Source organism: Syngnathus typhle, linkage group LG16 (genome assembly GCF_033458585.1).
Source record: "Syngnathus typhle isolate RoL2023-S1 ecotype Sweden linkage group LG16, RoL_Styp_1.0, whole genome shotgun sequence".
In the NCBI taxonomy this organism is placed as follows: Eukaryota; Metazoa; Chordata; class Actinopteri; order Syngnathiformes; family Syngnathidae; genus Syngnathus; species Syngnathus typhle.
In genome coordinates this window covers 5,994,542-6,106,057 of record NC_083753.1, presented here as the reverse complement: position 1 = coordinate 6,106,057, position 111,516 = coordinate 5,994,542, and the positions used below count along the sequence as shown (strand labels likewise).

At 43.7% G+C, this 111,516-nt stretch overlaps 10 protein-coding genes across 18 annotated transcripts; 5 read left to right on the top strand and 5 right to left on the bottom strand.

Annotated features, from left to right (window-relative positions):
* The first annotated feature begins 20,528 nt into the window (after window positions 1–20,528).
* daam2 (dishevelled associated activator of morphogenesis 2) lies at window positions 20,529–48,276 on the top strand. Of its 2 annotated transcripts, XM_061300917.1 has the most exons (25): window positions 20,529–20,711; window positions 25,564–25,653; window positions 28,725–28,799; window positions 30,849–30,943; window positions 34,277–34,610; window positions 34,730–34,840; window positions 35,195–35,298; window positions 35,372–35,438; window positions 35,513–35,630; window positions 35,779–35,917; window positions 37,551–37,609; window positions 37,695–37,882; window positions 37,946–38,251; window positions 38,331–38,438; window positions 39,321–39,350; window positions 39,535–39,641; window positions 40,260–40,344; window positions 40,652–40,758; window positions 40,996–41,084; window positions 42,178–42,346; window positions 42,502–42,609; window positions 42,686–42,746; window positions 42,953–43,084; window positions 45,245–45,415; window positions 45,495–48,276. In XM_061300917.1, the coding sequence occupies exons 1-25, from the start codon at window positions 20,544–20,546 to the stop codon at window positions 45,720–45,722; spliced, it is 3,249 nt and encodes a 1,082-aa protein (XP_061156901.1). In that variant the 5' UTR covers window positions 20,529–20,543; the 3' UTR covers window positions 45,723–48,276. The 2 variants fall into 2 exon arrangements, with proteins under 2 accessions (XP_061156901.1, XP_061156902.1); XM_061300918.1 differs by lacking the exon at window positions 39,321–39,350.
* Window positions 48,277–51,207: 2,931 nt separating this feature from the next.
* On the bottom strand, window positions 51,208–59,899 carry wdr35 (WD repeat domain 35). 2 transcript variants are annotated; one of them, XM_061301821.1, is made up of 29 exons: window positions 59,816–59,899; window positions 59,219–59,275; window positions 59,040–59,157; window positions 58,605–58,676; window positions 58,422–58,514; window positions 58,210–58,338; window positions 57,916–58,049; window positions 57,162–57,327; window positions 56,943–57,088; window positions 56,757–56,882; window positions 56,433–56,618; window positions 56,201–56,236; window positions 56,060–56,120; window positions 55,461–55,605; window positions 55,091–55,160; window positions 54,919–54,972; window positions 54,470–54,576; window positions 54,165–54,384; window positions 54,004–54,084; window positions 53,770–53,906; window positions 53,469–53,672; window positions 53,238–53,384; window positions 53,037–53,169; window positions 52,853–52,963; window positions 52,527–52,691; window positions 52,273–52,413; window positions 52,054–52,210; window positions 51,553–51,787; window positions 51,208–51,459 (listed from the first exon to the last, which is right to left on the bottom strand). In XM_061301821.1, exons 2-29 carry the CDS (start codon window positions 59,240–59,242, stop codon window positions 51,309–51,311), a joined length of 3,549 nt encoding a protein of 1,182 aa, XP_061157805.1. In that variant the 5' UTR covers window positions 59,243–59,275; window positions 59,816–59,899; the 3' UTR covers window positions 51,208–51,308. The 2 variants fall into 2 exon arrangements, with proteins under 2 accessions (XP_061157805.1, XP_061157806.1); XM_061301822.1 differs by having other exon boundaries at window positions 53,241–53,384; window positions 59,816–59,895.
* Window positions 59,900–60,056: 157 nt separating this feature from the next.
* LOC133169537 (matrilin-3-like) lies at window positions 60,057–65,933 on the bottom strand. 3 transcript variants are annotated; one of them, XM_061301823.1, is made up of 12 exons: window positions 65,637–65,933; window positions 64,295–64,969; window positions 63,041–63,160; window positions 62,850–62,969; window positions 62,563–62,682; window positions 62,307–62,432; window positions 62,113–62,232; window positions 61,900–62,019; window positions 61,688–61,807; window positions 61,484–61,603; window positions 60,798–60,897; window positions 60,057–60,704 (listed from the first exon to the last, which is right to left on the bottom strand). In XM_061301823.1, exons 1-12 carry the CDS (start codon window positions 65,887–65,889, stop codon window positions 60,650–60,652), a joined length of 2,049 nt encoding a protein of 682 aa, XP_061157807.1. In that variant the 5' UTR covers window positions 65,890–65,933; the 3' UTR covers window positions 60,057–60,649. The 3 variants fall into 3 exon arrangements, with proteins under 3 accessions (XP_061157807.1, XP_061157808.1, XP_061157809.1); XM_061301824.1 differs by having other exon boundaries at window positions 60,798–60,894; XM_061301825.1 differs by having other exon boundaries at window positions 64,391–64,969.
* A 1,053-nt stretch (window positions 65,934–66,986) lies between these two features.
* On the top strand, window positions 66,987–70,476 carry LOC133169530 (G-protein coupled receptor family C group 6 member A-like). The gene is made up of 6 exons (XM_061301799.1): window positions 66,987–67,176; window positions 67,250–67,538; window positions 67,808–68,611; window positions 68,911–69,114; window positions 69,178–69,301; window positions 69,448–70,476. Exons 1-6 carry the CDS (start codon window positions 67,013–67,015, stop codon window positions 70,368–70,370), a joined length of 2,508 nt encoding a protein of 835 aa, XP_061157783.1. The 5' UTR covers window positions 66,987–67,012; the 3' UTR covers window positions 70,371–70,476.
* A 176-nt stretch (window positions 70,477–70,652) lies between these two features.
* On the bottom strand, window positions 70,653–74,378 carry odc1 (ornithine decarboxylase 1). Its single transcript, XM_061301798.1, has 11 exons — window positions 74,231–74,378; window positions 73,403–73,538; window positions 73,199–73,327; window positions 72,956–73,129; window positions 72,704–72,876; window positions 72,409–72,625; window positions 72,174–72,257; window positions 71,922–72,084; window positions 71,715–71,830; window positions 71,421–71,635; window positions 70,653–71,347 (listed from the first exon to the last, which is right to left on the bottom strand). The coding sequence occupies exons 3-11, from the start codon at window positions 73,289–73,291 to the stop codon at window positions 71,212–71,214; spliced, it is 1,371 nt and encodes a 456-aa protein (XP_061157782.1). The 5' UTR covers window positions 73,292–73,327; window positions 73,403–73,538; window positions 74,231–74,378; the 3' UTR covers window positions 70,653–71,211.
* Window positions 74,379–77,212: 2,834 nt separating this feature from the next.
* Window positions 77,213–83,743, bottom strand: nol10 (nucleolar protein 10). Its single transcript, XM_061301954.1, has 21 exons — window positions 83,586–83,743; window positions 83,347–83,392; window positions 83,182–83,280; window positions 82,943–83,020; window positions 82,819–82,856; window positions 82,593–82,729; window positions 82,445–82,510; window positions 82,270–82,330; window positions 82,025–82,110; window positions 81,843–81,921; window positions 81,577–81,726; window positions 81,355–81,421; window positions 80,932–80,984; window positions 80,690–80,816; window positions 79,652–79,731; window positions 79,417–79,515; window positions 78,862–78,954; window positions 78,633–78,791; window positions 78,218–78,537; window positions 77,989–78,091; window positions 77,213–77,729 (listed from the first exon to the last, which is right to left on the bottom strand). Exons 1-21 carry the CDS (start codon window positions 83,649–83,651, stop codon window positions 77,580–77,582), a joined length of 2,157 nt encoding a protein of 718 aa, XP_061157938.1. The 5' UTR covers window positions 83,652–83,743; the 3' UTR covers window positions 77,213–77,579.
* A 985-nt stretch (window positions 83,744–84,728) lies between these two features.
* On the top strand, window positions 84,729–87,716 carry LOC133169564 (V-type proton ATPase subunit C 1-A-like). Its single transcript, XM_061301874.1, has 12 exons — window positions 84,729–84,857; window positions 85,170–85,237; window positions 85,376–85,455; window positions 85,758–85,852; window positions 85,937–86,028; window positions 86,093–86,188; window positions 86,319–86,387; window positions 86,469–86,561; window positions 86,657–86,744; window positions 86,960–87,057; window positions 87,140–87,269; window positions 87,627–87,716. Exons 1-12 carry the CDS (start codon window positions 84,729–84,731, stop codon window positions 87,714–87,716), a joined length of 1,128 nt encoding a protein of 375 aa, XP_061157858.1.
* Window positions 87,717–88,193: 477 nt separating this feature from the next.
* kcnf1b (potassium voltage-gated channel, subfamily F, member 1b) lies at window positions 88,194–89,531 on the top strand. The gene has a single exon (XM_061301948.1). It carries the CDS (start codon window positions 88,194–88,196, stop codon window positions 89,529–89,531), a length of 1,338 nt encoding a protein of 445 aa, XP_061157932.1.
* A 6,570-nt stretch (window positions 89,532–96,101) lies between these two features.
* On the top strand, window positions 96,102–103,081 carry mocs1 (molybdenum cofactor synthesis 1). Of its 3 annotated transcripts, none has more exons than XM_061300910.1 (11): window positions 96,102–96,365; window positions 97,207–97,315; window positions 97,402–97,569; window positions 97,680–97,844; window positions 98,213–98,274; window positions 98,905–99,016; window positions 99,184–99,296; window positions 99,423–99,533; window positions 99,591–99,711; window positions 99,781–99,828; window positions 99,989–103,081. In XM_061300910.1, the coding sequence occupies exons 1-11, from the start codon at window positions 96,195–96,197 to the stop codon at window positions 100,783–100,785; spliced, it is 1,977 nt and encodes a 658-aa protein (XP_061156894.1). In that variant the 5' UTR covers window positions 96,102–96,194; the 3' UTR covers window positions 100,786–103,081. The 3 variants fall into 3 exon arrangements, with proteins under 3 accessions (XP_061156894.1, XP_061156895.1, XP_061156896.1); XM_061300912.1 differs by having other exon boundaries at window positions 96,104–96,365; window positions 99,781–99,846; window positions 99,989–100,130; XM_061300911.1 differs by lacking the exon at window positions 99,781–99,828.
* fosl2 (FOS like 2, AP-1 transcription factor subunit) lies at window positions 101,624–111,079 on the bottom strand. Of its 3 annotated transcripts, XM_061300916.1 has the most exons (7): window positions 110,744–111,079; window positions 110,579–110,641; window positions 110,291–110,351; window positions 107,331–107,453; window positions 105,991–106,245; window positions 105,195–105,302; window positions 101,624–103,913 (listed from the first exon to the last, which is right to left on the bottom strand). In XM_061300916.1, exons 5-7 carry the CDS (start codon window positions 106,228–106,230, stop codon window positions 103,362–103,364), a joined length of 900 nt encoding a protein of 299 aa, XP_061156900.1. In that variant the 5' UTR covers window positions 106,231–106,245; window positions 107,331–107,453; window positions 110,291–110,351; window positions 110,579–110,641; window positions 110,744–111,079; the 3' UTR covers window positions 101,624–103,361. The 3 variants fall into 3 exon arrangements, with proteins under 3 accessions (XP_061156900.1, XP_061156898.1, XP_061156897.1); XM_061300914.1 differs by lacking the exons at window positions 110,291–110,351; window positions 110,579–110,641; window positions 110,744–111,079 and adding an exon at window positions 107,749–108,837; XM_061300913.1 differs by lacking the exons at window positions 110,291–110,351; window positions 110,579–110,641; window positions 110,744–111,079 and having other exon boundaries at window positions 107,331–107,462.
* Window positions 111,080–111,516: the final 437 nt, after the last annotated feature.

The window sequence follows — 111,516 nt, the reverse complement described above, 5'->3', positions numbered from 1 at the left end:
TGGTGCGCTACCTTTCAACACCGGAATCTTTGCTCTTAAAAAAAAACGGACTATACGATTACAGACAGAATGACAGCAGTACTTTTTTGTTTTTGTGCATCACACAGCAATATATGTCCATGCACCCAAATGCCAGGCAATACACCTGACACTTCTAGAATCGAATTGCTTGTCACAATATCCCATTGCATTGATTTGCAAAAAAAAATAAAATAAAAATGCATGGTCATGCAACTCATACAGGGCTGGCAAAAGTATAAAGTCATCATTACTGACTATAAACAGAAACAATCGAGACCAAATTCCAACCACCACTGGCATGTGAAGTGGGACTTTAAGAACAATAGTCACAACACAATACAGGGAACAACAATAAAGCCACCCAAGTTGTCCTTATAATGGGACGGAGCTTTTATTTCATGGTGACAAGTCAAATTATTTTGAGCACCATCAACTTTTACGAATGTCTTTCCACTGCTTAATGCTTATAAATGATCGTATGCACCAAAAATAGCACAGCTGGACATGGATCTTTCTCAGACAAATCTAATTAAATTTGATGTCTGCTTGAGCCACAGGGTCCAAAGTGGGTCCCTGGAATGGGCAATTAATGAAGGATTATGGGCTGTGGGGAAATCTAAACGCAGTCATTCACTTGGCTTCTTCATTTTTCAGATGAGTAAATGCAGGCTTAGCGACAAAAGACTATCCTATGCAAACTTATTTTGACTGATAGTGTAAAAATAGATGCCATGTGATGCAGACAAAGAAATGTGGCAAAAAAAAGATTGCATAAAAATTGCAAACAGTTGCAAATTGCATTGCTTTTCCAACAGCCTTGCAAAACGTAACAATGTGATTGGCTTGGGACGCTAACATATTGATTTGCGTTTGGTTTGGTTGTCATGTGGCATTCAAATGTGGCCAATTGCAGAAATAAAACGAAATCGTGCAGTGCATCTTTCAGACCGAAATAAAAGTCTCTCCCGTCCGTCCACACGGAGCGTGCGCCGTAGCTTTAAGAAGGGAGGCGTGGTGCTGCTGCTCCTGCTGCTCCTGCTCCTGCCGCTGTTTGGAGCGACTTGACAGGCGCGCTGCAGTCAGTTCACTCACTCACTCGCTCGCTCGCTCACTATCTATCTATCAGTCAGCTGAATGAGCAGCTCATTCCATGCAGCCAGGCAGGCAGGACCTCGCTCCCACTGTTCCACACTGCAATTTTCCGCTGACAACATTAAGAGGGATTATTATTATCATCATCATCATTGCCGATCACAACCTGCTTTCTCCGTAAAGAACCGAAGCGGTAAGCACCGATTTTGTTGCATTTTACCTGGTGGATGTGCATGAGGTGCTCGGGTTGTGATGGTGCTGCCTGGCTGTCACCCCCCCCCCCGGCCCGGCCCGAGCATCGAGGCTGCCGTTGGCGTGGAGATGGCAAACGTGTGAACTCTTTGTTGCAAGCTCGTTTGACATTTGCAGATTCTTATTTGTGTTGCAGGGAAAAATGCAAATGAGAGCATTATAGATGAGGTTACGCGACATCTCTTTTGCAAAGGATGCCAACGTACCGATCGCTCCGACCACCGGCCGTAAAAAAAATAAATAAAAAACGTCTTTGACGTCAGGTCTTACTACCATCAACTGCTTTTTACACTATATTGCACAATTTTAATTGTCACCGTCGTCCCCTCCTATATGTGACACAATGCCAACTAGATTCCTTCACGTAGATACTCAATGAATGTCTGCAGAATACTAAAATGTCAAATCTGACGCCGGTTCGCTCGACTACCCACAGAGGGCGCCCTACCTCCTTATTAACAATCGATTATGCACAGCAATAAGTGAAGGTTGATCCCAGAGGATCATTTCATACCACCACATCATTTACAACTATGTTAATGCAATCATCACTGGAGCAGCTCAACAGTTTCTAAAAATAACATGTTGCATTCACACTATTGTGTCCACAGTGGCTGTTTACCAACTTCCCGGCCTCCATGGCTCTTAAAATGCAATGTGTAATTCAAAGAGGATGGGGAAGTATGGAGCCCTTTAATCCCTTTGCACATCTGCCAGTGATGCAGTCATGTGTCCTCTTGCTCATCTGAGCAGGCTTTACAAGCAGTGCGCCATGCCAAGCACTCAATTGCTCCCTCCGCATCCACAGCGTAAGATCTGCCGATGAATCCTCATGTGTGTCCACCGACACAACTGTTTCGGAATAAATCGCCCACATTTGTGCGGCGAATTTGTTTGCGGCAGAAAAGGGAGAACAAGGTTTTCCAACTAAGTCTCTTACCGACCAATGTAAGCCACGTGAAGAGGTTGAAGCTTCCAAATTGTAAAATCGTACCGATGAGACATAGCCTTTGCCTTCCAGTCCATCTGGAGCAGCTGTTGCAGCAGTTTGGCACAAGTATTTTTAGGTCCAATGTTTTGATTAGCAAGCGCAAGCCTCGTCCAGCTACCTGTGCGTTTCCGAAGGGAGGGAGGAAAGAAAAATAGATCTGATCCAAGAGTAACAAAAGCCCTTGGCTGACGTGGGCTGCTTCTGGCTGTACCCTCGCTGACTGAGGAGGACAGACAATTGGGTTGTGTGCACATTACTGGAGGAGGTGGAAAGATGGAGCATTGCTCAGATGACATGGTGGCATGGCGTACTGGGTTTTTAGCAGGTAAACAAGCAAGCTGCACTTGACACTGGTGTGCCTAGTACTATAAGCCTTTGGTAAGCCACAGGGAAGGGAGGGGTGGTGCGGGATCATCGTTCAGCCATGTTTGTGGTGCGCTTTGCTTCAGCGTGATTTCGGTCTGCATGTGGGACCAACCCCATGTGGCATAGTGCAATCTGTTGATGATTAAAGGAACACCAAAGCTGTGGTTATTATTATCTAGTTCATGCTCCATTGCTATTATGAAAAAGCCGGTTCTTTGTCAAATAATCAACAGCATCATGCTTATACCCGATCCAACGCAATTCTTTTCCAGACATCTTATCAGGCCCTTAAGATGGAATAATCATCATGCAGGGATTGCATTTTGCTTAAATATGTCAACACACCATTTAGGTTTGCCATTAAAAATACATGATGCATTCCAGACAATTTGGCAATTGTGACTTCTCCCCCCCCCCCCCCCCCCCATGACATGAACCGGCATTGTGAGTCACAGTACGTGCATATGACGAGTTGCTAATCATGGTTTCAGCCTTCGCTGGCAATGCAGCCTGCTTGCATGCTTACTGCAATTTCTGGCACAGGGTTTCAGAAAGAAGTCTGGGAGTAATTAGCTGTTAAGGCATAATCTTATTCCAGACAGCACATGTTGTGTCTGTTAAAAGTGATCCCCTGCAACGCTCCCTAAAGCCCCCTCCTACTGCTCCTTAATCACAAATGGTACTTACATAAAAAATGGCAAACTAGATGTAGCAACTGTATTTCTGGCACCGTGTAATACATTCCCATAATGACCATTTGGACTTCCAAATGTCTGAATAGGAGTACATCAATGATCTAATACCTGTCCATTCTCTCCCGGCCACACTGAGGACCACAAATGTTGCAGCATAAATGGATATACATTTTTAAACATCAATGTCTCAAGTGGATTAACAAAAAAAAAAAAAAGAATAAATAACATGCAAGGTGACGGGAAGATGGAAGGTTCAGACAATCCTAAAGCTGTTCTCTGCTCGCCACACCTGCGCTGCATAGCAGGAATGTCTGATAGGGCGAAGACCTCTTGGCATCAGAGGAGAATGTGGCTAAACCAGCTGGGAAGTTTGTCATATGTCCCAGTTTGTCCTTGAATAAAAAAAATATGATACTGACTTTTTATTCCGTATGTGGTAAAAGCATTTCCAGACTATGAGGTCAATTAAAATCCCATCAATCACAGCAAATGCCCCCCACCAGGCTGCTTGCGTGACTGACAGAAGCATGGCCGCAAAAATCTTGAAAATCATTTCAAATCACACACACACTCAAGCTCTTCTCTGTATAAAAAACAAAACAAAACAAAAACGCTGCCCCTCCTACAGTTTTGTTTGCTGACATTTCCACAGCTTTTCCACAAGTGTTGGAGTCACAGGTAGTCCATCGGTAGGATGAACGTTGAGATCTCCACATCTAATCTTAGAGCTCCTGCGTACTGAGCTAATAATAGCTCGAGCTACAGAAAAAGCATCACATTGATTCTGTCAGGGATGGACAGACGGGCGAAGGGACGGGACGGGACGGGACGGATCGGGTGGTGGAGCTGATTGTGGGGCTCCGTTTGGGACATATGCTCTTGATACTTTGCTGAGCACAAAGCGGGCCTTTCACTTGGGATCTGGTGCACATATGGAATAGTTTATCCAAACTCCATAACGTCAACCACACAGTGTTTTCTTGCCAACAGGTTCCCCTTCCTTCACCTATACATTTTAAATTCAGTTTGCCACCCAAATGAGCTTTGGAGCTGGCATGGGACAAGTGCTCCTCAATACTCTCCAGATCTGAAATTGATTTGAACTGTAATCAATAATATTTTAAGATTTCTTTTATGCTTTCAAATGTTCATGTTTGTATATATTTACCAGTTGGCTTGAGAAACTTGGAGTTTTTGGTTTCCCCGTTCACGGTGGAACATTCTTGCTCATTCTGTTTTTACTTGTGTGCATTTAGCATTAATTGCATCTGGCGCCCGATCACTATTTTACTTTTCTATTTTATGAACTCAAGGTCCGCATTTAACGGGTTTACACTTTGTCAAATGATCGGAAATCTATTTTAACGCTATCACTGTGTATGACATCAGCTTGAAAGATTGTCTTCTAAACTGCACAGCTGGGTGTAGATAACCCAGCAGCTTGGATGGATGTTTATTTCTTGTCTTTCTGCATTCCTGCTTCTCATTTATAATATCCCGCATGGGGGGCGGAGGGGTTACTTCTATAAAAGGAAGTTTGAAAACTTTCGCTCACCCACTGGAAACAAGGCATGCATATCAAATTTTTTTCTTAAGGTGTAATCGCTTTAGAAGGACAGCGGTCAAAATGGAGGAAGAAGGATATGTGCCCTCCTTTATCTCTTCATGCCTGGACAAATTCCATCCCTTCCGATGTCGCCCCATGAATTCCTTCTCTTCTCCATCTGAGTTCTTGTCCCACTCGTTTATTTTTCTGAGCCACTTAAATTGTCATTTTCAATTCAAAACAGTGTTAACGTATGAAGTATGTTTACAAGCAGTATGACAGAGCACGAACTCTTCGTCCTCATTCCACCCTCCCTTCCTTTCGGTCATCTCGCTGCCCTGTGTGAATCTGTTTGTGTGTTTAATTGTGGGAACATTTCCCGACATTCGTGAGAGTCCCCCGCTCTCTGGACCGTCTTTTCCCCGGGGGCCCCCTTGGCTCTCAGCGACGGCGAGCCCCATCACTGCTCTGGGTCTCCTCTCCTAGCAACCCCTAGCGAGCGCTAGCAGAAGGCCAGCCGCTTTCACTAGAGAGCCAAAAATGCAGTTTATCTTTTCAGAAGCGGGAGATTACGTAGATGTCTCGGCGATGCGATAAAAGGTCTCGACACGAAAAAATAACACTCCCATCCAATTAATCACTTCAGATGGCGACGAATGTGCAAACATTGGAGTTACAATGACGTTCCGTTGGGGAATGTGCCACACTGATGTTTTTTTTTTTTCTTGCAATCCCTGGAGAGCAAGTCTTTCCTCCAACGCTGGACCTTGAAGATGATTTTTTTTTTTAACAATAACAAAGCTTTCCTATTGGATTGTCTTTGTTTAAACCCAAAACATTTCAGAAATCATTTCAAAACGCTGTCTTGTAAAGTCGGTTAAAAATGACTGCCAGCCACCTCGACTTGTCTTCTACTGGCTCTCGGCCCAAATCTGCCGCGTCATTAGCGTAAACTGTCATCTCATCGTGTTCAAGCAATGAGACGGATGAGTGAACGTAGGTGGGGATCTCAAATATGATGACAAACGGCTCTGTCTCTTGGCTATGGAGTACCAAAACAGATGAACGTGGATCTGAACGTTGGACCTGAGCCACGGATCCTTCATCACTACCACGTTTTTTTTCCCCCTCCAAGAACTTCTTTTGACCAAGTGAAGGACTGCGTGGTTGGGAACAGCTAAAGCATTCAGAGGCCTTATGAATAGAAGCCTGTCTCTGGAGAGCCTTACTAAAATGGCTTCTTTTGCGCTTATCCCTTTGGAGAGACAGATTGATCTCACACAAGATCACTTCACACGGCAAGGTGTTTATTTCTAGAGCTTTATAATGCACCATTTGGTCATCCAAGTGCCATAAAGACATTGGCTTACCTTTCTATTGTTGCGCAATAAAGCTGTTGCTTCCTTTTACTGTTTGTCGGCACTGATCTCATCCTCCCTTCGTCAATCGACCTACGATATTCTGATGGACGTTCCCAAGTTTTTGCAGATGTGACGGAGGAAAGTGGGAGCAAGAAAACCCATTAAAGCGGTTGTCATCCTCGTCGGATTGACACGCTGTTAGATTTTGCATGGTGCCCCTTGGCGATGTTTCTGGAGTTACTATAATACATCATGGAGGCTGTTCAAATGGTGTGTTTTTTTTCCCTCTTGTGCATATAAACGCGGAAAATATTTCTATTCAGGAAGCGTGCGGGTAAACAAACATAAGCAGCAAGTGGAGCGCTCCGAAGTGATCCAACCATTGTCTTGTTTTGGCACTTCTTAGTCAGTCTGTTCATAAAGTGTCATTAAGGGTTACAGGCTCATTTATATCAAGCACCAACACTAATTTGGTGCCGGCTGTGGTTGCCATTTGTAATTCCGTTTGACGTAATCTAGAATTTTCCTCTTGCCAGTGTAGCCAAAACAAGCTCCATTCTGCCAACAATGGAATGATAGAGGGAATGCAAAGCCATGAGTGTGCCAAACCATCTGACTCAGCGCAAGCATAACATCTCCAAGAGGCTCACTTTACTCCATCGTGCTCTTTTTCAACACATCCATGCATTTGAACCTAAATCGTATCCTCAAGCCGTGAGCCGCCGTCATGGCGAAATGTTTTTTAAAGCCGGTCCCGAGCAAATACCTTCACATTGTGTGACAGCTGCATGGATTAGCCGTGCCATGTTGCATGAGCAGGCTGAAAGATATTTGGATTGTTGGAGAAAGCCGAAACGGATGAGGGGCAGTGCGGTGGTGGGGATGTTGACCGGAATGGATATGTGCCCTATTTGAATTCATGCAAGCGAGGGGGGGCTCATCCGTATTAAGACGGGCTACACCCCCATTACAGACACTGATACAGCTTTATCAAAACAGATCCACTGCACTAAGCAATGGCAGAGTGGCCTTGCCACATTACATATTATTCCTCAATCTTAAATAAGGAAGGGAGATTTTCTTTTTTAAAAAGTCATTAATAAAGTGTGGTCAAATGGTTGCCAGAATCAGAAAGAGCTAATACAGACAAGGTTTAAAATCCTATTAGTCAATGTGAATTAAAAAAGATTTTCCAGTTGATTGGAGTAAGTTGTGTGTGCATTTAAGTCCATTAAAAAAGCTATTTGCCTTAACACCAATAAGCTGCCATCCTTGATAATGGGCGATATGCATTAGAAGGAAATCTAGATGGGAAAAAAAAACGTGTGCCATTGTTCCCGTTATTCCTGTTATTACATCTTGCAACAGAATGGAAGGAAAGGGCCCCGCTGTGCGAGCTTACAAGTGTGCACTTGAAGCATGTTGACAGATTTCTAAGTATTAAAGCAGGTGGGGTTCCATATGCAGCCATGTATTTCAACTGGAAGTAGTTCTCCAATACACTGCATATTTCTCAAAGTTAATTGGAGATTCTATGTCCCTTAGGTTTGAATGTGAGAGACTTATTTGCATTGTATCCGGTGAACCTAGATTGAGGTTAATCTCGGTAAACCATCTTGTTGCCCTCAAGGAAAATTCTTCTACTACAGACTCACACTTCCCTTTCACTCTCGAGGTAGCGATCGATCATGACTTTGAAAATGACTGCTGACTTTTGTTTAGTGGGAAAAAAAAGTCTTAGGGAAAGTGCTCCACATTACAAAGTGCAGCCGTGTCAATGGCAACGCTCACTTCTTTCAACTATTGTCTCGTGTCGGACCTACGAAAGAGGAGGAAGGAAACCAAGATGCAAGAATGAAAAGTGTGTGGGGAGGGTCGACCCACATTTTTGTTCCGCCGTGCAATGAGACAATTGTCGGCCCAACCTGATTATTTAATTTAAGTAGCATGTAATTGGAACAATGTGTGTCGATTGTATTCGGCTAAAGCTGATGCGATTAGCCCAGCTTTGTGTTCTTTTTTTTCCATTTCCTCCTATTTTAAGGAATACAATCTTGACCCTCTATTGTTTGTCAAGATGAGGTCTTACTGGGAATGTTTATACGTTTGTGTGGAGGGGTTCTTATTCTTAATGGTGATGTGCACGCTAATATAAACCCAAAGGTAGTAAAAATTTTGATGAACAGGATGTGCCAGAGGGCTCCTTATATGGAAGCCAGTAAATCAGATGAATAACATGTCTGACCCTCGCCATATATGAGGCAGTTGCATCAACTCCGTGTGGTAGGCAGGAACACAAGAGACGTGGGCCTGACTAATTCTCATGGGTCAAAGGTTGACTGTTTGTTGATCTCTCGGTTACCGTCATTTCTGGCTTTTCACTGAGATGTGCAGATGTTGCTGGAAATCTTTTGGTCTTGTCCTCTCTAGTTTCTCATTAGGTTTGACATATTTAGGCCGTGTTGTGATTTAGAGATGAACAAATTCCTTATCGGTTTCTACAAAGGCAGAAATAATGCCAATGATCTCGTATCACTGCTGATTAAAGCATGTCTGCTGTTTTGGGATCCCTCAATATCAAATATTCTTATTGATGAGAGATTCTTCAGAAAAGTAGCTGTATTTGTTTCGAGAGATGTTTCCAAAACATTCCTGTCTTCAAACTTTGCAAATATCGCTTGCATCATAGTCTCTAGGTAATATACAACGTTGCCTGTTCAGACAGCTTGGTCTGTGTTCAATGGCAACCTTGGGAAGAGTTCATAGCCTATTACAACAGACTAAAGGTCAAGAAAAAGGTCACAGGACCACATGAGTGCAGTCTTGCACCTGTTCACAGGGGGCCAACTTTAGCCAGGCAGATGACTCCCAGATGTTCTCGTGACATGTGGAAGGAGTGAGTGGTTCAGTCGTGGAGTTCGACTACTGTATTCATTTCTTCGATGCTCTTTAGAACTGCACTCGCTGGACAAACTTCATCATACACAAACTGAACCAATACTTTGGAGAGAGGTAAAATCAATGATTGATTCACACCATTGTAAAGAGAAACAAAACACTTGGATAGGCCCCAATGGAGAATTGAAAATATTTTTGGGGTTCACTTTACAGTCACCAAGGATCCTCTCTCTCAAGTGGTCTGTGCTGTTTTCTTTGACTAGTTGGATAAATGTCAGCACTGAAATGTAGTCAGTGCCGTACAGCTGAGGCCGTTCCCCTGTTGCCACTTACCATAGAAAGTGGAATATGAAAACCATATTTTCAAATGGAAGCATCTGGAAAAAAAGAACAAGACCTACTCGTTTCAGTTTTACCAGCAGTTCTTTTTTCTCCTCCATTAGTATTCTTCAATAGTGTCTTCTGGTATCGAAGGCCAATCGGGTTATCCTCCCACGCTTTCCACTTAAGTATGTCAAACGCCCGATTATCTTAAATCTTATATAATGGCCTCATAACAAACAAAAGCAACATCGTTCTTTTTTCAACTGCAACTATGCAGTGATAAATTGAAGGCCGAAAGATTCAACCCTGACATCACTCTGGCGAAAAATTAAACCCCAGTGACAACATTGAGCTGGCATAAGTCCAAGCAGACAGCAGAGGTACCGTGGAGCAAGCAGCTGGCTGACCTCTGACCTTTGTCCAGTCTCCATTAAACACCATCAGCACTTTTACAGCACCAAAAATGAAGCCCGGTATGAGGTGGCCGGAGCAAAGGACTAGAATAAATGGCTGTTTACTCAAAGTTAATGCTGCATAAAACCAGCTATTTGTGTTGGACGTAGAACCAGCGAGAAGCAAATTGTACAGGAGGAGGAAGGAGTCAAGTATTAAAGGCAACACAATATCAGCAGAAATTTCACTCTAAACGCCAAAGTAACTATCAGATTATATTTAGCTTTATGGCTGTTTTTCTCGGGAAGTATTTGAAAGCTGGAGTCTCATATCAAAATCTATCTTTGACATTAGTTTTTGGCCTTCTCATCATTCAAATGAACGGATCATACAAAATAGGCTTGTTTTTTTTTAGGTGAGCTACTATCAGTTAAATTAAGACTGGTTGTTTGTCTTTATGTCTAACTCAATCAACATTTTGTTTGCTTTATTCACAACAGTGCTGGCTAGACTAAACAAAAGTAACGAAAGGAAGAAAAACAACTCGGGGCTGGAAGATAGTGAGTCTTGAAATGATTAAATGGATCAATCTGACCTCTGTTTGTTTGCCTGCCTCGCTGACCGGCGTGATGATGCGCTTAATAAATTTATTTGGAACCCCAGATTAAGCCCGCCCAGTACCAAGATAGTATTAAACGTTGTGGATACATCGACCCCCATTATCAGAGTAAGCTATTGCGTCACTCGGATGACATCCTGCATCTGACCCCTGCAGCATTACTTAACTCTCTTGACTTCAGGGAATCCTCTTCCTTTGTGAGTGATAGCTTGGTCCTAATGACATGCATCTGCTTATTTTGCCGTGTGTGTTCTTGAGCATGTGCCAGCGTTGAGATGGCGTGCAGGAAAAGGGCTTTCCGTTGGGCGTTGTGAAGGTCTCCCCCCCGACACACACAACCACAGGATGCTTAGTAAGGGAATGTGAGACACGCCAATGGAATTGTGAGTATAGGTGTAAGGCGGCCTGCAAGCTGCAAAGAGTCATATCCTGTTTATGTCTTGGACTCTCACAACACACATGATACATAGTGTACATATGTAAAGAAAGCTCTGCATCCTCCCTTGAGATTATTTGCATCATCCATGCAGCAGTCACAGCTGAGGTGGTCTTGAGCAAGGCACTTGAGGAATGTACACTAACTCTCCACATGTACTCCCCTGACAATTTATAATTAGAAATCCAAATGAGTGGTCAGTCAGACTGTGATGCAATCAAAAAAAATGTAATCAAAGGAAGGAGAAGTTCAACGTACAGTTGCACCAACACCAGTCCCAAAAGGGTGTCTTGGTGTTGGAAACATTTCGTCGGGAATTAAGTCCCCATTTATCCGTGTACACTGGAACAATGCAAATAGTGTCTTTCTGTGGTCACTATTAAACGTCTTAAATTCAGAGCTGGCCTCTACATATATCTATATACCGTAAATGAACGCTAATATGGTTCCTGTAAAAGGAATACCATACCAAAGATGAGCGAGGGAGCTGGAAATGGGGGCGGGACAGAGAAGAAGCAGGGAGCATGTCAACAGCTCAGCTCTCAGCCCTGTCAGCTGAAAGCCACATCTAAGCTCAGAAGTTCAGTGAGGGAAAGCAGACTTAACATAGCAGTTTTGGGTGAAAATGCCTCGGGAATTAGACAGAAAGAAAGACAAAAATAAAGTAGGAATAATGAATGACTAACTAGTGGTTAGGTCAAATCCGAGACTTGATTTGCTCTCCTTGTTTCGATGTGGCCTGGGAGTGAGCCATCTTCTAGCATTTGAAGCGGGTGAGTGAGATACTTGATCTTGATACTGATACTTGGTCATTGTGACTAAATGCTGTTTACTCGCTAGGGGATTGCAGACTCGAAGGGTTGCAGATGGTCAACCTAGTTTCTTTGCACTGCATCTCACTATTTAATCTAGCTACAAAAAGCAATTGTCTATGCATTGTAGCAATCCCATGCAGTCACATCATAAAATTGCAACTTTTTATGTTGCTATGTTACGAGGTACTGTAAGAGTAGCCCGGAGGTCATAAACGGTAGCAATTGCAGGCTAGTGAAACATGCATGGTCTCTCCAGTGGTGTCTGCATTTACCTACCTGTGTGCTTGTGTATGAAACCACAACACTTTTATGACTAACAGACTTGCCACTTTTAGCTAACTTTATGTGTATGTTTGGTAAGTGCTGCAGAAAAACAAGTTCATACTCATGTTCCAGTTGCATACCGGACAAAAAGACAATTTCACTTTTGCAAACTTCTGCACTGGTGGAATTTAGTTTAGTGTGTTGGTTTAGCCCCTCGGTTTCATTAGTTTTGTGGTGCCAACCTAATTGAATCATTTTAAGGGTCTTGATCCCTCTACTTTGCTCGTGGAGATTAGTTGGGGGAATAGATGAACATTATACGTGATCATTAACAATTGTGTCGCTTGTGGGTAATGAGTGGAGTGGTCGATTGTCTCGTCTTGAAGCAATCTGGAATGCATCATTGACTGCAACCAGTCGCTGATGAGTCACTTTGTGGCCTCAATTAGAACAATAGAAACAATATTAAAAAAAATTTGAAAGACATATCAAGCTACAACTCAACTCTTCTGGGTCAAAAGCATTGAATACAATATAAATATTAAAAAAGCAAGAACACGCTGGTATTTAAGAGCTTTGTACTGGCCCTGTCAGCAAAGTTTGGGTGGCCCGACATAGTCAAGTTATAGTCATAGTCCCAGGGCCACTAATAATGTCGAACCCCGTTCAACTTATCTTGTAAAAAAAAATTGCTTTTGCTTTGAATGCTGATTTTACTTTTATGTTGACTCCTTCCAAACTACACAATGGAAGTTCCCCCAACATAAACACACTTTCCAGGGTTCCCCAATGTTTTAAAGCGCCATGTCCCATGTGGAAGCTTTGCCTGTCCCTTTGTGCTAAATGTGTCAAATGCATGCTGATGAAAGTTTTATGCATCAGCACTCCAAATTTCCACATATGAAATTGGTTACGGATACTCTTTGTAAGGTTTTCCTTAGTCTGATATTTTATGGATGGAAAACATTCCATCCAGACACCTCAGTACTTCTTCGCTCAAACTTGACTTTGCTTTTCCTCGAGTCTCCCGTTTGTATTTACGTATACAATACAAGCCAGAAAGAAACACTTTTGTATTTTATTCTTTGCAATTGTTTTGTTAAACATAAATATGACTGTATTTGTCTTGTCCTTGTAATATTGCAATCATAATTAGAGTGTTTATTCTCCATTGACGCTTATGTGACAAGGGTGAAAACCACTAAAAGATTCAACATGTCGAGAAAGCGTCAAAGTTGAGGACTCACACGACGCGTGCATATTTTTTGCCGCATCCCCTGCTGCCGTCAGCGCTCTCGGGCCTTTTCATATTTTATTGAGCATTATTGATGTATGAAGCGCTCTCTCAGGATTAGTTGGGAGAGTGAAGCAGAGTCACTTAGCTACGCTGGAGACTCTTTAAACCCAGCTGTTGACTGGCAGCCTAACAACCTTTATCATTAGCATAGCTAAAAAACAACAAATGTCTCAAAAGCTGCTTAAATATTACTATCCGATCCTTGGGATAGGATTATTATCACCATGTTATATTCAACATAAAATGTCTCCAGAACCAAACTCTGGGAAGAAGAAATGATGCTGTCCAGTCATTGTGCCAGTGACACACTTTCCAGGGCTTGTCATGTGAAAGCATATCAGTGCCTCAATTCAGTGTTATATTACTTCAGGCTATTTAAAAAGAAAAACTGCTGGTCCCCTCATAGAGGCTACCCCAATTTGTGTGCCTATAACTGTCCTAGGAGTGAATTCCAGAGATTGCCCCTTGTCCTCTGTTGCAGCTGTTGACCTCATACAAGCAATATTAATAGCTTTGTGAATGCAGACTATATTACAGTCTTCATTTTATGATATGGAAAAACAGTTTTTATAGAGGATAAGAAGGTGAGCAATGCAAACTCATTTCTAACCTTTGGATAATGATGAGAAAAAGTCCCAAATTTATGCTGAGGTCGGTTCAGCATTCACGTAACTTCACACTCGGTCGTTTGTGTCGATATGTGCACTGATCGACAGTCCCCATTTGCACGCTATCGACTCTGGAGACAATGAGTGACGTAGAAAAGGGCTGGATGGATCTGCAAGTGTGTCATTTGGTAAAAAGCACACATGCTCTGTTGAAACAACCTTTAGATTGTTGGACACCCAGAACCCTTTCAAACTTGGTAGCCAGCTCAAACATTCCATTTATGTCAAACAAAATGTTCATCTCATAAAAGGTCGAAAACACACGACTGGAGTGCTGACCCCTCGTTTTGGAATATGAACCATTTGATCTGGCAAGCGTTGGCTCTTTACGAAAAACGATGCCAAGCATTACATTTCGTGTTAACATGCGGCAACGGTGGAGCCTTTGGAATGTCGAGTCGTAAGAAAAATTCATCCGGTTTGAATTATGAGTATAGATGAGAATTGCAAAAAATACAGGGCAAAGCATTGTGTTAGCGAGAGGCAGCTGCCGTTGGTGACGTGAAACTGTTTGCAACATGAATTTAGGAAGAAGGACCATAAACCACACAATCTCAAGTCTGAACAGAAACAAAGTCATTGGCAGCCCTTTGAAATTTCCTCACACAAACATAATGCACATGTGCCTTTGCTTCGTACAACTTGTCAATTAGCTATTGAAGACTTGCCTGCAACTGTTCAATTTAAGGCTTGTAATTCTGTTTTGGGCCCATCAAAGCAAAACATGATGGAACTGCACAGTGCCACAAAGCCTCATGTGGTCTATGCAATCACGACCACTCCACACACACCAGGAAATGACTTTTTCACCAATCAAGCCAAAATGAAAGTACTATTAACGACATCCCTGGAGAATTAGAACCGTACAGTATAGTCAGCCACACGTCTTTTTCCAGTGGTTTGGTATTGGCATTTCCTTTTTATTAGCGAGCCTCTTGGCCTTGTTAAAACCAGACGTGCTTGTTTGTTTTCGTGTAGGCTGCAAGCCAACTAGACCTCAGAGAATTCTCAAAAGGTTGGCTGTGAAATGAGTAGTTAAATGGCTTATTGTTTGATATTGAGAGGATATCCCACATAGTAAGCATTTTTTTTTTTTCAAGAAGTTTGAAATTGGGCAATATTTTTATTTTGGTCAGTTTGAAAAGATTGGAAAATTTGTGCGGGCAGTAGTAGGTAGGTCGTCTGGTTTAGCAATCAATTGTGAATGTGTTTGTTATGGAGAATTTTAGCGGCCTTTGGAATAAAGTCCATGTTCTTTTTAGACCACAAAAATATCTGCCACTTGTCAAGTTGCTACTTTAATGTTTGTGTACAGGTGCAAAACTAATTTTGGTTTCCAGAAAATATCATAATTGCCTTACATTACACTGACACTGTTGGAGGACATAGTTTCCAGATCAACAGCGGAACAGGTTTTTTGACTGTCATCTTCATAGCTTCCCATATCTGATTGCAGATTTGAAAAGAGGAAGCAATTGAAACAGTCACTGTAATTAGGGTGGGAAGAAAAAATGGCGGGGGTGGCTTAAGGAAAGGGTGGATTTCCGATCCTTGGAAACTTCCTGGAAGATGCACGTAGGCACAAAATCAAAATCACCCAGCTGCATTTGGAATCATCAAAATACTGTTTTAAGCAGGTTTCATATTGTTGCTACTTGTAGAAAGTTGATATGCAAATTGCAAACCAAGTCCAAAGTCCCACTCGCCTGACACGTGCAAGTAAGCCACTTGGTGTAGACATTCTCATGAAGTCATTGGCCTGTGGACGTGAACTCTGAAGGTATGCGTTCGGAATGAGCATTCCATAAAAACCAACTGTGAAACAATGTTGGATCTTCCGCTATCAGCTCTTCTCATTTGTCCTTTAAGGCGGTTGCACCCTGCCTGCCCTGCCGCTGAGATCCGTACCAGAATAGCTGGGTGATGTCACCCCTCAGGAATTTGAGTGCTGTCTCATTTTGCACGTGGACATTCTTTTGTTCATCATCACCACCATTTAATTACTCTATGCACAATTTAAACAAAAAAAGGTTATGATTATACATCTCAGTTCTGATGGCCGGGTATTCTCCGTTATTAGAACTAGTTTCCACACAATATGACCTCTGACCACAGTAAGCTTAGACTAATGTTGTTGGCCTGAAACAGTAGCCGTGGGTGGGCCGTGGGTGGGCCGTGGGTCTCCCTGAAAGAAAGACTTCTCTGTGTCTAAGGTGATTTGGCCTCCACTCAATTGCATTGTAAGGGGATCAAAAATTAAGCCTTGCTCCATTAGTCACTACAGACATGCGGACACAAGGGAGGGAATTCTGGTGAGGCCACGTCTAGGGTACAAGCATCCAGCATTGCTCGGCTTGCTCCACTAAACACTGTTTTGCTAAGCATCATGGCAAATTGTGTCCTACTAGCCGAATGCCAAATAGGTAATACTGGCGGCGTTGATTCCAGTGCTGCATAATAGCATTACAGTGTGTTGGACAAGGAGGTAAACAAAGCCCGGAGCGCCTTACCTCTAAAAATATTTGAAAATAGACCCCTTCATTGATATTGCCCCTAATAATACTGTGTGCCCAATGGTCCGGAAAATACGGTATATTAGTCCAGTGGAAAAATAATGACTGCAAAAATGGTAAAAACAAATGACCACACAGGGACGCTGCAAAAAGTGAACCACGATTTAATGAGACATATAGCTAATGAACTGTACGATGCGCAAATTGTATCATTTGTTAACATTATATAAGGCCACGTTTTAGACCATGCGGAAACTGCTGGACAATGTACAATTAGATTGACGTGATGGAGCAAAAAGTAAGCAGTCCATATCTTAACAGATGAGCATGTTGCAACAAATGCTGGAGCAGATACGATGAAGCATATTTGCTACGTTTCCAATCGCCAATGACGGCCAAGCCGGGAGCTTGATGTACTTTATACGTCGTTGCCTTTCCTTCTAGAAGGATGGATGTTGGGGAGAGGAAATGAAATCATCCAAGCGCAAATGTTTGATGGACTGATCCACCGTGCATGGATATACTCACACCTCTTCTATCTTAACCGACTCCCCTCCCAACAACTCATCACACACGCATGCACGCCGTCCTTCCCTCTCTCTCGTCACTGCTGCTCCCTCCTCCTGCACTGACCTACTTCTAGCCACAGGGGACCATGCAGGGAGTTAGTGGCTTGAATGACAAGTGGCAGCAGTATCTGCCTTTCAAGCTCCCTCCCACCTTCCATCACCTTCCTCGCATCACATCCCTGTGTGTGTGTCTCTCTATCGCTATGCTTGGCCACGTTCCAGACCAAGACTCAGAGTTGCCGGCAGGCTCGTCTCTCTACTTCAGGGCTCACAGTGTGTGAGTATGCAAAATGTGCTCACATCCAAGCCTCTAGTGGGAGTGTGTGATTTCTTTTTTTTTGAAAGTGTGAACATGTGACTGTATGCGCACCACGCAGCATGAGCGAGGAGTTCATCAAAGTGCTTCTGTGGTTTCACGCTTGCCACGGGACGTGTGTGCACGTGTGTTAGTGAAATTTGATGTCCTGGCATCACACTAAGATGGCTCCAATTAGCAAGCCAAAGACTGACTTTTTCAGTCAAATGTATACCTTTCTATTTTTTCATTGAATAATAATTTCAGGGTCCACCTCATTTGCTGAGAAATAATGATCATTGTAAATCACGGAAATATCTCACTAATGTAAAAAAAACTTTACTTTACGTGACGGTCAAACATTCTGTTTTAAGTCGAAGATGGTATGCGAACAGCCAATGTGTTAAGCACTTTAAGCACTAAGGGTCACGTTCTCACACATGCTCGAGTGAGTTTTCTGGCTTCGCACATTCTCAGGTCCACTCAAATGTGTCATTTACACACACTCGTGACGGCATTACTTGAGCAGAACCTTTTAAGGTCTCCAGAGGCTCTGGCGTGGATGAGAGAATAAAGCCCTAAGGGAGCATTTGAGGGGTTTTGACTCTTTGGTCAATATAAATTAGTTGCTGGCATCTCACATGACGTCATTCATAGAGACTGTGTGACCAAGGACAACCAAAGAGGCCCATTTTTTTTTTCTCCCAAATGTTCTATTTGCCTTCACATCTGCTCAGCATTTCTCGACTGACTCTCAAAGTGCCAGTCATGGTTTGGGAGCAGATGTTTTACTTTAAGTTTGTGCCCGCATTTTCAATGACATTGAGATGACTGTATATGCTGCTTGGCACTCTCTGTTTCTGCCAAGAATAACTTTTACTTTCACCTAGCGAGCCAACCATATCGTTTTAATCTTTAAAAAAAAAAAAGCCTGTGAACCCTTTGGTATTTCTGATGGTATTCCATCTGCACGTCATTTAAAACACAATAGACAAACACAATATGGGCTGTGCAATATGGACACAATTTGAAATGACCTGGTTTACACTCGGGCCACCATGTAAACGCGAGTATCTAGATAAGACATGCGGATGAGAAACAAAATAGAAAGCGTAATCAAGACTCTTGTGCCGCTCAAGCGTCGATAAAGAATGCAACTATCTCACAATGTGAATTGAAGGACAGATTCATCATCCACACCTCGGAGTGAAGCCCCCACTCGACAAAGTTGAGCACTGTTCAGTACTGTTGCCACGCTCCCGAGAAGTGGCCGTCCTCTAAATGTGCTTTGAAGAGCAGAAGAAAAATCCCAGAATGTCAGCTAAAAACTTCAGAAATGTCTGGCAGGTTCACAATTCTATGAAATGTAAAACCACTGCTGTTCAAATAATATTGCTTCAGATTTGTCGATTGTCCAAACAAAAAGAAACCGTGTCAAAACCAATTCATGCAGGAATCCAGGTAATTCCATTTTTTTTTTTTGGGGGGGGGGGGTTCAGTGCACCTGGTCACTTGGATGACGACTTTGCTGGACGATGACAAAGTCATGAGCGTGCACGCTTCTTTGGATCTTCTTTTACTGTATATTGTAACAGGATATTAGATTCCTATGCTGGCTGCTGTATATACATCCTGCCATGTATATATTTGTCCCCGGCCTACTTTGCCTAGGCTGGAAGCAGGCCAGCAGGACTGGTGTTGAGTGAAGACTGACCACACATGGGGCTCTGGAGGAGAGTGAAAACACGCATGTGCAAATGTATTGCATGAATAAAATGAAAAATAAAAAGACCTCACAATGTGTGTGTTTGTCTTTCCTGCAATAAGATGCAGTAATTAAGCAAGTAGGCCAGAGCCAAACATTATTATCTCATTTGTGGTAATGAAATTAATTTTAATTCGACTCAACTTATTCAATAACTGCCAGGAAATTGAAAAAGTATAAACCGCATTATAGATAGAAAGGATAAGCAGAGGAGGCCTATTGTTAATTTTATCCTGATGTGTCTCAGAGGACGCAACCTACAAGTGATGTGTTCTCCAAACGAAGAAGAACGCACAGCTCTGCTCTTGCCGACACAAGACACACAAAAGAAAATCAGCATTGTTAGAAGGCAACTGTTTTTTCTTCTTTTCCCTTTATCTCTCTTTTAAGCTCATGCTGAAGGCCTGGCGCGTTCATAAAAAATTTAGCAGCCGGCTATTTTTAGTCAACCAAATGAGAACGCCTCAGCGAAGCAGAGAAATGGCGAGGAGTCGTTCTCGGTAAACATAAAGCAGATCGTAGTTTCTTGCAGAAATCTCACTCATACGACGATACTCGATGATGCATAAACATCAGAAAATACATCAAATATAAAAGCATTACTAATATTTCACTCATTTACTGCCAGCCAACTTAAAATGGATCCATGAATGAGTTAACTGCAATAAACATATTTCTTGCTCAAACAGTACGGACAACTCTTGTTCAGAACACCCAAATAGAAGCTTTTTAGTCCAACATTTCTGCTAGATTGACTTCTTTGGTCACAAAATGCTACACAACTGTTGCCATTTGTGAAAGGCAGTGGGTGTAACATGTTTTCAAAGGCCGTAATGCAGTGTAAACTCTGCATTATGCCTTGATTCAGTGACCACCCATATCCCTTTTGTAGCACTGAGGAAATCCTCCAGGGTTCATGTGTCCTATTCATGGCAAGTCTACTTGTTGTTATTCACCACTGTACACGTACTCGCGCACACACAGTCGGCTCTATTGAAAAGCCAAAGGGCAGCGTTAGGGCAGCTCGGCGTCCGAACAACACTGCCGAGGCGCGATTGTACCTCGCGGACAAGAGGTCCCTTTGTTGAACTGGAAGTGACAGCTGGGCATATCATCCACGTCCCCGCTGACTCTGTTGTCTTGATCTTTGCCCGTCCTCTTCGATCAATTTAAAGCGTTGGGTTCATCAGTGATTGTTGCAATGCAATTAGGTGGAAACTAAAATGTTTCTCTCTTCTGTCTTTCTTTCTTTCCAGATCATGCCCCCTAGATAGCAGCCTTGACCTCTTCATCCCCCCCTTGGTCCCTTCCTAAACATTTTGGCTTCCACTCCACCACTGCCACGTGCGTTAGCGCAAGCACCATGCCCCCCAGGAAGAGGACAAGGGCGGGCCTGGGGTTCCTGTGCTGCTTCGGTAGCAGCGAGCCCCCGGAGATCAACCTAAAGGACAGCGTGCCCTTGCAGCTACTGGAATTCAGTGCCCCCATGCCGCCCGCTGAGGAGCTGCATGCACGCTTCTCAGAGCTGGTGGTAAGTGTCTACCTACATATTTGAGTCCATTTGACATCACGCCCAACTTCATCTCAGCTCCTTTTGAACTATCCTCATTTCCAAATGTTTTCAGCGCTTTGGCTACAAGAGTGTTCCTGGCACACTCGGGTCTTTGTCTTGGATGCTAAACTTCACCGCCAACAGAATAGATTACTGCAGCTGTCCGGATCGATTCAGGAGAAGCTAGGGGAAATAGACATTCCTTTGACATTGCAAAATATTTCATTGTTATCAAGGCTGAGGTTTCCCAGAACTGATTCTTCCAACGAGTGATTCTCTCTGGAAGTGGCTGCATTTTGACATTTTTCTTTGTTGCTACTTTTCTCAGAGGAAGATAGCGCTGGCATGTTTAATCTGCCTTTCATAAGGCCAAACTTTCCTATGTCACAAGGACAGGAGGATTTGCTGCTTATTTTGGAGTCAATATTTTCTCTTCAACTTCCGCTGATGAGCCTGACACGGATGCCTGAGAGGAAGAGCCATCAAAACAGCGGGAGCCGTACTCGATATCAAAACCTCTTGCAACATTTTGACCCTTGAGGAGGAAAAGAGGATTTGGCCTTCTCTCATCTTATTGGCTCAAGTCCCTTCCACATATTGTGAATAGATTATTCTCGAGATGGATGGATTGGCACTTTGTTTTTCACAAGCTCAGATGTTCAGTGCTCGGGTTCATGTCTCTGTTTTGGTTTTGAGAAGCTTCACGGCATTGGCCGCTGCAGTTATGAGTTCTCATTCAAAAGAGATGTGAAAAAATGCTCCTGTTAGTCCATAACTCATTGTGACAACTTGATTCATATTCGCTGACCGATACACAAAACGCTCCTACCCGTCGACGGTAATCTGGATAAATCATCGGCATTCCCCATCTGCTTTCCCGATTCGGCTACCTCCAACATATTCTTCCACGTGTCTAACCACCTGTGGAGCCAGAATGTAGATTGACTAGTCACATGGTCTCGACAATAATATTTGTAACATAAGCTTCGCATCACAGGGTGAAATTAAGACGCCTATTAGCAGGTTTCCATGGCAACAGTGCGAGGGGATTATTGCTATGAAAGACTCTCTTGAGGAGGTGAATAAGACTCAATGGAGCCTCTGGAGTGGGAGCGACAGATCTGGGCCAAGTGTAGGAGGAAACCACCTCCAGAGTCCATAATGGGATCTTCCACTGGGTCCAGAGATGCGAGCTTGGCTCACGCTCTCAGTGCAAAAAGGCTCGAGCTGCCCAGTCAAAAAAGATCGACAATAATTCCTAGTGATTACAATCAGAAATTTTCATTTTCAATTTGCAAAAATCTACAAAAATATCTGCCTGACTTTTTTTGAAGATGGATCCCAATTAATATTGGCCCAGTGGAAAATCATCATCGTTTGTCCACTTTCTGCTTGAGAAATGTCAAAGTGAAGGTGGCGCAGAATTAAAAGTATTCTGGAAATTTGGGTGTTTGTTGCCTCGCCAATATCAAGTTCTTCAACCAAATCCAAACGACTGCCACTGCTGCAACATACACGCTATATTTTTTTAATTTCAAACTGACTGAAATGCACTTTTCCACTCAACACTTGAGACGAAATGGCAAAGAGACTGTAATTATGTCATTTGATTCATTTTCTAGTTAATCCAACCGCTACCACACACACACACACGCACACACGCATTCATTCATAAACGCATGGCTGAGGCTCAAGGACATTTCAGCATGGGCCTTGAAACGATCCAATGAGCCACCCCTCGTTCTCTTTCAGCCTCATTGACTGAAGATTGAAGAGGTTGAAACAATGTCAAGCAAATCCCAAACATGACGACATCATCACATCGGCTGTCGTTTTTCTGCGCCCTCACAATTATTTTGATTTTGTTCTGCCCTTGCTATTTCATTTCTGACTGTCTGAGCCAAAGAAACAGAACATTAGTCTCTCTATTATCAGGTTTGGCAAAATGTGGGACTTGGTTTTTTTTAAGCAGTGGCTTGCTTCATTGATGGCCCCAGTCCAGGGCACGCCCTGGGATGAGGCCGACTTCCTTTGCTCTTTCCTCCAACACGCATTTCCACTTGTCTGTCTGGGCTTTTCAACTCATCATTTGAATGTTACTATGAGTGGAACCATATTATGGAAGTGGTCAAGCCTTATTTAGAGTTTATGAGGAAGGCAGGAAGCAAGTTTTTTTCGAGGCACAAGTTTTGAGTTTTCGAGGGGATGTCTTGCGTAGCCTATCAGACTGTAATGTTTTACTTTTATCAAGTTCATGCCTTTATTTATAAATCTTGCCATCTTCTAATTAAATTTACCCCCATTGCTCACAATATTTTCTTTATAAAACTAGTTGGGCATCAAAAACAAGGTCCTGGATTTAATGTCGATTTAATTCAATAATTAATTACCGACAGAAACCTTTTTCTGTGATTCCCCTAAAGCCTAATATAACTTTCATCGGGGTTCCTATCTTGCCCAGGATGCCTGCAGGGTGTGTTTTATGCCCCCATGGTAGCCGGTGGGAAATATGATTCAAGCCACCTTGAAATAACGGTTAATAAACCTTTCCTCCAGGCAGGATGTCATTCTTGGAGCGCACACTTCCCCTTTAGGTGGAGTCTGACACATTGGAACTCAGCGGTCTCAAGATAATAACCCCACTCCCTTTTTTATCCCGCACATTCACACTCAGTTATCCTCTGCTCTTCCCGTCGACATATTTTTTCTGACAATGGATGCACTTTGTCAATTTTCACAGTTAACACAAATTTCTAGCCTCTTAGGGGTACCGACCGAGAGCCCCCGTTTTCTCTCTGAACTCCGTTGCCTCACTCTCTTTTTTCCACATTGTCTCAGTCTTCAATATTATTCAGCACATTCGAGAAGCCAACTGGCCTCGTGAAACAGGAAATTGAATGATAAGGCCTGTCCGTCAGTGTGCCGCACACATCAACACCGTGACAAGCGTTTTGATTTGTAACATTACCGTCGTCGCTAGGCTGTTGAAAAATCGAAAGCTCTCAGTAGCCTAAGGTATGTATTTTCCCTTTTTGAGCAGCAGGTGTATCAATATTAGCTTTGGTTTATATGAATTCCCAACTGGAGTGTGTTTGGCGGCGACGTACGGCGGCACAGCTTCTCCACAGCCCAGGCGGAATGTGTTTTGTGTGGAGATTCAATGATTTGGGCTATTGCGTTAAGGTCATGAGGGAAGAACATGTCATGCAAATCTGCTATGGGAACATGAAGAGAGGTGGAGGTAGAGGAAAGGAAAAATCCTTTCGTTGTGTTTGGCTGTTGTGACGAAAAAATCCTTCGCCCACACATCGTCTCTGCTCTACGTTCTCTTGTGCAGATGAAGTCCAACACAACTCTGATGGTCAGAGACATCAAAACGAAAAAACAATTCTCATCTCTCGCCCCATATAAACAGTTCTTGACAGTGGAGTCACATAATAATATTCATTCATTCATTCATCATCCGAACCGCTTATCCGCACGTCACCCAAAAAAATGTGGTGAGTGCTTTAGAGGATGTGTTAGCCCTTCTTCTCCCCTTTCTTTTTTCCTCCTCTCGCTACTCTGCAATTTCAAGCACTCAGTCATTTAAGTGTTACGTAAAAGCCTTCAGTAAACATAAACATCCCCTAAACTGTGGAATCCTGCATTCCGCAGATGCTTCAAGCCTGTTTTTCATTCAAGCTTCTTTCACATCCCGTATCTCTCCTCCGCCTCGGACGTTAAATGGAGAGCCCTAAGGCAGAGCCAAGTAGCCGGAGATCAACTCTTGGCTTCAGCTCCCATCTGGTTTGAATCCAAAAGTCTTATTTTCACAGATTCCCGCACAAGCTCCCAGTATCAGGTCTTGTAATTAGCTGCAGCTTGGACATCAGGGTTTTGACCCGGCGAAAAAGCGACAGGCCCGCTGAGACAAACCCGTTCGATTTCTTAGCCGAAGAATGTGAGGAGTAGTTTGCGGTTTAAATCAAAATCGGTAAATGTTAAGGGATGAGTGGTGGACCTCTGTGGTGGGTACAGAATATTGGGGTTAGAGTCACAGTCTATGAAATGAAAAATTCTTGGACCTGTGATTTTCAAGCTCCTTTGAGGCTTCTATCTGGATGTCCTTCAAGGTCACACCATTCAGCTTGTTCCTTTTTAAAACTCACTATAATTGGTTCTGGTATTGAAAGCAATGGATGAGAGATGATGTCACTCTTGAACGTGTCAGGCTCGCAGCGTGCACCTCACTCAGCTCAATGGATTCAATAAAAAATAAAAAAAAGCTCCGAGGCTGGTTTCAAGGGGGCCCCCTACCCCTGGCACTGTTGGCCATCCTCAGTCTAGGGGGAACTCGGGGGTCGCGGTGCTTCTGGTTGACGTCATGGTCCCAAAACCATTATGATGAGATTAGTTTTAGCTGGAGCACAAAGCTCCGCTTCTTAAGGAGCTCATCATATCCTTGATGTTTTTGGTGTCCGACAGTTTTGGATTTATTCATTGCCTTCCTCTTTGTCCATGAAGGCATTTCTTGTTCTGTCTCCTGTTCCACATTTAGCTATGTATGTCCTCTCAATACTTTTCTTTTCCTCTTTGGCAAACATGGACTCATTTCCTGGGCTCATATGCATTTCAAAAGGAGAAGGAGGCTCCGGCTGAAGAATTGAACAGAGCAACGGAGAGAATGTAAATACTCTTCTGTGGTCGGGAGAGGATTGGACAATTCATTTCCCCCCCTGCGAATTCATGATTGATGCTGTAGATGGATATTCAAGAACAGAATGTATCCATCAAAAAAATGACCTGTACATATATAATTATTCAAAAAATGAATTCTTCTTTGTTACAGGACGAGTTGGACTTGACGGATAAGAACAGGGAGGCCATGTTTGCTTTGCCAGATGAGAAGAAATGGCAAATCTACTGCAGTAAAAAGAAGGTAAGTTCTTTTGTTATTGAAGGGCAGCTTTCACCCGAGCCAGGTTTTAAATCAGCTCAGACAAACAGTCGGGCCCAAACCCAACTTCTAATTTCTGTTTTGGCATAAACATTGTTGCTCGATGACGCACGAGAATGACCAGCTTGCAAAATATCCGACATGGAAAACATTCACGACGTAAGTCGCAAGTGTCCTATGTCCTAGCTCTGCTGTACGATAGTCAACATACCATGAAAGTTCTGGTTAGCCCTCTATTTCACCCCCGTTGCCTTGCCAAAACATCTCCCATTTGCTTAATATCCCTTTCCCAAAAACTCCAGCCTCACTTTGTGGTCAAATATTCTGCAGGAAATGACATTGCACTTGGAGGAAAAAAGAGCCATTCAGCTCCTCATTCTCTCAATAGAAAATTGAACAGATGACGTTAAACCCTCCCTCGTGCCTCTTTGCTAAAATAACCGAGATTTTGGTCTCTAAATCTTGAAGGCTTCATGCTTCTGATGGCATAAATGACTAAACACATGACAAGGTTAGGACATTCTTGAGTCGGCATTAAAACCAAAACAATCGGAGGTCTGTTCAGGTCTCGTGGAGGAGACGGCGTGAAATATGTTTAAAGGTGAAACAAATAAAACAACTGTGTGTCCTGGTCAGAAAAGCAAGGGTCCAAAGCGGGCTTGCCCATGTCAGCAAGCTGGAAGAAGAGCTAAACAAATACTCCATTCATGGTTGGAGGCAATATTGGAGAATACCTCACTTGTCTGTGCGTGCTTGGGCATCCAGGAGTCCATATATACTGTCTCGCAAATTTCGAGTGTTGCACTGCACATTTGTAGCTTGGCTTTAGCACAGTAGTGCCCTGTCCTCTGTGGAATGACAGCGTGGTGGAAGCCATTTGAACATAGAGACCGCAAAATATTGCTCACTCGTTCCTTCCTCCCCGTGACCAACACTACTCGCTTTGTGTCCCTCCGCTTGGCGACGTCGTCGCTTGTTGTGCTTGTATAACAGGGTGACAGAAAGACAGCTAACTTGATACTCAACGAAGATCTAATGTAGCTACTACCCATGAAAGAATTCCAGTTGGCGTCCAGTTCAAACAATTCGGTCCAAATTCGATCGTTTGTATGTTTTCGCGTCAACGCGCCAAATAAAGGTTTCTTTGTGGCTTCAATGCTGCCTTCTACAAAAATAAGCGTAACATGGAAACTGTGTGCCATGACTAAGTCCAGTAAAATATCTTTCAAGGCTTTCAGACATGTGCTTGAGGCTGCCCTCTTGGTACAATTCCGTGACGCTGGAAACTTGTAGGAAATGGCAAGTGTTACATCATGTCCAAGGATTTAATATCCTGTCCATTTCCTGTCTTTTTAGGTGATATTTTATAAGCTAGGCTTCCGTAGATAAATCTCCCCCCGTGGAGATTTAGAATGTTTTGAATGTTGGACAATCTCCCTCAATGCCTATCGGGAAGGTGTTGTGGTGGCAGTTGGAGCGGAGATTATGCAAAATATTCATTTCAGAATAATATCTCAATGTTTTAACAACGTGCTATTGTAGCTGCCTGGGCACGATCCATGACACACAAGCTTTGGTATATTGAAGTGATTTGAAGAATTCTTTGCAACTGACATCATGGGAACATTTTAGGGAAGACCCTTTTCTGCTCCAACATAATTGTAGCTCCGTGTACAAAGCAAAGGGCCGCAAAGGTTGAACTGTGGGACAACTTGGAGACTTTATATCAGCACCTTTCATCAGCACAGACACACAGAGAGCAGTGTTGATTTAAAAGATAGATTCGTCGGTCTTTTGCAGTCTGTGAAATCGATTATTGTCGGAGAAACACTGCAGGACAGGAGTCACCAATTCTGGTCCTCGGGGTCCGCTGTCCGACATGTCTCTCCCTGGGGACCGGAATTGGTGACTCCTGCTGTTAAATGTTGAGAATGGCTTGTTATAGAACCCAAAGGGATCTGAAAAGTATCAAATATTTCTGAATTCTGGCTTGAGCAGCCTAGAGTAGCGAAATCCTCAATATCAATACATGCTTTTATTTTCCTTGGCATGAAATGTTCAAGGAGACTTGACAATAGTCAGCAACAGTAGGTATGAGAAAATACGATCCATTTATTCCAAACATTTGGGTTACACGCTGGCTCTGTATACTGGAGCCAGTCACTGCTGGATAGAACAGCAGGAGCGGAGTCTCTAATGGATTTTCTGTATACGAGTGCTAATATCCAAGGTTTTGAATGTACTCGTATAATCCGATACTGTTTTTTTAGGGGGGCTGATATCAGATGAATATCGAATCCCAATATTGAATTGGAAATCATGTGCTACTTTAGGTTAAAGTTTCCCTCACTTTTTCTGGACATGAGACTGACAGGGTTTGCAGGTTGTAGCCTACACTAACAAAATATACGGTCTACTCACAACACACACAAATTACAAAAATGTATTCATTCCTCACGGTCATCTTGGGAGCAGTCCGCGGTCTACCGGTCAACCACAATAGACAGGCTAGGCACCCCTGCTTTATAACAAATAATTCTTTGAGCACAATAGTCTATAAATTACACCACTTAGTCTTGCTTGTGGAACTGAAAAAGTAAATTGCATTGAATTTTTCTTTCGGAGCTTTTAGGAAAGAGGCAAACCAAGGTTAATCTCCACTTCGAGATCTGTCTGGCAATGTCTGCGGTTTGACTGACTTCTATTGTGTTCTAACCATTTATGCAGTAATACATTTAACTTTATCTTAACAAAGTGGCAGAGTGCAGTGTAGATCAACAGCAGCAGAAAGTCTGGCAACTTTGATGAGTATCCAATAAATCCAAGTGTAAAGTCCTTACGGCAGATAAGACCAAAGTTCTTAAAGGTATCATTGCCAAGCTGATTATAGTCATTATCTGAGTCTTAATCAAATTTTTGGGTTGTCTGGTTCCTGCGCACAATAGTCTTCAGTCCTAGGTGGAACTTTTTGAGATGTGGTTTATTTGCCTTTTCCTTTTGGTCGTTAAAGTAAAGATCAATGTTTGACACTTTGTTTATTTATCTCTGGACAGGAACAAGAAGACCCAAACAAGCTGGCCACAAGCTGGCCTGACTACTACATTGACCGAATAAACTCCATGGCTGCTGTAAGTCTTACTTCTTCTCGACGGAATTCCGAAATAAATCATATTCTTAATCAATCCTAGCTGTCCTACTCCAGTATGGGACGAAGAAGTGACTATTTTTTTTGGAGGGTGGGTTGATTGTCATGCTTTGCTGACTGCATGGCCAAATTCCATCGGTGCGACCCCAGCGTTCTCCCACACTGTGATGACAAACAGGCCGGTTCTACACACAACACTCAGTGGGAATGGCTGTCGGAGACATGGAGGGAGGCCAAGATGGAACTGCTCATTACTTCTAGCCGTGATTTTTTTATTTATTATTTGGGCTGCCAATGAAAACAAGTGGTCAGCCATGCTCTCGGTATTATTTGGAGCACAACTGCTGCGATGGTTGTTTTGTCTTATTGTACGTTAGGCCAATTTGCCCCACAGAGCCATCAGCTGGAACCCATGTGGATGGCCGGACTGACTACAAGAAAATGTTCCAAGATTCTAAAATACTTCAGGGGGCGTTTTTAAGAAAGAAAAAGCTTGCACAAAACACAAGAAGAAAACGACATGTGCATATAAGGCAAATTCTCCGTTTTAATCTTTAACAAGAAATCTCTTGTGCAATCTATTTTTTGCACATTCCCATTATTTCCTCATTGCCTTGCAGCATCTTGACAAGAGAGCATTCAAATAATTTGCCGTTGATTTGTTTGACAATGACTTCACGTCTTGGCTCCTATGAGAGCTCACCAGGGAGAACCTCCTTCTACAGTAGCCGAGTTATTGCATGAGCTCATTTTTGCTTGGAGGTCCAACAAGATTACCGAGCAACCCAGCATCTCGGTGTTCATTCATAAAATCATGTCACAATCACATCCCTGAAATGACTTCATGGCCACTGAGTGATATTTCAAATGTTCTTGCGGTTACTCTGATGAGGGTTTCCATTACTCGGTTGCGTCACTTTGTCCATTCGGCGTCGGAGCTCAGAACCACAAGAAAGGAAAAAAGGTTAACGGCCCAAATCAACTTGATCTTGTTTGCACCTTCATGTTACATATTTCGTAATGAGCTACATCGAGACATATCGATATGTCACGAACGTCGTTTCGGTTCAATTCAATTGCCAAACTCTGCAAACAAAGTTTCCACACGTACTACATGGTTCCAATTAAGAATTTGATTGGTGGTACTCATTGTTCGTGCAGTTAATGAAGCATCAGTGCTTAAGGGAGTATTTGTGGCTCCAAAATACTCGTTGAGTGGAATCCCCTCGTCTGTTGCACCAAGCGGTTTTAATCATATCCCCATGTGCAGACTGGACCCAGCACTTACAAATAACAGATGTCAAAAAGAGACTTGTGTACAGGGTGAACCTAGGATGCATTTGTCTCCCCGACATTTGTGTCCAACTTCCCGTTGACTCACAAAGGATTTATTGCCAGAGCTTCTTGGCGAAGAGCGTTTCTACCATCTGGACGTAGGGCTAAGTCGACACAATGGTTGTTTTGACCAAACTGTTTCTCCGTTAAACATTCACACGTCGGACAGACGAGAAGCCTTGTGAAGTCGTCAAACATATGGAGGCTGTTTTTAGCTCGGCGCTGATTGTTAGGTCACATGTCCTTTCTCACCGTGGAATATTTACACCTAGATGTCCTTTTGTTTAAGAAAATGGAGCCCTCTTTTAAATAAATTCCTCTTCAGTCAATTAATAGGTAGCCACTGTGACTGTTGAACGCACACACATGTCCATGTCGTTTCAATGGTGGAAGACCATAAATTAAACAGAAGGTCCTGTTGGACGTCAGCAGAGCCGCACTTGGATACGACACGCAGCCTTGATGTTACATGAAAATATGGAACTCTGGACGAGGAGCTTTTTTTCCAATGCTCTTTTCCGCCATCTTGATTTCAACTGCTGGCATGCTGGAGTTTGTTCAAACGAAACAACCTAATGTTAACTGTGGCTTTCCGGTGTCTAAAACATCTTGCTCAAGAGGGTGCTGTTTGTAAATGAAATCCAAATTCGGAATGATTCACTGGATGCTCATCAGCTTTTTTCAATGTTCTCACCAGATGCAGACCCTGTTTGCCTTTGATGAGGAGGAAATGGAAATGAGGAACAAGGTAGTGGAAGATCTGAAGACGGCGCTTCGGACTCAGCCAATGAGGTCAGCAGATTTTCTCTCATTGAGACAAGTCACTTGTTTATGGCAGTGAAACCATTTTACTGTTGGAAGTATACAATTGACCGCTATTGGCGATTTATTTTTTTTATTAATATTTAAAAAGACAATTTTTTTGATATTTTTGGGGTGTTGTTTTGTGAAACGCTGAATAATAAATAAAAATAATAATAAAATAAATAAAGAGAAATATACAGTATAGATTTTTTTTTCAATACAAATCGTGGTGATCCACTATAACGTACTCCGTTAATTGAAAAGTCTTTTGAATGTTAGACATGATTATTATTTGATTGTCTGTTAATGTGTCGAAATAAGGATCATTAGATATATTACTTTGGTGTTATTTTTAGACCATTAGGACAGCTGTCCAGCCACAATATCCTCAATGCTACAAAGTGTCTCCCTTTAGTTCCCCATCAGCAGCTGCTCACTTGCTGTCTTTCAACTTGAGCCAGTAGAATGATGCATTGGTCTGGAAGCAAGCTTGTATTTTCTCTAAGGGGGCCATGATGTGACAAACCTCTGTGTGTAGCGTGAAAATACTCACAGTAGACTGAGTGTCTGGGTCATGTCTGGGTTGCGTATATCTACGCGGGCTTTGGGTAACCAATGTACCTCAATGCTAATTAAATACATTCTCACATTATTCTTCTGAGGAAAGAATAGTTCCAGATCAAAAGGAACAATCACCAACAGAAAGAAAAACTTTTCTCTAATTAGAAGCACAAGTTTCAAACCCAACAACAGTACGTTTTTGGGTGTGAGTCTGAGCTTTGCGATTTCATTTTCAACTTTTACTCTTGATGTTGTTTCTTATCACGTCTGTGACAGAGGACTTCAGCTTCATCGTACGTGTCACACTTTTATAATTCATGGATGTGTTGGGTCAGTGCCGGCCGGGATTGGCTGCGGTCCCTCCTGCCAGCTGCTATGTGGCGTGACAAAGCCCTCCTGTGCCCTCAGACCTCTTTTTGTTTGGCTGTAGAGTTAAAAACACATGGTGGCCATGCAAGGAGCCAGGTGGCAAGGGCAGAAAGTAGCATTGCTTGCAACCAGCCACTCCAAAACATAACAGCTGGATGCAAACACGTCAGCCTTGTTGCCTTTCAAATCTCATCATCACACCAGATGCTTTTTAAAGTGGACAGACAACATGCGAGCCGCTCCAAAGGAATGATCAATATTTGCCCTGCTGTTCATATCTATCAGGAAACAAAACAACGGCAACAAAAATCCTTCTGCTTAATATTTATTTTTTTAAATTGACACATTTATCAAATAAGCCATAGCAACTCTTGCTTTTGAGTATTGCTACAAAGCAGCTTATCGTACGTTTTACATTATTCGGTGACAGCATGTTGACCGTTTAAATAAATGAACGCATTCTCAGCCAACGCATCATCTTCTCACTCGAAGATAAATAAATAAATCTACTGCTCTATTGATTGTGACATTTTGTAGATTGTTCTGTCCACCGTGGCATTTCCTGTTATGATAAGCCCGTGCGATTCGCACATTCTTGGCACCGGTCGACTTCTGATTTAGCCATTCGAGGTTAAGGCGAGTTCATACGAGCTCTTATGATCGTTAACACTTCTCGTGCGTGCGTGCGTGCGTGCCCTTTGTATATATACATGATATAAATTGACACGGAGCTGTTAAAAGTGACAAGCTGGGCCATGTGGCTAACATGTACAAAGTAATGAATCTGGGCCTGAACCAAAACATGGATGAGCTGTTTTGCTGCATGTCCTTCTCTGGAAATCTGTGCAAGACTATCGAGGGATTCTTCTTGAAGTGTGCTGTGCTGGGGTTGTGTGAAGGTTTACTGACCTAAATGAGCTTTTGACAAAGTGCCCTTCCTTCATTCCGCTGAAATCCAAACTGATCCTTTTTTATTGCTTTACGATCATTTCCGTAAGATAATCATCTTAAACGCTGCCGCACATGACGCTCTCTTTGGACCTGCTTCCACGATCGACCAGTGTGCTCTTCTGTCATTTTTGGTTCGTGTCAACACATTCTTATAATGTGCTTTTTTTTTTTCTAAATTTCTATTTCTTTTAAGCTACACACAAAGTCTAGTTGCATGTCCACGTTTCTTACTGAACAGAGAAAAGGCAAATGTTTATTGCCTTTTTGAACTCCCAAGAAAAGCATCTTTTTCACCCTCTGCTCCGCATACGTTCTTTACTCAACAGCTCAGCTTCATTTTTTTTTTCTTCTCCCGGCTAAATTATCTCTCGCTTAGGTGGTCTTGCAATTCTTGGCTTATACGCCAAACTACTTGGCCTGGTCTTTGGATTCACTTATCACCGCTGGGCTGGAAGGTGTAGCTTGCGTTCCACCTTGCGGCTACCATACCATGTCAAATACGGTGCATTTATTTATCGATGTCTTCAGCCCTTAGGGAGGGAAAAAAAAATCACTTTGTTTGCTGGTGCATCTGTGAGCCAAATGCACTGTCAACGTGTTTTATTTCTTTGAGGAATTTCTTGGTCATGCCAGGTAAAGTGTGTTCTGTTGCCTAAAATCTGGAAGTGATTGTGTCGACGTAAAAGAACATCTGGCCTCAATGGAGGGGCAATATTGATTTCCATGTTTTGTGGGTTTTCCATGCCTCTAAAAAAGTCAAAGGGAAGGGCTTGCTCTGTGGTGTCAAAACAATGCAATCAGCTCTGCATTCTGCGTGTTTTCTTTTCTCACCCTCTCGCAAGCCTGCTGATAGAAATGATTCATCATGACCATCGGGAATCTGACAAAGTTCATTTGTGTGCGTCGGCCTGTCTGTCACTCAGCTTGTCAGCTTGATGCTAATAGCCGGCTCTTCTATTCAGACCAGCAAGTGAGACCCGCGTCCATATGTGCTAGTGAGCAACCAGAGCTTCTATACCGTGACACACCGGGCCTAAATGACATCATAAAAGGAAAAAAAATAGATACAGAGCATAGCAACTGCTTAGCAACTGATACATCAAGGAACGATGAGTCACAACCGTGGCGCTGAGGCCGTCGTGTGAATTGAAGCATCTTGTCTTCGTGTGCCTAAATCACAACCAGTTCAATAAAAAAAGTGGATGTAGCTTTGGCATTTGCACAGAAACAAAATCCTAACCACAGAAGTCTATTTCTGTCAAATATATATTGGCAGCCGCTACTCTTGCAAACAACATGTCACAGAGGTTTGAATTTTTTTTTTTAATTGGATGTACAATAGGAGAGGAAGTGATTATATTAAAAATCCGCAATGAATTTAGGACTAAAAGAAATATGATGCCAGCTAAGTCACTAAATTGTCATCCTGGCCTTTCTTAGGTTTGTGACGCGCTTCATCGAGCTGGACGGCCTCACCTGCCTGCTCAACTTCCTGCGCAGCATGGACTACGAGACCTCGGAGAGCCGCGTGCACACTTCTGTCATCGGGTGCATCAAGGCTCTCATGAACAATTCACAGGGTCGAGCGCACGTGCTGGCTCACCCGCAGAGCATCAACACCATCTCGCAGAGCTTGCGGTCGGAGAACGTGAAAACCAAAGTGGCTGTCCTGGAGATTCTCGGGGCGATGTGCTTGGTACCCGACGGACACAAGAAAGTATTGCAGGCCATGGCGCACTACCAGAAATACGCCGCCGAGAGGACTCGTTTTCAGGTGAGGCAAGCCCGATGAAATGTTGAGGGCTGTCACCGAGTGTCACCTTGGTGCATGTGTGTGATTTATGAATGTATTTTTTTTTTTGAAATGACAACAACTCTCCCATGCATTTATAGACGCTGCTGAATGAGCTGGACAGGAGCACGGGGCGCTACAGGGACGAGGTCAACTTGAAAACCGCTATTATGTCCTTCATCAACGCTGTGCTCAACGCTGGAACTGGAGAGGTCAGCTCCAACACATACGCTACATATTAGATCAGAGACTGTCAAACAATCAATCAAATGAGCATCGATGTTGAATTCTTTTCGAGCTGTTGCTCTTTGATAAGATTGCTTCCTTTTGTGGATGTTGGATTGTGCCCTGATCCCATCTGGAGCGCACACGCTAACACCCTAATCAATGACAATTTGATCTACGTAGTCTTCTGGCACTGGCATTTTTTTTTTCTCCCAAATGTGCTTCCCCTTCCTGCAACATGGATTTTTCCTTAATATTGAGACTGTGAAAATTCAATAAAAAATAATTCGTGCTGCAAGTGACCAATTTCTGGCCTTAATCTTATGCTCTTTTATCTCCAGGAAAGCCTGGAGTTCCGCCTCCACCTGAGGTATGAATTCTTGATGTTAGGCATCCAACCAGTCATCGACAAGCTTCGAGAGCACGAAAATGCCACGTTGGATCGGTGAGCGACAATCAAGCGGGACAAAAGTTAGCACAAGATGAAGCTGGAACATTTCTTCCTTTGTGCTTTTCAGGCATCTGGACTTTTTTGAGATGGTACGCAATGAGGACGACTCTGAATTGGCCAAAAGGTTTGACACGGTAAGTCATGGCGGGTGATGTTGTCGGACTGTGATTTTAGTTTGGAATAACGCAAGGAATATGATCCCCAACAGACCCACGTAGACACCAAAAGTGCCAGCGCTATGTTTGAGCTGATTAAAAAGAAGCTGGGCTATTCTGATGCCTACCCGCACCTCCTCTCCATCCTTCAGCACTGCCTACAGATGCCATGTGAGTCGCTACATTGTACTTGCACAGTAAGCCGCTTTGAGAAATTGCCATTTGGGTTTTTCATAGACAGTTTCGTCCTAAAATAAGACAACGGAGTTCTAGTCAAAGCTTTTTCGGACCTAAACGTTGTCCCATTGTCCACATTCAGATAAGCGCGGCGCCAACAGCATGCATCACTGGCAGCTTCTCGATAGGATCCTCCAGCAGATTGTCCTGCAGGACGACCAAGGGGAGGACCCTGACCTTTCACCTCTGGATAACTTCAATGTTAAAAACATCATTCGCATGTAAGTCAAAATATAGCAATTCCTACTCGTACGACTAGGCTGTATTTTCAAAAAGACAGAGAATCTAATTCCTCAGGAAGGTTGAGGTAAAGCAAAGGTGGCAGCGGCGGGCGGGCGGGCGGGGGGTCCCGGGCCAAATCCGAGGAAGCGGCGCGCCGTGCGCGAAATTGCACCAAAGAGGAAACCCGAGATCAAAAGGAAATGACTCTAATCGTATTAGTCAGGCAAGTGAGCCGTGTTTAGGTGCGGCCTCGCAAGCCACTCGGCCTCACGTCAGTGCTTTTGTTCATGTGCTTAAGATGTTGACTTTTTGTCTTCACCGAACTACCGGCCACTGAGAGCACTTACCTAATTTTATGATCGCCTTGATTCCGTCTATTGACCTTGTTTCAAATTAGATCCGTTTTACAAACTCTGTGACGTAATTGTGAACATGACTTTGTTACGACCCGTCGCTGAAAAAGAACTCGACTGAGTTTAGAGGAGCAATGCAAACAGAATTTCGACAAAGCTCAACAGTCAGGTTATTTCTGTTCCTCCAGATCAATGTTCAGTCTCGGCGGTGAAAGAAGCATAAAACATGTGGTGTGGTAAACCTTGTCCCATTTGCTGCGTATTCATTCCGTCACTATTTTTGCTCTCTTACAACACCGGAGCATAATTGTTTCCAGTAGCGCCGAGACAGCAAAGTTGGACGCCGCATCTAAGCTCAATCGTTGGTTATAAAACGAAAGCGGGATCCGTCAGCGTCCCCTCCTGCCAAAGTCTTGTTGTGTTTCCATAAACGCTCTTAAAAGTCAATTCTACCTGGAAAAGATATTCGTAAAGTGAGATTTCCCCATGGGCCCGTCGTCGTTGATGAGTGGAAACACGTGTCTCGTGCCGCTGTGGCTTTTGGGGGGAAAGGTGGAGGTTGGTTAAAAAAAATGGAGTCATTCATCAGATGCGTTCACCATGACGACATGTGACCCGCACCTCTTTTCCACTGCTAGGTAGTTCAACAATGGAGGGTTTGTCTTTCGGAGGGCGTCGGACCCGAAGTAAATCTATTAAAACAAGAATTTACTTGATACAAATGACTGCGTTATGATCACAGCCTTTTTTTGTTGATCGCAAATCCTCTTGTGTACATTTCTGGCATGTTAGTGACCGTTTTTTATTCTCTCAACTCCAGCCAAGGCTCCTCACGATACTCAAGGTTTTACTTCAGTCTTTTCCCCCTCAAATTGTGGTACCCTTATTAATAACACTTATCAGCTTTTTGCTTCAAGTTTATTTATGCTTATCTTTTTTTTTTAATTTTGACTCACACTCCTGCAGGTTTACGCTTTTATTGTTTTATAATTTACAACGTTTTTTTTAACTGAACTGATTCAAATCTCGCAAAATTATTATTTTTAACTCTAATATACTGGACAGGGCAGCCTGCAGCAACCTAGTCAAAGCTGGTCAAATAATGAATTTTGTCCCATACAAAAAAATGACTGATCATCAGTAGAGACGTTGGACATTCCATAGGTCCAAAAAACAAAATGTCCACACTTGGCTTAGGTTGACTGTATGTGACTCCCAAATTTTCCCAATCAGTCTGCATCATCTTGTCGTCGCTCATTGTCATTTTCCGACTTGACAGGCTGGTCAACGAGAACGAGGTGAGACAGTGGAGAGACCAGGCCGAGAAGTTCCGAAAAGGTCAGAAAGCGCAGCGAGAGCCCGTGCGTATGATCATGTCTCTTCGGTAGCTGAGCTGTCATTTGCGTCATCTTCCTCCTTTCAGAACATGCCGAGCTGCTCGGCAAACTGGAGAGGAAGGAGCGAGAGTGCGAGACTAAGACCCAGGAAAAAGAGGACATGATGAAGACTCTGAACAAGATGAAGGATAAACTCCAGCGCGAGGGTGTTGAGCTGCGCTCAGCCAGGGAACAAGTCCTGGATCTATCAACACGCATCAATGACTGCATCTCGGTATGAAGTCCTGCTTTACTTATTCAAGAGCGAGTCTAACTTTTTTTTCCACATCCCTCACAGGTGGGCAGTGTGTCTTTCCCACCACCACCTCCACCAGGAGCTCCCATGGCTCCACCTCCAGCCCCCACGGCAGGTGCCTTCCCTCCACCACCTCCTCCGCTGCCCTTCAGCTGCCCACCTCCGCCCCCGCCGCCGCCACCACCTCCACCTGGCGCCCCACCTCCTCCGCCAGGAGCTCCTCCCATTTTTGGAATCCCGCCTCCCCCCATTCCCTCTTCTTTCAATTCGGCAAGCACGCTGCGCTCCAAGTCCATCCCTCAGCCCTCGCATCCGCTGAAATCGTTTAACTGGGCTAAACTCGGAGAGGTCAGTTTTGAAAAGAATGTCCTTGACGTAATCACTTAGTGCTATTCAAATCACTCATGCCCCTTTTCGTATTTGTCAGCATATGATCAATGGCACCATCTGGAATGATATTGACGACCTGAAAGCTTTCAAGATCCTTGACCTGAAGGACATCGAGAAGATGTTTTCTGCCTATCAGAGACAGCAGGTTTGTATTTTGAAAGCCATCTTAAGGAAAAGCATGTTCATCACACACGTGCATGTTCACGTTGTGCAGTGAGAGCATACATACAACTGATTTGTTGATTAGGAGCCTGTTCCATTCATGGTTTTAATTCAGCGTGATGATTTAACTTGCCGAAGAAAGACACATTGGAGAGCAGAGCACAGATACTAAAGAGCTGTCTGGATCTTGACGAGCTCTTGGATGGCTTTTCAACTTCCTTTTGCTCCGGACATGAGTAGATTACGATTGATATGATCAGAAAACCTTCTCAGCTATTAATGACTTTGCTTGTAAGTTGTCATGCAGAGTTTTGGAGATACCTTTTGTATTGAATCTTTGATTATGGAGCTTGTACCTAAACTGTAAGGCTCAAATGTTTTCTGACAGCCCGGCCGCATGTTCTAAAGGTTAATGAGTCATTGGAAATTGGTGACAGTGATGTATTACGTGCATTTATTCATACAGAGCACGTTATTGTAACCGGCTCTAACCACTAGGTCAATGTGAGTTTATTTTGGGTATTACCGTATAAAAGCTTAATTATTCTGACATTCTGGTTCCAATGAATTTGTCAGAGCAGTGTTGGTTTGGTTGGCTACACAAGCTGGACATGTGCCCCGTGTAGATTTATTTCACGCACTACGCTCATTTGTCATGTTCTTGTGTTTTCATGTCAAAGCAGGTGTTTGATGAGTCAATCAAGAATATGGATTCAAAAATAGGCTTTTTTTTTTTTTGCTCTGAGTGGGCTTCTCACAGTTGAAGTTCTCTGCTCTATTAGCCAACACACTGACTGGGTCTCTGCTTCAAGTGCTAATCTTTGCATGTGTTTTGTGTCTCTGCGCTCTCCGGCTGCCTGGGCAGGACCTGCTCACTAACCAATCCTTCAAGCAGGTGAGTTCAAGGCTTCTTCAAGTCTCAATGCCTTCCTCTTCTTGCGATGCAGGTGGCCGCAAAATGCTTTTTATTTTGGGGGGATAAAATGATAAGGAATGGAAATTTGGGAAAATTGGTTTGTTACTTGAGTTCCCATGTTGCAACTGTCAATCTCTTCTTTTTTGCCTTTTGGTTTGTGCAGAAGGACACCGGCTCGATGGACGACATCCATGTCAGCACGCGGAAAGTCAAAGAGCTGTCAGTCATCGACGGCCGACGAGCCCAGAACTGTATCATCCTCCTTTCAAAGTAAGTTTTCATCCATGAAAAAAAAAAAATCACACCTTCACCAAATGCAGCTTTTTGGCACGTTTTCTGTTTTGAATGGGCAAAAATGACATCTTCCCTTGACTGATCATTTTCAAGAAACACTGATACCGATTTGTGTTTGTACGTCCCAAGTGGTCCCATCCCATTAGAATGGAGATCAATTGTCATCATTCAAGGTCCACTCAGGAAAATGTTTTCCATTTGTCTTCTCACCGCACTTCGCTGAACCCTTCGGAGACTTTGATCGCTGACCCCTCTCGCTTTCCACATCAATAAACAAAGGCTTCCTGGAGGCGGTCTTTGTCTAAGGAATCTGCAGTCAGGTTCCTTGACTCAATAGTGTGTCAATATTGCATGAGCCAGGGGTCCAAACCCGACCCAAAATAAGGTCAGCGGTCAGTCACTCGGGCTTTCATGTGCACACCGACAATGGTCAGCGCACTTAACACTGCTCAGGGGCACCGAGGACAGCTGGCCGTGGTCTCACCACACACATGTCCGCCGTCCATTCAGTGTCCGTCAAATGATTCCTAATTGCACTTTGTAAGTCGAGAGGAAATCAGACAAATGATTGTTGACATGACTTTGTCTTCTTAGATTAAAAATGAGCAATGAAGAGATCAAGAGGGCAATCCTAGAGATGGATGAGCGAGAAGAGTTGGCCAAGGATATGCTGGAGCAGGTAAGCCTTGACCCAAAACATTTATTATATGTGATGAGAGAACAGGGGTTGATACGTACTGTAAAAAAAGAAAGAAATACTTCCATCAACTGATCACTATTTCCTCTTTAGCCCATTTCATTTTTTGTCCTGATGACATTTCCTAAGAACAGCAAAGTAGAAAAGTCATAAACCAGGATCGCTTTTGTCGCAGATATCAAACCACCGACATAACATAAACAAGATCAAAAGTCGAATGATGTCGATAAGAGCTAACGTCATTGAACATGTACAAGCTGCTGAAAGAATTCATCTGTGTGTTTTCAAGTTGCTGAAGTTTGTCCCGGAGAAAAGTGACATTGACCTCCTGGAGGAGCACAAACATGAGCTGGAGCGCATGGCCCGAGCAGATCGCTTCCTCTTTGAAATGAGCAGGTAGGCTTTGCGCAATTAGACTTTGTAGCTTCTCCATTGTTTCAACAAGGTGATGATGGTGCTGCCCACTCGACTTCCATTGAAGCACAGCAGCTGTTTCACTCTTTGAAAATAGATCTCAGTGCAACATCATATTGCCAGATCCCACCTACTCACTCACTCCCTCATCTTAAACCACATTTATCAAAGTCATGGGTTGAGCTTTGAATGACCAATGTTCTTCCTCCCCATCATTAGAATCGACCACTACCAGCAGAGACTGCAGGCTCTATTCTTTAAGAAGAAATTTGCAGAGCGCCTCGCTGAAACCAAGCCAAAGGTGGAAGGTGAGGAAGCCAATGGATCTTTACAGTGGGCTCAAACTTCCGGGATGCTCCATTGCATTGAAATGTCATCTTTCAGCACAAATGGAGCTGAAGATTCCACTCATGAGAGCATGTTTGAGGGCAAGCTAATGGACTGGAATACTGGCGATAACAACGTCACCATTGTGGACAGATTGTGTGTGCGTGGGCGGGCTCGCAAATGGGCTCGCAGGTTACCATCTTTTGGAAAGCTGGCCCTTGTTGAGAGGGGAAAAAGCCGCGGCTAAGTTTAGAGACCTGGAGGGAGAGGAAAAAAAAAAGAGAAATAGACATCTGATGAGGTCCACAATCCCCCGCACTCATATGCTTGTTGTTATTTTAGGTTTAATTGTGTGCGCCGCAGCATTTGTTGTCCAACGAGATCAAACAGAACGTATCTCGTGACGTTTCTGGCCATCGGGATCGGAAAGAAAACAGAAGCCTAATCCTGTAAGGATTGGGTCGGGATCCAAGCCTCTTGAAAACTTTTGATGTCGGCTCCAAACGTTCCCCGAACCGCACATGCTAAGTTTTCAATCACGTTGCCGTGTGTGTTAGGAGACAATTCTCGGGACCACCCAGCTGGTTTGCTCTGAGACTTTTCAAGTTCAGTCGGGCTGTTGTGCATCACAGCAAACATTGTGAGCAGAGATGATTCTCATGGCACAATGAAGTGGAACAATAACAATCTGGATTGTAATGGCTTTCGCATTCACGCTGAGGTTTCCTCCGCGGAGAGAGGGAAGCACCTGCCCCTTGCCAGCGAGGTTTGTTCTCCGGGGCTAAGAAAGCTGAGAGCTTGGAACTTTCCCTTCTTCTCCTGCTGTTATTTTTATAAGTGGATGTAATGACTTGATGGGCTTCCCCGTTGAGCTGCCCGCTTTGTACAAAAGCCTTGTTGCTCAATCTTTCTGATGGACATTGGAAATGTGGAAACGCTACAGAATAGACAAAAATGATGTCAAGCTAATGCGTGAATTTCAAACGTGAAGCCACACGCTTAACAAATGTTCCCTCAATCACCACGGCAACAGCTCTCCTCACTTCTCTGGCTAATTTTCAATCTCTCCCACAGCCATTCTGAACGCTTCCAAGGAGGTGATCCGGAGCAAGAGGCTGACGCAGATCCTGGAGGTTGTGCTCGCTTTCGGCAACTTCATGAATAAAGGCCAGCGAGGAAATGCTTTTGGCTTCAAGGTCTCCAGCCTCAATAAGATTGCAGACACTAAGTCCAGCATAGACAGGTGAGTTAAAAGCCACCAAACAATTGAAGAGATCTGAAAATAGTTTGGCACACCTTTAAGAGCCCAGCTTCAAGCATCTTGGAGATGAACTCCACGCAGGTTTGGGTGTGCTTGTGTCTTTATAAATTGTGTGTTTTCCGCTCCCAATGGGTCAGGAACATCACCATGTTGCACTACCTGATCATGATCTTTGAAAAAAACTACCCTGACACGCTCCACATCCATCTGGACCTCAACACCATACCAGAAGCTGCCAAAGTCAAGTGAGTTCAATCATACAGAAGAAAAACTAAAACGACTTTGTTTGTTGATTTGTGTGTATCTGTTTTTGCTTCCCAGTTTGGCAGAGTTGGAAAAAGAGGTGCACAGTATCAAAAATGGACTGAAGGCTCTTGAAGCGGTGAGTTTGTTGGGATTCCTCCCGCTGGTTTTTATCCTCCCTGTAATTAGGTTTTTGGGCAAGGCACAAATTAACAGCAATTTTTAATGCGCCCTAAAATACACCAAATGTCTTGTTTAGATGGGCGAGGAAAAAGAAAATACACTTTATGCATTGACCCGATTAATAAAGTGCTTTACTTAATGTTTCCTGTTTTTTTGCACCAGGAGCTGCTCTACCAGCAGAGCAGGACGAGGGAACGCGGAGATAAGTTTGTGCCCGTGATTGGTGACTTCATCACCGTGGCTGGCTTCAGCTTCTCTGAACTGGAGGATCAGTTGAACGAGGCCAAGGACAAGGTAACCGCTAAACCGGCCAGCCGTGCAGTCCAAGTGCTTGATCAGTCCGTGTGGGTGGGTGGGTGGATGGGAGTCTGGTTCGAAAGGTAACTTTTGGCGCTTGTGCTATTGACCGAGCCTTCTTGTTAGATCGGGATGATGAAAGACTCCACTCTCAAGGGAGGAACTATAAAATTTTATTTTGTCTGATCCCATCTCGTCTACAATGGCGGGGAAACCCAGAAGTGAAGTATTATCTTGGATTCCGCCATTGTCTTCTCTTTGACTTACTGTTTTCACAGTTAGTCGAGTGGGACTAATGCATTTCCAGTTGGCTGGCTTTCTCGTGGATTGATTGAAATTTGCCTGTATCTAAAACAACAGGTTCAAATGATTTGCAGACTTTGCGCATCTCAGCGCTGACATTTTTGCAATCAATTATTTTTATACGCCTTTCCAATCCACCCCTGATCAGTGCGTGTGATAAATGAGGAGGGGAAGACGTGGCTCCGAGTCAAGCTTCCTTTCCACTTCATTATTTGTCAGTGGGGGATTTGGAGGGAAAACCAGCCTTTTGGGATGTCAGGGCTAAAGAAGCTAAGGGAGCACAACAGCAGTTGCAGATGGAGAAAGAAAAGAGCCTCTGTTCGCCGAGCCAGACTGGAAACATGCGCAACTTGATGCGTGTCTGACTTGAAATTTCCAAAATTGCATTCCTCCTTTGAGATAAAGTTGACATACCCTAATGGTCGTGATGGGGAAATGAAGCTTCAGATTTGCTTCACGAACCACCTCTCGATGGCATTGTTGCTTTTCAAAAGAAAAAGTGGTAGAAGAAATGAAAAGTCAGCCCAATGTTGATCAAACAGTGCCATCTAGAGGGGTTAAAAACTACAACACCTGGTTCATGAAGCAAATGTAAAGCTTTCTTTCTGGTCACTAGCAGTGTGTGTGTGTGCATGCATGCATGCATGTGTTTTTGCTGCAGAGATACACACAGTAGCAGCTTCTGACATGACGACATACTTTTCAAAGGATTACACTTGTCTAAGGTCACAAGGGTTACTGGGACACAGGTTTCCAGAGGACAGAAGGGATTTTCCCTCATCAAGAGAGATTTGTTTGCTTTATCCTGCACATGCCCACACACACATACTGATTTGAAACTAAGCATTGTATGCATGTTTGATATAGTAGTAAAATATAAATGAGTGTTGGCGCTAAATGTGGGATTGGTTGTTACCGCCTATAGCCTGAGTTGGAACACCAAAAGCCTTATTCAAGTGCTTACAGGCTTTTATCATTCCAGCACTCCAATTACGCAAGTCATGTATTTGAAACTACGTTGTGCACGATTCAGTGGCGGAATGGCGTCAGGGCTTGCTTTGGTTAACAAATGGCCATATTGTCAAAGTCAAAAGTCAAAGTCTGCTTTATTGTCAACATCTTCACATGCCGAGACACACAAAGAGATGGAAATGACGTTTTCCCTATCCCACGGTGACAAGACATATTACACGATAGACATACAAGTAAACGACGCAATATAAAAACCAAGCAGGCACAAACAATAAATAATAAGAGTAACAATAAATAATAAATAAATAGATAACACAACGAATAAAAGCCAGTGTGCATACAGACAGTAAAAGTACAGGACGCTACGCAGAACGGGGAAGCGAGTTCAGGATCCTGACATCCTGGAGTATGAAGCTGTTTGAGAGTCTGGTGGTGCGGGAGCGCAGGCTTCTGTACCTCTTCCCAGAGGGCAGAAGCTTGAACAAAGAGTGAGCGGGGTGACTCACATCATATGGAAAACTCTTACCGGTCAAGAATGTTAAATAAGCGATTTACGATAGAAATGCCTGAATTCAAACAATCCAGATGCATTTAATGAGCTCCACTTTCCCTTTGCGTGCACGTCCAGCAGAGGAAACTTAATTAGAGGAGAGTTTTGCTTGTTATGATGAGCAGCCTATAATGACGGCATTAGCGGAAAAGAAGCGCCTACATCAAGTTCATGTTTTCTCTGCTTTATCTATGATTTCTTGTCTGCTTAATATTTATTGGACTTTGTCTAAATAGATATCAATCTGAAGAAGTGGCGCTTATGTACATCGCTGTAAACAAAGAAGGGTCTCATTGAGGTCATTGAACTCTGTCACCTTTCTCCCCGCACAGTTCACCAAATCTCTGAAGCACTTTGGGGAGGACGAAGGGAGGATGCAACCAGACGAGTTCTTTGGCATTTTCGACACCTTCTTGCAGTCGTTCGGCGAGGCCCGCCAGGACTTGGAAAACATGCAGAGACGCAAGGACGAGGAGGAGAGGCGGGCGCGCATGGAGGCCATGGTGAGACACTCGGCTAGAAAAGTCCATTTTTGTCTTGCAGTTTTCGAAAAGATTCAAGTGCAACCTCCTGCCTTTCCAGCTCAAGGAGCAGCGGGAACGAGAGCGGCGGTCCAAGAAGAGCGGAGCTTCAGACGAGGTCGGAGGGGAATTTGACGACCTGGTGTCGGCCCTGCGTTCGGGCGAGGTTTTTGACAAGGACCTGAACAAATTCAAGCGCAACCGCAAGCGCTCCGTCAACCAGCTGACGGAGGGCGGAGGCAGCGGCGGCGCCGGGCGAGAACGAGCCATCACAAAAGTCACCTACTAGAAGGTCAGGAACATCAAAAACAGGAGCCCAACGCTCCGCCCCGATGTGGATCTCTCGTGGTCCGGCTGTGTCTGTACGTGTGCCCGAACCTGCACCCCCTCCGGATGTTCCGTGATCTCCCGATCTGGGCGCAAGGCGGGTGGGACACTCGGTGCAGCCCACTGTGATACACCTTCACCTGACTTTGACCACTGTGCTTAAACTCCTCGCCATCTGTCACTTCCTGTTTCTCACCGCTTCATCCCCCCGTCTGGGATCACACGCGCAAGACAACAGAGTGGGAATGAATTAAAGGCCACATCTGGAAAGCATCGAGTCGGGAAAAGCTTCAAAAATGCCAGCGAGGAATGATGCAGCTGCTGGTCACATGACCTCTTTGTTCTCGTCGCCGCGTCCATGTGTCAGCGTCCACTACATTGTTCTGGCAGCAACCGGTGCCAAAGCAGAAGAAACATGTCACTAAACATTCAGAGATTTGGTTTATATTGACTTCAAAAGACTTAAATATGTCCGAGGGTTCTACTCTCAAATCGAATCCATTTCTTTTGGTTAGTTTTGTTTGCACTGCAGCTCCTCTTGTGTTGCCACTTGTGTGTGTGTGTGTGTGTGTGTGTGTGTGTGTGTGTGTGTGTGTGTGTGTGTGTGTGTGTTCTCTGCCTGAAGGAAGGCCATTTTGGAATTTCAGACACTACACTGGCATTTGTTTCCATGCTCAGCCGCCACTCTGCCTGCTCCACATTGGTAATGGGCCTTAAATAAGCTTCACAATTCCAAATAGTCTAATGATTAACAGCAAGATTCTGCCTGACTGCCATTCCATGTGTACACTTGTTGCAATGCCATTGGCCTTCACAGATTCCAAAGTTAGCTATAAATGGTGCACACGACAGATAATTGTAGACAAACGAGCTTTCCTTCCACATTTTTGTATGTCAACGAAGCAATTTTATAAGCGACCTGCCGCTGCACACGTTGATTAAAACAATTTTGCAAGGACTGATAGAAAATAATTGAATGTGTAAAATCTTAGTAAATGTGACAAATGTGTGTGTGTGTGTGTGTGTGGAGGGCTCAGTGCAAACACGTTGTAGTTTGCTATGTTACCACGAGAGGGCAGTATATCCATTGGTCATGAATGGGGAGACTACAGGAAAGCTGACTATAATAGAAAATATGATTGGTGCACAACGTGAGATGCCCTCCTTTATTTGGCACAAACTTCATTGATTATTTTGAAACTGACAACCCCAAAATACATCTTTTCCAGCGGATAAAATATTAAGTTTAATGTGGTTATCCACTTTTCCAGGGGATAAGATATGTAGTTGACTATTGAATATGATTTGCACAAAGAATTCTTTTAAAGCACCAAGGTGGTAATAACCGTGTTATTGTCATACCAAGAGTGCACTAACCCGTACAGTGCTGCAATACTGCTTTCCACACCTCCCCATGCACTTCACTCAACAAGCACTTGAGAATGCACCGCGTTTTCTGAAGTTTCTTGCCTTTATCTTCTGTTGTCCTTCATCCTGTGAGCTTCTTCTGACCACATGTTCACCTTGAAGTGCCTCTGACCCTCGTTTGCGCACAAGTACCATTCCTCTTTCCGTGTGGTGCTGCTAATGGATGTACAGTATATGATGGTCAAAAGGTAAAAAAAAAAAAAAGCAGCTGATACAGGACGGGCGTTCCCAAGCAGTAAATAAAAATAGATCAAATATATTTTTGGAAAAAAAAAAAAAAAAAAAGCAGCTTTGTAGCTGGATCCCAGGACAGAATGGATTCACTTTAGTATCCTAAAATGAGTCTTAAAAGGGAGCTTTGGTCTCCCAGCCCTCCCTCCTGGTCATTTATTAAATTTCTTTCCTATTTGCGTTCAAACTGAATGTGTGGTCCACCTGAATAGGAAACAACTTGTGTTGTCCCTGAAATGGGAACCACTTTAACCAGCGTCTTGTGTATACATATTTGAGCTGGTCCTTCCCCTCCTGCTACTCTTTTATCTTTGCAGTTAATCCGTTAGTATATCATCCGGAGCTTTAACCCCACGTTTTAGGGCAAATTATTTACTGCAACCTTGTCAGTATTATTACATGTGTGTTTTTGTTTATTACAGGCCATTGACTGGCTGATTTTGGAGTGGAGCAGTAGTAGCTTTTTTTTTTTCAATGCACTTTTATTACGGGACATTTCCATTTGCAATGTTGTTTTGAGGGTGGAGACTATTTTGAACTGCAAAGGGTGCTGCAAAAAAAGTGTCAAAAAAATGTTAAAGGAGGAAAGAGGTTAAGTAATTGGTACTCCGGCTGGGCCGCTGGAAAAATGAGGGATGAGAGATGAGATTGTGGAGGACGTGTCCGTGTCATTTGTTCTGGCATGTTAAAAAAAAAAAAAAAAAAAAAACGAGGGGGGTTGTTCAGTTTTCTGTCCAAACATGCACTCGGCATCAAACTGCATGCCCAAAGAAGTGTGCACACAGTGTGATGTATTGAATTTAACCTTTGAATAGGAAGTTGCTTGCATTATTAAAAAAAAAAGGAAAAAAAAAAAACGAGTTGTTAAAGTTCTACATCACTTTGTACCGCCTGAAAATTGTTGCACCCACTTTTCGGAGGCTGTATAGATGTGACGAGTCAGTATTTTTTATGGTTGTACCCTTCACAGAATAATGTACAGTAAAAGGTATTTTGTACACCATTCTTGATGTTTGAGATAAAAGTAAAACACCATTAAAACGTTGAGGAATGTTGCATTTTCCTGTAAATTGTACCTCTATTTATTTGCCTTATTTAGTTTGCTATGTTTTGTATGTACACAGCATTACAAAAAAAAAAGTGATATATTACAAATATGATTAATAAACTATGGTTTGTGTACGGTGGATCATTTTGAGACTTGTGTAAGAATGAGAATATTTTTTTTTTCATTTCTATAATGTTATTTTTGTTTTGTATTTTTCTCACCCTGTGTCTTTTGTAGGGTTACAATAAACTTTTGTCCCTTGCAATCAATGCAATGTTGATTCTTCCTGAACATTTGAAGGCAAAGTGGGCTTCATTATTTGTTCTTTTTCCCTGCAATCGACTTTGTCCTTTTGTCACATTGGCGAGCAGTCCTTGAACACCAGCGGTATTGCTGATGTGGACTTTTTGCTCCTTAACGAATATGATGCAGCATTGCATTGTGACTTTGAGACCAAACAAGGGCACAGCAAATGAAAATAACTTTGCACCTGAGCACCGATGCAGTCCTTTCACACACAATGCTGCAGTCAAAAGATCTAACTCTGACATCACCACCTCTTCATCATCTCGTAACAAAACTCACTCAAAACACAGCGTGCTAATTTGCTCATTTCTCAAGATGATCAAATATTTGACTTTAGCCTCTATTTAAGGATTAATATGCACAGAGCTGGTTGATTAGCTTGAACTTATTGGACAGAAGAAGCAAATATAGCCATGGGAAAACAAGACACATGAATCAATGACACTCGAGCGCAAAAGATCAGCAGGGGTGATAGGTTGTAGCACATTCTTTCTTCGACCGCTTTGCAAACATATCCAGGTTGACCTGACCTGTCTTCAACTCCATTCCCACACATACATACAAAAAGTACTGAAAGGGAGCGTTGAGCTGACTTTTGCCGTCAAGAGGCAGAAAGGAGTAAGGCAGGGCAGCTTTACTTTCCGTGGGACTTTTCCAACACAAGTCAATTCAAAGGTCAAGGTTAAGGTTAGGGTTCCATCTCCAATCTGGGTGATATCCTTCCAAACGGCTTGCTATCTTCAAAACACCGGCTGACTTTCTATATCTTCAAAACACAGGCTGACTTTCTATATCTGCAAAACCTAGGTCCCGGTGCATCCTCGGCCTGGACACCTAAGCTGGACCAGGGGATGTTGACTATTAGGGCTAAGAATTTCAAAGTCCTCCATTTTGGTCGTGTGTATTGCAGTCATGGGCTGTTGTGTGGGTAAGGCTAACCCTCATAGAAGACTGAGCCACGTTCAAGGTCCTGCCGCTCTGGACCACCACACCCTGCGTGCTTTGTTCCAGGAGTAGGAACCCAGGGGGGCCGCATACTTACCCCCTAAGCAGCAAAGACCATTTGTTAACACCGCAAGGTATCCTGGTCCCGCCACTTAGGGCAGACGAAGTGAAGTCCCCTCTGTCCCATACACAGCACGACCCAAGGAGATGACAGTCGGCTCTCAGTCTTGTGGCGCTGGGAGATGCCTATTTCAGGTACTCCTTACACTTCTGGTTCCAAGTCAGGGTTTGGATCCCTTTTATTATTTTGGCTGTACTGCTAAGTGGTCGCCACACATAGAAACTGCCAGGCAGTCGGCCTCCAATTTCAAGCACGTCAAATCCTTATTTTGTCATACTGCTGTGTCCTTCTCATAAGGTTCTGTCATGGATTGGAATGGAGCAGGGCGACCATATGCAGCTTGGACCAGCTTGGTTTATTGAAGGTAAGAGGTTGTTGGAAGACAGACAGACAGGAACTGGCAAACTGAAACAGACTTGACAAAGAAAGGAACCGAAAGGACATCAGACGTGAAGACATCAGATGCAAACAATCCAACAGGGGTGTGACGCGGAGGCGGGACTTATATACGCGACAGGTACCGAGAGGCAGGTGACTGTCATTAGTACAGAGATTGAGGGAAGGGAAGGGCGGGGCGAGCACCAGACAAAACTAATGACCTCTACCTCCACATAATGGATTGACCAGGGGCGAGTCGTGACAGGTTTCGAACCTTCCATTCAATCGCTGCTTGTTGATTTCAAAAGCTGTCTATCTTCTTGCTTCTGGTAGAAGGTCAAGAACTTCTTGAAGATGTTGGTGATGGCCAAAGCCACAATAAGCAACCCAGAGAGAATGCACAGAGTTCCGATGAGCTTCCCTGCAAGAGTAACAGGAACGGTGTCCCCGTAGCCCACCGTTGTCATGCTAACGGTGGCCCACCACCAGCCGATGGGGATCGTCTGCAGCTCCGACTCCTCAGCCTCCTGTGCTGTACCTTTGTTGAAGTAAAGCTCCTCAATTCACTTATACCAGCGTCATTGGCACTAAGATGCCACGAGATGGTGCCAAAATCATATTTTGCCCTGAGCACAAAAGCAATTCGTGATTGAGTGAGCAAATGTCTGAATTTGCAAACGAGGTTCACTGCAAAAGCATTTTCACTCATGGAGGCAGCACAGTGCATATTTAGTGCATGGACACATCACCAAATGCTAATTTAAGTGTGTGTAGCAAATATTGCGGACGCTAAGACAATAAAAGCACGTTGAACTGTGATGTTTGGCAGTGACTATACAGTAGCGACCATCTCCTGCCAGCAGATAGCACCCAAGGGCCGTTTGAGATGGGACAGTGCAGTGAGAAATTAGAGCAAGCAGTGTCAGAAGGACTTTCTGAAATCTGCTGTTTCCAGAGATGCCGACAGATGCAAAAAAAATATTGATTCAGTTTGTCTGATCATTTCGTTTTTATATAAAAGAGCTATAATAGTATATACAGTCATGTATTTAAGAAAATAATAAATGTCAATTGAGGTTGTGACAAAAGCTTCAGCCCACACTGGAGTGACAAAGCGGGCAGTAGTTATATTTGCTGATCTCGTTGCTTTGAGCACAGTGCTTGCACACACTGCACATCCACAACTGCCGGTCCTGAATAGGAAGACCGCTCACTATGCAGGTGGGTAACTTTTCGGACGTCCTGTAAAGAGAGAAAGAAAGAGGAAGTCGGAACGGTAACACAATAAAATGCAAAGAACGCAAAGAGCTGGATCAGATCAGATGGTTTTCTCACCCTTCCGCGTCGAGCTCCAGCCCGCGGCTGTCTTTTGGCACGTGCTTGGTGAAGATCTCCAAGGCCAAGTCCTCATAGAGCAGCCGCTGCTCCGGCTCCACGCTCTCCAAGGCCTCCAGCTTGATGAAGGCCTGCGAGCACGTCCCGAAGGCCCGGCTGGCCGATGAGCAGATGGCGAGGAGGGAGTAGATCTCCACCGCAGGGATGATGTCCTCATATTCGCGGAGATGAAGGGCTTGAAACATGATGTCGATATTAACTAAGCCGCTTTGTCTTGATTGTGACGATAGCAAAGGTTCCATCTTATTTTTTTTTCCATGCCTTGTCGGGAGGAAATTTTCTCATCCTCCTGATAGGTAACATGAACTTCACCTTTCCACAATCTAGCAGGCAAGTGGCCTTTAACGCATTGGTACTCTTGAAGTCAGACTGTCTGATCTTTTTCCTTGAAAGGCAGCATCCAGAATAAAGTGTGCAGAGGAGGAGAACCTTGTTGTTTACCTGTGTGCATGGCATTCTCCGTGTAGCCTTCGTACAGTTGCCTCTGAGCGAGCAAGAAAAAGTGATAGGCCTCGGCTCCTCGCCACGCGTTGTCGAGGACGCGATTGTCCGAAGACGTGGTGTCTTCCTCGAGGAGTCCGGCGAGTGCAAATGTTGCCTGATCATAAGCCACGGGGTCACATTTTGGAATTCCCCGAAAAATGAAGTGCATTTCCCTACCTCTGACTTCTTGCCCTTCGCTTTACTCTGTTGCGACGTCTTCTTTTGCTCTTGATGGTTTTCTACCAGCCGAGCAGCCAGCACGTACAGCTTCTTCACCCGCAGCGGGCGACTCCTTTTCTTGGCCTCCTCATCTGCTATCTGGGAACGAACGGCGTGCTTGAGAGGCGTGATTGAGAGACGGCCACACTGGGCATCTTCTGGATTCTCACACCAACAAATACTTTTCCACAACAACTCCACTTGTGACATACCTTAAACATGAGTTTGGCTGCATCCAGAAAATGGTGAGCCTTCTGATACAATTCTACTGCCTCTAGTATTTTGTTCTTCTCGAGAAGATGTGAAGCGTATTTGGACAGAAGAGGTTTAATCTCCCTCATGTTATGGTTTCTGGCAAGTTCCACTGCTTTGTTCCACTGAAATAGAAGAAGACTATTATTTGACATTCTCCGCCTACATCCACACTTCATCGATCGAGCATTTTAACGGCAATGTGCAAGGGCAGCATTCGCACGGCCAGACTAAATATCACTCATCAAGTGGGAGGACAGCAAGAAGCCAGAGCGGCGTCTCTCACCTGGTTCAGATGGACACACGTGTCAACAGCAGCCTTGGCCTGGTTGCATTTAAGGTAAGCCTTCACGGCTTGTTCACACATGCCCACGGTGGTAAACATCTGGCCAATCTCCTACAGCATAAGAGTGGCAAATGTCCATCGCTCCAAATATTTGTGCAAAGTCAGGCCTTCACATTTGTCTTACCGGCAAAAGCTTATGATTTTCGGGGAGCGAATTGGTCAACTTCTCAAGGTTCTCATAGTCCTCCAACATGTAGTAGCATTCTGCTAACTTCTCCTGGTGGCGCCCTTGAACGTAGTACTGCACTGCGTTGACCCTTCAAAGAGGAAGAAGCCAACGCTTTGTGAGAATAGTAAAAAGCAAATTCTTTCAAATTGCCAGTACCACTTTTGTCTGTCAGCAAAGTAGTCTCCGATTGCATTGTAGGCCTGCTCCAGGAGAGCGTCATCACAGTCCCCGGAGCCAGTTTTAAGCAGCTGGAGCACTCTGAACCAGTCTCCCAATTTCATCCGAAGACTAATAGCGAGGTCCCTGCAAGTGGATGTCGGACAATAGAATCCAATAAGGAAGAGGAAAAAAGAAAAGAAATGTCTTCCTCCGACAAACATACGGTACCTGCGGTCCATGTCCAAATACATGCGCTCGGCTTCCTCGAAGCTGCTGAAGTAAGCCGCCACCTCGGCCTGTTTCATGGGCTCACTCTGTAGGTTGGCCAGCCGCTTGACAAACTCAATGCCCTGGTTGTCTTTGCAGCGGACGAATGCCTGCTCGGCCGTCTTCAAGTCCAGTTGGTGGAGCGCCGCCTCAGCCAGCAGACGCCTGGCGTGTCCATGAAAGGAAGGCAGAAGCCGTATGGATTTATGGATTTGGAATTTGATGAAATGAACAATACATTTAATGTCATGATTATATTCACCAGAGTCTTGGGTGTGGATTATCCTCAATGAACTGCGAAGCATCCGTGATTCCCACTTTCTCGATGAGAGCGCGGCTGTCTCTCAAAGAACGGATTTCAAAGTTGATGAGATTGTCTTTATTGGGTCTCTCTGGGTCCTGCATTTGAATGATTGGTAGAAGTCCAAAGAGTTCAGACATGTAAACACGTATTGTAAAATTACCGATGAGCGGAACAATCACTTTTTTTTTTTACCTTCATGATTTCGTCAAGCAGGACAGATTTGATTTCCAGGTCCTCGAAGCTGCAGATGTATCCAGATGTTTGGATGGGTTCCTGTGCTCCCAAAGGACAAACCGAACAGTCATTAGGAGGAACCATACAGTCATCATGGATAAAAGCGATCGTTCACTCACCTCTGGGTCTAAATTCCGGAAGACATACATCCTGGTCTTTTCCATCATGGCAAAGAGATCAGGGTTGTCCTTTGCCCACTTCATATCCCAAACATCTTTGCGTTCGAGCTTTGATGGCTCCCCAGCTGAGACCGGATTGCCCGGGGCATCGCCTGAGGACGCGTGACTCTCCACGTCCAGCAAAGTTAGCACGCCTGAGATGTCAATAACGGCCAGCCGACTGAAAGAAAGAAGAGCGGTTAGTTCTGACGAAATAGGTGCGCACTCAAACTATTTCTTGCGCGGCAAGTCCGATCAGAGCTTGCCTGGAGTTGCAGTTTAAAGAAAGATGATGGGCTCTGTTCATGGTGTATTTCTGGATGAGAACAACATTTGGCAGGCTATATCTGTGGATAAGACCTGATTCGCGGCCCTGGAACACACACGCAAGGGCTGTCAGCACTGATGGGGAAATGAAGCTTCAAAAGTGCTTCATGAACCACTTGTTGTATTTTTGGACTCCTCTCGATGGCACTGACTGTCGCACCAGTCGATTTATGGATCAAACACGTGAACTTTGCCCTTTATCGACTTGTTAGGGGGAAAAAAAAAATGGTTCAAAGATTACCGAAACACTGTGGACGTTCAAAGGTTCAGAGGTCAAATTACGTTTACGTGTAAAGATTGGAGGGCACTTTTGGTTTCTCCCGGGGTCGCTCGCGGATGCCATTTAATATTATCGAGAGGATTGTAGCCAAAGCAGAGACGTACCTACCATCATCAAAGTATTATCCGTTGCTGCGATGCAACATATGGGATCTCTCGTTGCCTTAAAAAAAACACACACATGAATGCACGTTTGATAGGATTCTTTTTTTTTTGTTGCATATTGTACGCACAACTATTTTAAGTTTGTTTGTCGATGAATGAGGCCCAATGTCACTTACTGCGAAGGCTTTTGCAAAGTCCTCTCCATTATCATTGACTCCAGTTGGACTGCTGTCAATGTGATACAGTCTAAAAAAAAAAAAAAAAAGACAGGAAGTGAGAGCAAATCAGACGCTTGCACTGAGGTGACTGTCTGGAGTCTCTGTGGCAGTGGATGAAGATGAATGAATTCTATTCAGATTTCACACAGTGCCTCCCAGACTGGAGGTGTGTGGTTATCTTGCCTTCCTGTAACTTTCCATGACTAGCTTGGTATGTAGCGTCAGTCTTGGCACGAGCGTCTTAGGGTAAACCCGAGGCCATCTTTTCAAGATACACATTGACTGTGCTGTAACCAAAAAATAGAAATCAATCAATCAACAAACTCACCTTTCCCTTCCCTCTTTCTTAGTTCGGGTTACTTGGTTGATCTCCAAGGCAGTTAATTTATTGGCTACTCTGTATTGCCACAAGTAGAAAGCCTCTTTAGATGCAGCGATCACATGTGTCCTGGTCATGGTCACAAACAATGGACCTAATCAAGGAAATAATTAGTGGGCAGTTTTATTTGGTGAAGTACAATATTTGTTTAGCCGCTGCTATATATGTGAGCTGACATTGTCACGTGCAAAAAAAAAACAACAACAGAAAAACAGAAAGAGCCGCTTCGTGGATCGAGTTCTTTTTGACGAGCGCCTTTCAAATGTCCGGACTTTGAACTTTTGGCTTGGGCTCATCAGCAAACAGTCAGCAATGCCACGCAGAAAGGGAATGTTGAAAATGTGGGACGCCCACTCCTCATCGACTATTGGCCACAGCGAGCCGGTGAGAGTTGGGATTGCGGGCGGCAGGAGACGGAGCGACGGCCGCTTTTTTTTTTTCTTCCTTTTCCATACGTGAGGTGCGAGCTCTAACGTTGACTTGAAGTCATTAATCAACATCCTGCTCTTTGGGTGATTTCAAGTGACAAAACTCTCAAAAGAACTCACATATATCGATGTACTTTGAGTCCAACGGAGTCCCGATCGAGTTGCAAAGAATAAGGACATACTGAAAAACAGGAATTGTTACAACAAGTTAACTTCTATTCTTTATTTAAGAAAGTTTGCTTTTAATTTGCGTGACGTTACCTTTGCATGACTCTCGCCGTCTGACTCAGCGTTTCCCTGCATGCCAAAGAATCAGTAAAAGCTGCTTAGCGCTCAACATAAATGAGTACACCCAAACATATTAGCGGCACAACCTTTCCTTTCAGAGTCAACATTTTCTATGGCCTACTATTTGATCAAATACGAAATGTGAGCCGTACATACAAATGTGATTGATCTAACAAATTCATTTCGGTGTTTTTGAACGCTGTACCTGCACTTGGGTGTCATCAGCCTTGCTGGCCAGGGTGCAGAAGTCCCCTGATGTGGTGATGGACATGAGGCTCTTGACATACTTGACACATTTTTCATTGTTTTTGGTGTCCCAGAAAACCACGCAATAATCTTGACGCTCGGGCTTTGTGAAGGCATAGACTACTGTGCTGCAACAATAGCCCCACTGGTCAGAAAAACAAACAAACAAACAAACAAAGAGATGCTCAGTTTCATCTTTACTTGGAGCTTGCTGGAATGGATAGAACTAAAAACATTGTAGGCGCATTGCAAGAAGGTGCACATGAGGCAAAATGTCGTTGACCTTGTAATCCGGTCTGATATTTGCAAAATAGATGTAGGAATCGACAGCCAGGCTGATCCGCAGGCCTCCTCCTTCCCAAGCGACTCCTGTCATCTGCTTCCCAGGCACTTTCAAGGTTCTCAGGTGCTGTGGGAAATGAACGCGAAGGTTATTGCAATTGTCTCGGAAAGAGCGTGTTGCCCTCACCTCTCCGAAAGGTGTATAAAACTGCACCACGTTGATTTCCACGTCTGAGTTCAAAGCTCTGAGGGAACCGGCCACTGCCAGCACACTACCGCAATGGTTCCACTGAATGCTGACCACGTTCATCGTGGTGTCGATACACACAGGGTCTGCAGAAAAAAAAAAAGAACCCAGCATAAGTTATTGTCACCATTAGAAACTCTCTGTGCTTGAGCGCCTTACTTTCATCCGTCTCGTAGCGCATAATCTGACATCTTCCATTTTGAAAACAGATAGCCAGACACGGGCAGTCGGGTTCTACGTAACCGCCTGTTCCTGAGTACCAGTGGATACCTGCTATCCTAATGGCTCCTGTCACGTTAGTCAGGCAGCTGATGGTCAGTTTCATCTGACAAACAAAGGATTGAAGATTAGCAGTAACACAAAGGTCTTTGAATGAAAGGAACATTATTTAGCAATAACAATCAAAGATATCATTAGTGTCTGAAGTGCTGGATCATTCAAAGCCAACCATTATTTTGACCCAGTGGATTGGGTTAAATGTTGGATTTGTGCGGTCCGAAGAGCTTATTGGGTAACACCACTGACTTTGGACACAAGGTTAGGGTGTCAAATCAATCCGGTGTAAAACATGCGAGTTGATTATTTCCCATCTTTTTGGGTGGAGCATCAACATCAACAAAATTGAAGTCTAGTCAAAGATGTTGTTTGGCCTTCATATTTACTTTTCCTCTCGTGTCAACTGGTGAGCTGGCTTCACAAGGCCATGTGAGATGACAGCTTCCACAGCCGCCATGTGTGCGTGGACTGCAGTGTTTCTACTTTGACGCTCACACAACGGAAAAGGGCTGAGATTCTGCCGGCCGGGTGTATCCATATTCTTTTATATTTTTTTATTATATTCGAGGGACGTATCGTATCGCCGGGTTCACAAAGATCCGGCCCCACTTTTGATGATTCCACTTGATATACTCACTATGAAATTGCCATGGTTGTCAAAGATTTGAACTTCCCCGTTGGCCATGCCAAAGAGCAAGACCTTGCTGTCTGGAGACCATGCCACATGCCCAAGCTGATTTCCCTTCAGCTCCTTTCCCCAAATCCGGTTACCTACAGAGGAAAAAAAAAAAAAAAGGTCTTAATCCAAACTCATATTCTCACCCAAGTATGGGAACAAAACAATCCTTGTCATGTGACAGATTGGGATTTGACGCTACACCGATTTTGCCAACACAAAGTACGTGTGTTGTATTTGAAAACTTCTTATTACCGTCTACAGATCCAACAATGACTGCCCCATCTTCATACACAATGCAGATCTTTTGACCGTCAGCATTCCAACTCATACTCCTCACCACCGATTTATTCCGATTATTGATCATTTCCTCGTACCATGCACCTTGGAAAAAGAAGAAATGAGAAAAGATGATTGAGTACAACTCCATAATCATCAGGTTATCAGAAAAATATACACACACACACCTTTGTACAGCATCCATACAATGATGAGTCCATTCTGGTCACTGGTTGTTAGTTTTTCGTACTGTTCGTTCCAAGTGACTACTTGTACAGCACCTGAAAATGGACCAGTGATGGTGTTATCATTTCCCACTCACATCATCCGCTGTTGAATTCTTTATCTTGGTCGATCTAATGTCGACTCACCACTGTGCCCTCCCAAAGTCTGGTTCATTGACAAATTACTGGGTGCAGCAAGTCCCTTAAGTTTGGCATCGTCTGTCAAGTGGGGGAAGAAAAGAAAAGGGCAGCATCAATACTTTCAGAATTGAGTCTGACTATTGTTTGTCTGTTTGGAATGAACGAGGTGGTACCAGTTGTACTTACAGGGACTGATACAGAGGTGCCCGCAAAGCACCCAAAAGCTTTGGGGGAGTTTTAAAAGATTTCTTGCACACTGTGTGAACTATTGTTTGGCAAAATCTAAAATCTCAATCACAGGGATCTTGCGTAACGGTTGCAAAAAGCAACTTCATCGCATGTTAAAGTGTGCAAGTGAACAACAAACGGAATTATTTTGCTATTTGGCTGCTTTGACAAGTTAAGGAGCTGAAAATGTACTGCGGGTTGCAACAACCGTACCTGTTTGAGTTTCAAGTTTGAGCACTTTTAAGAGGCCATCATCCCCTCCACAGGCAATAAAGCCCTGATCTTTGTTCCAAGAGACACATTTCAAGTGAATACTGTTGGGAATGGCAATCTAAAAAGACAAGACATCTGTTATATTAGCCTGTACTTTCACTCTCGGTGTAAGTGCTCACCTTCTTGCTGAGGTAGATAAACATGGTCTCCTTTTGAATCCTCTAGTGTGTGGCAAGCTGGCAGGCGTCAACAAGAAAAAAAAAAAAAACATTACAATGGATCTTTCTTTAACCACTTCTGCAGAGTTGCACCCTTTTCAGTTGGGATTATTTCAGATTTTTATTTATCGAACAGGGTTATATTATTGTGGTTGTACTGCACTGAGCTAAATGTTGTTTATATTTTTTGAACTCTGACGTATCAAAATTCGGATTGCAAAAGCTGAATATTCATTTTCCGTGGCAGATCCGTGCAAATCCTGATCAGAATAACAAGACGTTAGTTGCAATGCACGAGGACCATCGAAAGTTGCATAATATACAACGGCACGTTTGTAAAACTGTCTAAATGAAGATAGTTCGACCTCAGCATGCTCATTTTTTTTCTTCATTTCTTTGCTGCAATCGTGGAACGGTAGCTACTAGCTAAGCTAGCACGACGAAGTAGATGCAAACAAACTGAGCCTTTACGTCACACAAAAGACACGATCCGATCATCTTCAATGATTACATTTATGACGTCACTTGCAATGCATCAGAAATGTGTCCAAACTCAACTGTTTTGTTGGGTTTTCCCTCAAGCTGTAGCACGGACGCTGTAGCCTTTTCCTGTCGCCCGTGGCAACCGTACACTGTGCAGTGTGTTTCTGGGAGTTGTAGTTTTTTCCCCCCCCATTTTGAATGTTGCTGCGACTTGTAGTTTTTTTGAGCAACAAAATGATTTGTATTTACGAGCAAGCATTAGAAGAGGGTGTTTTTTCTAAATGGCATGTCAGAGACGCACAAATAATTCATGATGATAAATGGTTTAAGAATATTTATTCAAGAAGCACCAAGTCACTAAAACATTTCTTGTACATGGCATCAGTTTACACATCATCAGTACAAAATCCGAAATTCTTCACAACCATCTAAGTGACAAAAGCAGAAAATACAGTACTTACAATGAGCTTACTTTGAATAGGTTACATAAACAATTGAACAGGGCTGAGGATAATAAAAGTTCAGCCTTTCTCCTTTAAATGTCTACCTTAACTCCAGCCATAAATAAAACTAAACTATATATTGAAACGTGTAACTGAGCCATGTACAGGCAGGCCATCTACACGCGACTTGATCTTTTCTCGGTTTAGTATTGCTGTGATCCAATGGAGTCGAGCAATCGTCAACAATGACAATGTTATGCTCACACATGTGGACCTCTGAGAATAAACCTGCTGAAAAAACAATGAATGCATTGACTGAATGACCACATACATGAATGTAAATATCGGGGTTTTAATATAAAACCAAAGTGCTATTAGTGTCTTTTTCTATGACTTCAAATAATTCCACGGGAAAGTTACAAAAGTCTACAAATTCTACGCCGGTCCCGTGACATCATCGCAGCTCCTAATACTGCTGCTGGTCCTCAATCTGGTTCATTCGTTCTGAAAGGTCATCCAGTGGATTAACGGTTAAGAAAGTACGACTGAAAACAACCGGAGAGGTAAAGCTGTGGAGGACATTCTTAAAACTACGAGAGGACCAAAGGATATGTCTTCGGCTCAAGTCTTGAATGGCCGTCTGCACTTTCTTCTGGAACAGTATCTGAGCTTCACACTTGCAGGCATCTTGCGTTATTTCACTCCTCATTTCTTCTGAAAGAATTAGAAAAATACGAGCAGTCAAAGCAGCGTGGGATTGTAATACGTCATGCAGCGTGATGGAGAAACACATGACGCACCCCAGTTCTTTTTAAGCCTCTGCAAACAATAATCAAGAGTTAGCGGTGATCAGGATATTAAAAATCATTTCGATGGAATGGGTAAGAAACAATCATGATCACGTGATCCGATTCATTCGATTAGGAGATTCTGTTTGAAGATATTCATTTGGAATGGCTACTGCATGTTCATACGGCATTTCAAGTTGCAGTTCACATTTGTCAAAAAACAAGAAAGTTTAATCCAATGCTAAAGTCTTCTCTATGAGGTCACACCACAAAGGTCCTAGTGTCCACTTCATTATGGAGCAGTGCTAAAATATCCATAAAGTGGCGTTGGGACATTGTCGTCATGGCTTCAGCAAACTGCTCACTTCTGCAAAAAGACAAACACTGTCAAATTGTCCAGTCGTGTCCCCCTTTTGTGATACACATAGTGAGCAATTGTGTGACTGGTGAAGGCGGAGCAAACGTTTAGATGTCGTAACAGTACCGCATGTCGAAAAAGAAAACATTCTTACGTGAGCACGTTCTCCGATCTGCATTCAAAACGTAGCCCGTACGACACTTGCAAAGGAACGAATCTCCGCTGTTGACGCAAATATGCTGGCAGTTGTGTCCAAGAGCACAAGCATCCGGACCTAGGAAAGACACACTCCAGCTTCTAAGGAACTCGAGTGCTCATCATTGCATATGGGAAAAAAAAACAAGTGACAGTTTCTTACGTGAGCACGTTCTCCCATCTGCATTCAAAACGTATCCCGGACGACACCTGCAAAGGAACGAATCTCCGCTGTTGACGCAAATATGCTGGCAGTTGTGTCCGAGAGCACAAGCATCCGGACCTGGAGAAAAGACACCGCAACGTCAAGGGCTCAGTTGAGGAAACCATATGACGTATCCAATCCTCACTTCATAAATTAAACCAATTTCTTACGTGAGCACGTTCTCCGATCTGCATTCAAAACGTATCCCGTCCGACACTTGCAAATGTACGAATCTCCGCTGTTGACGCAAATGTGCTGGCAGCTGTGTCCAAGAGCACAAGCATCCGGACCTGGAAAAAAGACAGCCCAACTTCAAGTGCTCAGTTGAGGAACCCATCTAAATGGTGAAATTCTCACTTCCTAAATGACAAAGAGTTTCTTACGTGAGCACGTTCTCCCGTCAGCATTCAAAACGTATCCCGTACGACACGTGCAAACGTACGAATCTCCGCTGTTGACGCAATTCTGCTCGCAGTTGTGTCCAAGAGAACAAGCATCCGGACCTGGGAAAAAGACAACTTCAAGTGCTCAGTTGAGGAAAGCGTATGAAATGCAAAAGAAGTTCCCAGTTCCTTACGTGAGCACGTTTTCCGATCCACGTTGAGTACGTATCCTACTTGGCATCTGCAGTAATAGGAATTGCCATTGTTGACGCAGATTTGCTGGCAGTCATTCCCTCTGGCACACGGATCTGTTACGATACCTGCAAGATAAATGCTCACCTCAGTGACGGAACAGAACAAATCATCGCCGTTGTATTTCGAATGCACTTGAAGGCGGGCAGGCAGGCAAACCTGAGATGCATCTCCATGTCTAAAACCAAAAGTTCTTACGTGAGCATGTTTTTTTGTCTGGATTCAATGTATATCCAGGATGACATTTACAGATGTAAGAGTCGCCATTGTCGACACAAATGTGTTGGCATTCGTGTCCATCAGCGCACGGATCTGAACCTGGAACGAGACGTGGGGCAAATTCCCCCGACGCCGAGGATTTGCACGTCATGACGCCGATAGAAAGAAAATCTTTGAAATTTGGGCTGCTGCACAGAAACTGCGGAGGTCAGCAGAAAATAGAAGACAGCAAATGCGGAGATATCAAGCAAATGTGATGTATTTACGTGAGCATGTTTTCTGGTCTGCATTCAGGACGTATCCCAACGCGCATCTGCAGACGTAAGAGTCACCGCTGTTGACGCAAACATGTTGGCACTCATGTCCCCGGGCGCAAGCGTCCAGACCTGCAATGAGATGGTCTCACATTGTGACCGGGTTGCTTTGAATCAAGGTGTAGAAACGGGAAGAGTCTTACGTGAACACGTCCTCTTGTCTGCGTTCAAGACGTAACCAGCCCAACACTGGCAGTTGTAAGAGTTACCGTTGCTGACGCAGAGCTGCTGGCAAGTATGCCCGCGAGCGCATGCGTCCACTCCTGGAAGAAAATGTCTGATTGGCTTAAATCGACTTGATTTTATACTCAGTTAGTATTTAGTAGTCAATCCAAAGTATTGATTGATTAGGCATGCAAATTGGTGATGTTGCTTTGGAGAGTTCACCATCTCACCAGCAAAGACATGCAACAGATAGTTAGTGTCAAATTTGACACAGACATTTGACATGACCCCCGCCCGACCCCCAACATGCACCCCCCCCCCCCCCCCCCCCCCCCCCCCCGCAAGCAAATGCCGCTACCACAAAGGAAGCAGAGCGACTTGCGTGAGCAACCAATTTTGAGTGCTGCTACATTTTGGAATGACAATTTGGCTGATATTTATTTTCTTTTGTCGATTTGAACATAATCAAGCCTGTTTTTTTTCCCCATTTCACAATCCGTAGCAGCACTCACATGAGTTAATGGTGCTAATAAGCGGCTGGGCTGGTCAGATGTTTGATATGATTAACAAACAACTTCATCTATGGCATCGTTGATCGCCATATTGGATATTAATGAACATGAACACAACAAATAACAATAATAGTCACATCATACTTGCTGAAACTCGACTATTTTGAAAAATGAATTCAAGGAATTTGGAAGAGGACTTAAACGGCTTTTGGTATTTTATAAAAGATTAGTTTTCAAGTAAAACCTTAAGTAAACACAGATTTGGCCTGGCAGGATTAGCCATTAAGGCTGATTAAAAAAAAAATCCAGCAGCCCGAGTTTAATTCCTGCACAGCTTAGCGTGAGCATGAGCAGGGCATGAGTAAGGGCGTTCGGCAAAACCTGCAGCTCACTTTGCCAAGAGCAGCACAGACTGTGAAAACTAACAGGCAGCATCATATTCCATTCGGACCACTTTAAAGTTCCCCAAATTGCCGGATCCGGGAGTGATCCGAGCTTAGTCTTCTTCTGGAGGATGGTTAGTACTTGGGCCCATGAGGAATGCATTGAAGTACAATAGCGTGTGTGTCTGTTAGTGAACATGGAGGACCATCCAAACGCTTACCTTGCCCTTTTGAAATGATCAGAGGAAGACTGCTGAGCTTTAAATGGAGCCTTGTACAATATGGCGCTGCCCATTAATAATCACCGTTTTTATCAAGAAGGATCAATCTGACATACCGTGTTTTCTCTTATCGTCATTCTCATTTTCCATCCCGTAACCGTCTTCCCTGTCAGTTTGCGTTATTTCCAAACCACTCTCCAGATCATCCTTACCACATAAGGTTTCCCTAAATTTGCCCGTCAGCTTCTCGATGACACCGTACGTCTCCACGTAGAAGACGTGGTCCTCTAGAGGCTGGCTGGCCATGAGGCGCAGTGAGCCCAGATCTGCCCGGTCTACTCCCACCGCGTAGATTTCAATGCCGGACGCCCGAGCTGCCGCTGACACCTCTTCCACCTGGTCCTGGGGTCTCCCGTCAGTTAGTATAATGGCCACTTTGGCGATGTTGGGGGAGCCGATCCGGGCCCCCGCCTCTGCGATGAAAGCTTTGTCCATGGCCGCCTTAATGGCTACGCCAGTCATGGTGCCAGAAGCGAGAGGCTCGACCCGGGCCAACGCGTGTTTTAAGGCTTGCTTGTCAAAATAGGTGTTGAGATAAAACTCAATCTTCACTGTGCTGGCGTAATTGACGAGGCCCACTCGGGTGGCATCGGAGCCGATCTCCAGGGTGTCCACCATGTCTATCAAAAACTCCTTGGCCTTTTCAAACTCGGCGGGCCGTACGCTGCGGGAGCTGTCGACGATAAAAACCAAATCGATGGGCCGGTTCTTGCAGTTTGATGACGACGTTACTGGAAAACATTTGAAGGGAAAAACAAACATGTTCAAGGAACAGGACAAGGGAATACGTAACGCTCGCTTTGATTTCTTTTTTTCAGACAATATGAAGCATTAGTTCCAAACATTTGGGTTGTCTGAACCTCAAATGTTGGCTTTGCGTGCAAGATCCAGACACAAAAGAGCACGAGTCGAGTCTGGAACGGACAACGAGTGATAGGAAGAAGAAATACCGCAAGCAATTCTGTTCATCTAATTTTCCAAAAGTGGTACCTGTGGCAGTTCTGCTGGATACAGGAAAATTGGGATGTTGAGCATACAGCTGAGAAGCATGATGCTTTTCTGCTTTGTGTTGCTGATGAGAGGGCCCATAGTGATAAAACCTGGAATTAGTGTCAGCAGCTTTTGAAAGAGGGAAAGGGTAGAGGGAGGTGAGAAGCTCAGCTTTGACTCATGCCATGAAGAGAAGAAAGATCATGCAAAAGAACGCAACTCTTTTGTGAGCAGCAAAAAAGACTTTATTTATTAGACAGTAAAGCACTTCATGCCAAATTGTAACTTAACAATATTTTAAGAAAACAAACGATGCTAGTGCAACATGCAATAAGCAGCAAACATGCAAAAGATGGTTAAAATAATAAGAAAGGAATAAAAATAAATTAAAAAGATGAAAAAACGTACTTGCCGAGATGAGGTTCCGCCGTCCCTGAGGCAAGTAGTTGTTGCGCGCATCCTGTCGAGGCAACCTCCGAACGCTTTGGTCGGCCTCTTGGGAAATTTCAATGCTTCGTGCTTTCTCAGAGGCTTGCTCAGTAGATGTGACGTTCTCCAAGCTGGCATTGACCCTTGGGGACATCTGTGGTGATATCTTTCCCAGGCTTCCTGGAATCAGGATGCTAATGACACAGGCCAGTCCCCAAATGAATGAGCTCATGATGCCCGTTGGCGATACTGCTTACCCTTCACTCTGTACCTCCGTCTGGTTTTAGCCTCTTATAGGATGTGGTCCATGGGGCGTGGACTGTCTGAGGCCCAGTCCAGGATAAGGAGGAGAAAGGGCAGGCACAAACTTCTGGAGGTGCAAAATGGAGTAACCTCACACAAGTCCTAGCTTCCTTTCATTTTTACTTTTTAGTTATAAATAAATATGACTACAGTATTTAAAAGAATCAGGACTAGTCATACTCCTAAATTTTGAGTTATGATTCTAGAATTAGCAATCCTTAATGTTGCAAAAGTTGTTAAAGTTATAAAATGATGACTCAATTAATCAGATGTGAATCTGGGGAAGAACATACTAATATTTGAGTTGTATTTTTGTGCAGTGCCTCTATTTGCAAAAATGATATTTATAACATGTCCTCTCAGGATATGTTAGAGTTAAAGTCCATTTATCACACTGACAAGGAATCATGATAGAATTCATTTAAAATAATCATTAACATTGTCAGAAATTGCCTTTTTATAATTCTAAACAATCAAGATACTTACAGCCTGTAAACATTCAATTTGTAATTTCTCTAAATAGGACAAAAAAATGTTCCCTGCATTCCATTGAAAGAATGGACGCCATCACGTTGCAATGAGTCGATTTTTTTTGCACACTTGAACTAACCTGAACTAACAAATGTTGATGTCATCATTAATGTTGCCTGCAAAAAGTATTTTGTTTTCCAAAGTTTAGTTTAAAATGTTTCAATTCTGACCTCTACTGGACACTTTAGTGATTTTTTTATTTTTCAAACAGATATTTCAAAAAGTTAAATAAATGTTTTATATACATATATATTTTATTTTATTTTATTTTTATTTTTTTAATTGTAAAGCCTTTAATGATCTGCCTTCACGGGCCACATGAAATGATGTGACCCCGGCCGGGGCCTTGCTTTTGATACCTGTGCTTTAGCTACCTGTTATTTAACTTCTGCATGACACGACCGAGTCTCTCAGTACAATCCATTGTCTTGCCAAGAGAGGAAGTGACAATAAAAGGCTTTTGTCCTGGAATCTGTTCATAGTTCAGCAAGGGAAGCACATGTAAAGGCACATTAGTTAGAATGTTGTTCTTTAGTGTAGTTGTGAGTATAATGGCTGTGGTCCCATCAGAAGAGCACAATTTACTAAATGCATACCTTCCAGGCGACATCATTATTGGAGGACTTTTTCCAATTCACTTACAAACGAACAGAACCTCAATCCCTGCACCTATCTCCTGCAGCCAGTAAGTACAACCTCATTGAAGTACGTATGTATGCACCTGATACGGATATTATTATTCTTTCTATCTTTTCTAGCTATAGCTACCAAATGTTTCTCCAATCTCAAGTGATGATATATGCCATTGGAGAAGTGAACCAACGCAAACTTCTACCAAACATCACGTTGGGTTACCACATCTACGACACATGTGCCGATGTCACCTTAGCCATCAGGGCCACTCTGGAGCTTGTGAAGGGCTGGTCTGACCCTCAAAGATGTAACGCAACGTTAATGCAACCTAAAGTGATGGCAGTGGTTGGTGAAAGGTTTTCCGAGGTTTCAATCGCAGTGTCTCGGATTGTCGCTCTGGCTTCGGTTACCCAGGTTAGTCGCCGTTGTAGTTTCAATCACGCCCCATTTCCAAAGTCAAAAGATTTCAATGATGAGTGAAAGGACGGCAATTTGCAATTTTGGTCCAGATTGAATAAGATGGTGGACGCACAAGGTTTGTTTTTGCAAACTAAAATGATGTGGCGAGGGCCAGACGGGTGCCCAAGGCATTTGAGTTTGACCCCTGAACCTTGAAGTGAAATACTTATTTCAAACCCGTCACAGCAATACGTACTAACACGGATGATTGTTCCACAACACAGATTAGCTACGCATCAACGAGCGAGCTTCTCAGCAGGAAGTTGAAGTTCCCCACATTTCTGCGAACAATATCCAGCGACGAATATCAGACAAAAGCCATCGCCGAGCTGGTGAAACAATTCAACTGGAAGTCGGTGGCCATCGTAGGCAGTGACGATGAGTACGGGAAGTACGGTAGCGATCGCCTTTCGCAAAACGTCAGAGAGCTGAAGGATGTCTGCATTGAATTCATCGACATTCTGCCCGATTACTTCTCCAAGAACGATTCCAAAACCCACAAGAGGCTGGCGGCTCTTGTGGATAACATCAACAAATCAACTGCTGAGGCCATTGTGATGTTCACCAAGGGTCCAAATGTTGACCTTATACTGAAGGCTGCTATTCGACACAAGCTGAACAAAACATGGATCGCAAGTGATTCCTGGTCCACCTCGACAACGCTAGCTACTTTGCCTGGTATTGAGATGGCCGGCCAGGTATTTGGATTCAACTCCAAGCGGAACACAGTGCCCGGATTTAAAGAGTACCTCATGTCCAGGTTCAACAAAACAACCAACGCCATCCTGGATTATCACTTGAATCATTACCCGCTTTGTTCCAATGGGTCAGACAGAGGTTGTATATTAACAAATAGCATTCAAGAGACTGGTCAATGTGTGGATATAAAATGCTTGGCCAGTCATATGGATGAAGATGAAACTTATAATATCTATTTAGCAGTACAAGTCATCGTTGAGGGGATCAGACGCGTCATGGAATGTGACCATGAAAAGTGTCAACGTCAAAATGACTTCACAGCCTTGGAGGTAATGGGTGTATTTTTGCTTTATATCTGTTGTACGTTCTTCCTGAATTATTTTATGTCGCTAAAGACGCAAACAGTGAAATGTCATAATAAGCCGCATCGGTGAATTCAAGCCCTTCTCAATGTCAACACGTCAAAAGTCTCTCAAGAGAGAAAATGAAAAAGATTTTCTTCATTCTTCTCAAGCACAACCGATCAATTCGTTCCTCCAGAGCAATGCCATTGAAAACATTTGTCAATGCAAACGCGAGCGACTCTTATTTGTCAATACTTAACTTTTGCTCCTCTTTCTTTCTGTAGCTTCTCATGGAGATAAAGAAGGTCAACTTCACTGTGGACACAACCCATTTATTTTTTGATAGTAACGGCGACCCCAGTTTAGGATATGACATTTTATACTGGGACAAGACACAAAATGAAATCATCAAAATCATTGGAGAATACTGGCCAAATGGAAAAGTGGTGGTCCCACAGGACATGGTGCGAAAAATGCATAGTGTAAAGGTAAGTTTTCATCATGGGCCAAAGGTCATGACTACTTTCTGATTCTTTGGGCTTCTTAAACAGTTAACAGCTTACAATTGCTCTAAAACATGCAAACCTGGACAAGAATTGAAGAAGCAGAATGTAAAGTTGCAATGCTGCAGTGATTGCGTTCCATGTGCTGAGGGAGAATATTCGACAGGTCAAGGTAAGTGGAGAGGTTTCGTCTCACCCCTAGAGGGCGTATGTTTCTTCAGAAAGAGTTAGAATAATATGCTCAGAGCAGATGAAACAATCATGTCCATTTTTTTCAAGGCGGTGTACTTACTTTTTTTTTTTTTTTGGCTCCTTCAGGTGCAGAGTGTAGACGCTGTAGAGACAACGAGTATTCATCTCCGCAGAGGAATGAATGCTTGAAGAAAAAAATGGAGTTCCTGGTCTGGTCGGATCCCTTCATTATCTTGTTGAGTATTTTGGAAGCCTTGGGCATGATTCTAACACTCGCGTTTGCCGTCTTGTTTGCCATGCATCGTGGCACTCCCGTTGTGAAGGCTGTGGGAGGCTACTTGTGCTTTTTGGAGCTCTTTTCTTTGCTAACGTGTTTTGGCCTTACCTTGAGCTTTCCGGGGAAACCCACAGCGGCCTCCTGCATGATTGGCATGCCGCTCTTTGGAATGGCCTTTTCTCTGTGTATCTCCTGCATTCTGGCAAACCTCTTGCAGATACTCGTGGGTTTCCAGTTTAATTTGAAGACCGAGTCCTGTTTGAACAAGGTCAACCAGCCCGTGGCTGTGGTGGCCCTGATATCTGGGATCCAGCTGGCTTTGTGTGTGCCGTGGCTCTGCCTTTACCCTCCATTTCCAACACAGAGGAATTTAAGCAGGACCATCCTGTTGCAGTGCAATAAAGGCTCCACTGAATTCTTCATAGCCATGTTAGCCTACAATGCACTATTGGCCCTTATTTGTTTCCTGTTTGCATTCAAAGGGAAGCAGTTGCCAGATCTGTACAAAAATGCAAGTTTGATCACCGTTAGCATGCTGCTGTATTTGATTGTTTGGATCCTCTTCATCCCAATCTACATCCATTTGTTTGGGGCGTACCAACAAGCCATCGAGAGCGCTGCCATTCTCATTTCCAGCTACAGCATTCTTTGCTGTCACTTGGCGCCCAAGTGCTACATTATGGTGTTTAAGAAGGAACTCAATGAGGAGAAAGCCATCGTGGAATACATCAGGAAGCATTATGAGAGGAAAGGGATTGCTCTTGTTAAATGATTCAAACTCACACACCTCTGTTGAAGAAAAATAAGAGTGATCATGGATAGAACTTGACTCAGGCACTTGTTTGTAAAGGTAATAAATAAAATTCTATGAAAATTAACCAATGGAAATTAGATGTTCAATTTTAATTGCAGTCCAACAGAATTGAGAACACCAAAACTGATGACAAAAAAAGATGTTTTCCCTAGAAGCAGTAGCACCATTCAGCCACGAGACGGCGCTATTGTATCATTTGCCTTAGGGTTATACACGTCGCCAGAATTAAGCGTCAAGAAGTTTGAAGACAGTTTTTTATTCAACAAATCATTCGGTTCTGCACCACTTTATTACAAAAATACAAAACTTCCACAAGTTTCCATAGGAAAGCAGCATGAATTTGCAATCCCGTTTGTTTTACAACCTCCATGTTCTGCGTTCTCCAGAAAATAAGCACAACATTTAAATTAAATGATCTGAGGAGGAGAGAGGCAGTAGTGTCTTTTGAGTCCCTGTGGATAAATGGTATAGGTTAAGAGTTATTTTTAACACACTACATATGAATTAAAACGATTGGTTTCAGCAAGAAGTTTGATGGAAACAAATCTGCAAATGTTTAACCTAACAGTATTTTTCACATGGAAAAAGATGGAACCATTCAACATGCATTTATAGCAACCCTTATTTCCTAAAACCATCCAAGCAACCAGCTAATTATTCCCCTCCACATAGAAATGTTTGCAACACTATTTCCCTCTCTCCTCCAAATAACTGGCCGAGATTTGTCACAAGACGGAAAGTAACCCCCGCAACTGTTGCTTTGTTAAAAGCAAATGATTTCTTTTGAATCATGTTGCCTTTAAAGCACACGGGCCTGAGCGGGCTTAACGGGAAGCTCCAAGTTGCTCTCTCTTCCGCAGCAGGCTGGAACGTCAAGTGTGCAGGTGCCGGCAGGAAGCGGCAGGCCCTGGGAGCAGATCTGCTGCACATGTTGCCTAGATCAGCAACATGACCGCAGATAAAATTAGCTTCTGTGCCGCACCATACATTCAAGTTTGTAGAACTCACCAAGCTGGCCGCGAAATGACATAGTGAATGTCGGGCTTCTGGAAGCCATTGAACGTGGAAGAAGCAGCCACAGTGTAGGCCCCCATGTTCTCAAAGACCAGCCAGTCGCCAACGTGCATGTCGGGCAGGTTACACTGCTCCACGATACGATCAAGGCCATCGCATGTTGGGCCCCAAATACTGCAGGGATACATGGCCTCATCTGGCTTGGACTTCTAGGAACGTATAGCAGATAAAAATAACACCGTTGGGTGTCATCTTCTTGCCAAATGGTCGAGTTTGCTTTCATCTTACCTTGTGCAAGGTTGGCAGGCAATGAGCGTGGTCATACAGAATACAGTTGAAGGATCCATACACTCCGTCGTTGACATAGTACATGAGACTTCTGTCACTCGTACCTTCATCTTCCTCTGTCACAAAAATAGGAAACTCAATTTGACCACCCAGACGAGAGGTCACAAATAGCAGCGCATGTCTGGGGGGGGAAAACTGCAAACTTACCATCAGAACCCGACTCGTCATCCATGAGGACCTTTTTGGCGATAATGTTAACAACCAGGGTGTAAGCGGAGGCCACATAAAAGCGACCCGGTTCTGCAATGATCCTCACACCGCTGTCGGCAGGGAAATATTTGTCCAGGGCTGGGTTGATTACCGCAGTGATCTACATAGTCAAATTATTTTGCCAGGTAAATAAGACACCTTTGGCAAAGTCGACGCTCAAGAACTTTTACGACAAAAAAAGAAAGATACCTCTTCAAATTTGAGCTCTGTGTCTTCGGAACCAGGAAAACCCCCTCCGATATCCAAAAGGTTCATGGAGAAGCCCAGATCGTGCTAGAAAAAAGGTAGGGAGTTCATTTTTAAAATGCACTTCACTGGACACAATTAACAATCAACAGACACCACATCAAGACTCAAAACTTTCAGGTCCTCACTTGACATCAGTTGGATCTCGTATCTAGAGTGTATGAAAGTCTTCACTCACCCCGATATCAAAGACGCAGCGGGCATCTGTAATGGCTTGCTTGTAGGCCTCAGCATCAGTGCAGCCGCTGCCGACGTGGAAGCTGACGCCGATCACATCCAAAGCCAGTTCCTTGGCCTTCTCCAGAAGCCCTCGACATGCTTTCAGTTGGGCCCCAAACTTGATGCTGAGGCGGCAAACCGCCTTGGAGTCGTCGGTGGCAATACGCAGCACCAACCTGGGAAAACAATGCAAAAAAGGAGTTGAGGCCGAGACCACTAAGGCAAACCTCAACGGCGTTGAGTTGACGTCATACTTGGCACTGTTATGACAGCGAGCGACTTTCATCAGCTCCATTTCACTGTCGAAAGTCATCATCTGGACCCCGTGGGCAGAAGCATACTTGATCTGAGACACCTGCTTGCAAGGGTTGGCGTAGATGATTCTGCTCGGATCTACTCCCAGAGACTGAACCAGCTGGATCTCGGTCTGGGGGAGTGATAGAGAAACAAACATTTGGTCACTGCTGAAAAATCCATCCGCGTGTCACCTCTTTCCCAATCATCACCTTGCTGGCACAGTCAAAACCAGTTCCCAGTGAAGCCAATGTTGTCAAAACAACACTGCTGTCATTACACTTGACCGCGTAGAAAGGAGAGACACGAGGAAGTGCCCTTGCCCAACGCAAGTGTTTCTTCAAAACATCCCCCAGGTCACACACATAGAAGGCATCCCTGTCATCCTGCAAGATGGGAGAGATGCTTGGACACACATATGGGCAAGCACGTTTATCCTCAAGACAGGAACTTACCGTCATGGATGACTCATTGATCTTCTGCTCGACAATATCTTTGGCAGAAAAACCCTCCTCAAGGAAAGAGAAATCGACCTCGGCCGTATTCATGGTTGCAAGAAGCCCTTTAAACGGTCACTCAGAAATCTGAAAGAGTGTTACGGTAATTGTTAAGGTCAACGACTGTGCATGTGGCCCAAAAAAGGTGAGTGCAGCACTTACTTGAATACAAAGAGATGGAATTTCTTTGGGTGCAGGAGACCCAAGGTGGCTCACCAGTGAAGTTAAAACCCTTTAAATAAGCCTCAAGGCCAGGGCCTGTTGAGCAAACAGAGTGAATTCTCCTGGAGTGATAATTCTGAGAAGAGAGAAGGGATTTTTACAATTAACAACTGTAACAATATATGCAGTCTGTTTGACCAAATAGCTATTCAAATAAGGCTAACAAATGTACATTGATGAGTTGTGCAACATCGCAATAGTGGAAAAATACCTTTACTGAGTCAGTAGAACTCGACACGCATTTAAAAAAAAAAAAAAAAAAAAAATTGGCTCCGCCCACGATCGATTCCCTCCAATGGCCGAAAAGCCACGCCCTTTATCTTTGACCGACATCAAAACGAACAAATGGAAGATGAACGAATTACGTAAACGTCACTATGCCGGTTCCGTTTTCTTTGCCATGCGGCTGATGTCCGCTTAACACGAGAGGTGATTTTAGCCGTGACTCACATTGCACGTTTCATTACAGGTATTAAGAAAGAAAAGGAAAAAAAAAAAAACACGTCATCCTCATCAGGTTAACGCCTAATTCGCAATACGTGTCCACTGACCGTTAACTAGCTAGCAACAAACTGCAGGCATCCAGTAACAGTCATGCTTAAACTTTCTAATCGATCCTCACATTTCATAATGCTTGATGATCAGTAAACCATCGAATTTAAAGTGGGTGGGAAACGTCACCACAGGGGGTGTTAAGAACCCATTCATTCTCACGTGCTAGCTCAAATGTCCGTGCAACAAAAAGACCCAAAAAACAACACTTCTTACCTTAAAAAGCATTTACAAAGAGTTTGTCCATTAGACCCGCTGGGGTGTAAAAAAAAGAAACGTTTTTCCTGCAGACACCGGAGCCGCAGCCTGCGATCGTCCTCTCCTTGGCCGAGACTGAAGGAGAAGTGGAAGCAGCGGATGTCCCGTCCTGAATTTATAGGGAGCTCGTTGCTACGGCAACATAGCCAGCTAAAACCGGCCTCCCATCCACGTTAGAACCGGTTTGGACTTGTCCCCCCCCATCAACATGGTGGAAGAAGGGGACAATATATTAGCGCTTTTTTTTTTTTTTGGTGATAGCTGATGAAGTGATGGGGTTGAGATGTTCTCACTTTGCGCTTGGGCACGTAAGCACAATCTCGCAAGAGTTGGATCAAGCATGGCTCATGTTTTGTGCTTGGAATATGCAGTTGGGAAGAAACGTCTTCTTTTATTTGCTATCATTGCATTTTGACATATTGACCCCATTCCAGTTCCATCCCAAATCAAACATTAGATTAGCTAAGTATTTCAAATAAGGTGCAGTAGAATAAATATTTGCAGGCGCTACTAGAATGCTAATTATAAATATAGGGTCATAAAAATGCAACATAGTGTCAGTATAACCAGATATAGGATAGGAATGCAGCAATTATATGCAGATATGGACAGTAGATGCAGCTAATACAGGTGTTGTGGTCCTGCAGGATTCAGAAGAGCTCAGAGGGATGACAGGGGTGTTGTGCTGCTGACCGAGTTCATGGCGATCACAGCAGAGGGGAAAAAGCTTTTCCTCACTCAACTCGTCTTGACCCGAAGAGTCCGGTATCGCTTCCCCTAGAAGGAAGAAGAGTAATTGCATGTGTTGGAAAGATATCATCTTACTAGACCTTTGATTGCTTGAACATATAAACACACCACATGGAAACTCAAATGTTTTGAATTAAAAACAATCAATAGTGGCGAGTTCAGTTGGTTAGCCAACGCTCTCTATCAGTAAGTGAGGGTGGCTGCAGGAAGTGTGCCCGCAATTGAGCACTAATGAATTTGCAAGCGCATCTTTGGTGTGTTTTGGTTCAAATCACAAGACCAGTAATGATATAAATAGTAAAACCAGGATGAGGTGATTCCCCTCGCCTCTCTCTCTACTCTTCTCAAGTCTTGACCTGTGTGACTTGCTAGTAAGGATCGAAACGTGGCTTACGCAAGGATGCATAAAAGACAAGGATGACAATCCCTAGAGAAATGCAAGAATATTGCAGAACCTGGCTTTGCCATTTTTTCTTTAGCTCTCACTTATCAACATGAACAGTCCTTTGATGGAGTAAGTGCACACACATTTTACAGCTGATCCTTTTAATGGGCTTTTTGTCACGTTCCGTAGAGCGGCTGTCAACAACGTCAGGAGTGCTTCGGTTATCCTGTTAAATCGGTCAGCGGGTCAGAGGTTAAAAATGACAGCAGGTAAAAGCCAGTAAGTCTTGACCTCATTGTAGTTAAGCCCTTGACTGGCCCAGACTGCTACTTACAAGACAGCAACTTGTCTGGCTGGCGCTGGACCCAAATTAGAATTTGTTATTTGTGGTGTTTATTCACTGCTTTGACTGTGATCCATTTATCATGTTGAATTGAATGCTTGATTTGCATGCAGAGCCTCAGGCAGCATGGATAACTTAATCCAATTAAAATTCTCTGGATACAACATACTTCACCCAGATAGCCACTCTTAAAAACAAGCAAACGTGACTGCCAACCATTGTTCAGTTGTATTAAATCTGCAAACATTGTGTTGACAGGGCTATTTATTTCAACTAATAATAGGTTGGCTGGGTTATTGTGATGCGACAACTGTTATTCCAACAATTAATGCGCTAAATTAGTTGTTTTTATTTGTTTTCATTACGTTAAACTTGTAGGAACTGGGGGAAAAAAACGATTCAAATCAATTTCAGACATAGTTGAAGCTTCCCAACCAGCCCAATTCACTCCAATAAATAATAGATATTAGCTTTATTTATTTTCTATTGATTATATTGGCCTTTCCTTTAAAGGTTGAATTCTTGGGAGATAGTTTGCTTGGCAATGCATTGACAGAAAAAAAAAATGGACCTCATTTTCACAGGGACATTTTTTGCGCCTTTCTGGTAGGGTGGTCTGAAAGATCAGCAAACTGTCCACATCAGCACATTTGACTGCTTTGATCCTTTTTGGAGAAAGAACACAGACTGACGTACAGCTTTACGGCTTCACTCTGAACAGTAGGGCCTGAAAAAAGTGGAGGGAAAATTAAAATAAAAAGAATTCCAGCGATGACCTGCACAGACATTTGACAAGTTACTATGAAAAGATATTGTCACGATGTCAATACTTCATGTCATGGCTTTTTGACTCAATTACAGCTGGGAAATATTGAATTAGACGAGCGGCACGGTCCAAAACAAAACCTCCTCATTGCCGATTAGGTTATGTGGTTGAATGGCGTGCAGCGCACTTCCAAATTCCATTAAAAGCCTCATCTTTTCCCATATTCTTTGTGCCAGTGCAGCTTGACCCACTTCTTGCAGACGACAGTCTGTCTGTCGTCATGGTGAAGCACAGAAAAGCAACCGAATTTCCCAATATTTTAGATGCATTCTGAACTAATCCATATTCACTTCTTGATCAACTGCATACCTTACATGAAAAGCTGGCGCTTTGTTTTTCTACACAATGAATTCCTCATTGACATGCTCGTCAAGTTAAGCATGATGGTAATGAGTGTGAGTAGGGGAGGTCCAGGCGTGGTTCTACACTCCACGAAAGGAGTTCACGCCACCCATTGCATTGGGGGAGGAGACACAAGCAGTGAGTGAGTTTCCAAGAACTGCAGTTGATGGCGGCGGGGGGAAGAGAAAACACATCACATTTCTCTCCTCCCCTTCTTTCACCGCTGACGCAAGTAGGTGCTTAACTGCAACAAAGAATACCAAGTCTGGTTGGCAAAGAGAAGAGGCAAAAGTATTTGTTTGACTTGCTCCAGGAGCCTGGATTTAGTTCGGGCACTGAAAACAATACAGAATATTTCATCGAACCTTCGCAAATAATTATTGCAATATACAGTCAGTCCGGGAAAGAAGATGAATCTCGAAATACAGCTCGGTCGGTTAGAAAATGATTCACAAATACTATGATGAAAAAGGCATTGAAAAAAATAAACGCAAATCGTCCACCAAAAAGCGTTTCCCATGATAAAATAACAATGAGATTTTTATCCTTGGTCACTTGACACAAGAGCTATTAAAAACCGCAATCTTCCTCTATTTCTGACATCTGTTTAATCGGTGTAACTTTGACCTGCGGCCGGCAGCTGCACATGGGTCTTTGGTGCTCAGTGGCGTCCCCTTCCTCTTCCTCTTCCTCTCCCCGCAGCCCAGCCCCTCCCGCGGGCGCTGCTTAGGTGTCCCGCCGAGCGCCTCAGCTTCTTCCTCTCTTCGTGGTGGTCCCGTTCCGCCTGCTGCTGCTTCTGTTGCCGTTCAGACTGCCACAGACACACGAGGCTTGTTATTTTGTTTTGTTTTATCCAAGTACTTGGCGGACGTCGGCAAATATTGGTTCAGAGTTTGGGCCAGATTGTCTTCTGGCTCTTTGGCCTTTTCTTCACCACTGAGAACTGGATGGAGCCAGAGTCGAACTAAAAATATCACTCATTCAACAGCATCACGGCAAATCATTGCAAATTAAATACCACGGGGTATTACTTGTGTAATCTGTGACCGATTTGGAGATGGGCCATTTACCTTTTTGAGTGTAAAAGTCAGCTGCTTGCTGCCCACTGTGGTGTCAGCCATGCTGCTGGTCCCAGAGTACTCCTCTAACTTTAGTCGTTCCTCGAGGGATGTCCTGAGGTTCACACGCACAAACAAACGTTTTCATTGAGCACGGATAATAAAAGCGCATTTGTAGTATTTCATGCTGATAAACTTTGTATGACATTCCGAATCAAATCCTTGAGGGAACAGGACGTACTTCTGTAGCTTCTGCTTGCGGGAGAGGTCGTTAAAACCGCGGAACTCCTCTCCGCTTTTAATCTGATAGAACTGAGGCTGGCTCGTTGTCGTGTTCTCAGCCGCGGCGGAGTTTTTCTGCCCTTCGTGGCTTTTGCTCTCCAGCAAGACTGTGTTGCGGTCGGCGTCCTTTCGTCGCTGAAGCCGGCGGTCTCGGTCCTCCTGCTTGAGCAATCTCCGCTGCTCCCTCACCTCTTCCACCCAGCTCTTGTCATCATCTGAGCTTTCCTCAGAGCTGACTCGACCCTCCTGCTCCTCCTCCTCCTCCTCTCCCTTGGCCTCCTAAAAACGGTGGTATTAATATTCTTGAAGGCATCTCAAGCTGCATCGTGCACTCGTTTGCATCCTGCTCAACCTTTAGCTAAGCGCAGCATCACCTGAGAAGCTAGTAGCCGCAGCTTCTTCTTCCTCTTCTGGCTGACTTTGGAGACGATGGGGTTGAGCAGACGGAATTCCTCGCTCTTCTCGTCCACCTGGTAGTCTGGGTTTTCAAACATCACCTTGAAACGGTTGTCGCCTAAAATGGTGGGTAGGGCCTGCGATGGCAAAATGGCAAAATGAAAAGGAGGGATTTGCTGACAAATGCTGATGTCAAAATGCGACTACCTTGCCCTTCTTTTTCCGGGAAGCCAGGTCCACTTCGTCGTCGCCCTCCTCCATCAGCTTGAGAGCCAGCTCCTTGTTGACTTTGGGCAAGGCCTGAGTCCGGAACATTTGAGAGACAGAAGATTGTTTGCGATGGGAAAATACTTTTCATGTTGCTCTGGCTACATTGATGCTTGAGGGCAAACAGTCTTTGTCAAACATTAGATGGAGATTTTCTATTCTGGAAGAGATGGCAGTGGAAGGCATTCTTAATACAGTTAGTTGTTATGAGTCAATGTGAAGTCAAGTTTTTTCAGCAGATGTAATTTCACACTCCGGCACATAGGTTTTTTCCCCCACCCCAATAAATTTGATTACCGGAAAATAGCAGCTTCCGAAAGCAAAAAAACAAAACAAGCCAGAGCTTTGAAACAATAGTTCTTTTTTCCATCTTTTTTTTTTTAAAGCTGTGAAGTTTGTTTCTTCAAATAGACATTTGGCACCCTCTGGTCAACAATGTGGTTGAGCTATAAACACCAACTGGAAGAATCTTGTCATGCTGTCGGAATTTCTCACCTTAACCTGCACTCTCTTGGTCCTCGTCTCGTCGATCTTCTGCCGGATCTTGTCCTTGCGATACTCCTCATACGCAAAAGGATTTGCCATGCTTTTGACCTGAGAATAAAAAAAAAAAATGGCCAAAAGTTGACTTGCATGTCTCATTTAAAAAAAAAAAAAATGTTGACCAGTGTTATATTTCCAACATGATTCAATTACCAGCAAAGCCTTGGAATGGAATACTGCAAGGTACCTTATGATACAGCCTGATATCCATGAAATAGCCATGCATGTACGCCCTCAGGAGGGACGACCCCACCAGGTGAGACAAACCTACGCAACAAGAAAAACAGAGCTAGCAAGCATTTATTTTGAAATAATGATATCGATGTTCAATGTCTGTTTTGAAACAGAACAGGCACTAAAATACAGAAGGGAAGCTGTTAGTTCTTGAAAAGAAAATGTCTTAGACTCAGTGTGCTGAACGTTCTTCGAATCCTTCACGGATAACTAAATTGACTCACTAATATTGTGGCTGAACAGTGGCAAAAGCATGTAGCTTCAAATTTGCTAAAGGCACTTTAAAATGAATAAATTCTGCTGCGTCAGTCCCTCCTTCCCCCCCAGCCATTCACATGCAACGATTGTGCCGCATTTTTCAAGCCGTTGAATGAAGGCGTTCTCCCACTCTGAAATGACTCAATCTTCCAGAAGAGTCAGCGTGCATTTGCTGCCTCACGTTCTTTACTTAAGCTTACGTAACAGGCCACGTTAGACAGCCTCGGTAAATCAACACCACTGCGGCCCGCCGTTATTCGACAGCAGCCAACCACTTCTTTGCTACTTGTCATTTGATCTCTTTCCTGCTGAGCCTGCATTCCAATGTTCATTCAACCCTTCCACAGGGGTACAACCCCCAGCCCTCCAGACTCCCTCCCCCACGCTCTGGACTTCTTTCAGCCAAGGCCTCAGAAGCTCTGCTCAGCCACCTGTGATTCATCCAAGAGCTTCATGAAGAAGTTTCACAAAAAGCACATATTTTCTTGTTCTTCTACCATGGTGGCCAACATTAACGTACTGTAGCGTAGTAAGTCTAAGTGTTCATCAAAAACAAGGCAAAGGTATGATTCTGAAAAGTACAATGTAAGCCACCGAAACATCATAGTTCAAAGCTTAGCATCGCATTTGAATATAGAAACCACCAAAACCGAATGTAAATGTACGGTACTAAATAGAAGCATTGATTCTTTCAAGTACAGCTTTATAGAGAGAACACTCCGACAGATCTCACCCAAATTATCCAGGTCCTTGCGGGTGACAAACTTGTAGTCGTCATACACGGTGCACTCTGGGCTCTCCTCCAGCTCTTCTGTCAGGTTGTCAAGGAACGAGCACCAACGAGGCGCTGGGCCCAGCGCCTGAACCCACACAAACGCTCAGGTCAGGTCACATTGGTGACTCGACATTATATTACATGCACAACATATGGCTACAAAGAAAAGTGTGGGATGTACACTAAAAAAATGCACTCACTGGGATATAGAATGTGTTCATCTTTGGATTTTCATTGGCAGTGAACACCATACCTAGAAAACACAAACAGAGACGGGCTGAAAACAAATGCAGCAAAGCTTGTGCATACGCAGTTTGGTCACAGGTTGAAAAGTTGCCGTGTCTGTAAGGTATGAGTATGACATTTTTCTGACTGCCAAAGTGTATGGAATTCTTTTGGTGACAGACAATGAATGTGCTTTTCAACCTGACAAAATGATCGGGTAAAATAATAGTATTAACCAAACCTACAAGGGGACATGGCACCATCTAGTGGTGAAAGAACACAGCACAGACACATTCAAGTGAAAAAGAAATTTGACTAGAGGCTTTCTCAGTTGTTAATTCCTTTTGTTTTGATTTATAAACACAGGTCATACAAAGATACTGGAAGAGTATTCTCACCTGAGTGGGGGTACATGCAAACATCGTTAATGTTGCTGTCAGGCTGGATGGAGGAGAACACCTTGCCCTGTGGTGAGCACAAGAAAATGTGCAGTCTGTGATTTTTTTTTTACATCTCATTTGAGTGACATGAAAAAAATGACATCTGCAAACTTGCAGAATCACTCCTGTTATTAGTATACAATGAACTTCTACACATCTACTGTTCTACTCATGTCTTACAGTGTCTTTGTTCCAGATTTTTAATATTTTAGAGTCCGCTGACACAACCAGGTCCATCTGATCATGGAAATTGAGAGACTTGATGGGGAGGTTATAGAAGTGGTCTTTCACCAGCAGCGGTTGGCTGGAGCGCAGGTCATACAACAGCACCTTTGGTGACAAACGCAATGGTCTTTCACTATTTGAGATGTGCAAGGGGAGGTGAAGATACATTCTTTTACTGTAAGGCCTCTTAACATCAGCCATTGATGGATATTCTCGCATACCTGTCCCGTGCTGGTGCCCACTGCCATAGTGAGCGAGCCGTTGAACTTCAGTGCACTAATTGAGGGCAAACTCTGAACTCTGCAAACAACACAATGAACGTGACAGAATGGTCACATCTAATTAGATGAATGACAAAAAAAAGAAGACAGCCATCTATTCTGAGCAACAGCTGGTTACGTACTCCATTCCTTCTGTGAGGCTGCTCAGCGCACAGTCCAGAAGGCCCACTCGCTTCCGCACACGAGGGTCCCAGCATTCCACCTTTCCCTAAAAACCAAACAAGGGATATTACCAGCTCAAGAAATTTGAATGACTTCAGAAACAATTCTATTGTGGCAATTATCCTTCTGAAGAGCGTCTTCCTGTGTTAAATGAATATGCAAGTTGGAATAAAAGACGTTTTTTATGAAATGAGAATAAATGTACCTCAGATGTTCCACTGGCAAACAAATGATGGACAGGGTTGATATCACATACGGTGTGCTCCCTGGTTGTTGTCAAGGTAAAAATAAGATGTAAGAGAAAGAAGAAGCATTGACACTTAATGCAAAGATTCAGTGTCAACAATTGTTTTTACGAGTAAATGCTTTGGTACACTCACACGGCATCTGTTTGAAGTGAGTTGAGGAAGCGACCTTGTTCAAGATTCAGTCTGTAGATGTCTGAACTGGATGAAAACATGTACAAGAACCATTAGAATGGGTCTGAGTTGTGTCTCGAAATCTGACGGCTATCGAAAGTTTACTCACCTACAGCCAACGAAGTAAAGGTCACAAGAGGGGTAATGGTAAGAAAAATCCCGACCAAATTTTGGAATCCGTGTCTTGTAGTAGTGACCGTGCTGGGAATGAAACTCCACATAACGGTCAGTGCGCAGAAACACAAGCTGAGGACAAAAGGAGAATAACAAAACAAGGTAAGATCAATTACACGTGTAAAACAATAACACCATCAAATTAAATATTCCAAAATTACCTTTGAGTAGTCATCAGACAGTATGTCAAATGTCACAACTAAGGGAAGGACAGAAAACAAATGAAAATGTGGAAGTTCATGGAATGAGCATTAACAAGATGACATTATGGGATTTTTTGTTTACCATCAGAATCCAAGCAGCGTTCAAACTTCAATGAAAGATGGTAGGTGTCATAACATCGAATCCTTGGCTTGTAAGTCCCTACAAAGATCATGCAGATTAGGGCTGGGCAAGCAAATTTCATCATGATTTCACTTTTGTATCTTCATGATCATAATGCCATTTGATTGGATACAGTATGGCTGCAGCTTTTGTCATGTTTATATTTAACATGTTAAAGAACTTCTGCTTTTGACCATTACCTGCTGCTAGAATGAACTGTCCATCCCTGGAAACCTTTATGGATGTGCACACTGTGGGCATCTCAAAGTCCTGGATGAGCTCAATCCTGCGCTGGATGTCTTGAAAGTACAAAAAATAAATCTGAACTTTTGGAGGACATGCTTATTATTACATGGACAACTTACCAACATCGCTCTTTTGCAGTTGTCTTTTCTTACGGTCTGACAGCCACTGGATGTTCAAAGAAATGTTTTTTAATACACCGATGCTTTGATCCATTGTTAACATGGAACTTGTTTGACGGATAACATTAGAAACTATGAGAAATGAAGTGAACACATTTCCAAAACATTTCCAAGTGCAACACATTTTCAAAACAGTGTGGATAGCTGCTTAGCTACAAATGTCAACTTGTGCTTCTTACCTCTGGAAGTGACTTTCCATAGCTTAAATTATAAATTTTGACATCGTTCACACTTGATATCTGCATTTTGAAACTTTGACAAAGCGGCCGATTTCACCTAAAACACCGGTGAGCTGCACACAACGCACGTTGTGCTACCGGAAGTAAACGTACGTTTCGCAAATGTGTCCGTCAAGAAACGAGAGCAACCTGCGTTTGGTCCGGTTGTTTACTTAATGAAGTGACAAAGTTTTGAAAATAGCTATAAACGCTACTTTTGGCCACGGGCTTATCAAATATCATCGCCGTACCGCACTACATTGGTAGGAGTCGGTTTTGTATTGTTTTTTTCTGTTTAACAGCGAAAAATTGGCGTCCCCGTGAGGATATGTCACTGACCAGGTACCATGGACAGCGACAGACGCGGTTTAAAGCGGAAGTCGCGCTCATAAACAACTCAAAGGCTTATGAAAAAAAAAAGGACAATTTGTTCTATTAAAACAATACACATATACAGTATAAAGCAATCACCACAAGTTCATGCTACATATAAAGATCAATTTGAAAATGGTACAGATTATAAATATGATTCATCTTCACATTCAGGTTTGTTTTGATTTTACGCGACATGATTCGCAATGAAACTTGTATGTTTATAAGTGTAACTTATGATATTGTAATTGTGACCTAGTGGTACCAAATTTTATTGCAATAGAAATATTTAATATCATTTAAATATAAATAGGATATGCTTACAACCTTTAGTAATACGTTTTTAAATTGATTTCAAACATTGAAAAAAATCCTGATCATTGGAACTGTATTGGCTTCATATGACTCTAGAGGTTTGTGGGCTGGCTGTAGTCTCTCGTGAGACAAACTCTCTGCACACTTCACTGTGGAGCACCGACACAGGATCCCAATGAAGATAACTTGAAGGTAAGAATTTTAATCTTAACATTTCTATTTTTGTTTGACTTTACTAAGACGTTTTCTAACCGAACAATCTAACTGGAAAGTATTAAACCAAGTTTGAGTACGTGCTTTCCACATAAGAATCTGCATTGCTATTTTGCTCTCCATTCTCAATGTGTTTGTTTTGCTCTCTCCATTTTTTCTCTCTCTCAATTTTTATTGGAGGTATTTAATGACGTCGTGGTAGTCATGCGAGACTTGTGGTTGATATCCGTCCCGTTGGATAAGACCAGTGTAAAGAGTGTTGAGAAACTTCAGCGCATCATTGGCAAGACTAACCAGGCATCTTGCTACAAATTCACCATTCCAGATCTGAAGGTTGGTGAAGTATGGTTTGCATGTCGTTCTCTGTTTCTTTATTTGAGAAGAGTGAGGAGAGTTGAGGACGGTTTGGTGTTTGGTATCCTTCTCTGGTAAAGGAAAAAAGATCAGGTTGCTCTTCGGTTTGCTGCAAAATTTACATCTGACCCAGTTCACTCAAGGTGATCAGTGAGTTCCTTAGCCTGGAGTTACATCTTAACAGAAACTTTTCTAATTCATAACTTGCTTGGTTTAAACGGCCAGACTCACAAAAAGGTATTTTTCAGAATACCCGTGTGTACCGGTTCTTTTTACGTTTGGTACCTTTAGGTTGGAATACTGGACAGTCTTCTCAGTGTGTCAGATGAACTCTACACACTTGATGCCTTGACTGAAAGGTAAAAAAGAAAATGTTCAAAACGAGTCATTAGTTAACCGACAAATTGGTTAGGAAAACAACCCTGCTTCAAAATAGAAAATGGTTTCAATTCTAGTTCCTCTGCCGTTCAACTCACACGCAATTCTTCTGTTTGAAGTGTTCTGAACAAAACATGTCAGCGTATGAGAGAAACGATGGAGCAGGACCAAGTGATGGCAAACGTCTTAGCCGACGGAGGTGAGTCACACACACACGGCCTCACTCAAACATGTCAATGTTGAAAAGGTGTCGAGTTAATTAGATGCACGCACATACCATCTGGAGCTTACGTTATCATTTCACATGAATGTTACCTAATCCGTCAAATAGGCCAGAACGCAAAGCCAAGAGACCTCCAGTCCCCATTTAAGGACTCCATGAAGTCTCTGAGAGGTATTGATCTTCCTTCTGTTGTATGATGCCGTGCCTCACTGTGCTTACAGTGCCAGCTTGTGTTACAGCAGCTAAAAAGATGTTGTCTTTCTGTATTTCTGTGTCAGTGGGCATTCTAAACTATGTGACCAACTTCCATTGGGACAAGGCCAAGTATCCCACATCACTGCCTCTCTCCAGCCTGGTAAACATCATCAATAAGGTACTCGTGATGGAAAATAGCCATGAAGCAAAATGAATGATCATTTCCATACTGTAAAATGATTGATCCGGGTGTTTACGTCAGGAGGTTTCACAAGTGGAAACAGAATTAAAATCCCGATCTGCTGTGTACAACAGTGTAAACGCAAGCTTGCAGTGCCTGGAACACACATTGGGGTGAGTGGCATCATTTGCGGATGATACGTCCATACGTGTTTAACATCGAAGTATCTCTTTTTAGAGGGAGTTTGCAAACATGCAGCCTGAACGGTATGGTGAGGAGAGAAGATCTGGTGGTGTCAGAATACCTCACTAGTTTGCTGGCGGTGGTGAGCAGGTCAGCCAGATGACGGCCACTGTGTAAATGACTCATTACATACTTAAGTGATATGTTTCGCACTTCACCCAACGTCTTAGTATGTGTTTTTGATGTGGCATTCTCAAATTCCAAATGTTTTGGATCCCAGGGGGGACTATGTGAATTGGGAGCAGAAGTACGAATCACTGTCAGAGTTTGTGGTGCCTCGGTCAAGCAGGTGAGTCAATGCACACAAAATATTTTTCAATCCTGTCATTTTAAATGGAAGCTTTCCATATTTTTTCCGCATCACCATCAGGAAACTCTACGAGGACGGAGAACGGGGCATTTTTTCAGTGACACTTTTCAAACGAGACGTTTATGAATTCAAAGCCAAAGCTCAGGAAAGCAAGTAAGACGGACAGATGGCTGGAAAATGCAGTGGTGGAATAAACAGGTGTTATCTATGTTGTTTACCATAGCGTAGTATGTAACCTATATACGTAGGTTCACTGTGCGCGAGTACTGCTTCGACCTGGAGGAGAAGCAGCAACGGGAGTGGAAGGAGCTCCGTGTTCACAGAAAACAACAATATGTGAGGTTTTTTTTTTTTTTTATCGTCATATTTTGCACGCTTCACCCTCCTGCGTTGATAATCAGTTTCTGTGCGCCAATTTGAAAGAGAATGAGAGGAGCTGCTCAGATTGGCTGTGTTCACGCCCACACCGGCGCAAAGCACCCATTTCTAACATGTTGGTTTAGGCATGGGTGATCAAAATGTATTAACCATGTGTACTTTTTATCTTTCAGGATGTGTTTGTGCATTGGCTGAAGGTGAATTTTAGCCAGGTGTTTATGGCCTGGATTCATCTGAAAGCAGCAAGGGTCTTTGTGGAGTCAGTACTCCGGTGATTCATCCATTTTCCCATGTCAGGTTACGATTCCTTTGTCGTTTTGAGTTGTTGTCCCCTTAATGATGTACGCCTCCAGGTATGGATTACCTGTCAACTATCAGGCCCTTCTGCTTCAGTCAGACAGGAAGTGTTCCGAGAAAATGAGACAAGAACTTGCCTCATTGTTCGTGCATCTCGACCCGACCGCCGATGTCAGCGAGACAGACGTAAGACACAGAAATAAGCCATCGTGTCTTTGGAATTGTTGTCTCCAAGCGCATTTGGCAGCCTAACCCAACGGAGAATTCCCTGGCGGTCTGGATTAGCCGCTCTCGGCCGGCCTACTAATTAGTTCTTCCACCTCGCAGTTCTGAGGAGCGTTCAGTACCGCGCTTGTCTTTTCTTTCGGTACTCCAGCAAAAACATCCTTCTTCTGCCAATTGAAGATTCATAGTCAGGTCAAGATAACCACAACGTCTGTACTTTGTGTGAACAGAACTTTATTTGAAAATACTTTGTACAAGCAGTAGCTTTTTTTGTGTGTGTGTGTCAGCTGATTTATGTAATTCACGTGTTTCTCTCAGGTGACCTGTGACATTCCAGGACTCTTCCAGCAGGAGTACTTCTCCTACATCTGCTTTTATGTTAACACCAACATGCTGGACTTCAGCTAATGATGAGAGGAACCAAACATGGACAATTCCAGACATGTTGCAAAAATGTTGAATTCAATACATCAGTACATTTTGCACTGATGGCAATTGTGATCCACATGACTGTTTTGCTCGCCAACATTTTAGAAAAATATTTTTTTGCAGGATTTCTGGTTTTCCTGGAAACACGGTAAATGATGATATGGTAGGATACTGAAGTCCAGTGTTCAAGAGGTGTAATGCGGCAGCCGAGTGCTAGGGGGCATAACTTCTTTCCTCTACATATACCTGCTTTGGTAAATTAAACATTCAATCAAACGATACTCCACCTCTCTCGCTCTCTCTTTCTCTCGCTCCACTCCCCTCTCTTGCGCGTGCAAGCTGTGTCATTCCGTCTGTCAGCTTTGGAGGAAAAATATGTTTCCCAAGTGATGTGCGTCCACCCGACTTAAGCGCGTCACACCGCATTTTGTCTTTTCAAACAAAACATTGATAAAAATGTGGACGATTCCGAAGCCAAGATACAGAAGCAGTTCGTGTGGTGAGCCTGAGATCACTGTGAACATCGGCGGGGTCCGAGTGGTGCTTTTCGGGGATGTTTTGAATCGTTACCCGGAGAGCAGACTGGCCGAGTTGGTCAACTGCTGCTCATCGGCGCAGAATGAAGAACTTATTTCGTCTCTTTGTGACGACTTCGACCCGGGGCAGAAGGAGTTTTATTTCGACCGAGATCCAGATGCCTTCAAGTGCATCGTCGATGTTTATTACTTTGACGAGATCCACATTAAGCGTGGCATTTGCCCCATTTGTTTCATCAAGGAGATGGAGTTCTGGAAAATAGACCAAAGTGCGTTGGATGAATGCTGCAAAAGTGATCTGAGCGAGAAGGAGGGGGAGCTGAGGGAGATCGCGAGCAAAGTCAAGGTGATTTTGGAGGACATGGAAGTGGACCAGAGTGCGACGGGCACTCAGACGTGCCAGCGCTTGCTGTGGAGACTCATGGAGAAGCCTGGTTCCTCGTTCCCAGCGCGCGTCATTGCCATCGCGTCTTTCCTCTCCGTCCTGGTCTCAGCAGTGGTGATGTGCGTGGGAACCATCCCGGAATTGCAGGTCACCGACGCCGAGGGAGAGCTGGTGGAGCACCCGATTTTGGAGGCTATCGAGACGGCGTGCATGCTGTGGTTCACCGTTGAATACCTGCTGCGCCTGGCTTCCTCGCCTAATAAGTTACACTTTGCCCTCTCCTTCATGAACGTGGTGGACTTCTTGGCTATTATGCCTTTCTACGTGGTCCTCGCGCTAACCTCCCTCGGCACCGCCTCCATGATGGAACTTGGCAACGTTCAGCAGGCGGTCCAGGCGCTGCGCATTATGCGCATTGCGCGTGTCTTCAAGTTGGCGCGCCACTCGTCGGGACTTCAGACTCTCACGTACGCGCTCAAGAAGAGCCTTAAAGAGCTGGGGCTGCTGCTCATGTATATGGGCGTGGGTATCTTCGTGTTCTCCGCTCTGGGCTACACCATGGAGCAAAGTCACCCCGAGACTCTGTTCAGAAGCATTCCACAATCCTTCTGGTGGGCCATCATCACCATGACGACGGTGGGATACGGAGACATCTACCCCAAAACCACTCTTGGCAAGTGCAACGCGGCCCTGAGCTTCTTGTGTGGGGTGATCGCCATCGCCTTACCCATACATCCCATCATTAATAACTTTGTGGTCTTCTACAACAAACAACAAGTGTTGGAGACTGCAGCCAAACATGAAGTGGAGCTGATGGAGCTCAAATCGGATGGAGATGCGCGCAGAAAAGAGAGCGACGAAGATGAGCCCTAGAATGATGCTAATGAATGACATTTTCATACTTCAGTGTAAAGACAAAAACAGTGTGAGAGCAGGGTTGGACAAACATTAGCCTGCCGTCCATTTTTGAGCAGCTACTAAAATTGTATAAGCTTGTAATATATGACTTTTGTTCGTGGGTGGCGATGCAGAAAAAGAGCTTAATTGAACCTTTTGGCATTTTTGGTAGCATTTGGCCTCTAAATTGTGGATGATTAAAGTTTGCATCACTTGCACAGCTGTTTAAAAAAAAAAAAAAAATCTAACTACTCAAATATGTACAGTATATATACAACATTTATTTACCTACACTCATGTACATGTTTTTAATGTGGCAAATAAATGTAAGGTAAAGAATGGGAAAGTATCCTGCAATTTTTGTATACATATAAATATGTACCAAATTATAATGTAGGTCAATATTCCCTCATTGGTTACTGCATAAATTGCACAATCCCATTCAAGCAACATTGTTCTTTCACAGGAAAAAAAAAAAAGGTGGTTCCTACATTTTTTTTTTTAATTATCACTGAGTTGGCCCTCTTCACCTGTCCATTGATATAATCTTAAATCCATGTTTATATCCAAACTTGTGCCTTGCGTGTCACACGTTCCGAAGCAACGTTCTGGGTGAAAGTGTCGTCCCCAGCGGGAAATTTATACACCCACACCCACACTCTTACCACCTCACCCTTCACCCCCCCCCCCTCTCTCTCGCTCCCTGCCGCTCATTTCTTCATCCTTGCTTGTGAACTGGCAGTAATATGTTGTCATATTTTAATACTCAATATTGATTAATGAGCACACATGTGACATAAAGCAGCATTTAAGCCATATCAAGATTTGCTCAGTCACGCTCAAGTGTGCCAGTGGTGTGAGGATGATTGACTTCAACCAAATATAGCACTTGATATGTTATGCATCACTGACCATTACAGATGAGTCATTGCTTTACTAACTCATTGCAAACTGTCCATGTGGTGATTCTCACCACAAAGTACATCCGCATTTGATCAATGCCAACCTGCAAGCAAACATGTCAATAAGAGATTCGACGGGGAGACTTTTCCCACGATTCTCAAAGTCCAGAGCATGTGTGTGAGTAGGCGGAGGCCTGGGTGGAAAGGTAAATACCGATAACTAGTCCCCACTGATGGAACTGGGTGGGCTGAAGAGTTTGAAGACTTTTATCACACTTTAAAATGTTTTTCGTTTTTACGTTCCGTCAATGGCGCATTAGTCCCCCCCCCCCCCCCCACAACTTTCTTTCATTACCAGCTATCGACACACACTCATGAGGAGCGCAAAGAGACAGTGGAAAGGAAATCCAAACAAATGACACAGAGGTCATTTTGACTTTCTGCAGAATTCTATGCTGAATCATTTGGGGAAAGTGTCAGAAAGCTAACGACAGTCTTTTAAAAATGCCTTGCAAAAAAATTCCGTGCAAATCTATTCTTCTAGTCTCGATTCTGTGACAAATACAAGGTGGCAGTTACATCCCAGATGTCAGACCTTCTCACGGCATAGCAATGTGCAACCTGCCTGCCAATAAATGCAAATAAAATCCAAAGAAAGCAATGCCAGAATGTAGCGAGAATCATCTGCAAACCCAGAATGTCACCAGCAAAGTATTCATCTGAATTTTTTCACCAACCTATCTCACTTTTATCATATTCTCTGAGCCGCATTAGTCCCCGGTTGTCATGGCACCAGTCTTGTGCTACCATTATTCTGTCTCAACCAAATCTCGCTTTTAAAATGGACTCCCACATTGAATGCGCTCTTATTTTCTCTTTGATAAAGTTGACAGAGGGGAAAATGAGTCATTGCAGATATTTAGAGGTGATGTTGAAGTAGACCTGGGAATAGGAAATAAGCCTACCGGGAACAATATGAATCCACAATTATTCAGATTCATTCTTTTTATTTCTATCTTGCTTGTCCTATTTAGTGTTGTGCCGTATTGAAGTACATTTTCAACTGATTAGTCAGAGAGCCCATATTCAGCAAATGTTATTATTTTATTTTTTACAAAATAGAGAAAATGCACATATGCGTAGGAAGAACATGCCTCACAAATGTTCTAATGCAAATTTGAACCCAAAGCAAAAACAAACAAAACACGCTCAAGCGCACTTCGACACAACCACAAATGACCTGAAACATAAATGTACAAATGCTGAAAGCCTCCCAATGAAAATATAGTACAGGGTTGAGATGCATGAAGCAAAAATGGAAATGGATGCAATAATACATGATGGAATGGTGAAGTCAGGACACGGACGGTACAATGGTTCACTTACCTGACCTCTGTGCTGGCAGCGTGGCTTCAATTACCGCCCAGTCCCCGCAGGAAGGAAAGTGTGAGTGGCAAGCAGTCCACTATGTAATTTGCTTTTTTCCCCCCAAAGTCAGCAATAAACTTCCAGCAAGCCTGAGAAGAAAATGCAGCGACAAGATATCAATTTTAAAATCAAGAATAAAAATGGGTACATTCTGTCAAACACTTTTTTTTTTCATTTCACCTTCAGAAATGGCAAATAAAAGTTATGACTCAGGAGGTTGAAAGGCATCATTCAATTTGCGTGTTTGAAAATTCCTCCTGGTAGCCATGTCCATCTCATCACCACCTTTCTGTGGTCGTGATGAAAACACAGCACTTGTCAAACTTTGGGATGAATCGGGGTTTCAATGTACTAGTGCGGAATAAAACGCTACAAAAAGAGTCTCAGACAAGTGACTTTTCTTCCACGAGTATTAGAAACAGCAAGCGCAATTATCGACGTGGAGAAAAGCTTTGTGAGAGCAGCAGAAAGGTGACATTTCAAACATCCCCATTTTTCCATGCAGAGCGAGCACTCGGCCCCGCCCTCCAAGTCATTGCATTGTATCCCCCCCCATTTAGTCACAGCGTGGTTATTCTCCAACTGGGCACTCGTCATGTTTCCCTCATTGACTTTTGCAAAGCACTTACTGCGTGATCTTTCTGCAAAGGCCCCAGCTGGCTGGATAGCCGTCTGAAGAACTTGCTTTATGGCAGGCTTGGCGAAGGTCAAAGTTGAAAATCAAAATCTCGGGGTTAAGAAGCAATACTCACAATGATGTATTACCTCCATAGTTAAGCTGTTCTGTGCCGCGTGACTATTAAAGATAGTTTTTAGGGAAAGCGCCAAGGACATGAGGGGAAAGTCAATCACATGGTTGAGAGGACTTCATTTTCTCCCTTTTTTTTTTTTTACCCCTCTTTAAAATGTCACTGGCTGCATGGTTCATGGTTGTAAGCTGTACAAGAAATGTCAACGCCTCAGATAAAACAAATTCGGCAGAAAGGTTTTCCATAGGTAAAAAAACGATCAATAATATGACGACCAGGCGTATACCTGGGGAACGATACTATACCATTTTTTCTAATTACCAGCTCTATGTGTTTGATCCTCGGGTCGGGTAATTGCTGCAAGATTTTCGCCGCAGCAAACTTATCCTGTTTGAAGTACTCCTCTAGACTCCTGGAAATGAGTCACTGCTCAACTTGCCCTCCGTACCATACGCCAGTGGGGAGTACATTTGATTTTGTTTCTTTGAATCAGCACTTTTTCACGAAGCTGCTGAAGTTTGTGAGCGCGTCAGAACTTTATGCCAAAAGAATGCAGCTCTGCTTACCATGTCAATGATCCAAACTGTCGTGTCACTTTGTGCTTGTTTGCAGAGTTGCTAAGTTGCCAAGTTTTGCAAAGTCATTTTGCCATAATAACAGTAAGTATTCTATTTGTCCGATGCTCACGACTTAAGGAGCTGATCACGGTCCTAAACGGACAAGGCAAGGTCATACAATAGTTAAAAGGCATTTCAGCATTCTAATGAGCCTCGTCTGCATTAAGCCCTGGTGGGAAAACGTGCAAAAGCCAAATTAAAAGGCAAAATGGCTTACAAATATTTCCATAACTGCATTCTCAGCATGTCTTTGCATTCTAATTAGCCAGGGCTTACAACTTAAATATGAAGGGCAACTGGTCAAAGGATGCTGGCTGATGCTGGGGATCTTTAGAATTCCAGTTTTCCTTTGCTTTCATGATTTATTCATAGTGCAACAAAAACATTTCCTCCAAACTGCGCAACCAAGTGCAGCTTTGAGTTTAGTCTCCAAAGAGAGTTCGGTTACAAATCCAGAAGATAAACTTGAATTATTCATTCTACCTTTTCATTCATCTCGGAGAACTAGAAAGTGGCTCACCTCCATGTGCGGAAGTTAATAATAGTTCCTTTTAAACGGGAGCAGACCATGACTGAGGGAACAACTTGCCAAGGGGTCAGCACAAAGGTCAATAGGTACTGCCTCACCTATTATGGCTTGCAAACAACTTTGCTCAGGTGGAAAGCCAAGTCCATGGAGGCAAGCTATTCATCAAGTGAAACGGAGTGTTCCGAGATGTCTTAAAATGAGTGAAATCCATTTTCAAGTTTCATCAAATCATGTCTTTTTTAAAAAAACGGGGGGAAAAAATGTGACATTTAAATGTCAGCCTTAAGTACATCACATTTGACAACCGTTTCCTGCCATTCTTCATTTGTTACTTTGAATTTACTTCTTGTACAGTCCACAATTATTTAAAAAAAAAAAATCTGCTAACTGGCCACAAGAAAGTTTCAAAAGATGGCTGACAAGTGAGCTGATTCCACACACTCATGCATGCTACTGTTTGTGAATTCCTCCAGCATCTATTGAGGGAAGTGCGCAATATACAGCATGGAGTGAGATGGTTATTTATTCACAAGGACAATGCCACAGAGGCCTGTTCAATTTTATGACGCTTGCTGCCCTCCTCTCTCGTTTTGTTGCACTTTTTCTTTGTGAGCTGTCCCCAGTGAATAACACACACTGGTGGAGAATTGATTACAGTTTGAGGATTAGGCCAGACATTTGCATGGTGACCTTATGTCCTTGAGCTGGAGCATGTGCCCCAACAGTGCTTGAAGTCAAAGAACCACTATGTGTTTTTGCCTGCTGGGTTTATTATAATAAGCATAGATAGCCCACCCAGGATTCTGGGAAAGTGGAAGTACTTTAGAAAGAATGTAAAGGTCGAATTCATAGCAGATGAAGCTGCATTTATTTAAAAGGTCAATATATACATTTTCTATACCGCTCCTCCACACACCGGTCTGCCATGTGACATATATTGACAACTCTTGCCAAATGTTACGTTTTGCATGATCACAAAAAGGTTGCTCAATTGTTTTTTTTTATCTATTTTAAGTTGTACACGTGAGTGCTCTCTGGATTAAATCTGAACACATTATATATAATTCAAGATAAAGAACTTCACCCAAAAAAAATACTACTACTCCTTTCTGTTATAAATGCTCCATTCTGTCTGTCCACACATCCAAACTATCTTTCAAATATAGCGAGGGAAGATAAAAATGACCACCACCGCGCAGAGAAAAAGGGAGAAGGCTCGATGCAACCCGAATGGAATGACAAATGTTGATGACTAACGGCAAAACAGCCTCCCAGACATGCGCCACCTGCTTACCAGGAGAGGCCCACTGATGCCAGCACCACAGGGATTGTGGGACTTCTCAGCAAAAATAAAGCAGATCTGCAAAAAGATGGAGCAAATGTTTGAAAGACACCCACAGTGGTGCAAAAATATCCAATATGTTTATGTTAAATATTCGTCAATCAGAATGATCAACTCTATTTTCACGGCAGACCCCCAAATCCGTCTGCCTGCTCCTCGAGCAATTTGACTAAAACCACGTGTCATAACTTAAGTCAGCTCCCAGCTGGTCAAAGGTTTATTCTACTTCCAACCATCAGGTTATCGTGTGCCGGGTTGAGTCAAACAAAACGGCACCATTGTTGCCAAAGCGCACTGCATGGTGCAGCGTGGGCTACTAAACTCCCAAATATGCAAAACCAAGCTTGCACCAGCATGAAAATGAAGACCCACCAGTTTTACGCCCCCAGTTGCATGTTTCGAAGTCAACAAAAACAAAGCCCATGATGTGTTAACTGAATGATCCACTTTTGCGTTCCAACTTGAATTGACCTTTTTTCTTTGAGGGACCCTTGTGAGTCTATTATTTAGACCCCCCCCCCCAAATTACAAGCAGCTTTAAATTGCTATGTCCCTATGGGGTCATTAGCAATGTCAGTCCAATGACTCAGACAACCTTTGTGCTGCTTGCCATGTGTGATCTTTGGGTGGCGGCCAAATGATGCACTTCATGTGTGACATGCAAAGATACATGAAGAGATAAAGAATAATGGAGATGAAAATCCTGCAAGTGCTGAAAACTAAATGATCTACTGCCATCTAGTGGACATAAGCATAAACTTCCATTTTACGTTTGTTGGGACGATCTCTCCCCTTTAGTCCTATTCAGACAGAGTCCTTAAAAAAATCTAGAGCCTAAATTCTGGACCATCATCTTCTGTCAAACACGTTCTGTGCACTACAGTGACGGTTCACTCCGAGATGGACTACAGTTCCCAGGGTGCAAGCGTTCGTGACGTCACGTGCTCCCATTGGCTCCCCAATATGACGGACGACCTTTGCTCTTCCGTCCTGGCTTGTTTATCTATCTGCTGGAGGGAGACTTTCACTTCAGAGTTCTGTCAACACATGGAAACAGCAGAAAGATAACGCCATGGCGTCGACCCTGCGTTTTGCCTTACAAGACACACGCAGGAGTGTCAGAAAACTCTTGATCGGAGCTACCGGAAGACCTTTCTCTAGTGCGACTTACAAAAGCGAACTTAATTCCACAATAGCTTCTTCCCCTGACTTTAAAACATCTGCAAAAACTTTGACAAGACAGGTAATCATATTATTATTATGCATATTTAATTTTCTGGAATAGTTGCACCATTTGAGATAGATGGTGCATTATGGCCTATTAAACCAGTACAAAGGTGTCGTTAATGATCGCTATAAATACTTTAAGTGAGGTTATTTAATGTCGTTTTACAACAGTTTTATCTTGAAAATGATCATTTTTTAAATGAGTCTTATGTAATATGAATTTATTCCCAGAGAAAACCGAAATTGTGATTTCCGTTAAGTTATAATCATTAGAATAAAAATAAATAAATAAATAAATAAATAAAATAAGCGTGTAATGAATGAATAGTGTACATGTTTCACTGTTTTGAATGGAATTACTAGAATACATCAACTTTTAATTTGTATGACCACAATTTAATTTTAACTTAATTTTCTTTTTTTAATGCTGTGTAGTCAGAAAGTCAAATTTGAAGGCAATAAAAATAATGAACTCAGCATTTACACACTTAAAAGTTAATATGATGTTGATTTAGCTGCCGTTCTTTGTATAACTACTCATTTAAAATAGGATTTGTTGTTTTGTCTTTACAAACAAAAGTGGAATTGCCTTGACAGTCGGCGAATGCATAACTAAACGACAAGTCTTGTGTTTGACTTTACAAAGCGACTGTACATAATTATTGGCAGGCAAGGCTCACGAGTCCATCCCCTTATGCAATGTGACTTCCTCGGGAGCGCCAGTTCCAAATGATTAGCCAGCTTTTTTTCTTCAGCCAGCCGTCGTAAACGCAATGGGCAATTTCCGTTTGGAAAGCAGCATGAACCATTTGTACATGTACTATTTATTTACGACTTGTCAAATGACTTTTCTTTAGGAGAAGCTTGGGGAGAACAACATTCCCTTCTCATCGTTCTTGACGGACAACTTTGGCCGGAGACACAATTACTTGCGTATCTCCCTGACTGAGAAATGCAACCTGCGCTGTAAGTCTACCTGCCAGCCTGGAGCTTGCCCAAATTTACATTTACAAGACAACTCAGACAAAAGACATCTTCTCGATCCTTTTCAGGTCAGTACTGCATGCCAGAGGAGGGTGTGAAACTTACACCACGAGGTCAGCTTCTGTCCACTGCAGAAGTACTGACGCTCGCTCGCCTCTTTGTCAAAGAGGGCGTGGAGAAGATTCGTCTCACTGGAGGAGAGCCGCTCATCAGACCTGATGTGCTGGATATCATTGGTAACACTTTATGACAAATAAATGGAGAAGTCTTGAGGGTAGAGACTCATTTTGTGATTAACCATGCACTTCTTTTTTGATATTATTTGATTTTTTCCTCATCTGTACAGCTGAGTTGAGAAAATTGGAAGGTCTGAAGACCATCGCGGTGACAACAAATGGCATGAACCTGGCCAAACTCTTGCCTCGACTCAAAGATGCGGGCCTGGACCTGATCAACATCAGTTTGGATTCACTCGTACCCGCCAAGTTTGAATTCATCGTCAGGCGAAAAGGTCCGCTTGCACTTTGAAGTTAAATACGAGACGAGTGCGGTTTCAAATAGTACATGGGCCATTTGACACGAGGGCTCTCCTGCTACATTTCTCAATTTTTTTTTGGCTCCAACTATGTTGAAATCCACTTTATGAACCTATAAGGCTGATGTGGATCAGTTTCACTTTGACAGCAGGCGCCGCTCTGTGTCGTGGGCGTACGGATGGAATGCACAGATGGAGCAACCGAGATGGAGAAATAAGGAAGAGAGAAAGTTCTGGCAACGGAAGCATTTTGCTTCCTTTTTCTAATCCTTGAAAAGTGAACAGACTGCGTTAAGACGGATAAATGTCTCCTGATGTTAAACTTTGCCCTTCTTTTTTCACAGGTTTCCACAAGGTCATGGAAGGCATTGCTAAGGCCATTGAAATGGGCTACGACCCAGTCAAGGTGTTTTGTCATTTTTCTTTTTCCCTTTCAAATGCAGTCAGACAGAACAAGGTTTGAAAAGAAATAGAGGGAAAACAGAACAACAAAAAAGGTGTGAGGAGGTCTGCTAGTCTGAAATTGGATAAGGTCATATTTTCTTTTTATTTATTATTATATTTTACCGGGCTGTCATCTTTCAAAGGGAAAACTCCTGCACACTATCTCACTCTTTCGTCCAACACTTTTGAGTCACAATGACCTTCCTCAGCCTGAAAAAAAAAATGAAACTGTCATTGGCGGGCCTGATGAAGGTGGCTGTGACCCAAACTTTGGATTAAAGGACAAAAGAATGAGTGTGTGCACCAGAGGTTTTCCTCTATCATCTCTAATTTTTAAAATGAAAAAACACATTTGGTCTACTATTCAATAAGGCAAAATAACAATGGCTCTTTTATAAGGGCCCTCGCTATTGTCTACTTGTCATTTACTGTGCGCGTGGTCGCATGTGACACAACGGACGCTATGACTCGCTTCCCGTCTCGCCCGTGGAGAATATGCAATTTCAGCTATTTCATTCGTCGGCAGTCGAAAAACAAAAAGTTTTGGATGGACACCTGAGTGCCGTTTGTTGTGATGTGCAACCTGCTTTAGGTCAACTGCGTGGTCATGCGAGGCCTGAACGAAGACGAGCTGCTTGATTTTGTTGCTTTGACAGAGAAGAAGCCTTTGGAAGTGCGCTTCATCGAATACATGCCATTTGATGGTTAGTGGACCGGCTGATATTTTGCATTTCACCTACATTTTGCCATCGGCTATCATGTCTTAATTGACCGAGCAATCACTGACATGTAGAGTGGATAGAATTGCAATTTTTTAAAAGAGTCAAAAATGTTCTTTGCCTAAATCTGGCGCATCTTCTTCTGTTTGCAGGCAACAAATGGAACTTTAAAAAGATGGTGAGCTACCAGGAGATGTTGGATCATATTAAGCAGCAATGGCCCAACCTAGAAACGCTTCCAACCGGACACTCAGACACGGCAAAGGTCATCATCATCATTTTCAGCTTATCTTTTATATCATGTATATATAATTGACTTCATATATTATGAAACCCCCAAAAATTGTTTTGCTTCGTCACGACATCCTCTTTCTCCGCGGTGTTCCAACAGACATTCAAAGTGCCCGGCTTTAAAGGACAGCTCGGCTTCATCACCTCCATGTCGGAGCATTTCTGCGGCTCGTGTAACCGCTTACGCATCACCGCAGATGGCAACCTCAAGGTAAAAAGCCTGGGGATGCTCGTACTCTACAAATGCTTTAATGCTACGTGTCCACAGGTGTGTCTGTTCGGTAACTCGGAAGTGTCCCTAAGAGATGTTTTGCGCTCCGGAGCGTCCGATGAAGAGTTGCTGCAAATCATCGGCGCTGCTGTGGGCAGGAAGAAGAAACAACATGCTGGTAAGATCTTGTCTTTTTCACTTCTGCTCTTGTGTGGTCGTTGGTGTTAAGAGAGGGACTGCTTTTCAGGCATGTTCAATATCTCCCAAATGAAGAACCGACCTATGATCCTCATCGGTGGGTGAGACGGCAGCTGTACGTACAAACGCACACTAGTCTGTCGTCGACTCTCGATTTTCTTTCGCACCTTTGAATCAACGCCTCAATGTCCACTCACAACATTAGCTGAAGGTTATCTTTAAATGACCCCTTTTTTTTTTTTTTTTCTTTTTTCCAGGCAACATACAGGCGGACGCTAACTGCTGTTCAACAAAAGGCATAAATGTCCGTTTCAATGAGAAGAAACAGCGAGCAGCCTTTATCCAAGTACAACAGCACTTGTCTGACTTTATCGGCGGCCAAACTGCCTCCCATTCTCACACTGTGAGTTCCAACCCCCAGACAAAGAATCTTAGACCCTTCCCCAGACACCTACTAATGAAGGCCTCAGTCAACCGTCCACAACAGAACGTTCAACAATATCACACTCCCAGCCAAGAGCTCCAGCACGCACAGTCGGCGAGTGAGACAGGTGACCCTCGCCTGGATGGCACCCCGGAAGCCCAGCTGACCCACACAGATGCTCAAGGCCGAGCAAGCATGGTGGATGTTGGCGGTAAATCGCCGACGCGCCGAGCGGCCCAGGCCCGCGCCACCGTCCTGTTGAGCCCCGTCGCCTTCGGGCTGCTGCAGAAAAACCAGCTGGCAAAGGGCGACGCCTTGGCGGTCGCCCAGTTGGCCGGCATCATGGGCTCCAAACAGACATCAGCCCTCATCCCGCTCTGCCACCCGCTCCCGTTAGACCACACCTCGGTCAGCCTGGAACTGGAGCAGCGGCGCAACGCTGTGGTGGTCACGGCGTGGTGCCGCACCACCGGCAGGACCGGGGTCGAGATGGAGGCTTTGACTGCGGTTTCCGTCGCAGCGTTGACTATTTATGACATGTGCAAGGCTGTGAGCCATGACATCACCATTACTGACATCCAACTACTCAGTAAAACTGGGGGGAAGAGGGACTTTCTACCAACTACATGATGTGAGATTTTTCCCCTGTGAGGTCTTCCATTATGCAGCTACTAGTTGACACTGGTCCTTAAATTGACTGGACTTTATTTTCCCTGTGTAAAAGCTCGATTTATTCTAGATGTAAGGGTTTTTAAAAGATGTATTAAATTTGTCAACCTGAATATTGCACAGAAAATATTAGAAACATATCTTATACACCTAAAGCAACAAACTGTTTCAATTGATTTGGGTTGTCTTATACACTCTGACCACTGGGTAGCGACAGAGGAGCTTCTCTTCATGCTTTCTTCATTCCCAATCAGCCTTGAAAGTGTTTGTTGATTTGATAAGTGCATTAAAGCTTACAGATCACATTGTGTCAGCTCAAGCTTACCTTCTCACCGTGTCCGTCGTTTCCATCGATTGAAGGAATTGAACCATCAACGAAACAGTCTTTCGGCGGATCCTTCTCAATAGTGACAAAAGACTCGTCCTTGAACAATCACATGTGGCAAGACTGCTGGGAAAAGGAAATTTGATGCTGGGGATGGCTGCAATGAATTGTATGGATTGATGCATCCAACAACAAACATTTTCATCTTTCCACTTTGGCATCCTTGACTTGTGTGCACTACTTGTTTGATAGCCCCACCCCAAATGATGGACCCTAATAGATACGAACAGGTAACACCTGGACTGGAGGAGCTATGTATTTGTGCTGCATTACACTCTGGCCACTGGGTGGCGACAAAAGCTCACAAATAGCTTCTCTTCACGGTTACTTTCCTCATTGGCCTCCAAAGTGTCTTAAAGAGGCATTTGGAAAATAATCAAGAATGCAAACTTAATAACAATAACCCACAAAATCCAAGTTGGAAATGTATTTTATTTTTATTTATTTTAAATTAACAAACACAGCTATTTACATATTGCTGTTTTTTTCTTTTTGGATTTTGTTTTTTTTTAACACTTAAAGCATTTGGAAAATAAGTCATAGTAGTTGAAAACAGGCAATAGACAGTAGATGACATGTACAGTAGAAGATTTACGTCAATGGCTTTCCTATGTGTGTTAAGGAGTTGCAAACTATCTTGACTTACACAGAATCTCTTTTTGGTTATCATTTCTTTTCTTTTTTTTGTCGCGCGGGAACAGAGATTTCTTTTTGCATCTGCATGAAACCACACTCTATTGCCAAAAGAGAAAAAGCAAAATTTCCACCTAGGTAGCAGCATATTGTTATCATATTAAAATGTCAATTTGTCTGCATCCAGCGCAAGATCATTTAACCTTTAACACCCACAAAATTCTTTCGGAATGTTTGAAGCCTTTCCACTATGACCGCTTTATCCTTCTCAGTGCAATTACCAACATCTTTGTTACAAAAAGGCATCATAAAAAATGGCCCATGTTTGTGTTTCAACCCAGTTTAGATGTCTTATTATTATTCCTTCTGTATTGCAAAACACTCTTATGATCTAGTTATTGTTTTAAGCCATTTAGGCCAAAGGTACCAAGTACCAAGTTTTTTCTTTCTTTGTTATTTTTCCTTTAAAAAGACAGCTGTTACAAACACAGTATAAACAGGGTTGACATCATTGACAGCTGGTGACAGTCTGCTTAGACCACAGTGGCTTTTTTTCATATTAGCGCAAAAAAAATGCCTCCTTTTCTCTCTCACACAAAAACAAACGGATTAGAAATGTCATACAATGCTTTTTGGTTTGGTCGAACCTGACCTGCCCTTAGTGGCAGTGTTGACAAAGGTAAGACTTTTTTATTTTCCCCCCACAATGTGAGCAAAAAGGGCCAACGTGAGAGCCAGTGGAAAAAACGTTGTCCTCGTTGAAATGTTTGAAAAAAAAAAAAAAAAATTCCTGATGTTGAACAGCGGCCCTGTTTGTTTATTTTATCCCTTTGGTACGACTATCACACAGCCTGCGTTCTTTCAAGACGGCATCACTATAAAGAGCACACACACGTACACACACACACACACACTCAACGCACATTTGTCTTAAAGTATGTTGTAAAAATCAGGTACAGAACCACTGAGGTGAAGCACACCAATATTAATGTAGTCAAGTCACATTGGCAAACTAGATGGCTTTGACAAAGGCGCCATCCATTTGGAACAACCAAGACCATGATGCTTTTCTACAGGCAGATGACGGAGGAAAGCACACAAAATACACTTAAAGTCAAGGTCCATGGCGGGAGGGGTCAGGACACAGCTTCAAATAAAGTGTTTGCTCATTTGCTTTCGTGTTGTGACCTCTTTCTGTTGATTGGTCTCGGCAGAGTGCAAGTGGTCATGGCTTTTAATTCTTTCTTCAAAAAATAGATTTTTATAGATATATACATATATGAAGAACTTATTTTGTTTAGGATCTGAAGTCCCCGGGGCCGGATTTCAAGGGAGAGTCTTGCGTAAACACGTCGACACTGTAAGAGTTGAAATGGCAAAGCGATGACACAAGTCCAACACGCAGCGTAGCCCTTGTGAGGTCTCCCTGCGAAGAAGGGGGGGGGGGGGCACGGCTCACGTCGTCAGCTCGGCCCGGATGGTCCGAATGCGCCTCGGGCCACAGTCTTTGGGACCTTCCTCACAGGGCCAGCAGGGTGGGCGAGTTGAGGGAGTCGGACGATTGATCGCCGCTGCTGCTGCTGCGGCGGTGGGCCTTGGAGCACGACTCGGAGGAGGGCGACGGGCTGTCGGGCTCCAGCATGCTGGGGTAGGTGAAGATGAGGTTGGGGGCGTTGGCTGCGGCGGCCGGGGTGGACGCCGCCACGACCGGCGTGTTGAGGCTCTCGCCGTCCGTACAGTACATCCCGCCCAGGCAGATGGGCTTGATGACGGAATGCTGCGCTTTGCCCGCCGCTTCTTGCACGTCGTCCGGCTCTTGCTTCACCACCACGTGGTTGACGTGGGCCCGGGCCACCATGTTGGGGCGCATGGTCAAGGGCAGGGGGGCGCACTGCTGGTGCTGCTGATGGTGGTTCTGGTGGTGCGCCGGAGCCAGTTGGCGCTCTTCCGTGGGCAGCTTGCACACGGGGTTGTGGGCCACCAGCATGAACTCCAGCTTGTCCTTCTCCTTCTGGAGGCTTTCGATCTCTTTCTGCAGGTCGGCTTTCTCCTCCTCTAGTTTCTCAGTCTCCTGATGGGACAGAAATGAAAGATCATTTATTTACTTTGGAAAATAAAAATCGCCATTCTTACTCTTCCTTTGCCTATCTAAATAAAACGGATGTCTTTTTTTGGGGGGAGTTACATAGAAGTAATTACACAAGTCCGCCAAAAGAGAGCAGTGTTGCTTTGATTACTTCAACTAATAATTTGTGGTGTTGAGTTTATGTCCTCCTTTGTGTGCGTGCGCGTGCGCGTGCGCGCGTGCGTGCGTGCAGACGCAATTCATCAGGAAAGTGAGACAGACAGGCAAGATAAGGTGACATGCTGTCTGAGAACTTTGACTCACGGGCAAAGGTATGAGGAAGTGGCACACAAAGAGGGAGGTGTGCGTTTCGATTAGACAACTGCGTGACTCGGAACCGACATTCCCTTATTTGGAAGTCCAAAAAAAATGGCCAATCCCCATTGTGTTGCTGCTCACAGCATTTGTATGTTCTCAGGAGATGTTTTGGATCTGCTGCATTGGCAGGGCCAGCTGCCTATGGCGCATTCCATTCCTGAGACTTTTGGAAGTCTCAACAAGCTTGAGCTCTGTTAAAATGGATCGAATTGAAGTTCATTTTGTTAGTGAGGGCCATGTGTGTGACAACAGCCGCCGAGGAGAATGCTTCTGAGCTTGTGTCGGCTGCACTGACCAAGGTGAAACCAGTCGTGCCAGCTTGCACGAGAGGTGTGGAGTAATAAAGCTGACTCTGACATTCATTCATTCATCAAACGATTGTACTGCTGCCAGGCTCTTTAGGCCTTTCATCATCATCATCACCATTATCCTTTCAGCATCAACACTCAGTACATGGTCTTTGCCATCATCATCATCATCTTAAAAGGCAAGCTCCTGCCACGCAGATCTCCAAACTATTTACACTGACAAATCTTAATATTGTCACAGTTTTGCAGACTGCTCCTAAAATGTATAATCCAATCGAGCTGTGCGACCGATAAACTTCCGACCTTTGTTTTTTTCTTTCATTATTATTCTTGATTTATTTATTTTTTGTTGCTGAAAAATTCCGCTCTGTACTTGAGCCCAATTATGAGTGAATATTTACTTTGCAAATCAAATACAAAATAACACGAAAAAAACCTGCTCCCTTTCAACATTTGGACTCTTTCTCAGTGTTTAAATCACCATTAGAATATGTGGTGGCCCAATAAATAAAAAAAAACATGCAAATGGTCACCTGGCTGGACTTTGGACACCTGCGATGTGCAGTATGTCAACATCATGGTTTTTGGGGTTCTTACTCACCCCTTGCAGCAACTCAGTCAACTCGCGTCTGCGGTTGCGGCATTTGGCGGCGGCCAACTTGTTCCTCTCACGCCGCACCCTCCTCTTCTCTTCTTCCTCTGGGGTGAGCTGAGGGTAAAAAGCAAGGAACCTGTTAGAGTGCCGTTAACACACGTATGACATGTAAAGACATAATGCAAAGACGTGTCTTTACATGTGTGTGTGTGTGTGTCTGGTTTTAAATTGCACGTTCACACTGAGGTGCACGAATACAGGAAAATGTCCGAGTCAAGGGTGCAGCTAACATTTCGATGAAAAAAAAAATCGATACGGGAATACATGGAAAAACAGTCAACCTCTCCATTGAAGGTTCCAGATTTTCTGCATGCTTTTTAAGCCTATACAGAAATAGTTTCTTCTACAGCGTACATCTTTGGGCATGTTGAAGTATTTCTTATATTATTACATTATATATTTATCGAAGTAAGGCGTGACATGATGAGTTTGTTATTTCGGACCACAACTCATTTGTTTAGTGTAAACGCAGACAGCTCAGTAAAGTGTTACAATATTTTAGTGACTTCAGATAGGTGAAATGATTTTTTTTTTTTTTTAGCAATTTAGGTGATGGACTTGCAGGTGGACAAGAAAAGCTATCCATTTAGCATGGCTGTCTAAAACTCAAGGAAATGTTCCTATTAATGCTTGAATAAAATGCCCGACTCCAAATCACCATGACGGTTCCCGGGAAGTAACAAGCACCTCTGTGTCAATCCCACTTGTATTTTTTGCAGCCCTCAACACATCATCCCCTCACCTGCTCGTCCCTCTTGCGTCGACCTCTGGCGTCCCCGATGGAGCGGATGACCCCGGGGCGGGCCAGGGGGTTGTGGCCCAGCAGCCCCTGCCCGTTGCTCAGGTGATGGCTGTACGGGTGGGAGCGGGAGTACGGGTTGGACATGGAGGTGATGACTGTAGGCTGCACCATCCACTGAAGGTCTTGGCTTGTTGTGATTGCATTAATGGTAGGGATGAAGGCACTGTTGGAGCCGGGCATGTCAACCCTGTATTTCTGGAGCAAGCGAGAGGACATATGGTAAGAAGAAAAAAAAAAAGCACATTGTGGTTGCACATTTTCCAGCATTACGATTCAGTCCACATGGAGAGCGAATGACACAACTTGTGAATCATGTGGGAAAGCCCAAAGTGTGTGTGTGCGTGCTTATCAGTCGTCTCGTTAACACAGAAACCCGGCCGGAGAGAAATGATGACATCGCTGCAGGTGGGAGCAACTTTTGGAGCTGCTCGATTAATCATGCGTCGATTGCGTTGTTTACGCACGTCCTTCTCTTCCAGTTATTCCCAACCTTCCGTCGGATATCCCGGCAGTCTTGTGGAACTTTTTGTTTATCTGGTGACTCATTTGTTCAGTGCGTGTGAAACGCGGTCAGTTCCAGTAAACCGGGAAGCTAACACGCCACATTTTTGGAGGACCTTTCCTTTCAAATCCGAACACTGACTTGAGGCATCACACACACACAGAAAAAAAAAACAACACATCAATGTTTTCCGGTAAGCAATAAAATAAGATTTAAGTCAGATTTAGAGGGGGGTAAAAAAACGTCCGGGGTTTTTCCAAATCACACAAGATCCAATAGAAGCAGAGCAGCAATAAATGATCTCATATCTTTACGACCATTTCAAATTGGCTGTCATTTGATTGTGTCTAAAGAGAAGTACATAAGCCGCCCCGACGCATGCACTCTTCCACAATATCGCATACATGTGTCGAATTGGATTTGTATTGCCCAGTACGCGCCTGTTGCGCGCCTGCCCAAATCCACTTATACGGTGCTCTTAGTATATATTTCATTTATATCGACATGTGCGCCCCATGCAACTATAGGGCGCAGTAGCTCAATCCAATCTAAATGTATTGATTTGTATGAATCGCGACAAATATGACTTTCCATATATGCACCACACTTGTCACAACAGCAAGACCGGCTTGATCACTTTGGGCGCACACCAACCAACGCTTAAATTGGCACCCGTGGGCGCAACCGAAAAAAACAAAAACAAAAAAACAAACCACTTCAACTTCTTTAAACTGCAAACACGCACAGCAAGCTTGAGGTTCAGGTTGTTGAAAGTTACCTGGTAGGTTGAGGTAGAGATGGGGCTTCCGATGGTGCTGCTGCCGCTCGTGAACGACTCGGGCTGGGCCGGAGAGGTGCTGCTGCTGCCGCGGGACGAGGTGTCGTAATTCCCGGAGTAGTCCTGGTACATGATCCAGGAAGAAAATAGAAGATATCAGGAGACTTGTTGTGCGCGCAGATTACGCGGTAGAAAATCCTCGCTCGTATCAAAAGGGTGGACAGGGGGGGGGGAAAGAAAAAAAATCCTCCAATTCGACTGCTTGATACTTTTCCAGAAAAGTGTTGATTACAAGTGGAGTCACCTAGAATATCAGAGCGATGTCAACGAATGGAAGTGATTGTCTGCTTGTTCTTCAAGAGCTGCAAGGTGCGCGAATTTAGAACGTTAAAATCCACGTACTCAAAATGACACTCACTTTTATTTTGCCTCTCGGTCCTTCTCTGTATTTTCCAGTGTCTTGCCGATTTTGGTCTAGTGGCGCTCGCGGAACACTTCGATGCTAGTTTTTTCCCCCCTTTTTTTCTTTTCTTTCTTTCTAACCACACTTCCTACAGATGACTCACTTCAATGGCACTATCGAGAAGCGCAACTGCTTTTCAACACCGACGAAGCAACCCACGTCACGCAGATGGGCGTTGCGATTTGAGCCGAAGGGGAGGAGGCCCGAGCCGGGCCGGGCCGGGCCTGGCCGGGCGTCTTTAGAATCAAGCGGCGAAATAGGCAGCCTTGCCCTCCCGTGGATGCATGGCGTAAGAATAACACCGTGGTGGATACAACCGAAATAGAGCCCTTTAAACGTACGAGGACATTTCTGGGCCGGTTCCGGACGTCAGAAGCAGCTGCGAGGTTGATCGCACTTGATTCGCTCCATTGACGCATGTTTCCTAAAATGGGCAGTTGCGTCAGAAAGTGCTCAGTGTGGGTTTCCTTGGTAAAGGAAACAGCGCGCCGCGCGCGGCGTACTGGAGGGATTCCCTCCCCGCCGAGCGCAGCAACTCTGCTTGCGCGGCTCACGCTACGTCGGTCCACTAGTTCTTTATATAAATGCATTCACTAATGCGCCAGTCACTTTTCTTGTAGAAGTCACTTGCAGCACAATTCCAACCCAACCTGTGCGCATTAGCACCCATATCCGTCCCATTTGAATGAACATGATGCGTCGTGCACAATTGTGCATTGTGGGTTCATTGAATGCATCAGGAAAAGCGAGTTGTCGCCGCTTTTTAGAAGTGCAAAAGAATTGCAGTTCATGTCGTAGTTCGGATGTACATTCTACACAAACAAGGGCGCGGAGCCCAGAATGTGACATGAAATGGCGTATTAGGTATAATCCAATCGGCTACGGTTCCTATTTTAATCTGTGCCCAGCTCCCCCCTTCAAGCGCTTTGCCGTGCGCGTCTTTGCCAGACAGAGTCGTCAAGTAAAGTTTCGGCACCAGACCAGAGCAGAGCAGAACAGGGGAAGTTGTAGAACCGAGGGGGGAAAGAAAGATCGTGGGAGGTGTAGGCGGTGGGGGCGGCGGCGGCGGGGAGTTCTGAAAAGGACTCATTACAAGAAAGCTGTCATTTGGACCTCCAAATATAAGTCAAAGCTTTCCAATGTGTCATTTGTGCCTCGCCGCGGGCTTTCGCTTTAATCGTGCATGTTCAATCAGCTTGCGTTTGTTCGACGATATTAATGAATATTATTTATCAGCTGCCGTCGGCACGGATTTGCCGTTGCTAGGCGACACACTTTCTGCTTGGAGAAATCTCATCAGGTTTCAACATGCAGTGTCAAAGTCAGGGGGGGGGGGGGGGGGCCGTCGTGGACAAATGACCACATTGAGCCCCAGCAAGGTTTCTTTTCATCATACCTTTTTAAATGTAGGTGTGAATCTTGTTATTTGATTCACAATGGTAAGATAAAAACAAATGAAATTGGGGGGGAACAAAAGTCATTGCTCTAGTCACTACAGTCAATAACAATGAATAAATCATGATCCATAAATCACCAGTGAGTCATATGAGAGTGAAATAGAGTTTCAGAGCTATCTCAGCATCAACAGAATTCCCATGATTCATCTTTTCTTCTTATCTCCCATGATCACAAAACAACTCGTTGCTCGGAATTTGCAGGAATTCGTCAGAACCATTCCACAAGTCAATGTATATATAACATGGTGACATGGTTTCCCCAAATGTTGCGCCCTTTCTTTTTTTTGGAAATTCGAGGTATCAAGACAGGTCAGGTCAGGTCAGGTCAGGTCAGGTCAGGTCAGGTCAGGTCAGGTCAGGTCAGGTCAGGTCAGGTCAGGTCAGGTCAGGTCAGGTCAGGAGGTGTACTGATGGAGAGTATCACACATCATAAGGAATCATTTCCGAAGAGAACATCTCATCCCACAGGCTTACCTGGCCTTGAGCAGACCGACCGACCGACCGACCGCATGATCCTATCAAGAACCTGCCTGACAACAGCCACTCACCACCAAGCTTTACAATAACGCATCAGGAGGGGCATCCAATGAAAAAAGATCCCGTTTAAATACTACTACTACTACTATCTGTTAGAACAGGTGCTCCCAGCATTGGCAAAGTGCTGACTTGGGGAATAGCGACGGGGTTAAAAGAACAATTAGGGTGACTAACACTTGGATTTGTTGTTGTGCTGATTAGCAGTCAATACAATATGTTAATGATGCTCATGCAGTGCTGAAAAACAAACTCCTACACATGCAATGCACTCGGCTTTTACGTGAGCAAGTTCACAGCGCCTTGTACTGAAGCGCATCGCTTCCCTATTTTTCTTTGACCTTGCCCATTTAGCTTGTTTTAACATGAAGATATTTTAAAAATACCATGGCAAGTTCACCTTATAACATTTTGCCTAATGATGTGAAAAGTTCCTTTCCGCGCATGTGGCAGCACGACGCCATTCCAAGTTGGAGCTTTTAAATAGAATTCTAATGAGCACTTACATCGGGATGCCCACTGTGGCAAGAAGATCACTTGAAACAGCGGCGACGCGCCAGACGGCTCCTGCGAATTAAATAACCATCTTTCAGCGACGTGGGACCCGTTGCCCTGGCAACGCATGTAGTAAAGCAGTCAAACAACAACGCGCTGAGATCATTTCATCCTGCCTGACCTCCACAATGCAGGCTTGGGAAGAGAAGAACATGCAATAAGGTCAAGCACATTTAGGTGTGCGTGAGAAAAAGCAGACATCTTTTTATTAACCCAATTATTATACATTGCATACTTACACTCTAGATTATTGATTAAATAAAAGGTCTGAGGCAAGGACGTATTTGTTCTTCTTTGCAGAGCTGTGTGAGAATAAGAACAGAAAAGAAACGTTAGAAAACCTGGCTGGACGAGAACAACCACAATCCCATGGCACACGACTTGGGCCGAGCTGTCGAGAATACCGTGGAAATGGAACAGAAACAGCGACGGGCAGGCCTGGACTTGCGAGCTTGGGAGTTAAGAGTAGAAACATCTTATTAAGGGTCATCATGTGGCAACAAAACGTGTCTTTGCTCATAGGCTGCTCCGGTGGCAAAATAAACCGAATGCCCTCATCTGAGCTGCTATTTCTACAACATTCAGTTGGGGCAAACAGACATCATCATGTGTCCTATGAGATGATGAAAGCGCAAGAGGCCAGTCATGTTGTCGTCATTTAGAATGGAACAATCCAAATGGACGCAATGGAGCAGTTAAGAAAAACATCCAATTACCTGCGCTGAACATCCGCCACCTAGCCAGTCTCTCGTGAGCAAAAAGGTAACAGTTGCCGGAACAATGGCAGGAAGTGTGTCACGTGGGTCACAAAGTGCGCCTCAAGACAAAGAAGAATGGAAATCAGTGGCGAGAATGAAAGAGGAAATGATGAAGAAGTGAACAAATAAAAGCCAAAAGGTAGATTGGGGCACTTATGGGCACACGTTCAGGCAGGCAGGCAGGCATCGTCACCACCTGAAACCTGCAAAGCCCAATGTTCTACTTGGACTTGTTTGTTGAGGACGAAAAGCTCCGCGACACCGACTTTTTCAATCTACGCATTCCACTTTCTCTGTTTTGTTTTCCTCATGCTTGGCAGGCAACAAATTTGACAATGACGCATCTCAGTGTAGCCGCAGCGCACACACACACACACACACACACACACACACACACACACACACACACACACACACAA

Bases quoted from the DNA above. Each gene is read 5' to 3' on its own strand.
- mocs1 (XM_061300910.1), top strand. From the start codon at position 96,195: ATGGCGTCGACCCTGCGTTTTGCCTTACAAGACACACGCAGGAGTGTC. The intron at 97,316-97,401 runs GTAAGTCTACCT...GATCCTTTTCAG, and splicing joins TGAGAAATGCAACCTGCGCT to GTCAGTACTGCATGCCAGAG. The intron at 97,570-97,679 runs GTAACACTTTAT...TCATCTGTACAG, and splicing joins TGATGTGCTGGATATCATTG to CTGAGTTGAGAAAATTGGAA.
- nol10 (XM_061301954.1), bottom strand. From the start codon at position 83,651: ATGCAGATATCAAGTGTGAACGATGTCAAAATTTATAATTTAAGCTAT. The intron at 78,955-79,416 runs GTGAGAAATTCC...TTCCGGACTCAG, and splicing joins CCAAGAGAGTGCAGGTTAAG to GCCTTGCCCAAAGTCAACAA. The intron at 78,092-78,217 runs GTACGTCCTGTT...TGTGAACCTCAG, and splicing joins CGCAAGCAGAAGCTACAGAA to GACATCCCTCGAGGAACGAC.
- LOC133169537 (XM_061301823.1), bottom strand. From the start codon at position 65,889: ATGAGCTCATTCATTTGGGGACTGGCCTGTGTCATTAGCATCCTGATT. The intron at 62,683-62,849 runs GTAAATACATCA...GTCTCGTTCCAG, and splicing joins AGACCAGAAAACATGCTCAC to GTTCAGATCCGTGCGCTGAT. The intron at 62,020-62,112 runs GTAAGAAACTCT...TCTTTTTTCCAG, and splicing joins TGACGGGAGAACGTGCTCAC to GTCCGGATGCTTGTGCTCTT.
- kcnf1b (XM_061301948.1), top strand. From the start codon at position 88,194: ATGTGGACGATTCCGAAGCCAAGATACAGAAGCAGTTCGTGTGGTGAG.
- fosl2 (XM_061300913.1), bottom strand. From the start codon at position 107,462: ATGTACCAGGACTACTCCGGGAATTACGACACCTCGTCCCGCGGCAGC. The intron at 105,303-105,990 runs GTGAGGGGATGA...TTTTACCCTCAG, and splicing joins GACGCAAGAGGGACGAGCAG to CTCACCCCAGAGGAAGAAGA. The intron at 103,914-105,194 runs GTGAGTAAGAAC...CTGTCCCATCAG, and splicing joins TGACTGAGTTGCTGCAAGGG to GAGACTGAGAAACTAGAGGA.
- LOC133169530 (XM_061301799.1), top strand. From the start codon at position 67,013: ATGTTGTTCTTTAGTGTAGTTGTGAGTATAATGGCTGTGGTCCCATCA. The intron at 68,612-68,910 runs GTAATGGGTGTA...TTCTTTCTGTAG, and splicing joins ATGACTTCACAGCCTTGGAG to CTTCTCATGGAGATAAAGAA. The intron at 69,302-69,447 runs GTAAGTGGAGAG...TGGCTCCTTCAG, and splicing joins AGAATATTCGACAGGTCAAG to GTGCAGAGTGTAGACGCTGT.
- LOC133169564 (XM_061301874.1), top strand. From the start codon at position 84,729: ATGCGAGACTTGTGGTTGATATCCGTCCCGTTGGATAAGACCAGTGTA. The intron at 85,853-85,936 runs GTACTCGTGATG...TGTTTACGTCAG, and splicing joins TGGTAAACATCATCAATAAG to GAGGTTTCACAAGTGGAAAC. The intron at 87,058-87,139 runs GTGATTCATCCA...GTACGCCTCCAG, and splicing joins TTTGTGGAGTCAGTACTCCG to GTATGGATTACCTGTCAACT.
- odc1 (XM_061301798.1), bottom strand. From the start codon at position 73,291: ATGAATACGGCCGAGGTCGATTTCTCTTTCCTTGAGGAGGGTTTTTCT. The intron at 73,130-73,198 runs GTAAGTTCCTGT...CCCATCTTGCAG, and splicing joins TCAATGAGTCATCCATGACG to GATGACAGGGATGCCTTCTA. The intron at 71,831-71,921 runs GTAAGTTTGCAG...TTTTTGTGACAG, and splicing joins TGACGAGTCGGGTTCTGATG to AGGAAGATGAAGGTACGAGT.
- daam2 (XM_061300917.1), top strand. From the start codon at position 20,544: ATGCCCCCCAGGAAGAGGACAAGGGCGGGCCTGGGGTTCCTGTGCTGC. The intron at 38,439-39,320 runs GTTTGTATTTTG...CTGCCTGGGCAG, and splicing joins CTGCCTATCAGAGACAGCAG to GACCTGCTCACTAACCAATC. The intron at 42,347-42,501 runs GTGAGTTAAAAG...CCAATGGGTCAG, and splicing joins ACTAAGTCCAGCATAGACAG to GAACATCACCATGTTGCACT.
- wdr35 (XM_061301821.1), bottom strand. From the start codon at position 59,242: ATGTTTATCTACCTCAGCAAGAAG. The intron at 58,515-58,604 runs GTGAGTCGACAT...GTCCATTTTCAG, and splicing joins GACTTTGGGAGGGCACAGTG to GTGCTGTACAAGTAGTCACT. The intron at 55,606-56,059 runs GTGAGTTCTTTT...TTCCTTGATTAG, and splicing joins CTCAAAGTACATCGATATAT to GTCCATTGTTTGTGACCATG.